Source organism: Sceloporus occidentalis, unplaced genomic scaffold (assembly GCF_023333645.1).
Source record: "Sceloporus occidentalis isolate IW3139 unplaced genomic scaffold, rSceOcc1.0.p SCAF_77, whole genome shotgun sequence".
Lineage (NCBI taxonomy): Eukaryota > Metazoa > Chordata > Lepidosauria > Squamata > Phrynosomatidae > Sceloporus > Sceloporus occidentalis.
Window position 1 is genome coordinate 4,282,869 of NW_028317057.1, and position 144,179 is coordinate 4,427,047.

The 144,179-nt window shown below is 40.4% G+C and overlaps 4 protein-coding genes across 5 annotated transcripts; 2 read left to right on the forward strand and 2 right to left on the reverse strand.

Annotated features, from left to right (window-relative positions):
- The first annotated feature begins 24,942 nt into the window (after positions 1-24,942).
- On the forward strand, positions 24,943-31,889 carry LOC149285592 (microtubule-associated tumor suppressor 1 homolog). The gene is made up of 2 exons (XM_089495187.1): positions 24,943-27,081; positions 31,812-31,889. Exons 1-2 carry the CDS (start codon positions 24,943-24,945, stop codon positions 31,887-31,889), a joined length of 2,217 nt encoding a protein of 738 aa, XP_089351313.1.
- A 22,003-nt stretch (positions 31,890-53,892) lies between these two features.
- On the forward strand, positions 53,893-86,105 carry LOC149285593 (microtubule-associated tumor suppressor 1 homolog). The gene is made up of 10 exons (XM_089495192.1): positions 53,893-54,013; positions 66,285-66,493; positions 73,436-73,502; positions 82,609-82,823; positions 83,153-83,258; positions 83,726-83,799; positions 83,894-83,992; positions 85,000-85,116; positions 85,465-85,562; positions 85,889-86,105. Exons 1-10 carry the CDS (start codon positions 53,893-53,895, stop codon positions 86,103-86,105), a joined length of 1,323 nt encoding a protein of 440 aa, XP_089351318.1.
- A 3,389-nt stretch (positions 86,106-89,494) lies between these two features.
- Positions 89,495-120,287, reverse strand: LOC149285594 (platelet-derived growth factor receptor-like protein). The gene is made up of 6 exons (XM_089495207.1): positions 120,233-120,287; positions 116,626-116,911; positions 98,663-98,814; positions 94,499-94,792; positions 93,287-93,426; positions 89,495-89,683 (listed from the first exon to the last, which is right to left on the reverse strand). Exons 1-6 carry the CDS (start codon positions 120,285-120,287, stop codon positions 89,495-89,497), a joined length of 1,116 nt encoding a protein of 371 aa, XP_089351333.1.
- Positions 120,288-125,847: 5,560 nt separating this feature from the next.
- LOC149285595 (cationic amino acid transporter 2-like) lies at positions 125,848-141,100 on the reverse strand. Of its 2 annotated transcripts, none has more exons than XM_089495138.1 (11): positions 140,725-141,100; positions 140,462-140,617; positions 138,719-138,884; positions 138,010-138,143; positions 136,811-137,033; positions 133,998-134,134; positions 131,860-131,962; positions 128,670-128,875; positions 127,837-128,003; positions 127,305-127,413; positions 125,848-126,038 (listed from the first exon to the last, which is right to left on the reverse strand). In XM_089495138.1, the coding sequence occupies exons 1-11, from the start codon at positions 141,098-141,100 to the stop codon at positions 125,848-125,850; spliced, it is 1,968 nt and encodes a 655-aa protein (XP_089351264.1). The 2 variants fall into 2 exon arrangements, with proteins under 2 accessions (XP_089351264.1, XP_089351263.1); XM_089495137.1 differs by lacking the exon at positions 133,998-134,134 and adding an exon at positions 134,692-134,831.
- Between the last annotated feature and the right edge of the window lie 3,079 nt (positions 141,101-144,179).

The window sequence follows — 144,179 nt, forward strand, 5'->3', positions numbered from 1 at the left end:
ATCCTTAATCATCAATCTGTGGAAACATTTTCATTTGATTCTAAGTGGTACAGCCCTTGCCGTATATGTCTTGTTCTTGCCACTATAAAGAGGGGAAGTATTAAGAGACACATGAGTATGAGTGTCGCCGTAGTATATGATTGCTGAAATTGCTTTGGTTAACTGTGACTGCTATGTTTTATTTTAATTATGGATGCCGTGTGCTGTGAATTGGGACTTGGTTAAAATATTAAAATATACACGTGTGAGTTGTACTTTTTTTTTCTGAAATTTTTTTTTAATTATAACTCTACAGACATAATGGGACTTTTGAGATGGTAATATTCGTCTAGCATAGTGTGTACGATTACTTACTGTAGAGTACTGTACTCCCCCGCTCCCCTATCCATTTCACGCCTGTCTATAATAGCTAAGTAGAGGTCAGGCCATGGGATAGATGTACGTCTTGTCAATTCATTCTTGAGTTGCAGACGGGTTTTGCATTTACAGCGAAAGAATGAACTGCAACATACCATAAGCTCCATAAATCACTAGCTGGCAACATGGAGATGAGCTGAAATGTTTACTCTGATAGATCTGCATCTACTGATGGTAAAGCGACCCGCACAGAATTAGGCTTTAACCATTTCATAAAGGAGCCTTGCGCGTATTTCCCCTTTTGTGTTTTTATATATGTTCTTGGCTAGGACAGGTTATACCGATATTCCCGCTGATATCCGTGAAGAATATTGTTATTTCTTGTGTCTTAGTGATGATACGCTACACTCCAAACTGCTTGCCGCAGCTGCTTTGTGTTGTGTAAACGGAGGTGTTGACATTGCGGATACGCTGTATCTATAAACATGACCTATGACGATGTTAACCTCAGCTGTTTAACCCTTTTAGTGCCGGGATGAGAGAACATTTATTCCTCCCCTGCCTTGTGGTCACCGTTCCTAAATACCCAAATCCCTATGTCCCATCTTTCATCCTTGATATCCTTGCTCTGAACTTTAAAATGAAAGTCGAACAGGGATTACAATCAGCCCTGGCACTTTAAGACCAATGGCCCATAAATGACACGCGTGCTGCCGCATGCTGGATACATGTTATTTCACGCCCCATTCATACAATTCTGCGGTGTGCGGCTGTGTATCCAGCATGTGCGTGTACAGCGAAGGTATATATATGCGTGTGCTCAATGTTTACATTGTCTAATTAAAATACTAAATTAATATTATATGTTGACAGATAATTGAATAATACCGTATAATAAAACTTTTGTGGCTGAAAGTATAGTTTGAAGATCTTTAAGCCCCCAAAGGTGAATAACTGAGCATTTGGTGATCGTGAACATTTTTGTGAAATAATAAAAATATGTAGTATTTGGAGTCTTCGCTGAACCATACCTGGCGGCAGAGGCATAGCTGGCATGTGGACTTGTTCTGCAGGGACAGGTTAGATCCCTCGGGTATTTCAGAAATACATTTCCCAGTGTCTGTGCTCGCTGTCACTCAAGCCTCCGCTGCGCTTGCCCTTGCTTGTTTGTAACATGGGGCGGACTTCTGGATAGACCAGATGATTTTTCCTTAATTCTACCAATGTGTGCAGTACTTATTGGTATAATCCAGGCGCTAGCATGTGTGCTACTACTACTACTTTAATTGCGGCTTTGTGTAAAAATATATAACATTTATTTTATTGTAGCATTTAAACTATTGTGTTAATATCATTATAAGGTGACCCTCCCCCAAATTTTGGATCTTAATGTAGGGGTCGTCTTTTTTTTCTTTCTTAATTTCTCCTATCAGCTTTCCCTCTTTCCTCCTCTTGGTCTTCTGTCTTCTTTCTTAGTTCATGTAATTCCACAGCCTCTTTTCAGCGACTCTGCTCAGTTTCTGCATCTTTCTCTGAGAATCCGTCTGCAATATTCTGGCCTCTTAGAGCACATCTGCAAAAGGTGGGCACCACGGGTAACGTCTGTATGCCATTCCTCCAATTGGAAAAGCAGACGAAGACAGAAGAACAAAAAGACGAGAAATAGAGCTGCGGAAAAAGATGGGGACACAGAAGCGGTCAGCGGAGAAGGTGGGGAGAAATAGCGAGAGCATGAGTGACAAGCCCCTAAATATAAGACATCGATTATAAGATTTTTTTATATATCATTGAGCAAATACTTTTTTACCCACAAGTTTATTTTATGACTGGGTGTGTATTTTATTAAATGTTTTTTTTCCCCAGTTTCACTGTGGGTCATGGGTCTTGGTTCTTCTATCATATTTTCCTGTTCACTAGGAATTTCACTGAATTCACTAAACGTTGAGGTGCTATGAGAGACGTTTCACGTCGGTGCATTAAAAGATCGATGAATAGAAAGGAGTGAAGCCGATATCCCTGTTAGTCAGACGGAAGGAATTGGATCCACTAATGAAACACTAGCTATAAATATAATCCTATTAAAACCAGGGCCGTAAAATAAAACAAAATCAATGTGATTTTTTTTTTTTTTTTTTTTTTTTTTTCTTCATTTACCCATCCCGGTCACATGCCTTTTTGAAGTCAATGGCTTCCTGCATTATCTTTAAGGGACAGACGGATATCCCATACAGCCCCACCACTGAATAACGCATATTAAAGAGCGTAAATAGATGCATAGGGGTGACGTTTTTGCAGAATCCCTCCACGCGTTTGCAACGGAAACAATATGATAATTTAAAGGAGACCCTCGGCTGTCATTTTTCTTTAAATTCACCCTATAATATCTGGTGACAAATAGCTTAGTGTAGAACATTATAGTTAAAATATATTTAAATATATAGGTAACTGGGACAGGGTCGTGTGCTGGCTTTCCTTACGTTGCTGCTTTGAAAGCACGGAAATGGCCGTCTGTTTACATGTTGGTTATTTGTAGACGAAAATCCAGCGCAGTTACAGCAGCCTAAAAAAAACCTGTTGTGTTTACGGGCCCTTCATTCCGTAGTACGGCCATCAGCTATATTTAGCCGAGGGTTGGTAACTCTGTACCATTCATGGTGAAAATTACAACCACGTACTTTGTAGCTTTAAAAATAAACACAAGTAGTTGTCCACTTCCAAGCGCAAACACTGGGAATGTTAATTATTAATACGTCCACTGAAAGCTTTAAACAACAAAATAAAAGTATATAAAGTTTCATTTTTTTATCGCTTTTTCGGTGCATTCCCCACTACATTTGTTAATGATCTTATTGATTGCAAGCTCATTGTGCGAGGCCTTCCTCCCCTTTGAAGTATCAATGGTGATGTGATGCACTAATTACCCATTGTATGGCACCGCAGAGGATTATGGTGCTGTGATATTGACATGCATGCAATGTGTGTGTCCTGATCAAATACACACGGAGGTTTTTGGAATGCGGTGTAACAGCTCTAGTGTGGCTTAGTTAAAGGGTGACATCTCTTATAAACCGTATTGTATACATTTTGTCGCACGATGGTCTCGTAAAAAGTTAAGTCCTTTGAAGTGCTCCAGTCGTACGATCTATGGTATACTGAGTCAGTTAATGGCTCTGATGACGTGTTCTGCATCTGTTGGCAGCCATGGGTGTTTTCGCAGACCTAAAGCATACGACGGGTTAGATGTCCTGAGCAAGAGGTTCACTGTATGGCAACTAAATACTGTACAGGTAGAAATTGTTGTTATTTGACCGTTGATCTTTCTCCGCACTGGGTCTGCACTGTTATCAATGGAGAGTTTGGCACATTTATTGGTTGTAGAGGTAACATTTTGCTGTATCAAAGGCAATTTCTGGGTCTATTGATTTTTGGGGGGAATTACGAAAGCTACAAAGCTTAGTTTTAATTGGTTTTGCTTTTTTTTGTAGTTAAAGTAGGACGGTCAACCTAATGCTCTCCTCCGTATGTTAGATTCAGAAATGTGGAATTTCTTTTATTAACCTGGATGACTTGCTTTATAGACGGTGGCAGGCAAATCGAAAGCGGATCAGATCATGTAAACTAGTTGACCAACTAAAGTACTGTGTACAATTCTGGAGGCACTATCTCCAGAAAGATAGACATTTTGGAGTTCACAATGTGATCCGCAAACAGGGCTCTATAGACCTGTACTGCAATAACTGCATTCAGCCTGCAGGGGGAGCAATGGGAGAGCCTAAAGTTCCTCCTCAAGTAAACTTCAGGTGGGTGTCAGCAGGGATCAGGCGATCAAGCGTTCCTTGAATGATGGTGCACTGCTGAGTGCCATTACACATGGTCTGTGTTAAACTGCCCGATCTCCTGTAAGAGGCAGAGAGACCAAGGGGTCATAATCTAAAAGTAGGGAGTCTGATAATCTTATTCATCTATCACACTAGTGTCCAGTAGGACTTTACGCTTGTGTTCAAGTCACCATGTGGATAGTCCTGTGCTTGTTTTAGGTCTTCCATGTTGACTTTCACTTCAAACCTGGCTTCTTAAAGGTAGACACCATGATAAGAGAATACATAGTGTTACTACTCATCTCATGAAAGATAAGCAAAAGGTTCCTCAAGGTATTAGAGAGACTTAAAGGTCTAATATGCCTGCAGTGCAGATCTACAGAAAGGCTGCCTGGGGAGCTTTCAGTAGTTAACCAACCATTATAGGATACATTTTCCATTTGAAGAATTTGGTCTCAAAGGTCAAGCCTTCCATCTCTGTTACTGTATAAGCCTTTGGTATTCTGCCAGGGGACGTTAATTATACAAAAAAATTTTGTTTGTTTAAAGTTTTCCTTAATTTATTGAAGTCTGCATACTATCTGCCATTCAACCTTCATCTTATAGTTCAATGTAGTAATGATTCTTAGCACTCTTTTAATTGTTTTTAGTTTACTTTTTTTTTATATAGCGCCATCAAATTCCGTAGCGATGTAAAATGTGTAGACGGGACAAATCAAGTAGTATGTAACATACTTCATGTAACTGTTTCAACCTATTTATGCAATGATGGTTATATTGGACTCGTATTCTCAGGCCAAGGAGAAAGTTGTAAACCGTATAATAGCAAGAAATGAAAAGTTTTGCTGTACCAAAAAACTCAAAATTGCCTAAGTTTTTTTTTTTTTTGTTTGTGTTAATGCTAGAATATGTCTTGGATGAAAATATCACCCAATATGAAAAAGCTGGAGAGAAGGCAAGTAGGATAGCAGCAGTAAGTGAGAGGTTTATAAGCCGTATAGGTCAAAGCTTAAAATGTTACCCAAGATACAGTAGACCTTCTTAATGTGCAGTCTGGAGGCGGATGTCAGTAATGGGATATGTTGGGTGGGAAAATGTTTGATCTAATGTACAAATCCCTGGATTTAAGAAAATACTGTTACTATGAAGTTAGTGGTATAAGGAAATGTTTCTGAGGGGCCACAGGAGAAGCAGAGCCATCGAACGCATGGGTCAAGACACACTGCCGTACCTGGGAACTCTGTAAACGATCTGGCAATGAGATCCTTGAAACAGCCCATCTTTCTTTAATAGCCCATCGAATCTATTTAGTGATTCACCAAATGGTTCTAATAACGGTCTTCATGGAAACTTTCACTTATTATTTAAAGATAGACTTAACTGAGTCGCCTCCATTCAAGCAGGGCTATCAACCAAAACAAAAAGGGAGCAAAAGCACGTATTGGGAGTCTTGTATTTGATCTAATCGGTGTAGAATAAGAGTCGGTTCTAGACTGTGTGCTCCTGAGAATGTGCCCCGAGATGCACACCACACACTGGTCAGTTATTGGAGCGGTTGGATGAGTTGAACCACCTTGTCCTGCTTTAGATAGTTCATACTCATACTACTTTCTGTAATTCTGAGCCGAGCACATACTTGAGCCCACGCATAGCCTTTTAGCGTTAGTGATAGGCGCCAATACACCGCCTCTGTTCTATAATATACTAGATGCACTCCTGTGTATTAAATGGGAAGGCAAGCTGTCTAATATTTAGTTTTTGTGACTCTTTATCACATGTATTTAAGCGGTGCACTGAATGCAGCAGCGTTCGGAGCCGTAGCTTAGTTAGAAATGCTAATCGCTCTTCTGCGTGTGCGGGAATGCGGTCTCCTGCTGCCTCTGCACTTAAGATTACGGTGACGGAAATAAAAGAGTAAGCCATATTGTATATCAAGGCTGCGTAGGACAAGGCAAGCTCTGTTAATGATCAACATGAGATTCGTGGCAATTCAAACCGACCAGTTACTTTTACATATTAAGCTGCCCACCTCTCCAGGGCTTACTGGACTCAATCACTGCTTCCTAAAAGGAACTTCCAGGTACTGTCAGCGTCAAACTTCTAAATAAGTCTGTTAGTCACTATTTAAGCTAGTTTTGGGAACATTTTGTTTTAACGTCTTGTATTTTTATAAACTGGATTAAACCCTCTAGATTGTAAGCTTGTGTCCAGAACCCTCTTTACCCAATGGATCGGTTTGTCTTAGTCTGTCCGTTCTAGATTTGTCATTCTTAGTTCTTCTTAAAATACATAGTCGCTATATAAATAAAATAGTTATTACATAAGGATGAATTGTATTTGTGCTGCTTATGTGTGGTTATCATCCACATACGTGTAGAATGAACATATTGCAAGTAAATCTTACATCTACATATCTAATATCTAATATATATCAGGTTTACTTTCATTAAATAGCTCTTATTTTTTCCGTTCTGTATGTACTTTTAGAATATATATAGGGTAGACTTGAAAAAAAAGTGACAATAATGTGATTTATGTATTTTGCCTTTTCTGATTTGATTTTTTTTTGTTTACAAGAAAATGTACAGAATTCATAGAAAACACTTATGTGGACTGGCTATAGAGGCTTTATTTTTTATTTTTTTTAGCCTGCTTGAACAGCATTAAGAACATTAATGCTTACCCGCATGTTACTTACTGCATGACATACTGTTGTAGTTATCCAAACAGCAGCCACGGGCGGATTGAAACGCTCCACACGGCCGCCATTCTATTTTTGTTGTGGATTAGGAACAAATAGTTGAAAAATGCTTTTGAAGATTGCGAAACCTTCGATTTTGGTTAAAATGTACCTTTAACCTGACCGAATGTTTTACAGTTGGGTGACGGGCCAAGGGTTAGTACTCTTTAGTAATCCTTTAATCCCGTGTTTGCATAATTGCAATCTCACCTGTATGAGTTTGACGGCGCTTAATGTCAGCTCAGAAATAAAAAATGAATCTGCAGGGATTCCAGTTTCTGCATCTTAACCAACTCTGCAAATGTTTACCCAGAATGTTGTAACGGAGGTCACGTGAGTCGCGCCTGGTTTTATTGTACAGTCAGGGTAATGTGCGGTAGTTGGTTGTGTGTATGGTCTGTTACTATGTTATAGATCTTTTGTTAGCTGAAAACTTTTATTGGCCTTTCCACAGGCGGGTTCAGGTAGGACTGAAAGCCTTTCCATGTTATTTCCTTTCCTCCTGTTCTGTTTTTCCCATCATCCCGGATCACGATCCCTGTCTTCTCTCTGGTTAAAGCCCCCACTCTTACTAGACGGGATCAGTTTTGTAGATAGGACGACGTCTCCATAAGTTATGAATGGTGTGGTTTCTCATTTACAGCTTATTATAGCAACATCTCCTTAAAAACGTAACTAGCTGGCGACCAAAACTGATAAAATGTACGAAGATTCAAATTCCTGTCTGACTTGATCTTCATGTGTAAGAGTTCACGGGGTTAATGCCGTGCAAGGAAAACCTCTGATATCGTATTGGAATGCATTGTGCTGTGGAGGTAGAAGTTTGTGGCTTCTGCATAGAATATAGAATGTGAAGATGTTCAAAATCAACATTGTATGTTGCACGCAGAATTTTACTCGGTTAGTATTAGCATTACATATTGTCAGCCAATCCAAATATCTCTCTCAAATCGGAATGCTTATTAATAACCAGAAGAAAAGCTAGCGAGCTGGGTATAAACTGGTGGTACCACCCCTGCCTATGGTAAGTGTGTGTGTGTGTGTTTTATATGTACTCTTTTTAAGCCTTACAGATGAACAGATGTTGCCGCCGCTCCCTGCTGTATACATCTGCACAAAATGCTTAAACGCTTCATAAAGCATTACTTAACGTATCCAGGTTTTAAATTATTTCTGAAAGGGACACTCCAGTGTTACAATTTGGCCTCCCCAATGAGAAGCCAAACACTTGGGTATGATGTCATGGCCCTAGCACAGTATTTTTCAGGAACTGCCCTACATATGTCCATAGTTGCTAACTGCCCCCATTTTCCTGGGATTTGGGAGCTTGTCCTGGTAGTAAAAATTAAAAACTGATTGACAGCATTAAAAAAAACCTTACTGTCAGACAGGTGCACCTGTAAAGTGGTGTCTTATAATGTGCTTGTTAAAGACAAACTACGTTCATCTTGCAATTTTGCGGTCACGTGATGTTGTGCAAAGTCACGTGACCCCTGCAGAGGTTTGTGAGGTGCCATTGGTAACCGCCTGCATCACCCTCACAGGTTGGGTGCTGCTTCTTGGGGGCGGGACCAGTCTTCCCACTTTCTTTACAGCCTCTGGTGGTGCTTGTGATGTCGTCATTGTGTGGAAGCTGCAGGGTTAGAGACTCAGTACTGCTATGGGGAGCACTGTGGAGCCAGCTTACATATCTGGGGGGGGGGTTGCTGCAGGGTATAGACCTCGCCCCCTGCTCTGTCCCAAAGTGTGTGACAGAACCTGCTGCAGTTTGTGGCGAGTCTCAGGCGTTTGAGCACCAGACTCAGATGGTTAGCCCTGCTGTGAGATGTAAAATTGTATGTAGTGTACCTGTGTGCAAAGCCCCTACCCCTTGCTGGGCCCTGCACCTCGTTGTGTGCTCAAACCTTTGTATCCAGCTTGATATTTCCTATATTTCCTCTGAGCGGCTACTTTGGGTAACCTGTGCTCAAGCAGAACGGCCATGTTCTATTACCAGGCCTGTGTACACATGGGATACAATTAAATTTTCTCTGACATATTACATTTTAATTTTTTATGATATTTTGAATAAAGGTTAAATTCCTTGTATTTCTTTCCCTGAATTTATTATATTGGCTACATTTTCTTTCACCTAATGGCACAAAATGCTTTAATGCCATAAATCACATAAAAAATAATTGGAAACTCGCAGCCTGGCGTTGGGAAGCGTGAGGAGGTGAATGGTACAGGGTATGATAATCTGAGCATTATGCTATTTATGTGGGTTGGTCAAAGTGGGTGTGGCTTTGGGGCAGTGGGTGTGGTAATTGTGCAAGTAAGTATTTGATGAAGCTGTCCTGCAAAGTGTAGATGTTGGCAGCTATGCCATGTCCATTCTATATGACACTGGACGCCCCAATTCGGAGAGCCGGATGGGCACAGTAGCCCTCCATAATGTAAATGAGCTGGCTGGAGTTATTCGTTGGATTGTAGGATCGTTTACATTACCACTTGTTTTTCTATGCTTGGTTATGTTAAATACCAACTTTGTCCTGTTTACCCATTGTACGGCTCTGCGGAATATGATGACGTTATATAAAATATCAGATATCCAGTTGTGCGGCTCCCAAAAGGGGGTCCTTCCTTGATTTTGCCGTGTATATCGTGCTAACTCCATTGTTGGCAATTGTACGGATCATAGATGATCGTACACCTTCACCTTGTGTTTAAGCAACCATCTGTGATATAAGATCTGGACTTTCTGGAGTTCATATTAGATAGCTGCATATTGTCCATGTGTGCATATTGGCCTCCAGGTATAACCACCAGAGGCTGTAGAGACCGGTAATGAGCTGCCCTTCTGATGGCTCTCTGTGCGGTGGAAGGCTGTCATTCTCCTGCTGCATAAAATGAGTATTAATGTGACCTGCATGTGATTGGGGCGGGGGGGGGGGGGTGTTAATAGCGGTACTTGCCAAATCGTACGCCAAAGCTGTTTTTTGTTAGGATATAGCTGTGCATCTGGACTTCATTTTTTTTTTCTTTCTATGCACCATTTTTGAAAAGACTTTAAAAATGTTTGTTATATGTTTACTTTGTATATAGCGAAAATGAATAAATAGGACCTGTCCCTGGGGAACGGCAGTAAATGGGGCACATTTGCATGTATATTAATGTGCCTGAAGGCTTAGCATGGGTCTCTGGCTAATAAAGTTTGTTTTTTTTTTTTTTTTGGCTAGCGCTTTTAAACAGTTTAACCGTATGTGTACTGACTTATCCCCCCCCCCCATTTATTTTTGCTTTATTATATCATTTGATGAAACCATTATAAATGTCTGGGATTTGCTGCTGTTGTGGAATGATACGCTGGCTGGTATGGTTATGTATTGGTTAAAATCCCCATCTACAGAGTGATGTGTTGCCTTAACCCCTTCAATCCCAGGGGTTTTTACTACCTCAAAACCCAGAGCAATTTTGCCATTTTTGCGGTATGCCAGTTCAGCGATTATTCTCCTTTCCTGTGAATAGTGTACCCATGTAAACTATTATTTTTTTTTTTTCCAAGGAGAGATAGAGCTTTCTTTTGATACCATAGTTGGACGATTAGCTGAAAATTTAGAATGAGAAATTTAGTAAAAACTAGTGCAAATTAGAAATTTTTTTTTTTTAAAGCATTTTCCCTCTGAATCCTCACAAAATTGGGTAAAGTGATGGAAAATCCCCTCCAAGTTTATCAATTCAGGTGTCCTGATTTCAGAAATACCGAATTTATATAGATTTTCCATACGTTCCCAGCACCAGGGAACATACTATAAGGTGTACATTTTTTGTAGAATTTTTATGCTTATGGCTTAACGCAGGGCTTGACAAATTTGTTGTGAATCTAGGCGCCAGCTAAAGTTAGGAGCCAGGATTTTTTTTAAACTAACAGTTGGTCAGGAGTGATCTGATCATCATCAGCCCACTTACTAGACTCACAGCATTTGACCTGGACTTTCAGGTCAGTGCTGGGTTTTTTGGGGTTTTTTTTTGTTTTTTTTTATTTTTTATTTTTTTTTACGCTTTCAATTGCTGGGACGCAATTGCTGGTCTATAGACCAGCCATTGCAGGGAGTAGTCTCTGATGACTGCTGTAGGCTTCCACGCCTACAGGAGTCATCAAAGGGCTTGTGGGGGCTCGTTTTTGCTGTTGCTGGCTTGCCACTTGCCACTGCAAATCTATATAAAACAAATTAGGCCATATATATTTCCATCATACAGTGTTTTGGTTACTGTTTGTAGGATGGATTTAGTGAGAAATGGTGCAATTCTCCACCCTGTGTCCCCCCAGGCTACTGAACTTTACTCTCCTACATACTTTGCATGACCCACTCCTTGTTTGTTTTCATGATAACCTCCTGCTTAAGTAATTGCAGAACCTGATTCACTAGTAGTCATGAAATATTGACTACTGTATATTTTTATTTAACCTTTCGATTGTCAGTTCTGTTTGCATGCAAGTCCCAAAGAAAAAAAAAACTAGCTTTGCTTCCTTCCCTCACAGCAGTATTTATTAAGAATTGGATGATCACAACTTCATCAGCATTGAGGCTGGCAGAGAGTCCCAACACGGTCATTCAATGGTCCAGCATATATTGAAGAAGATAACAATTACATTCAAGTTGTCATAATCCAGTGTGTCAGTCCCTCATGTCTTAAACCTGTCACAGGGGATTATATTTGCATAAAAGAATCTGTGGTATTTGTATGCTTTTGGTGTATTCTGATAAGGTCTAGGCTCTAGGGTGTACCCTGCATGTGTTGTATGTCAAAGTAATTAGGTGTGGGGTGCGTTTGTAGCATATGTAGTTGCAGATCTTGTAGGTAGAAACATACGCAGATCAGCCTTGAGCATATTGAGTTTTAGAAGACAATAAGATGGCAGTGATGCCTTCTCAAGCTTCTCTTGTATTTTGAGAGAGGGTTGTGTGTTGAGTAGGTTAGGTCATGGAAAGAGATTTGAGTGTGGTCTGTGTTGCGATGCTATCTGAATCCAAACTCCATAAAGACATGTATATACGGAGAAGTGATGGTGAGGGACACCTGCTGACATCGGGGGCGACAGGTGGTGTGTTGGTTTGTGTCTAGAAACCAGCGTGCCAGGTCTTGGACGCCAAGAGAATTGTAGTGCGCAATACATGGAGAAATGGGTGGTGAAAACCACACTACATTGGGTCAGATGTGAATTTATAGTGGTGAGCAGAATAAGAATTTGGAAACCTTGAGTCCAGGGAGAAGTGATATAGGACAGTGAGAAATAGCAGAGAAGTATGGTGCTCATCCTGAGAATGGAAGGTCCTACTAAATGCTTAAGACAGGGAAGTGCTAGATGATTGACTTAATAGTACTTCCTATGTCGTGAAGAGTTTTGTCATCTGGAAATAAGCCTTAGGTGACAGAATGTAATATGGTCCTATGGATTTTACAACAGCACCAAATTGTACTCCCTCTTCTTTACAAGGAACGAGAACCAAAACCTGTATAGTTCCAAAAGCAGTTAAAGGAATTAAAACCAGTCCTCGAGGGCTTTGTTTCTGATGTTTTCGCTAGACCCTCCTGTAACCTCTGAGTCAGCGGGACAGGCTTATTGCAGGTGCTGCCATCAAGAATGCAGGACAGTGGAACCCTACTTGCTGGTTTCTATGTGATCAGCAGCAATGGGCATCAAAGAGAGAACAGGGAGAAGTGTTTCTCCCTCTTAAAAAGAAAAAATAAATATCTCAAAAATGGTACAGAGGCCATTTGGGGATGGGGGTAGACTGCTGGGTAATAGAAAAAGTGTAGTAGATAGATGGAACAGGTTTGTGGTGGTGGTACAGGCAAACGGTAATCAAGACAGCTTTATATAGATCTTAAGCAATTATGCAAAGCATTATGGCAAACTAGGTGGGACCAGCCTTTTCTTTTCTGCTCTCACCATCTAATGCGTTACATTATGAATGCAAGAATTCTGTGGGGACAAGCAGACATGTTTTTGATTCCTTACCTAATGCTACACAGGCTCCCCTATTTGCGAATGCCTGTTTTTATAGATGGCTTAAAGCAGGGGTAGGCACCATCATTGCTCGTGGTGGACATTCACTGGGGGTCTTCGGATAATTTAATGATCTTTGCACCTTAACAAAACTTTGCACCTTAACAAAACTTTGCACCGTCACTGGTGTCCTTGCACGTGCACTTCGCCTATCCCTGGTTAAGCGATGCACAGGCTGGGGAGTTTACTAGTAATCCTTGTTAGACCTCACCAGCATCATATATAAACATTTCTGGCCCATGCATCTTAATGGTAGGAGAGCTGTAGGCTCTGTATGTGACGTGACGCACACCCTGCTATTCAGTGGTTATTGCCCCTTTGAGGTATATAAAGGCCTAGGTCTGGGCTGCTCCATATTAGCCCATCATGTGGTGGCACTGGGCTGTTGGAGGCAGTAATACGCGTTCCATAATGAGTGAACACATCAAATATCTGCAAGATTAACGTTACTGCAAATCTCAGGGGAAGAACATCAAGAGATGTTCTGGCTGAGCTGAATGTTTAGTAGGTGGGTGGCGTGTATTTGACGCATTGGCAGGATTACACAATTAACTCTTAATTGGCCTCTAAGGGTGGTCTATACACATGTGGAGTCTCGCAAACGATGGCTGACTTATCACTGCTTTTGTGGGGCTCACGGAATTTCCAGTTTCCAGGAGATTTTAGTTCTTCCGATCAGAATATCAGAAGTACATATTACATGTATTGACTGTAGCTTTAGCTGTTTTCATTAGGTCTAGGCGTAGTGGCATATTCTGCCTTAGGCCAGAAGGTTCAGAACAAAACCAGGGGGTAGCTCCCCGCTGTGTCGGTGCTCAATGGACCAGTTATGAGGGAGATCTCTCCAACTGGACCACTTAGACCATGGAGGACTGTGCATTATATAGTATGCAGTACCCACAGCGCCTGCGCCTTTTAAAACATTGATATTTGGGATGAGGGGGTGGCTGGAGGCGCTGCCCTGGATTAGGCCTAGGTCAGCGCCAAAGGTAAATGTCACTGTCTAGCTTTGGTAGCATATTTCTGATATACCAAATATACAATGGCCTTCTACATGATGGGAGTAGTGGTCTTCATGATTTGGATTATTTCTCCCCGTAAGGCAATTGATTTTAAGTTGGGTAATTCTAGCCCTTTGTGGATGGGCTGGGAGGGGAAGGCGTCAGGATAGTTTTCGTGCTTTGCCGCCAATCATCAATGCTTGGTTTCCCAAATGTCTCAACACCATTACGTATTTTTTTTTACCTCCGGCAAAAGCTGTGCAGGCACATATAATAATATAATGAAGCAGAAAGCTGCGTAAGGTGATGGGCAGGCAAGGGTAGGATGACAAGGGATAAGATGGCCTCATGTAACAAAACAATTATTTACCGGACTGTGTCCCACTGCACAATTAATGTGTGTATAAAAGTACTTTGTAAATACTTTCATAAGTAAGTTTATTATTATTTTATATAGCGCCATCAAATTCTGTAGCGCTGGTATATCATACGAATAGAGATGTGTCCAGCTAAACACACCTCCTGTATATCAAATAGCTGGCGGGGTAAATGCAGGCAGGCTGCAGAATCCACCATGCATTCGCTAGGGGGGCACCGCATACATTTAACCGCTGCTGCAGCATGCGTTACAATATAGCCATGATATGCATGTTATCATATAGACCTAAAGTTATACCCCAATGATCTAAATATCCCAATGATCTGTTACAGAATATAAGGCATGTGGCTGCATTGTATCCTCCCCGGCAGTCATATACGTAGTTCTTATCTGTTAAATAATCTATACTCCGTAGCAGTTTGTTTCAAATATTTACCTTTTTATAAGCTTAATGAGTATCCTTTTGAATTTTCTTGATGTACTGTAGTTGTAAGTTAAGTTTCTGTGCTTGGTAAATCCGGTGTAAATACTCTCGAAATAAGTGAGGGTTAAAACCGAGTGTAAAGCTTGTATTATCTCTACTTGAATATTAAACCCGTTATAAGATTACAGTGTATAAGACGAGGGTGTTGGGTGTTGTGGGTGTTGGGTGTTATGTGTGATCCTGTGCGGATCCGGTTTCTTGTGCTTTCTCCTCTAAATAATGTATTGCTATGCCAAGTATTGGGTAGAAGTGTGCGGGGTGGAAACTGCATGGTCTGCAGATTATAATTAGACGCAGTTGACTTGGAAGCTGAAGCTGCGGAGGCTGGAGGGAAGGCAATTTGATCACGCTCTTCTCTCTCGACTACTTTTGTTTTCTTCCGCGTTTTCATTTGCATCATTCATGCTTTCTTTGGAAATAATCAATGCTATTGCTAAGCGACAATGAATGCCGATCCGCCTGGCCCTCCTCGGGTCCTCCCCCCTGTGCTTTACGAGCATCTGCCACGCACCGCAGACCTCGGTCTGTGATGGAAAAACCTTTTGGTGTGTGAGGGTTTAAACGTACGCTTAATGATCTGGCGATGGGCATGCCTGATGCTGGCAGGGGTTTTAATGGAAATTCTTCTACAGTCTGGAAGGCAGGCTCCGAGCTCAGCCTGAAAACCCCGTCCGGTGCCTTCTCGGAATCTTTTTATTTGCGTAGCGGGCAGTGCTGCGATTTCTTGCTGCGTCGGTATCGACTGTGAGCTTTTATATATTCCTGGCACCGTTAGATCTTCCTTTGTGCTTCGTGCATTGGCGTGAAGGTGAGCTTGGTGTTAGTGTGAATGGGTACGTGTGACTGTGTATGTGCCTGCATGCAGTATATTTACAAAGCTAGGATTGTCTGGCCCTGCATGGAAACACGCTTGCCTGCAAGTGGGAGTATCAAACACATTTAACCTCTCTTGTACCAGAAGATGTGTTAACAAATCAGTCTGAAGCAAAGAGACCCCTTCAGTCTCCATATTCTTTCTAATTGTACAGGTTACTGTGTCGTGGTGCTTCTCACATGTAAAGAGTGCATGCAATAAAAAAAAATAGAAGAAAAAGCCTTTTTGCTGCATGCATACTTTCTAGAATTATATGGTACGTGTTTGGTGTCGCCGTAACGTGGGTTTGGAGTATGACAGGTGACTGTTCTCGCTTCTATTCTAATCCTTATCGGCACTTGTGACTGTCATGGCTTCTGGGTACGCGGTAGAAGCAGTACGTAAGGATATTGTTTTGTACGTTTCCCTGTGACCGGGTCGGGGTAATTACATTTTCTTTGGGACCGTGCTGTCTGATGGTAGTGAGAATTTACGGCTCAAAAGCTGCCTCCTGCTCCAAGTCCTCTGATGCCCGGGATCCATCTTTTGTATATTTAAAAGTAGATGTTGGGGGCCATGAACGTGAATAAATTGTGAAATCTGGCGGCACTTTGGATACTAGTTAGTACGGAACCAATTAAGTTTGGTGGCTTACACCTGATCCAGTACGTATTACATATGTGGCTTGGAAGCAAAAACAAAACAGCAAGGCATTAGGTTAAATGTTTGGAAAATTTACTAATTTATATGTTGCGTACATGTAAAAGTTATGCCAGACAAATATTTTTAATCAGGAAAAAGGTGACAACGTTGGAAACCTGGGCAAAAAGTCTCGTTAAATGCTTTCTCAGCTCCTTTGCAGCTTGGTGGGGGGAAAGGGTTCTGTTAAAGTAATCAGCTTGATGTACTATGTGGACCAGCGTGGAGGTTATTAGTTGTGCTCTTGTGGTTGTGTTACCGGTTCTTTGTGCCTGTGCTGCTCCTGTAGTAATGTCTGCTTGTCAGCATATTGAAAGCTTGGTAGAATCCCGAGCCCCTGTTGGTTGAAAAGTTGACCGATACTCGTTGTACCTGATCTTGTATATAATTCACAATGGAGGAAAAATGATGCGATGACCAAGATTGTCTCCATTTTCATGTGACGGCCATAACTTATCTATATTGTCATGTTTGAAATGGTGTTGAATGCACCAGATGATTCTAGGGGTCAGTTTCTAATAATCAGAAGCCCAGAGTTTGGGGACTTAACATGCTAATTGTTAAAGTAGCTTGCTCAGGATTAAAGTTTGTGATTTTTCCCTGATGGCCTTGACTGTTATAATGTGCTGTTTAATAGACAGCCCAAATATTAGACAGCATACAAGTAGCCCAAACATACCCCATTCCGTTTAACCCTTCAGTGTCCTTCACCTGTGCTATTCTTTTCTCACTGCTATATGCAGATAACCCTGTGCTGATTCTCTGATTCTGTGCTCTTCACGGTTTCATCCAGCATAACAATTGAAGATGTGTTTAAAGTCTACAGCCTTGAAATGTGTGCGTTCGTTGTGTCTGGTTCAGTTTCCGCTTTTGTTATGCAGCAATAATTTGCACTGTTCTGCAGAAATCTTTCTGTGCTTTAGTGTCTTGCTGCATAAAATGTTTTATTGAGCTGTGCCTATCGCTCATGTTGCTGGTGTAAGGAAAACGGTGCTTGAACACAGGTGAGTTAGTCTTTGATTCAGCTCTTCTGATACCTGTCTGCATTTGGATTATGCCCGTTATCTCAAATGAAGGAGCAGAAGTGATTCATTCACAATTATGGACATACGTTTTCAAATCTAATTGCTTGAATCCAACTGATTTTGAAGTGAGGGATGAGCTATGCCGGTAGAACTTTGTATTAGACTGGATTGTATACATTGTTTCATGTTTTGTATTCTCTATCAGTCTATTTCCGTGTGTGTGTATGAATGTATGTATGTATGCATGTGTATGTTCTGCCTTGATATTAACACACATCAGTAATTAGATCCTTATTTTTAGTTTTCCATCACATATTAATTTTAGTTCTAGTGTACTAGCTAACCCATCTCTTGAGACCCCTCTCCTCTTACATATCTACCGAGTTAATGGGGAAGCGACGGACTGCAGCTGAGACAAAATAAAGTAATGACTAAATATTTTATGAAATATCGGCTTTAAGTGATGGTCGTCGCCTAGAGAGGGTCTGCGTTGTATGTAGTGTTGGCTTTTAATATACAACATGGGCCACTAATGTTCTGTAGCTTTCCTTTTGGTATATAATATGATGTTTTAATTGACAGGTATGGGGGGGCTTTTGATGCAACACTGATCTCATTGGAGTTATAATGTAACATATTAAAAGAATAAACATTATTAGAAACTCACAAATGTAATGTAGTCTGGGACCTTCCTGCGCTATAACTAATGCCAAGCGTAATGTGCAATAATTTTAGTCTTTAATTGCTGTGTTGCAGGAGTAATGACACACTGTTTAATATTTAATGCCACTTGAAGTATTGATGGATAAGAAGCCCAGTGCTTTCATGTAAGGAACACTCTATCCTGTCCACGACCTTAAGCGGATAGATTGTTTCTGAAAAACACAATTGGTTTAGTGAGTTTTAATATAAAAGCTTCTCTTTGGCGCATGTAGTTCTGGATTGTGTGCTTTATTGCCTTCCGTTAAAGGGGCAAGTGACCTGTTTGACCGCAGTTCTACGCATCTGCAGCCAGCCCCTCCCAGCCTGGCTATTGCGTGTCGTCCCATCCCTTTTGTTCTGGCCACGTTTGCCACATTCTGCAGTAGTGGGGCATTGCCTCTTCTATCCAGGCCTAAATCGGTTGTCCCTGTGCAATCCAACCGGAATTCCACAAACTCAGATGGGCAATGATAATTTTAGACAGTCTGCATTTATCCAATATGAACCTCTTTTCTTTCATTCTTGCTCTGTCTTCTCAGGAGCACTTTCCCTGTTGGAGTTATGTAGCAGCAGATCGCCTCCATGCTCGTTGTAATTGGACTTGCAGTGGCTTAGAGGCAGAGTAGATTTGTGTTGTCCTTTGTGTTACTCTTGGCTCTTTCACAATAGAGGTTCCTTTCTGTTCAGATATCCAGGGTATGAATGAATGAATCATTCATGAGGGCAGAGTTTACAAAGCTTACTGGGTCCTGATCGTCTAATAAAATATTAAACCTATTAAAATGCAAGTGCTATCAGTGTGTGTGTCTGTATATAAATGTGTATATGATATATGTATAAATCATTTTTAACCTTTGCTCTGCAACTCGCCTGCAGGAAATGCCATCGAGTTTCTGACAGGCGGTGGTACTTTTCTCTGACATACCTCTCGGGTGCTCAAAGACTCAATCACTTCAAAATATGCATGTTAAAGGAAATTGACCACCACCTAAAACACTTACACAGTTGGGTAGATGCAGAGTATCTGTCCACATACAATGCAGTCAAGGCACCTGGATAGGATTCTTCCAGATATTTGACATACTAGTCTGAAAGCTTAGTCCTTGGAGAAATATTGTGATTGAATCTATATTCAGCTTATTATATAAACTGTTAAGTCTGTCGTAAAGATGTTTGATTTTTGGGATGGCAATGGTGAAGATATACGGAATCTCTGAATAAGTGCGTTCACACTCTTTGCCTATTTGCGTTATAGGTAATCTTATCTCAAGTCACAAATACATTAGTACATTTACTAGTTAGACTTTAATCTGTATCCTGGGGCACTGCATTCATCCTGTGCCAATTCACCACTCCCATAGCAAATCAATGTACCGCAGTCCATTTAGAATGCTGTTCTACAAGACTTCTAGTTTGTGGTTTTTAGTTTTTTTGGTTTTATTTTGCATTTAGCGTATACTTAGCACAATTACAGCAGGCAAAACATTTTACTGCATAGTGCATGCAATACTTCCAAAAAAAGAGGATTTTCTGGCTCCGGCTCCATAGATCTACCAGTAGTTTCTTCAGCTATTAACAAAAAAGAAAAGGCCTGATCACTAAGCTCAGGGGCAGTTTAAAGCTGCTGTTCCACAGGCATCCCCCCCCCTCAACATTCCTAGTTTCTTTATATCATGCACTGTTGAAAACATTTAATCAGGGCATTACCATTCAGCTATTTTAATCACTCTCATCACACAACACCTCACCCAATCGCACTCACTGGCCATCACTGTGTAAATGTGGGTCTGTAAAGCTTTGCTTTATCACATGAATGAGCGTGAACAAATGATTGTTGGTGTTTCTGTTTCAAGATCTGTGATTTAGCAGTGAAACACGTGAGATGTACCCGCTGTGATTTGATTTTTAAATCTGTGACCTAATAATCGTTGAAGTTTTATGCTTATACCCAGAGTCATCAGAATTTTTGTCGAGCCCTTAGTGCACTGCATTTCAAGCGGCATCTTTTCCTGTATATTGGATGTTAAAGTATATGGGTGGATTGTCCCTTTGAAGTTGTCGTGAAACAAGCCACATATAAGGGAAAGTATCAACTGTTTATACAGTTGTAACCTAAATAACTATAGCAAAAATCTGAAAATTGTACTAATCCCTGTTGGGTAGAAATGTGCCCATACACCACACTCAAAGGGTTAAATATCCGTAGATCTGCAGGCTGGTCTTGGTTTCTTTAATAATTCTGAAAAGGCGTCCAGACTTGAATGGTCTTCATTTTTTTCCATGTCATGCTTGTGTCCATCAATCTCCTCCCCATAGAGACTTGTGCACGCCATCAAAATGGGAATATCCTCTAACCCAACCCCCAAAAAGGAAAAATATAAAAAAGCTAAGTAGTGATATACTCTTAATTTTACCATATTTACTTCATCAAAGAAGCAGGCACCTGTTGGCTTTTGCTTAAACATCTGCCTGAATATATGCCTTTGTGACACCTTTAGGGTTTGCTCATTTTCGAGAATCCTAAAATATATCTGGAGAATCATAACGGCAATTAAATAAATTCTTTCCACCAGTGGAGTAAATATTCATTTGTATTCGGGTTTTCTGCTGCTGATTATTTTGTCACTGGCCGCGGTTCCTCTGTATTTATTTTAAGCTCTACTCTCCAAAATTGGATAATCATTTGACTGGGAAAAAAGCATACATTTAACAAGTCATTTTGGAATGTCTGAATACTATGGAGTTATTCATTCTGTATGGATTGTTTTATATATTTTTTTTCCTTGGAAAATATACAGCATACTTTTTAGGGTTTGTTTTAAGAGTATTACACTTTCCTTTACCCATAAATAACAGAGGACTATAAGAAAAAAAACCACACTGTTTTATCTTGTCTTTTTAATGAGGATTGTTACCATGACAACCAAGAGCCCACCACTGTGAGTGGGTGATGTGTTTAGTTTATAGTGAACTTATTTTTTGTAGTTAATCCATAGTGTAGCAGAAGTTGCCGAGTTGCGTGTTTTCAAACCCGGTCTGTGTAAATTGGTTAGAATACATAGACCCTCTAGATCAGACCTGGGCAAAGCACGGCCCGCGGGCCACATCCGGCCCGCTGAATAGCTCGGACCGGCCCGCAAAGAGTGTCCTGGTGACTCACCAATGAGTCCGGTGTCCCCCCCCGCCCCGGTCACTTACCTTAAACTCCTGTGTTGGAAGCGTTTGTCTCGGGTGCCGGCGCTTTACGCTGGGCGCCGGCATATGACGTCAGACGCCGGCGATCAGCAGTGAAGCGCCGGCACCCGAGACAAACGCCTCACGCTTCCAACACAGGAGTTTAAGGTAAGTGACCGGGGCGGGGGGGGAGATCCTGAGAAGGGGGGGTTAGGGAGTTAGAGGGGAGATACTGAGAAGGGGGGTTAGGGAGGGAGGTCTTACTGTGTGTGTGTGTGTGTCTTACTGTGTTTGTGTGTGTGTGTGTCTTACTGTGTGTGTGTGTATCTTACTGTGTCTGTGTGTGTCTCACTGTGTCTGTGTGTCTCACTGTGTCTGTGTGTCTCACTGTGTCTGTGTGTCTTACTGTGTCTGTGTGTGTCTCACTGTGTCTGTGTGTCTTACTGTGTCTGTGTGTGTCTCACTGTGTCTGTGTGTGTCTCACTGTGTCTGTGTGTGTCTCACTGTGTCTGTGTGTGTCTCACTGTGTCTGTGTGTGTCTCACTGTGTCTGTGTGTGTCTCACTGTGTCTGTGTGTGTCTCACTGTGTCTGTGTGTGTCTTACTGTGTCTGTGTGTGTCTTACTGCGTGTCTTACTGTGTTCATAGCTTATTCAGTTATTGTAATAAATATTTTAGCCCATTTTTTAGCTCAATATATTTTTTCCTTTTTTTTCTCCTCTAAAATCTAGGTGCGTCTTATCAGCAGGTGCGTCTTATAGAGCGAAAAATACGGTATGCACTCCGAAGCCTTGTTCATTTTGTTCACTTCTGTGCTGTGCTAATAGTTATTCAGGCCTTACTTATTCAAGCACCTCTACCAATGACGTAGGCTTGAATAACTTTATTAAACAGCACATAAGTTAACAAAATGGACAAGGCTTCGGAGTTTGTAGTTTGTAGAGGTCTGGCCCTCTAAAACCATTCCAATTTCTCATGTGGCCCCATGGGAAAATTAATTGCCCACCCCTGCTCTAGATTGTAAGCTTGCGAGCAGGGCTCTCTCCACCAAATGTATCGGTTTGTCTTAGTCTGTCAATTCTTGTCTTGTCATATCCCTTTAATTTATGTATTGTATTAAGCGCTGCGTAAACTGTTGGCGCTATATAAATAAAGGATAATAATAATAATAATAATAGACTGCGGTGGAAAACTGGGAGAGAATTGTCTTCCTCCCAATCAATAAGTTTTGTTCTAAAGCGCTGCGTAAATTGTTGGCGCTATATAAAAAAAGATAATAAATAATAACGCATCATCGTGCACGCCTTTATTTTCACAATACCTGTTGGTCTGCATGGTTATTACTTTGGAATCGGCAACCATATAAAACCCAGGTTAGACAGAGCAGGGGGTACATGCGTTTCATAAACATGTTAGTGTTTTTTTTCTGGTTCTGAAGCATGCGACGTGAGCTTATATATGCATGTATGTATGTATGTATGTGTGTACTTTCATATCTAGAAAATCACAATTTCTGAGAACTGCAGTGGAATAGAGGCTCGGATGACTTTGGTTCAGATTTACTCACCGTCATTAAAAATGTTTTTGCGAGTTGGGCATCTGCCAAATCCATCTCGTGTTTTGTTGCTATAGAAATATGTAATTATAATAGGATTAGACTGAAATTCCTTTGAGTTTTTTTGTTAATTTTGGCTTAAAAAGTAACTGTCAGTTTTGGAAACCCATTGATGTCTTTTATAGGGAAAAATCAGGACTCTGAAAATATAACTTGGTTTAAAATGTATTTTCTCCATAGTGGGGGTTATATTCACTATTATGTGAGAATATATACAAGCAGGTGAACAGTTGCAAAACAAGTCTCACCATAAATACTTAGACTCTTCCGAAGTGTGGATTTGGAAGATTCTTATTTGAATTTAAGCTTTTGATGACTGCTCCGCCATGCCTGGGTTCTGCGTCGCACTGTGACACAAGCATCCGACATATTGGTCCAAAGTCTTTCCGATGTTCGGCAACCAAGAGAAGCCTGTGGTGCTTTTTGCACATTAGTCTCTTGCCAGTTTAAATGCTGAGTAAGCCCAAATATTCTCGTGGGAATTTTCAGAGGTCACTTCTAGTTCAGATACATCCCCTTATATTTAGCGCTGTTAATTGTTCATTATTTTTAGCTCGATGTTGGTTTAGCAAGCACTTGGAAGACTCTGATGAAAGCTGAGCACTTGCCTGGTGTCCAGAGAAGTAGAACCTGATGAGGAGCTCGTGGTTTGCATTGTTTCACATTGCTTGATGCCAGAAAGGTAGAATGGGGTAGCCCCAGTCGTATTGTTCTTGGAAACGTGTTTATATTTTGGTTAACTTTATAACATTTTTGAGCTGCTTGCAGATGGAAGGCTGCATTGCCAAGTGTGGACCTAACTTGGGGCTCGTGCAGATTAATTTAGTTTGTGTAATATATGTATATGCTGCTATGTTTCACCTGTATGTGGTCAGGTTCAGGCATGTCAAAGGGAGCAAAAATGGCCTTTGTGTCACAACCACTGGGTGTGTTTCATTCTTCCAAAATAATCTGACCCTTGGCGAGGCCCCTTTAATCTGACCCTTGGCGAGGCCCCTTTAATCTGACCCTTGGCGAGGCCCCTTTAATCTGACCCTTGGCGAGGCCCAGAACAAGTATCTGTTTATGTATTGTAGGTGCAGAATAAAACATGATCACAAATGATTGAAGCGTTTGCTGTACAGTATAAACACACAAACTCCTGTAGGTGGCACCAAGCTTGCATGCATCCTGCTTATTAACCTTGTTTTAATCTTTTGATTACAATTTAGGCACTTTAAAAAGACATTATTAAAGTAGCATTGGTGGCTAATTGAATAGCTGTAGGGCTGAGTCCTGATGAAGGGGTGATGGTGATTCACTTCAGCAGCTCGCTAGCCCACGCATGACTTCGGTGGGATGCAGACAAGAATTTGTTCTCTGCACAAAACACGATACACCCGGTGACCGGTTCAGTTACGTCTTGCAGCGAGCCCAAATACAGACAAACAATTGTCACTGCTGTTATGTACGCAACTACCTGAAGGTCCTAATCCTGGGATTTAAAAGAAAAGTATAGCAAAAAGAAAGGGATTCATGATGTGCAACTTGAAATGGTAGCTGGATCAGAGCACAGTGTTTCTGTAGCCATGTCTGTTCGTTAGAACTTTGCCTTATTTTTAATCCCCCGTTAAGCCTTTAATAAAACATTCAGTAATTAAGGCAAAACTTTGCTTTTGAGAATTCCAAAAAAAACTCCCATGAGACTCCAGATCAGTAAGCCGTGGGTCAGCGCAGCACTATGTGGGAGCTGTCCTTGTGGTGACATGGGGCAGAGCTCTTGAAATAGTGTTACATTACATGGGCTTCAAGATGTTTTGAGGGTAATCTTAAACACATTAATTATGCCCCTGCACATTAAGCTAGTTTTTTTCCCCCAGATTTATTTATTTGAGTGAATAGTGCAAATACATTTTTAATTCTTTCTTGTCTCTTGCAGGTTGACCCCACTAGACATTGAGGCTGGCATGCTGGATCGTGAAAGGATGATGTAATGAAATACAGACTTGTATATAATTTTATGTTGAAATGCCCTGAATTTGTTGTGTGAAACTGGAACACCACAATGAATGTACTGAACACAGAGAAAGCGGGGAACGGTTGTCTGCTCCCCCTGTATGTGGATGACGACAATGGAAACGATATTTCGGAAGCGGAAAATATTCCCAAGCTCCCAAAGCACAACTGGAATGTCCATGTTGGTATCCCGGGTACCGTGGACTTTGAATGTACCAGCTTAGGTGGCAAGAGTCTAAAAGACGATGGCAACCCTTATGCAGTACAGGTGCCCTGTTCCTTTGAATTGGATGAGACGGTGGACTATATAAGCAAGGGCATAGAAGATGGAATGAAATTGAAGAATGAGTTGTCTCAAGTTCAGGATACTGGTAAATTAAAGCAGCTCTGTGAACAAGATGAAACTTTGGATTACATTAACCAGGATTCCGCACGGCTAAAGGACTCGTTTTCATCACACACTACAGCTCATGCTTGTTCACAGTCTGACATGAAGGGCAATGAGGAGCAGTCTGTGCTTTACTTACAGAAGTCCACAGATGAATATTTTAACAAGTCAGGGCTGTCAAGGACTACACAGTTATTTTTGAAAGAAACTGGTGAGGTTTGCAGAAGTTTTTCTGCTGAGCGGGACCTTTTGCTTACGGTCACTGATAAAGGTGCAAGCACTGACGGTGTAAATCATAAAAATAAATCAAATGTAAGCATGGTTTCTTTGTCATGGGACCTTAGCGATGAGATGGTTGTGAGGAAAAATAGTTTTGTTTCAAGCAGCTCTGAAAAACCCCTGAGTACCTCTGTATTAGAAAGTTCAGTGTTACCAAATTCCTCCATTGATGTGTTTTCGGGGTCTGTAAAATGGGCAAATGGCGTGCCTGACAGCTGTCCGGGCAGTGAGCAGCTCGCAAAAGACTTGAGTTATTTTGAAGTGCCTCAACACAGAGATTCCAAAGAAGGGGGGCAGATCGAGACATCTGCTACACCAGAGCCTAGCGTCTTCACCAATGACGCAACCGCAAAAGATTCAAAGGCGATTACCTGCAGCACGGAGGACAGGATAGATGAAAACCACATTTTGCGACCTGCTGATGCAGTCATGGACCGGAATGGGAAAGATGAGCGTAATGGAAAAGGTGGTGCAGTTCTTCCAGTATTTCTGATGGAAGACAGACTCCAGACCAAAAACATGAATGGTACATATTCTGAAGACTTGCACGCATCAAAGTCCTCTAATAGGTGTTTGTCTTCCAGTACAGAGTCAAAAGACTTTCTGAATAACCTGTCCGGGCCAGGTTGCGAGGACACTTTTTTAATATCTAGCCCTAATTCCCAATCGATTAGGCAGGCATATACATCTACGCCGTTACCGGAATCTAAAAATATTACTTTTGCTGTTCCGGTATTGGAAGACATTCCAGGAAATGATCCAAACAATAAACTAAGTGTGGATTCTGAGAAGGACCCCCAAAAAAGTAGCCTCGACGCTTTCAGAGTTGGCTCTGTAAATGGCATGATGAAACCCAATAATAAAAAGCTTAGTGTTGGGGCAGCAACTAGCAAAGCAAAGAAAACTGATGTTATAAGCTTTCCTAAACCCAATTTTAAGAATGTAAAACCAAAGGTGTTGACCCGACCAGCTTTAAACGCTAAAGACGGTGCGTCTTCATCCTCTAAACCTTCTCCCAGATCCCCTACACACTCATCTAAAGCACCTTCACCTGTTGCTTCTCCAAGAACTCAGTCGTCTGCCACCAGCACTTTAAGAAAAAAAACTCTTCTAGAGCACAACGTGAGAGCTGAAACAGGTATTGCTAAATCGCAGAAACAACCAATTAGTAAGCAGCTCTTCTCCAGCCAAGGTGCACATGTCCCAACCCATTCGAAAGCTCCTCCAGGTAAAGTTCCCAGAACTGCTGTGTTAAAGCAGACTACGGATGAGCTCGAAAGAGCCAGTTCTTCCAATTCAACGCGATCCTCTCGCTCGGCTGCAGCTGTAACCTGTACGGCCGGATCCAGACTGACAGAAAACAAAAGTGAAAAGGCGAAGGCTTTCCCGAAGCCTGCTGCCGTGAATGCGGCACCCATGGGGCCAGACAAGATCGAGCAGAACGGCAACGATGATGCTTACGACAGAGAAGACTCCCAGAATGGCAACTGCATTTCAGGGGATATATTTGCCAACATAGTGGTGAGTCTGTGTGTCTTATATGCCGATAAGTGTTGCTGCCAGCAATCGTTTTAATAGACGAGCAGTTAAAGATAAATTATCCTAACATCATATAGTATTTTAACTTGGTGTCCACTGTATATCTAGATTAACGTCTGCTTCTGTAGGAGATGAGTGGCTGCTTTTTTTATAGAATTACCGATAAACAATTACTCTGCATTATTATAAACAAAAACAAGGTAATTACGGATCATTCCACAAATGTTATGATCCTTTCAGAGTACTGAATGTGACACCCGTTCAAGTGACCCTAAAGATGTATATTGCATATATTGTGTATGTTTGCGGTTGTATCTGGGTATAGTAACAATCGAATATTTGCGGTATAGGAGGAACTCGTGTTCACGTCAACATGTTCTGTTGAACGGCTCGTGTTTCAAATGATTACTCCTCGTAAACCACAGATTTACAATAGCAACCAGTGTTTCCAAAAAGAATTTCTGCACTAAACTTTGGCACTATCTGTAGTGTGGGATGCAACAAAACGACCCAGCGGGCTTCCAGTTTTGTATAAATTTTAGCTTGTTTTTTTTTTAATCGCTGCTTGGCAAACCCCAACGGCAAGGGAGCTGTGTTAGTGTCTAACCTTCTAAGTCAACATTTTTATCCTTCTGGAGCTTTATTACAGAATTGTGTGCCGTAAAGAAATGTGCACTTTAAATATCCAATCAGTTATTGCAGAAAAAAAACCCCGCCACGTTGGGGCAATTTATATTGAATCTGTGTATTTTCTAATAAAAGAATGTCACCCGCCGCGTTCCCTGCAAGCTAAGCTTAAGTCGCATTATGAAATGACTATTCTCAAAATATATATTATAGACTTAAGGTGCCATCCATGTTTTCTTCAAAATGTCTTTTTTTTTAAATGAAATCTACCCCAAGAAAGAGTAACTGATCAGATTACATGGTTTGCCTGTTCTGCGGGATTCAACATAGAGATCCCCCGCTGTAGAAGTCTGTCTTTACATATTCGGTGCTTTGTGGCACGTTGGGTGGTGGGAATGACTCTTACACTGGTTATATTCACTGGGGACCTCCATAAACATGAGTGATTTTTAAAGATTCTTACCATCTTCATCTTAAGGTCCGTAACTTGCTCATTGTCACTTTTTTCTTAATATTTTGTACTTTTAATATACACTTGGTTAGCCGCATGTATATGTTGGCACATACACAGTATTGTAGTATAGTTTGTAGTTCATAATAAAGGGGGGATACGGTGGTCTACAGGCAATAAGTATAATATAACCTCTTGGGAAGGGAGGCCTCTGCCCACCAGAGCTTACAGTCTAAATTAGTTTCAAGTTCTAATTAGTGAATTGTTATGGCCGCACTTGGCAACTTTTAGAAACAAAGTAAGAAAGCCTTGGCCTGCTGCGTTGGCTGGAAGGCCAGAGTAAAAGACGATCCCTTCAGTAGGAAGCTGATGCCTGCTCCTTGCTGTGCCCGATGAACATCAATTAGTAAATCCAAATAAAAAAAAAAGAAACGGATCTGGCATTCACGCTTTCCTTTATTCCATCGGTTGGTGATCTCAGGGCTATCTTAGCTACACAAAAAGTTATGATTAAGTATCTGGTGCGCAAAATGCATAAAGCATTTGTGTAGCTGAGATACAGTTACAGCTCTGTTAAAGTTTTTAATGGATTATTTGATGGAATCAAGGAAACCACGAGCGCCAAACCAATTTCTTTCATTACTTTAACTTTTTAAATGAACTTAACCCTTTATTCGCCCATCACAAGGATTCTCATTGTAGTGGCCATATTGCTATAGCAGGGCTTATTAGATGTTGAGGTAGTCTGTGTGATATACCAGCGATTGAAGCACCAGTTATCATTAAACTGGAATAATATATGCAGCCGTCCGCTCCGGGCTGAACAAGCTGTAGTCTGGGTGGAACACACGTAATTATCTGTATTGCACCTGTATTGCAGTTTGTTCAGCAGTAACGTGTTGATTGGATTAGTCTCAGGTAATGTATTGAGGTCAGACTTGTTTTGGATTTGGGTTTGCTTTGAGCAGTCTGACCTGCTGCTCGTTTGCTTTGCCCCCTCCTGTGGGCAGGCAGGTCAGCGGAGAATACTCTGCAGGAACCGCTCTGCTTTTCTTCATTCAAACGGAGATTCCCGAGTTGTGGAAAGTTTCTAACGTTTGATATTTTTGTCTGTAGTTTCAGGGGCAGCTTTAGAGGTATCCCCCCTGTCTGGTTAAATAAGATATGTGCGTACTCATTATATATAACACTCTGTATGTGTATATATGACCTGCATGTCTCTGTATTTAATATAAAATCTAAATGTTTTACCTCCTTTAATGTATTTTTTCTATTTGGACTTATGAACAGCAATGTGGCATCTGCTGGTGCTATATAATAGACATTGTGTCTATTACACATTAAATGCTTTGTGTGTTTATGTACAATGCTTGTGCGTAACGCGCATATTTGTTTACCAGCCGCACTTGCACGTTGCATTCCTTTATGCTTGCGCAACTCATTCTTACACATTTTCCATGTCGCAGAGTAGATTAAAAACACAGCTAAACTGTTGTGCTAGCTCCCTGCTGCCATCTACTGGCTGCCGTGTGAATTACCTGCAGGAAGATAATTGTGCCCAGGCCTTGAGCTGCAGAAAGGTCACTGGGTTTTCAGTGCAGCTTTAGCTGGGTTCGCTTTCTGCTTTTGAGTTTTACTTCCAAATAAGCAGTCATATACATTCAGAACTCACAGTAAGGGTACCGGGCACAGACATGCAAATAAGGACCCACAACATGCCACTTTCCCCTTACCTTCTTTTAGGTCATCTTGTAGACATGGCTATGAGCGAAGTGCAGGGGAAAACTGCGCAGGCTACTGAATTCCACTCACCAAGCCAAATAAAATCTACCTTTATCAGTATGAGCTATGCATGGCTATACATTGGTTTGAGAGTAGCAAATGGTGGCACTGCACAAGCTGGACAGTTCCCTTAAATAATAAAATGACTTAAGTGAAAACCTATTTTTGCCCTGCATGAAGGATAGTTACATGTCTAAAGAAACTTTACTGTTGCATTAGGTGTATATATGTATGTGTATGTATGTGTATATATATAATATATATATATATATATATATATATATAAATACACATAAATTAGTAGAAGTATTATTAAACACTCATCTACAGACACCAGACAAGCCAAAAGGCTTGGTTTTTTCCCTCAGAAATCTCATGGTGCTGCCACAGCCACAAGGGATTCTGGGTAACCTTATTTGCATGCACCTAACCAGAATCCATTGTGGCTGTGGCAGCACCATGAGATTTCTGAGGGGAAAAAACAAGCCTTTTGGCTTGTCTGGTGTCTGTAGATGAGTGTTTAGTAACACTTCTACTAACCCTTAAAATTAAATGGAAGGGTTTCCATCACCTTTTACCCACCCTAACTTATGTAATGGTGTGTGTGTTTATGTATGTGTGTGTATGTATTTGTGTGTGTATGTATAGCGCCAACAACTTCCGCAGCGCTTCTTACGTTAAATACATTCATATGGTGTGACAAAACTCGAGCTGGCAGACTAAGGCTAACAGGGCCCTGCATGCAAGCTTACAATTTAGAGGATTCTCCGTGGCAGACTCTTCTTCGTGAATAGCAGGAAAAAATGTCGTCCTCATGCGCATCCTGGCATGTTCGTAATTGAGCTAAAGGACCAAAAAAAGCCCAAGATATTTTGTATCTTCCCACTCGCAAGCAGTGATTTCTACATTAAACCAATTACAGGTGTGGTTATAATGTCTCCGGTAGCACAGTGCAGCAGTTATAGCCGTTCTGTCTTGAGGTTCTTGTTTTAACCAAAACTTGTAATCATAGAGGCTTCCATGCTTAGGTGGCTCATGTGGCAGATTAGCAGTATATTTTTTTGACACGTATATATAATAAATACAACAAATCTCACTGGTGTGCTTAATTGTTCCCGTCCGTATTTGGTTACTCATCCAAGCTCTGTCTGCTTGTCTGTTTCTCTGTAGTACGCAGGCCTGTAGATGTTTGTAGTTGTAGTCATTTTTCTTTTAATGTAATTATAAAGTATCTATGCATCTCAGGAGGGCACACACCTAGAACAGTCTTCTGAATGTATATTTCGTAGGATTTAGTACTCCGAGAACATTATATAATCACCTGACTTTGCTTATAGTCCTCGGTACCTTCTGAAAGCCTAAGGCTGGAACATCGTAGTCCCTGTTGGAACCGTCTGAGTTTTAGTCGCTCCGCAGAAAATGGGATTGTCTCAGAGAGAGCGCCAGAAGGATTTGCATCTAATTACTTAATTGTTTTGCTCTGCGGTTGGCATAACTTGGTGTGCGCGTACCTGGGTTTAACGCGCCTCTAACACGTTCCTCCATGGTAAAGAAATCAGTGCGTCTGATCTGTCCGAAGATAACATTTGTTGTGGAAAGTTATGTATAAGCAGTGGAGCCAAATGAGGACCCCGTTTTATTCTGTGTTTGGGCCACGCTCACTGATTTAATGCATTGTTGCTACTTTTTAGTATTAAACTTCGCTTTGTGGACTGAATAATTTTGAGTTCTGAATTTTAGCATTTACCATGTAACTAAATCACACACACACACACACACACACACACACACCTACCTTAATTTAGGTTATAAATGATACAATTTGTTCTGTTCTGCTTTTGTCTTTTTGCAGATTCTGAGAGGCCTTTTCCAGCTTGCCTACCCACTTAGTTATGAAGCAGGGATTACCATCAAAAGCATCACTAATTGATTGCAGGATTTTTTTTACCCTGATGAACCCATACATATTGTACTACACTACAGAATATGATGCTAAAAAAAATAACCACAAGATGTTGAGCTCTTAAACAATGCTATTGCTTGCACTATTCAAGTAAATGAATGAAATGCAAATGTACTTATTTATTTCAGCCTTTGTCTGTGAAATTGGCGACTCCAACAAGGAATCTGAACAAGAACCTACTCTCTTGCCTGAGGAACACAACTGGCCAACCTGTGTCTACCGTCAAATGCCGAGTCCTGCCAAGTGATCAGAGGCGGGGTAGCACCGGCAGGAATGTCGTAACTGTCAAGGTGCCTTCCTCTCCCAAGACAAGCACACAAAAGCTTACTGGTAAGATTTTCAATCTTGATTAAATAGTATAGGGCAGCGTGTATCATCTATGATCTCCTGCAATTTGTGATGGATGGGGGAATGTGTATAGTAGAGTCCTGTCATGGGCTTGTCTACTCGAAAACAAGAAAAGGGTCCATTAGTTTTCCTTTTGAGCCAGGGCTATAGTGCAATTACATACGGTAGTGCAATTACATACGGTAAAGATAGAGCGTTTTTATGTTGGTCACCGAAAGAGCCAATCTGCTAAAGATGATGCTGATATTGGCTAACTGAAATATACCGTATTTGCTCGATTATAAGACGACCCCCCAAAATCTGAATATTAATTAAGGAAAAAAAGCCTCAATATAAGACGATCCTATAGGAAAAAGGTTTTACCAGTAAATGTTAATTCATGTAAACTATTACATTTTTTTTAATAAAAGCTATAATTGAGAAAAATATTTTTTTGTTTTTATTTCCTTGTATTTTCCAACCTGCCCCCCAGTTACGCACATCTGCCCCCAGGCTTGCCACTCCAATATGGCACTGTGGCCCATGATATGCCTTTTAACCCTCTATATGCCACTGTGCCCCATGGTATGCCTTTTATAACCCCCTTTGTGCCACTCTGCCTCCAGAAATGCCTTATACCCCTATATTATGGGGCAGAGTGGCATATAGGGAGGTATAAGGCATTTCAGGAAATTCCCTATGCCCCCATTTAACACCCCCCCACACACACACACACACTTACCGGGGCTTCCAATTTCCTGCTGTATACCGGGGCAGCGGGTTGACGTCCACGCGATCCGCGTACACAACTTACGCTGCAGCCGGAAGGAGGTGTGGCTAGCAGCGGGAGTTGTCTGCGTCAATCGCGCAGACCTTCCCCGGTTGTCAGAGATCAGAGTTGCCCGCACCGGCACCGGTGCGGGGAACTCTGATCTCTGACAGTCGGGGAAGGGGGGGACACAAAAGGATCCAGGTCCCCTGCAGCGGTGCGGGGGATCTGGATCTTAGTCTCATAGTCAGACCTCTATTTGAGGTCTGATTATAAGACGACCCCAATTAGAAGCATTTGCTCTGGAAAAAAACAGTCTTATAATCAAGCAAATACGGTAATATACCTGATGAAGAGACCTAGATAATCTCAAAAGCTTGCAGTCTTTAATTTGTTAGCCAGTAGTTATCATTTTTATCAAATCTGCTCGTTATCTGGGGACTTTATACTGTATACGGCAGATCTTCAGCCTCCAGTAATCTTTCTGGATCAGAATTTGGTAACTGACTTGTTTAAGAGGAGAGGAGATCTTTGGCGGGATGGAGGTTGCCATGTGCTTTACCCAACAAGCCACCCACTGATAGAGTATAAGCTGTGCTACCCGGGGTCCACCAACCCCTACGCCAGTGGACTTTCACACCACAGCCTTTTTGTTTTGTATTTTCTTTAATAAAGAGGACCTTTTTCCTGTGATTTTTATCACCTGTACGCTTTAGGTTGCCTTTCTGATTTTATAGTTACAAGGTATCATTATCGGGTTTCAGTAGTGACTGCGGCATTTTCCCGTTTGTGACGAATGATACAAATTGGTAAAATGCGTGCCGAGACATGTGGCAGAGGTTATAACTTGGGGCTTTATGTAATCGTTGCTGACGTGACTGTTGCCAAAATACTTTCTGGTCTGCATGTATCAGAGTTTCGAAATCTTACAGGTGCTCAATAATAGGTGGTTATATAACCTGTTTAATATCACTCCAGGCTCGGGCATCTAGAGCTACTTTAGTAACCCTTTGTCTTGCTGCTCCCCGCTCCAATGGGGACCTTTTTGGACCATGATCAGTGCTGCTTTTGAGTTCTGTGGAGCCGGGGGCAAGAAGAATCTGCAGAGCCCTTTGGGAAGGAGCAGACAGGGTTCCTTGGCTAAATGTTGCTGTGTGCACCGAGTTACTTATGTTGGAGCTATTTTCTGATGTAGTATTCTCCGGTAAATCATGCAGGTCTCAACATGCTTTTTGTGTTTGGTTTCAGCATAATCTGCAAATGTCTTCAGCGTTTAACAAAGCCCTGAATTGGCCCAAATGGGCTTAACAAATGACAGAGATTTAGGTGATAACTTATTGTTACCACTTTCATAAGTAGACTGAGTCAGCAACATTTTGCAGTCTTTCCCATAGGACTGAAGTTTGGCTTTAATATCTGCCTTTAATAAAGTAGCAAAATAAAGGACAGTCCGGTGTCTCCTGAACAGCTAATGCGTATGTAAATACTTGGCACATGCATTCGTTTAACCTCAGGAAAAAAAGAACTTGGGGAGAAGCTGCAGTTGTGAGCACCCCATCTATGGGCTGAGATTTTGCGTCACTTATTGGGAGCGCTTCCCATGTTTGCACACAGGGGTCTTACAAGTGTGCACCAAGAGTTTTCATGTGATTAAACCTTCAGAGGAGAGAATTAAAGTATTGCTTTAACGTGCTAGAGATTGGACTTGGCGCCCCCCCCTCCACTTTAAAATGTAAAAACACTTGCGCTCGCTCTTACACTTTCTCAATGTCTCTCTACCTTCTCCACCGTCCGCTTCCATGTCCACGTCTCCTTTCCCGCAGCTCTGCTTCTTTTCTTGCATGGAAGCGGTCGGTGGAGAAGATTGGGAAGCTTTGAGAGAGCGGCGATTTCCGGGAGACTTAAGAACCAATGTGTGGCTCCTCCTCCCCGAGTACGCCACCGATTCCTCCTAACGCTCAGGTTGGGCAGAGCTGAGCATGCAGTTTGTACACAGTGTGCCGAATCGTTGTGATTAGTACTGTATGATCAGGATTTTAGATTCCAGGTAGCATTCAAGAATGACTAATTACAAGCCCCAACATATGACTCATTATCATTTGTATAAGCAGTCTTAACATTTCATCGTCCATTTGTGCCCGGAGTATTTCCTTACTGACTTGTCATCGGCATGCTGTTCCCAATTCAGCTAATGTAATTTTCACGCAGGCTTTTCTCTGATGATTAAACCCAATGTGATCCACAGGCAAAGCACGTACGTCAATAACATCAATAAGTCTATCCGACCTGACGGTCATGTGGATTCTGTGAAAACACGGTGTCACCGGTGGCTACGACTGTGTCACCCGTGGACAGTCTAATCAGCTAGAGTAGACAGCTCCGTTAAAGTTTGACAAGAAAACTTTGGCATCTTTGATGTGTTGAAGCATCCACTCTCGGTGAAACACTATGGGGTTTATTCAATAAATAGAGTTATAAGTTGGGTTGGCTGGAGACTTGTTTCAGTTCCTTAACTTCCTTGGACGTAAGGGCCCGACTCGGTGAGCTTCTGCTGCAGTAAGAGCTTGGGAACCCTGTACAGTGTATAGTTAATAAAGCGAATCTATCATTGATGGCCCTTCATAATGTATAGTGATGTACCGAAACAGAAATACAACCATCCTGTTGGTGAATAAACCCTTATGCTAAATGGCGTCTAGTTTTTATATTGCCATACTGGAATTCTTTAAGTGACCTTTCCGCATACTGATGTGTATCTTGACTGTGCATGCGCAGTGCCACTTTGTACTATGGTTGTCTCAGTTGCTTGGCATCATACACTTCTTCTGTGTGTTGTCTGTGTCGTTAGGAGCCCTAAATACCTTCTAGTATGTTGACATATGCTGTAGACTGACTGAAATATGTTTATTCAGTAAATATTTTACATTGTATATTTTACTCAATATATTAGTCTTTAGTTGCAGATCATACATCAGTCTCCTTTACACGGAATCTCTTGATATGCTGTTTCTGCCACCTTTTGTCAGTCATTACACTGTAAGGTTAGTTGGCTAAAAAGGTGTGAAAGCATCAAATCCTAATTCCGGGCTACAGGTCGTCCCTCTGTGTGGCTTTCAGTTGAACTGCCACTGTGTTTAACCAGCGCGCGTCGCCGGATTCATAGTGTACAGCGGAGAGCGGACAGCAGAGGGAGATATAAGATAAAGGAACGCTAGGAAGTTTGCAGTCCTTAAGTTGCTGTTATTTTAAAAGCAAAGAACAGTTGCTGAAATTCCTCGCACAAAAAAAAAAAACTAGCAGCTTGTGGCAATGTGTAAGTTTTGTACATGCATGATACATCCTTTCCAAAGTGAACTTGTTCATAAAGTGCTCTACACAGCGGGTTTTGATCATACGTAGGATAGGCATAACCATGGGAGAAGCACCTCTTCTCCGGGTCTGAGTCACCGCGGAGAGTCTCCAAGTCGTGGGAGCGGCACTGAGACACGCCCACTCCCCGCCCACTCCCCTCCTACTTTCAGTTTTAAGGTGATTGGGGCTAGCCCAACACACCAGCGGCAGGACCTCCGCATCCTGAAAAGGGAGGCCTCTGGAGAACTGCACCCTGTTAAGGGTTTGTTCTTTAGGGAATGTGTCTAGAGCGGTTCATTTTATGTCTTTATAGAGTATGTCAATCTCTTTGATTGCCTTATTTTTCTTGATCAACTAAACAATAGCGATTCGCACATCCAGTAAAGTAGTGCCGTTTATAGTTAGTTTGCTTTGTTGTCTTGGAGAGTTTTCTGGATATGTGCCTATTTTGTGTTTACTGCTACACCGCTTACAATTAGGCCACTGATAGGGCCCAATTTTGCAACCCTATTATAAATATATACCGTATTTTTCGCTCTATAAGACGCACCTGCTGATAAGACGCACCTAGATTTTAGAGGAGAAAAAAAAGGAAAAAATATTTTGAGCTAAAAAATGGGCTATAAAAAAAGGACATCATCCTCCCGTCATGCCTGCACAGAAAAAAGCTGGTCAGACATGATGGGAAGTGTAGTTGGACTACAAGCGCCGTACTGCGCATGCGCCGGCGCCATACGTGACACGGCGCTTGCGTCAAATCCCCCCGTCCTCTCCATCCAGTCCGCCCTTAGCCGTCGCAACGGACCAGAGAAGAGGAGAGGCGGCGGTCTCCAGATGAAGACCTCCCCTGGACGGCGAAGCGAGACAGAGACTGTCCGGGACACTTTTGGTGAGTACCGTATTGGCTCGGATATAGGCCGCCCCCGTATATAGGCCGCACCCTAAAAGTTTGGTGCTTTTTTAAAGAAAAAGTTTTTTTCTTTAAAAAAGCACCAAAAAACATACTGCCACTCTGCCCCCCCCCGCCCCCCGAGATATGCTACCACTGTCCTCCCTCCCCGAGATACGCTGCCACTGTCCTCCCTCCCCGAGATACGCTGCCACTGTCCTCCCTCCCCGAGATACGCTGCCACTGTCCTCCCTCCCCGAGATACGCTGCCACTGTCCTCCCTCCCCGAGATACGCTGCCACTGTCCTCCCTCCCCGAGATATGCTACCACTGTCCTCCCTCCCCGAGATACGCTGCCACTGTCCCCCTCTGCCCCCCCTTCCCCAACTTACCGGAGCAGACTCCCGGGTGTCTTGCGGGGCCGGCGGGGGACATCTACGCAATACAACTTCCGGTGCGGCACATCCGGCACCGGAAGTTGTATTGCGTAGACGTCCCCCGCCGACCCCGCAAGACACCCGGGAGTCTGCTCCGGTAAGTCCGCGGGGGGTGCAGAGGTAAAACGCATCCGCACGATGCGCTTAGACAACCTCCCGTGCCGGCACCCCCCCCCGTGGGAAGTGCTGGCAGGGGAGGCTGTCTGAGCGTATCGGGGAGTAGGATGCAGGTCCCCTGCACCGCTGCGGGGGATCTGTATCCTAACCCCGCTGCCTGCATGTCCCGGGCGCTAGACCCCGAATATAGGCCGCACCCCCACTTTAAAGTCTTAAAGTGGGGGGAAAGTGCGGCCTATATTCGAGCCAATACGGTATATCGTTGCCCCCCCCCTCCCTGCATCTTCGCTCCATAAGACGCGGCTGATTTTTCATCCTACTTTGGGAGGAAAAAAACTGCGTCTTATGGAGCGAAAAATACGGTAATATGATTTATGTAGTATGTATACGTAAGTGTATTGCGTTAATGCTGTAAACGTGCCCTAACAAAATCAGAATGCATGTAAGTAAACCTTGTTGTGCGTACAAACAATGGTATGCGTTAATTGCCGTTTCACCACTAGCCCTTATGGCATAAGGCAAAAATATAGCGTTATATACCATGATATATTCTTGAGCCAGTGTTTAAAACAGAGACAAGCTCCAATGCTGCTGTATTTTTGGGAATGTGGTAATCATTAAAAACTCTGGAAATCGCCCCTTTAGTACGAGTTCAATCATAATATTTCATAGAATTTGACATCACTCCCTTTTATCCCAACCACCCGTGCGCGGGATATCCCTGGGGTGTGCGATTGTTGGCATGGCAAAGAGGAATCAGACAAAGAAGAAACACACAGGGGTGTGCAGTGCAGCAAAGTCACTGCAGGAAGGCACGACGACTCCACATATGATACGAGGTGCAAAGGCCCAAAGCCGATCTTCTGAATTCCAAGTTGACTTTAAATGGGGAAAAAACATTTGAACTAAAGCGACAGGTCAACATCTGATGGGCTTGCTGTAGACCCACAGGATCTAGAAGTGAAACGCCGGACAAATGGAAGAATTCCGGAAAGTGGATTGGTAATTAATACTTCCGTTTAATAGTCACCCCTGCACACGTTACAGGGCCTTCAGGCATGGCTCTTTCTCCTCAAGTTCCTGGACAGCGGACATGGATGCTCCCCGATGGTCACAGAACAGCAGTGTTGGCCTACAAGAACCCAGGATGCAACAAACACTCTGTGCTATGGCCAACTCGCTTTAGGCTTCATCTCCGGTCGTCTGCCAGATACAGTGGCTTTGATGGTAAATTGAGACCTTTGGCCTTCCTCCTGTTATCGGTATACCTTTTTCAGAGAAGGCCTTAGTGTTCTATTAAGTTTTAAGTTCTGTAGGTCAATCAGTGGCAGAAAGTCATGCCATTGAAATCACTTGCTACACATGCGTGTAGCCCCCTTGCCTGCCGTGTTCCCCAAGCCAATGCTGGAGCTGACTGGTGGTAAGTATATCACGTGCAAGGAGATGTGTTTTAAGGCAAATGCATATGGGATATTCTGCAGGATCCTCCTATGCATTTGCAAAACCTGCACCACAGAAATGTAAAGTGCTAAGGTACAACCTTCCACATTTCTGCACAACACCTTCCAGTTTGAAGTCTATGGAAAGAAGAGCTTCCTTAAGAGCATCGCGATTTTTCACTTCCTTTAAACTTTTGATGAAAAATGGTGCATCATTTTAGCATTTACCAGGAAAGAAAAGAGATTTAAAAAAAAGTCTGATTAAAAGTGTGTGGACTAACATAGTTATCCTTAATGAGATTGGTATCGCTAATTAATATGCAGTCTGAGATGCTTGTTGGTGTTTCTATTATTAGTGAAACGGATATAATATTACCGGTATGCAAGTGCAGCCTGTACGCCTACGATGACCGGGTCGGTTGAATCGAAAGTTATTAGCGAAAGGGCGTTGTGCAGGACAAAAACGATATTGGTCTAGTTATCCAGCGTCCTTATATGCTGATTCTTTGGTTTTCTGTGCCATGCTTTAAGGTGCTTTAAGATACTTTGCATTAAATCTGGTGACTTTTACCTGGGCTGTTTTTGTTAAAGCTGGATTGCCAGTTACATTAAAAGCCGATATATTTGCAATGTTTAGTTTCTTTAAAGACTTCTTGCTGGATCCATTAAAATCAATGTTGATCATGTGAGGGTCCAGACTGCTGGGTCCTGGATAGATGGTGTCGAGGTCACTCTAGTGAAGAACTGTTTTTATGTGTCTGGTTTGTCTTATCACCTGTGCAGAAGTTTTTTCCCGTCTTTAGTGTTTCATCCAAACTTCTTATCTCCGCCAGGGATAGTACTAGACTCTCCCAAACGGAAGTCAATTTCTGTGAAAGCTTCCGCAGCAGTCTTGACAAGATCGCAACCAAGACAGAGAGTACCATCTAAAGTACCCACCCTTCAGAGGACTTCAAGTGTGTCATCAGTGTGCAGCACTCAGAGCGAGAAGAGCACGCTGAGTAGCAGGTGTAAGTTCCGTGTGTGCTTCACGTCTGTCACTGCTAGTCACTGGGCACTTCACGCATCATGTCTGAGCACTGCATGTCACGGGACAGCTGATTGTATAAACTTGTATGTGTCCTGGAGGATTCTGGCATGGGGAAAGTCACAACGGTGCACTAAGTTATCAACGGGGAGAGAAGGACTGATGTCCGGTAATGGGTCAAAAGCTATGTGTAAGCCTTAAATGAATAGTTGATGATGTGAAATCTGCTTATTTTCTAAATCTAGTTTCTGCTGCGTTTTCTCCGCCTTCTGATCTTCTCTGTAGTGCGTTAGGAAAATGATTGACATTAAAATTTTGACAATCTGACTTTTGTGACGCATCAGAAACTGCAACCAATTGTGTGGATTTTGCATGTGAAAGGCAGCCTTTAACCCCTTGATGACAATTGCCGGTCCGGGCACGTCACGGAAATTCATGTCGATAACGACAAATGACGTGCCAGGACCGGCACGTCATTAAACGGGTGCAGAAAGCGATCTATTTTCGCTTTCTGCACCGAAACGGCGTTGCTGTAATGCCTCGACCTCGAGGCATTCAGCAACGCCATTATCGGCACAAAGGGGCCATCTCTGGCCCCTCCCCGGGGCGTCAACATCCGCCATACTTTGTATGGCGGCGGACGCCTGTTTTAAAAGCGTTTAGGAGGCGATCAACGATCGCCTCCTAAACTTAAATGGTGTCGCTGGAATGCCTCGATCAGGAGGCATCCAGCGACACCAAACACTTACCTTTGGATGGGCTGTGACCGCTCCGGAGAGCGGTCACAGCCGCAGCTGCTGGTGATCTTCGCCATCTGCAAGATGGCGGCGGTCCGGGAAAATTCAATAAAGACACAATAAAGTCTAAAAAGTTCGCTAGACGGTCTCCAGACCCTCTAGAGAACTCTGGCTCCACTTGCAGGTTGAATATAGGTACTGCATTCAACCATGCAAGTCAATGGAGCTCAGCTTTCTAATCACAGTGTGATTAGAAAAAATAAATTAAAAATAAAATTTAATAATTAGAAAAAAAATTGTAAAAAAACAGTAAAATGTAAAAATAATTTCCCACTGATTTCACTATCAGGGGAACCTTCAAGTTGAAAAAAAATGTTAAAAAAATTTAAAAAAAGGCAAAAAAAAAAAAAAAATATATATATATATATATATATATATATATATATATATATATATATATATATATATATATATATATATATAAAATATATTTTTGTGAGCAAGTCCTAAAATTAGCATATTAGCTTAAAACAATTCTCGCATGGAAAGAGTTAAAATACTGGCATATTAAATGCCCATGGGGTGTCTACTTTTAAAAAATGTATGATTTAATGGGGTAAATTGAATTGGCCGGGTTCAACAAGGTCCCAATTAACACGGGGGGAAGGATGGCCACACATCTAATTTCCAATTAGAAAAATGCACACGTACCAAATGTGGCCTTTTAGTTCCCCCCAAAAATGACAAACCCATGCATGTGGGGTATCACTGTACTCAGGAGATATTGCTGAACACATATTGGGGTGTCGTGTGACAGCGGCATATACCAGGAGCTGTAAATTCATACATAAAGTAGGTGTGTGTGGGAAAAATACACACACAAAAATACTACTGCAAACTTTGAAAAAATGCTGGTGGTAAAATGTGTGCATGCAAAGAGTTAAAATACCAGCATTTAAAATACCCTGGGGTGTCTAGTTTTCAAAAATATATGGTTTTGTTGGGCACACTGAAATGGCCCGGCTCAAAGATGTACCAAATAGGGCACGGGCAGTGGATCCCCAAATGCCAAAGTTCAACATTGAAAAATGTGCATGCCCCAAATGTGGCTCTTTTGCCCCCGAACAGCCAGGCAAAATCATTCATGTGGGGTATCGCTGTACTCAGGAGATGTTGCTAAACACATATTGGGGTGTTTTTTGATAGTGACATATACCAGAACCTGTTTATTTATACCTAAAGTAAAATGTGTGTGTAAAAACAAATGCAAAAAAATTACTACCATAAAGTTTGACAAAGGCTGATGGTAGAATAAGTGCTTGGAAAGGGTTAAAATACCAGCATTTGGAATACCCTGGGCTGTCTAGTTTTCAAAAATATGACTTGATGGGGTAAATTGCATTGGCCGGCTTCAAAGATACCCGAAATGGCACATGGGGGGAAGAATTACCAGATTTGGAAAAAATGGCTTTGAAATAGCAAAACGGTACCTGTACTTATTGCTCCATAACGTGCAGAAAAAAGCAAAAAAACATAAAAACATTGGGTATTTCTAAACTCAGGACAAATAGTAGAATCTATTTAGCAGGTTTTTTTATTACCTTTTATAGATGAGTAAAAGATTTTTCAACTAAGAGTTAGAAACAGTCATTTTTTTCTAAATTTTTCACTATATTTTATACTTTTTTTAATAGTAAATAATATGATACAATCAAAACAATGTCATCTAAAGAAAGCCCTTCTTGGCCTGAAAAAAACAATATCTAATGTGTGTGGGTTCAGTAAACGGGAAAGAAGAAAATTACAGCTAAACACGAGCAGCGCAGAAATGTTAAAACGGCCATTGTCACGAAGGGTACAAAAAGTAAAATCAGCCTTTGTCACGAAGGGGTTAACACGTTCTAAATGTGCTTATTGTCTAACGCTTTCCATTGCAATCACGGACAAACGGCCACTATATTGCACATAGAATGTTATTTGAAACAAAAGCTTGTCTTGACCATGTGGCCAAGATTATGACGCCTTCCCCTGTGTCGCCTTTCCTTGTTAGATTTTCATTCTGGATTAATGTGTCCTGCCCTTTGCTTCAAAGCCCCTGATTACTTTCCACTCTAATTCATCGAGAGCGGCTAGGAGGAGCTCAGAGGTGAACATGGCTGATGGCTTTTTATCTTTCACCTTGTGCTGATCCCGTGTCTTAAATGACAGTGTCAGGCGGACATCGCAGTTGCACGGAGAATGCGTTCCCCTCGCCTGTGTCCGTCAATTCCTCGCTGATCTTACTTTATGATTCAGGAAAACGCAGTGACGAAACCTTACTGACCTTGGTCGTAGCCGGATCGTTCGCCCTTTGCATAATTCCTTTGTTGGCTTTATCTGGGAAAAGAAGTAGGTCACTCTGGGATTTTGTTTCCTAATGTAAATTAAAGCAAGTTTCTGTTTTTCCTTCAAGTTTTTTTTTCCTCTCCGTTACAAGAGGTATATAAGAGAAACAAATGAAAGCTCTTGCCGTACTTTGCATTTGTGATGAAACACAAATCAATGCGTCGGATATGAAGTAAATCCCCGCAGGACGCGTCTGCACGCTTCTACGACACAACGGTTTTCATTTTTCAGTGGTTATGCCTTTACGTATGCGTGGATACACGTGTGTACAGCTTGGCAGGCTGCTAGGATTTTAATGCATATTGGAAAGTAGTTGATAAACTCCATTAGTGCATTACATGGTTTAGTACCTTAACACTTTGGGTTCTGTAAATGTAATTTTTATTTACACCCAAGTGCATACTGTTACTGCTTTACTACTGTGTCCTGGTGATAGGTTACAGTATATTGATATTTAACAGGACGTACCGTTCATCATGCACCTTAATGCACATGATAGCGGAGTGTCCTTTTTGCAAATGCATGTTGGGGAGACAGAATCCCCTCAATGTATCCCCCCCCCTCGATTCTAGGTTTAAGTAGATGTTTTTGGTTGAACACATCTCCTGATCGCCAAGGTACATACACGCTATACCCACCGCTGCCAGCTCCAACACAAGCCAGCAGAAAGGGTGCATGCGTGTGTGTTTGTGCGTGCGTGCGTGCGTGTGTATGCGTGTGTGTGTGTGTGCGCATACATAGGAATCTCTTCCATTGGGGTGTGAGAATGACTGAGCGTGCGCTGCAGCTTCTCTTTAAATGCTTTTCTTTCTACAGACTGGGTAAAGAACGGCTTTAAGTATATTAAAGTACTAATGTCATTTAATATGAATTCTTTGTTGGTGACACTGTATGAGACCCAAGGCACTCCCTTTAATGATAGAGTGGGCTCTCATCCTGCACTAAGAGCAGATCTTTAACATACAATTTGCTAACTTGTTCCTGTAGCTAATATAATGGTCTATTATGGGAATCCTAGTAAATGCAGCGAGAATCGTGGTTTTATTTGCCGTCGCTCATTATGCAACCAGGCTGAGGTTCTATTCCGAAACATCCCTTCGACTTTAAGGTGTGGTTTTGTGTAAGTCTTTCCTTGAAGCGATATAGAACAACGTATATTATGTTGGGGAAACTCTTCCTACTGACCAAGTGTCAAACGTAAGGCGTCAAAGAATTTAGTTAGGTCCCCTCTGGTCCCAGTTGTTCCTGGTTTTGGAGAGGAAGCCTCCCCTGAGTTATCACAAGCTAGGCTGGAGAACATACTGGCTTACCCTGCTTTAAAGACATTCACGTTAAGGACTTGTTAGTAAGGACTTGGTTCAAGCACAGCCATTCCCCTGTTTACATACAATCGCATTGTGAGAACGGACACACAACTGCATGATAGTGCTTCACTTTCATTTTCGTTTTACATACATGCTCTGGACCCCATTGTGTATGTTAATGTGGGGTATGCCTGCACTTTAATTCCAGCAGTATGTATCAAGTCTAGAAGTAGGCTGTGACATTCACATCTGGAACGAGGGATCTGTCCAAGTATGATTGTGATCAGGATCTGTACAGCATACCTTTTTGAATTTTGTTTTGAAAGACAATTGTTTGTTAGAGCTGTAGTGTTCACGGTTGCATGGTCTTTAGTTATTTATTTATTTATTTTTTATTGGGCCACCATAGATATAGATGCCACATAAGCTTATGGGACCTCAGATGTCTCCCCTTTTTCTATGTTGGCCCAATAAAAGGGATCAACGTTAACTAAAGACACTATTTTCTCTTGGCTTGATCATTCTATATTAGTTTTTCCTATCTCGACGTGTGGTACGTTAGTAAGCGTTTATAGAATACGCATGCAATCAGAGCCTGGAAGTCAACGGTTTTTTCATTGTTGAAAAACAATGCAACTTAGATTGATATCTTTTGGGAAATACGTACACTAACATGTCTGGAAAGTGTTCATACGACTCCTGTTTAGGGCTTTGGACCATTGCCTGTCCTCCTCACCGGTAAAACTTTATGGGGGTCACCGTTCGCAATACATAGTGAGATAAAATGGCTTAATATACCCCATGTTGGCATTGCATTAAACCTCCTGAGAGATTACTATCAGAGTGTTGGCATTGGCTATGCTCTTGCTGTCGCTAAGGAACATGTACATTGTAGCCGTTTACGCTCTTTGTATCTACCCGTCTCAATTACCAGTGGTTTTGTGACAAAGGGACATCTGTTTCCTTTCACTTAGAAATGTAATCAATGCTTGATCACTTTTGTGAGATAACCCTCCAATGACCCACCTGTGCTGTAGACATGCTGGTTTCCTCAACTGGCATCCAGTTGACTTCAGAGTAACATGACTGGTGCCTGGCGGTCCTGCAGTGTGGTTCACATAAGTACGGGTGAGATTATGACTATCTGCTGATATAGCTTCTTCACGTTCAGCCAAGTAGACCTCTTTATCTCGATTTAACTGCAACTCGTTTAATGAGTTATTTGAGCGCCCTTCTACACTTTAACTCTGGATTGTATGACTTCATTCTTTCCATTGTCATTTTGGTCATGGGAATGCTACAAAATATAGTACTAGAATAAGAACCTTTTGTTGATATATTTCCACTGATATTATTTTGAAACAATATAATAGGCAATTATGCCTGACATGAAGCCCATCCTACAGTTCTGCGTGTTGTGACATTAATTCTAGTCTCAATCTGAACTAAAAATTTGTCTTGACATTGCCTGACAATCGCATCCCTTCTATCTCCTCGCATTTATATTTTACAGACAAACGGTCCTGGCATTCTATCACCGCAATGATTTTTATGCTTGTTTGCGATTTGGCAGTCATTAGTGGAATAATAACTTACTTGCCCTTTTAAATTGTGAAGAATTATTTCTGTTCATAGTTCTATTAAAACTGCAAGTTAAGGGCAGAACTGGCCCTGAATAATGCATAGTTCAATCGGTGACTCACTGACTTAACTATACATTATGAAGGCCAAACTCCTGCAGACTTTCAACTCTCCCTTTAGTGAATAGACCCCAGACATTTTACAGTAAAGGTATTTCTCCATGTATCTCTCCTGAAGTTGAAGCTTAGGCTTGATCGCTTTATTGAAAAGCCTGTTTTGTTTTACAGCTTGTAGAGTAATTGTGCTGCAATCATCCGGATTATATGCCCCTGTATCATGTGTATAAGTAATTTATTCGTTTATTCACTGGTTCTTGACATGCCGTTTTGCCGGTGCACTCACAGCACAGATTTATTCTTCATCAAGCTAGACGGGTTCTTGGGCTTTGTCGGCTGTTACCGGATTAATACCTGAAATGTGGTGTTTTGGAATAGTAATTGAAAATTGACAATGTAAAAATCAAAAATGTAAACTTACGACCTTCTATTTTCACAGCCACTACAAGCAGCCTCAAAACCGAAGAAGTTCCAGCAAAATGTATGCGGCAGAACGATGGTCCATGTGCGCAACCTCCCAAAACGGCACTTATAAGGGGAAGGTCTCAGTCTCTCAAAGTTACCCAGACAGGTACTATATACGTATTGTCTCTACAGAACTTCCGTCAAAAAACACAATTATAAGTATCCAGAAAGATGTCCAAAAGAGAAGATGGTTTCTGATATGGACACTTTAGTAAAATATACATTTTACGCAAAAAAGTTCAATCTAGTGCAAATCATGTAAGCCCTATGCCCCATTTCAGTGGTACTGTAGCTGCAGTTTAGGATCTTCCAGATCAGGCATCTCTAGTAAGGCAGAATAGAAAGAGAAAAACGGCTGAAAACTGCAATAAAATGCATATCGGTGGATGTGAATATGGGTGTTGGCAGTGTTTCAACAATACTCCACAAACATGTTTCAGAACAATGGAGCAAATGGGTAATTGCTAGTTTCTACCTGTAAAAACCAAAGACCTCCATCAAGCTGTCACAGCTGATGCATATTGATTCAAAAAGGAACATCCTTGAGATTATAGGATGCGCTGGTTTTACAAGAAATCTCTAGACCGCAATTTCCATACCACGATATGGTTGTAAATAAAAAATAAATAAATAAATAAAAAACCCAGACACAGCAGTATTTAAATGTGAAGAACCGTAGTTTTTGCGATTTTTTAACATATTGGATGTTACTCCCGGCTCCTTAAAGTCTGTCTTCAATTTCATGTCAACTATGGTTCTTTTCAGCTTCTAAGGTGAATGATTTATTTTGCAGTAGGTACGAAGAAAAGTCCTGTGACTGCTGGTGTTACAAAGTCCACGGTTTCTTCTGTGCCTTTAAGTAGAAGGTTTGATTCCAAAATCACAAATGCTGGTAAGAAGCAATTATGTGTTTTTTATTTTTGCAACATATTGTAGTATTGTGTGGCTCAAACATTATGTTGAGGCAAAACTCACCAGTTCTTGTGGGAAGAACTGCATGTTAAATATGATCTCTCCGATAAATAAATGCATTTAGAAGGGGTAGCTCACAGCAGAACGACGAATCTTTAAAATCATGGAGTCAGACTGTTTCATTCAGTGCCTGCTGCCCGCTTTGCTTGCCTCCCGACATGTGGCAGCAATGCTGAGTCTCAATGCAGAGGCGTTGCTCATGCTCTCCCGAAGCCTTCTCCTCCTCTAGTGGTTGGGTTAAGATTAAACCCTGTGGCACACTTGCCTGCTGAACATGTCTTAACTGCCACTGAATGGAAAAAGATAAATATGTCAACTCTTAGAAGCACATGGACAGGCTTTCTAACGCTAGGGCAGCGGTTCCTTGGGCACCTGTAACAGCGTCCATTGTCCAGTGCCATCACAGACCTCTCCTCATGCTCGCCCTTGCTGATAAGGAGCAATAGCAAGATGTTATATGCCAGCAACAGGCGGCACGCACACCAGAGGAAGCGCAGGGTTCTGTATTAGTAGCCACACAAACATCCACCTCTACTCAAGTACCGTTATGGAGCTTGACCTGGTCCCCTGTGAGTCTAAAGGCAGCCCTGGCTGATGAACTTCTGTTTAAATATATTAATATCAAGCCTTTAACTTTTTGCGTGTAAACCACATTAGTTAGGTAAATTCACCCAAGGTAGTGACACCTTTGCAAGAGGGAGAAGTCATGCTGGTAGCCAGCACTGGCCAGCTTCCACATGCCTAAACACGCCTTAACAGATGGCATGACATGTGCCCTGATCACTTCTGCCATGCTCTGCCATTGAGTATCTTTAAAAAAGGAAAATCAACACTTAGTTGTGTTTCATGTTCATTACCGTAAGTAAAGTGTGTATTTAGTGTAACTTTCAGTGGAGATGGCGCTCCCACACGCAGTGGAATTTGTATGGGATCAGAGAGGAGCAGTAACTTTTCCAGGCCAGCGTAATTGTTTTTTTAGCTGTGATTTGTTGGAAATTCCCCGAGTGGGTCTTGATTTATCTAAATATTTGCGTTTCTCACGGTAAGACATTTGAAATTACCTGAAGTTTTAATAACTAATCTTCTTATCCCTGTGTCAAGTACAACACTCCATTTTAGATTTGTGTCCTGAAACAGGCAAGTTGTGTTCATTTTTTGTTTGAATAATTGCACGAAACAGAGGCTTCACCATTGCAAATAAAATAAACAGTTTGTCAATATGAGATTTCAGTAACTATCCTAGAGGGGCAAAGGAAGCTTGGTGGACATCTCCATTCAGACGCAATTAAGAGATGCGTCCTCTTCTGTAGGCTAGCTGTTCTAGGAAGGAAGTCGTATATGTGAAGGTGCTGATGGGACATAATCCTAATAAGAGGGGATGATTATTTCATTGTAAATCCATCTGGTTTTAATAAGTTTAGCTAATTGCACATGTTCTGTTTCAGACAGTTAAGGTCATGTTTCTAGGAATTCCAGAATTTAATTGTAAGAGTAAGAACAAAGATGCTGAATTCACTACCTACAGACGTTCTCAAATTCAATTGAAGCCATTAAATATGGCCAGATGAGTCTGAGTGGGCTGGACCCTCTTATAAAAGGTGGCCATCCATATATTCCATTTGACCATTTTCTATTTTTCTCTACAAACCACTTGATTAGATCAGTTTAGTTCGATTGGCAAATCGAGAACAGCCGAGCACTCAAATTCTTTACTATGATTGCAAACCTTTGGAGACTATTTGATTTGGATATACCTAAATCTCATGTTTTAGAACTTGGTTTCCAGTGAATCTCACATCAATGCTGACGCCTTACAAGAATAACCAAATGTAACAGCGTAATATTTTTATAAGGATTTTTTTTACTCTTTTTGTGTCGGGTTAAGTGCATTGTTTGTAATAGTTTGAAAATGAATGTGCTAAAGATTTTTTTTCCATATTTTAAGCACAGCTAGTTTTATCTCTTGGCTTTGGTTTTCTGCGTCCGTCATTGTGTTCGTCTCTGACGTGTACTTTTATACAATTCGCGTGAGACTGTTTTTTTTACTTTACCTGAAGCATGACCCTCTTGCTGTCTCTTTTCTCTTGGAATCGAAGCATGTCACTTATCATACGCAGGCCCTTTTAACTATGCTTTCTTGAGGCTTTGAAAGCGCTGCAACAGCTGAATACTAAACACTGAGAGAGACTAAAGCAAAACTCGGGGCTGTAAAGCGTGTTTATGGTTCTCTGGCAGATCTGTAAGGAGAAGACAAATATAATTTACCGCTTGTCCGTCAGGATATTTACACACAAGATATCAATTATTTGTTTGTATGCTGCTGGAGCATAACGTGTCTCTACAAACTTGAGGTTACATACAGCCAGGTGTTTCGGATACAGTGAAGGCAAAAATTATTTGATCCCCTGCTGATTTTGTACGTTTGCCCACTGACAGACATGATCAGTCTATAATTTTAATGGTAGGAATATTTGATCAGTGAGAGACAGAACGCATTTGCATTTTACGCTGAAAGTATTTGACCCCTTTGCAAAACATGACTAAGTACTTGGTGGCAAAACCCTCGTTGACAATTAGAAGTCAGACGTTTCTTGTAGCTGGTCACCAGGTTTGCCCATATCTCAGGAGAGGTTTTGTCCCACTCCTCTTTGCAGATCCTCTCCAAGTCATTAAGGTTTCGAGGCTGATGTTTGGCAACTTGAAACTTCAGCTCCCTCCATAGATTTTCTGTGGGATTAAGGTCTGCGGACTGGCTAGGCCACTCCAGGACCTTAATGTGCTACTTCTTGAGCCACTCTTTTGTTGCCTTAGCCGTGTGTTTTGGGTCATTGTCATTCTGGAATACCCATCCACGACCCAGTTTCAATGCCCTGGCTGAGGAAAGGAGGTGCTCACACAAGATTGATGGTAAATGGCTCCATCCGTCATCCATTTGATGCGTTGAAGTTGTCCTGTCCCCTTAGCAGAAAACCCCCCAAAGCACAATGTTTCCACCTCTGTGTTTGAGTTTGGGGATGGTGTTCTTAGGGTAATAGGCAGCATTCCTCCTCCAAACACAGCGAGTTGAGTTGATGCCAAATAGCTCGGTCTTGGCTTCATCTGACCACAACACTTTAATCCAGTTCCCCTCTGAATCATTGAGATGTTCATTGGCAAACATCAGATGGGCCTGTACATGTGCTTTCTTGAGCAAGGGGACTTTGCGGGTGCTGCAGGATTTCATTGCTTCACGGCGTAGTGTTACCAATTGTTTTCTTGGTGACCATGATCCCAGCTGCCTTGACAAGATCCTCCTGATCATTGAAACTCCACGAGGTGAGATCTTGCATGGAGGCCCAGACCGAGGGAGATTGACAGTTATTTTGTGTTTCTTCCATTTGCAAATAATTACACCAACTGTTGTTACCTTCTCACCAAGATGCTTGGTGATGGTCTTGTAGCCCATTCCAGCCTTGTGTAGGTCTACAATCTTGTCCCAGACATCTTTGGACAGCTATTTGGTCTTGGCGATGGTGGAAAGTTTGGAATCTTTCTGTGGACCGGTGTCTTTTATAAAGGTAACAAGCTGAGATTAGGAGCACTCCCTTTAAGAGAGTGCGCCTAATCTCAGCTCGTTACCTGTATAAAAGACACCTGGGAGCCAGGCCTCTTTCAAATCCTTATTTCACTGAGTAACATGCAAATCAATTTATAACTTATTTGAAATGTCATTGTTCTGTCTCTCACTGGTCAGAAAAAAGAACCTACTACTAAATTAGACTGGTCATGTCTGTCGGTGGGCAAACGTACAAAATCAGCAGGGGATCAAATGTTTTCCTTCACTGCAGCTAGACCTTGGTTTAGGAGCCACTTGCTGATGCCGAGCATGTTGTGTCTTGGTTATGATTTGTTTCAGATAAGATGACTCTTAATGAAGTTAATCAGATCGCAGGGTGTTTTTTAGATCTGAATTTGATCTTTTTATAGCACTGGACGCTTTGTTGTGCAACAATAAAATTCACAATGCTTGTTTATTAGCGCTACTTTACATATTGTGTACTTTTTGTACACTTGATCAAGGTTGGACTACCCCTCTCCCTCTATTCTATAATAGCCCCTGTATTTTGTTCTTGAACATTCATGGGAATTGGCATAGGGCTATCCTGAACGTAATTTCAGTAATCCAGAGGCCTAAAGTTACAGGTCGTGAGTCGTAAACACTGCAGCCGTATACACTAAATACTCAATATTCACTGGTAGTAGTCATTTTAGAGTCATCTGAGCATTCAACACCTATACTTATCTTTGGTTTGTAATGTGAGAGAGATATGATGGAATTCCCAATATTTATGCTTCAAAGTACCCCAAGTTTGGCTGGTCTTAATTTTTCATCGCTTTATTACTTACCAAGGAGCAGGTGGGGTGTAAAATCATATAGGAGACTCCAAAACTGGCCATATAATGTGTAAATGTATGATTTAGATAGGTGCTTTATATAGTATTTGCTGGCGTCGCACGCATTCCTTGTTTTATTAACATGCTGAGTGCCCTGGAATCTGAATGATAAAATGTGTCAATTTTGCACACATTATATGTATGTTATGTATAAATTCCGGCTGGCCGGGAGCGGTGTGTTTATGTATGGAGCTCGCTGTAAGCTGTGCATTTATTTGTCTGTGTATTGTTGCCTGGATCGGGATGTCACTCCCGCATCAGACTTGTTTTGTTCCTGCAATAGGTAGCTATTAGAGTAGGGTTAGGACATAGGGAGTGTTTGCCGTAACTAGTAAATCAGGGCTGCCAATAAAAAAACCCCACAAATTGTAGTTTAAGCGTTGCCAACCATGCCTGGATTCAAAGGGTGTGACGTTTGCTTTCAGAGTAACGAGTCTTACTAAAGCCCTGTCATTTTCCACCTCGGCTTTAATGGGAGTCGCAGCAGATATGTAGTAAATGGGGGGGCGGTTGGTTATGTGAATGCAGCGTAATTAATAGTTTTGTGCTAAGTATCGGTCTGTACAAATTACACCACTGGATCATTTTGTTCCTTCTAGTACTGGACTGATGGCTCTACTATGTCATTGGGTATTACCAGGTGTGTGCTTGAGTGGAAAGTGGCTTTCCATGGCAGTGGTGGTTTAAGTGGCTTTGGTGTTCTCCTTGTCCCCAATTAGTCTCACCCCCTGTGCCTTTGTTGTAAGGGGACCGGTGAAAGCCGTGCATGACCATTTTGCTGCGGTTCCGACCCTTTCCTTGTGATCATACACATAGGAGGGATAAATACTGAACCGGCTCCCACCATTTTGTCACAGCTCCCCTTGCATTCTGTCTTGGAGGAGAACATTAAGGCAGTGGGCAGGATCATTAAATTCATTGTCTTGGCGACTGTCTGAATGAGCGATGGATGGGAGGTGATCGGTGGCAGCGCTTTCCCTGCCACCCGCGTTTTTTTTTTTTCTTCTTTTAATCGCATCGCTGAACACCTCAGGGCTGTGACAGCCGACGCTCCGCAAATCCAGCATTTCCAGCTCTGCAGTGTTTGGCGTTGTAGCCCACTCGGATTGTAAGCTCTTAACAATTGTCTGCCTTTCCCCTGTGTGCTATTATCCCTCGTTGTGTTGTCTTAGTGCTGCAGGGTGGGAGGTGTAAGATGAATGCACCGAGCGGCTGGCTTTAATGCTTTCAGTACATCCATGACGGCTGCCGCTGGTGAAAGGGGTTAAACGGCTTTCTCTCAGCCGTTTCTGCATAATAGATTGTTCTGCATGGACGTGGTGTGATGTAATTCGGAGTCGGGGAGGAGGATTCATTCTAAGGGCACGCTTTGTTTCCGTAACATCTGGTTTGGGCAGTGCTGCTGGACGCATTTCCATAGTGGACTACTGCTTTCTGGGATGTGTATGCCTCGCTGTCACGGTGATGGAATGAACTACCTTTCTCTGAATTGCCGTTACATCTCTGCCCTACCGTACATCTCCTGGCCGGGATCCTCAGAGCTGAGCTAAAAATATAGCATGTTGTAGTACATGGAGGCAGTTTCTTGCTTGCTATCCTATTTCCACTCTTTCTGAAGACATGTTATGGTCGCCTAAATTATCCTTATCCAATATGCGTGTGCGACTGACCGCAAGCGGACTCCTTCGGAACCTGCGCCTACCTTCAGGATACAGGAAAAGCACCGTTGTGTTTCACACAGGTAACAGCTCTATGCGTAGGGCATATTGTGTGTGTGTGTGTGTGTGTGTGTGTGTGTGTCTTCTACCCACAGCAGGGGACATCTTGTTTACTCCAGCTGCAGGCACATAAACCACACACTTGTTTACGTGTGCATGTATGTGTGTGTGGATTTTCATATATGTAGCCATATATAAATATATATCACACACACGTTATGTGTGTATATATATTATATATAGGTGTGTGTGTATATATATATATATATATATATATATATATATATATATATATATATATATATATATATATATATATATATATATAATATTTACACACAGTTGCATAATGAGACGTTTATAAACACTATATAATTATGCAATGACTCTTGGTTGTGTTCGGTGAAAATGTGCGCATGGTATTGATGTGTCTGCACACGAGTGACATTTCTGCGTTTCAGTATGAAGATACCGTACCCGAGTTGTGCTGACATTTTGTTGCTGGTGGACTGGGTTTTTTTTATAATGTGGGAGACGGATACGATGTAGAATTAGTCACAAAATGTAGCCGTTTGCCATGAAATTGTGATTTCCAGTTGCCAGACCCCTGGGATTATGCGTTGTGATGGATTCTGTACAAACGTTGGCGTTCAGTTAAGCGAGAAACCTGATCTGTTGGTGAGGACTGCGTTTCCATAGCGCTGCTCCGTAGGTGCGATGGTGAGGGATTGTGTGATGGTGTTGCATAACCGGTCACATTCACAATGACAGATTCAACCTTTTTTCATATTACCATAAAATGTATTTCTAGGGTGCTTTTTTTCCGGTAATTTCTTATTCATAAACACTCATGAGTTGTTGGGTGGCTATGTATGTTCAGCCCGTGGCTGTTTTAGGTAAGCTATTTCTGCCTCTAGAGCTTTGGCAAGCTTCAGAAAGGGGTAGCGCTTACACGGTATTTTCACGCTTTTGTGAAGGCTCCTGAAACACGGGTGTCAGTCACAGCACTGCCTCTCCATGAGTATGACCAGCCACCTCCAGCAGTAGTATTACAACTTATGAGGACACGCTAGACATAGCTGCGGAACAAACACTCCATGTTCCACCTAAAACTCATGGGTTTTCCTTTACTTTTGTGGTTTATTTTAATAATTAAGACGTGGAATAAGAATCTTGCATAAATCTCTAAGGTAGCTGGTGGCATAATATATAAAGCCCAATTCTGGTGAAATTACTTGGAAACCGATGGAACATTCATGCTTCACCACCTTCCACCAGAATTCCTCTCTTTGTACCCAGTGACCTTGGAGTTGAAATGATTTGGTAATTGTGGGGTTGCATAGCGGTCTGAGCATTGGTTAGTATCTTTGTGGTGCTGCTGATTTTTGCAGGTCCAGGAGACCCAGCCAGCGGGTATGGTAGTCAAATAACCAAGTCATACAATACAACTGAGCTTGGGCTCCCAGACTACCTGTCCAACACCATGTCTCTGAAAGGCTCCTTGCGGACATCTAGGAGGTGCATCCAAAGGACCTAGTCAAGGAGCACATGCTGTCAAGAGGTGGCATTGTATTCTCTAAGTACATGTTTCAAAAATTAGGTTTCAGTTGTTTTCCTTGTTAATTGAACATAATGACTTAATAGCTGTTTCTGCTTGGGTGTAGTGCAAAAATATCCAGATATCACATTCGCAGCTCTTCTGCCATTGCCATTGGTTGGTTAGGTTCTAAATGTTGCGAAATAAAAATATTGCTGTGGCTTCAGCTTCCAAAATATTTTTCCACGGGCCGTAGTCTAAATGTTTAAACATCTTTCACATTCCAAAATGTCTCCTAGTGTTTACGCAACGATCGCTTGAAATGAAACGGAACGTGTTTGCTATAAATGGACAACAAAAACAAACGGGGATTTCAATTGAAACCAAGAATAGCTGGTGGGCTTGTCGCACCTTACTCCAGATCTGGCGATGGTTTGTGGGTGGGGAACAATATATCGATGCATTACAATAACAGAACAAGGAGGTCCCTTCCGCCCAACCTACCACTGCCTATGTTAAGAGTTCATTCTGGCCAACGTGTGACAGGTCGGGAAGCTCTGTTCCAACAGGCAGGAAGCGTGTATTTATAACGCAGGAGAAGAATATAAATAGATGGAGTAAAACAATAGGTTCGCAGAACTCAGGGGCATGTTTCCAATCCTTAGCCGCAGCCTCTTGGTCTGGGTATCTTCACACTTGTTCGAGAATCATCCGTACGCCAATGTCTGTTTAGACTATATGTCATGCGCGATTAAATTAATTTGGTGAGGTTTTAGGGGACACGGGATGTTAGCGGAGTATCGAGAAGGAAGTGTGGTTGCATGACATACATCAGGCTGATCCGTTTAAAGAGCCATGCATTGTCAGCGTTCGGTCTCCATTATCCTTGCGTTAGCTGACCGTTCTTCCTGCACTCAGGAGGTACTCTGGGTGTATAGATGGTGCTTCTCCTAGGTGTTTGCGCATGCAGTTGATTGCAGGCTTACGCCATATTTTGTTATGCCCACAGCCAACTGCTAGCTTTCCTTCATTAACGTATGGATATCTGCAGTATGTTTAAAGAAAAGACCCTAATGGCTTCCTAGTAAATCATGGAACTGAACTGTGTGTATCTTTACACATCCATGTATCTCATGCAGTAATGGATGAAGAGTACTGACATGAGAACGTAGTACTCAGGAGGAGCAATGTTGGAACAAGAGGTCGTACTCTACAACTAGAGGGTCGGAGGCATAGATGTAACAGAAGTTCTGCTTTGCTGAGAGGCTAGTAGATAAATGGAAGGGTCTTCCAGCAGAAGTGGTGGAGGCTAAAACAGTAAGGGAATTTTAAACTGTCATGGCATAGACTTAAAGCTATCCTTGCTATAGGACCTGCCCAAGGACACTGTTTACATCAGGAAAAATGGGCACTAGATGTGCCGAATGGTTATCTGCCATCATATTCTGTTTATAATTGTTTTGTAGCTCAGTATGCACTTATGTGTTTGTTACTATGGCTGAAATATTCTTTACATTGGTTAAACCATTGCCTTTTAACCCCTTTGTGTAAAGCTTCTGCTTTGAAGAGTTAAATGTTACGTGATTCAGAGAGATGTGGGGTGTTAACGTGCTGCACTCTGATTTTTATTTTTTTTTCCTTGGGCTTTGCGTGCGATATAAATGAAATGTGGGTCATGTCTGCCTATGGCCTCCAGCTGCTAAGCACTGATCTCTTCTCCAATAAGTTGGAGTGTTTAAGTAATAGAGAGCCAAACTAGAAATACAAGGCGATCAAACATCCGTATAAAAATCAGATGCCCTCATGTAGTCTCGGTAGCAATGACCCCTTTATTTGAAGTGCTGTCTTTCCGGTTCTTCTACAACAGCCAATTGTCTTCGGTCAGTCCCGTTGTACAGGGCTGTGGAATGTGATGGTGCTATGTAAATTATTATACAGTATTCCACTATATAGTAAACTCCATTATCAATGCCCTTAAAAACACTTTCACTTTTTCCTTATCAGATCGTCCAGTTCTCGTCCAGTTCTCGTCCAGTTCTGGAATGTTTGTGTAATTCTAGAATATCCAACCCAAGCAACTGGGTTGTGAGAAAAGTAGCTCCAAATGCTGCTGTCTTAAACCCTTTAACTTCCCATTTTCATTCAGTATTTCTGTGGTTTTATAAACTCTCACGCTTGCATTAAGGAGACTATTAAATGAAAATAAACTTTTCAACGAGATCTCAGGGATAACTATTTACTTCATTGCTGGCCGTTCACTAAAGGAACAGTTTCTGCAGCCTTGGCATGGTAGGAAAATGGCTAACGGGACAAAAATTTACAATCCAGCAGAAATAAAAAAAATCTCAATGCGATGGAGTGTTTCGATCCAGCCTGGGTATGACAAACCTGTATGTAACATCCCGGACTTGAGATGTCATTTCCTATTTGTCATTGCCTGGAATCTCAAACACATTTGAAAAGAATTCTCTTCAGTTTGGTCGCAATGGACATCTTGAATCCACATTGATTTTATTTTTTTATTTGTATTAACCGTTCAGACAGTTTCTTTTTCAAAATGTTTGTTTTGGTCTAGAGTGATGAGGAAGTATTTATCCCTTCCAGATTTCTTCTATTTGTTAAAATTTATGTGAGATCATCCAACTAATTTTAATATACAACGTGAGTAAACCCAAAATGCAGCTTTTAAATTATCACTTATTGAAGGTAAAGTTAATCAAAACCTATATTGCCCATGTGGGAAAGTAATTGCCCCCTAAACCCTTCCAGACAGAAGTCCGTGAGTTTTCTTTACGTCGTGGCATCATGTAATGTTGAAATTTTAACTTATTTAATGTCGGTGATCATGCCAGGGTGTATCTAGAGATATCGAACCCAATTATCAATTACTTTTAGTGAATCCTTTCTTTTAGTAACTAAGGAGGCAATTACTTACCTAGGGCAGGGGTGTCCAACCTGCGGCCCTCCAGCTGCTGCAGTACTACATCTCCCATACTCCTCATCCAGCCCCTTAGCTGAAAGAGCATTGTGGGAGATGTAGTCCTGCAGCAACTGGAGGACCGCAGGTTGGACACCCCTGACCTAGGGCCAAGTAGCATTGCATTATGTGTTTAGCTGGGTTATCTTTGTCTAGCATTAAGATTCATTAGATGCTCTGAAACGTTTGTGTGTGAAAAATATGAAAAAACAATGTTTGCTAATAAGGATATTTCAGCCAAAAAGTTCAATGCTTTTAAAGTGTAATTCTTGATTAAGGCAATAGCGCGTTTCAATACTTCATCTTACTGCTAGTTTCCTTTCAAAGAATTATGGAGTCAGTATTTGGGGCGCTACCAGGGCCCTTCTGTGCTCCTTTTTACAGGTTGCCCCAATGTGATTCCTGGGGTAGATTATCAAGCCCCGGAGACACCGATTTATCGGTTACCTTGGCTGCCTCGACATATCTTACATACATATCATGCTAATAACATGCATTGCCTTTTAGAAGCGTTCAGACAGGAATCCAAAATTAGCGTAGAAATCGGACACTCCTGGAAGGTGCCGCAGCCGCCGACATTTTTATTTAAGAGAACGTTCTAATTATGTACTTCGCTGTGTATCGGATTGCAGCTACGGTACCGTCTGCTTTATAGAAGCGTTTGGAAGCTGCAAATCGGGGATCTGTTTTTAAGCGGTTAACACATGATTTAATTTCACTTGTGCCCACGTTATTTTGATTTAATGCTTTATTACTGTGTTCTGGTGTGCTTAACAAGACACAGCTGCTCTTTCAAACAGTTCCATGAACTAGTAAAACTGTTAAAGGCCCCGTCTTTCCCTTAACTGGCCTGTGATTACATTAAGTGGCACATATGTTTAAGTTGTTTTTTTTACATTTGTGGCAAATAACTATTGGCACCCGTATGTGTGTGTCCCGCAGGGCCCCTCATCAGGACAGTGGAAGTTGGGACGTGTTACCTGTGTCTCCATCCACAATATACACAACAGTGCATTTGATTGGTAATCTGGCAGAGGTATTAAGGGCTTACTGTCTTTAGACAACAGAGACCAGTTACTTGTAAATCTTCACCTTCGGTATATACTGAAAATCTTTTCTCAATGAAACAGGATTTCAGTAAAAAAGGAAAAAAACCTAAAAAACTGGAGTTTAACACTTCTAACATTTTGAGCTGACTACTCTGGGCTGACCGCTTCTCCAGCAAGAGATCGTAGCCAGCATGTGTCATGACACTGAAGACCTGCGAGGCCACAGTTTTTGCAAAGTGTATCCCATCATCAGCCATACACTAAAAGGTGGCATCGGCAGTGTTACGACACAGGCGTAACAATCATGGTCGCAGGGGTCACAACAAAAACCGGCCCCAGGCGACCCCTGCGACCACTTTAAAAGCTGTTAGCTGCAAATGGATAATTTTTCACACTTTCTCCTTGTATGCTGGATCAGTCTGCACAGAGTGACAGACACAGGCGAGCAAATTGGGCGCCAAGATGGCTCAAGAAAGCTGTTTGGGAGCAAATGCCACAGACAGGCTGTTTGGGGGCTAAAATGGCACAGTTGTTTGATGGGCAAAGTTGACACTGTGGGATGTGATGCTGTGGTTTTAGTTATGCTTCAGGCAACAATGTGGAAGGCTACATTGTGACTGGCCCATGGGCATTTGCCTCTATATACATTGTATAATAAATTGCTTTATAAGATCTACTTGAAAAATATAAAGAATGAAATCTCATTTTTAAGTTAAATCAATGGTAATAGTACTATAGTACCGTAATACTAGGATATTAAAAGTAAGATTTGCATATTTGGTTATCTTCATTAAAAACAAACACTTCTGCTGCTTTTTGTCTTGTCCCCACATACTGTGATGGTTGCGGATAGTACAGACGCCAACGATCAGACCGTGCGCATGGACACTGCTGGGCCCTTTACTGTTGGCGACCAGCTTTGCCCACCAGAGTAGAGAAAAGACAAGGATGCTCTCGCTCTGCTTAACCCAATTACAGTCAGTTATTTGGCAGATAATAGTTAAACCCCTATTTACTGGTTGAGCCCGATGGGTACAACGCTTCCAGCACAGCTTGATGGCTGCCAGTTGGCAGTAGATGGTCTCCAAATTAAACACTTAGTAGCCCTGTAACATTTTCTATTATGCTCCTTTGTTTCTTTAAGACTTGTTGTGCGGAGACTGAGCTTTAGGCAGTGCAGCCATCTTTGTGTGTTCTCTATTAGTGGAACTAAACGCCTCCATTGCCACCCTGTGGATTTAAATGAAACTTGGTAGGGAGCAGGTGTTACTTATGATGTTATGGTTGCTTTCAATTCACGCTGTTAATTTACAGCCTGTGGTTTTTTGTTTTTTTTCCCTCCGAAAAAATATATATATTTTTTTGTTTTTAGAATTTACTTTTCCTGTTGAATGAAAGCGTTACTTTTAGTAGTATTAAAATAAATAAATAAAAAATACTGTAAATGTTAATGCACAGAAGACCATTACAGACTAATCATCAGCACCATGGGATTTCTCGCTAAGAGGGACGCATTAGCTTTTTACTGTGGTTGGAGGGGATCCCAGGGGAGAGCTGTGCATGCTGGGAAAATGCAAACATTCCATTCACAGAGCTGAACTCCAATAATTTATTTTTTTTAATTATTCCCAGAATGATTAATTCCAGAAATATCCGCTTTAAAGTTTCAGATACGGAGAGAAATGTAATTTTTTTTTTTTTTTTTTTTTTTTTTACAGTTTAATTTTGTCCAACCAGCGCTGTTTTACCAAGGACCTAATCTGTTACAGCCAGTGCTGCTGTATGGCATCGTGGGCCCTATTGTCCCACTCTGGTATTTTTAAACAAAGGGCTTTTGTTTAGTTAATATGGAGAATATTTTAGAGATTAACATGATGGTAGTAGTGAAGTCTACCTCCTAAACAGTGATCTCTTTAATTGGTGCTACCATAGCACTCACCAAGTGCACTGCCCCTGTGCAAAGTGCCAGGGTATGTCTTGGCATAGTCTGTCTATGGACAGACCTCTGTAGTGTAAGTAGACTGGTTACAATACGATTGGGTGGTGGTCCTTGTTTTCCGACAGCTTGGAATGTTTCTGACTTTTAGGGCTGTAGATCACCATCATACCCTGATGACCCCAATATGTAAAGAAACAGCAGAAAATGTGTTGGAGTATAAAAGCTTTAAACACGTTTAAAACATCCTTGCTCCTGGCCACGCCTCTAACCACACCCCTAAAACATAAGTGCCGCGTTGGCATGTACGCTGATATAGCTAACTTTTTTGGCCAGGTACAATTGACCATCGGTTGACTTGTGAGATCCACTGAGAGTAAGAAAATGTGAGACTTTGTGGGATTTCGTACCTTCCTTGAAGTTACGGGAAAGTCATTTTTATGTAAACTTTGGTATTTTGTAAATTAGGGCTGCAACTAACGATTATTTTAATAATCGATTAGTTGGCCGATTATTTTTTTGATTAATCGGATAAAAAAATTATTTCTTTTTCTCAATTTAAAATAATGTAATAAAAAACATACAATTTACACTTTCATCTCTTTATCACAATGGCCTCTCTCTATTCACCTTCTTATTTTACTGACATAATAATAAAAGCTACAAGAACCCAAACAGTGTTTCTCAAACTAGGTTTTAATACAGAGTTATTAGTAAATATTAATTCATGTTAACTATTTTTCATATTTAATAAAAACTATGAGAAAAAAGCCTTGTTTAAATTTTTTTTATTTACCAAACTGCCCCCGGTTATGCACATCTGACCCCCAGCTTGCCACTCTGCCCCCATATATATGCCTTATACCTCTTATATGCCAGTGATATGCAACTGAGCCCCCTGATATACCTTTTACCCCAGATATGTTTTATGCCCCCCCTGATATGCCTAATATCGATATACCTTATACCCCCTATATGCCACTGAGCCCCCTGATATACCTTATACCCCCAGATATGTTTTATGCCCCCCTGATATGCCTAATATCGATATGCCTTATACCCCCTATATGCCCTGAAAGTCATTATACCCCCCATACACCACTATAACTCACCCATACACCACTCTGGCTCCTCCCCCTCCCATACACCACTCTGGCTCCTCCCCCTCCCATACACCACTCTGGCTCCTCCCCCTCCCATACACCACTCTGGCTCCTCCCCCTCCCATACATCACTTTGGCTCCTCCCCCTCCCATACATCACTCTGGCTCCTCCCCCCTCCCATACACCACTCTGGCTCCTCCCCCCTCCCATACATCACTTTGCCTCCTCCCCCTCCCATATACCACTTTGCCCCCTCCCATACACCACTCTGCCTCCTCCCCCCTCCCATACTCCACTCTGCCTCCTGTCAGCCACGGAGGTTCACAAGACACCAAGGAGCCGGGTAGAGAGGCAGAGTGCCGTATGGGAGGGGGAGGAGCCAGAGTGGTGTATGGGAGTGGCTCCCATACACCCCTCTGACTTCTCCCCCTCCCATACACCACTCTGCCTCTCTACCCGGCTCCGTTACTGACAGGCACTTTCACTGCAGCTTCATAGAAGCCTCAGCGTAAGTGAAGGTGAGTAACGGAGGCTGTCTGTTCTATGCAGACCCCCACCGGCTGACAGAGGATCATCTAAACGATGTGCACAGAGAGCCTCCGTTACTGCCCTTCACTTACACTGAGGCTTCTATGAAGTCAGTAATGGAGCCGGGTAGAGAGAGCAGAGTGATGTATGGGAGGGGGGAGGAGTCAGTGATGTATGGGAGGGGGGAGAGAGATGGAAGTGAGAGACCGGCCAACAGTGAGGGGAATACAGGTCCCCTGCAGCGTTGCGGGGGATCTGGATTCTAGTGTTATAATCCTATCTCTGTTGTCGGATTATAATTTTTATAATCGATTCGATTAATCGATAATGAAAATCGTTGACAACGATTTTCATTATCGATTATCGATTTTATCGATTAGTTGTTTCAGCCCTATTGTAAATAGTCAGGAATCTGTGGAAATTCGCGACTCAATGAGCCGTTCCAGTTTCTTGGTGAAATTCTATAAGCTTGGATAGTTGGTGAAAGTGGATGGAAACTTCCCTGCTAGTCTGAGATCTCTCAAACATATCTGTTTTCCAATGAGTACAAAGTACACACAGACCTGTCTTTTCCCACAAGGTGCAGCTCCCCGAGAACCATAGTTAAATGGCTAATTTTGAGCGGGTCCTGCATGACTTAATAAGTAGAACTAAAACATTAAAGCTCCAATGGTACCAAGTTAACTTTTGGCTGGAGAGTTCTGAGATTTGTAGTTTGCGGCTGGAGAGCTGTTGGGTCTCTGCTGGTTTTATTAATATGGGAGACATCTATCTTTTGTTCAGCAGTGTTCAGGAGCTATCATTCCTGTAGGATTTTTTTCAGTGTTGCATTGGCAGCACCGTCCCGGTATCTACCTGTGCATTAAAGGAGAGTGGGGGATTTTAATGTATGCTTTCTATTGGCATTCAGACTACTTTTTTTAGGACCTCCATATTGTGGAAACAGATGCCTTAAAGGGTTTATTTCTGCCAGTTTAGTATCTTTATAGCAATGTGGTTAAAAAAAAACTGCTTTAGCAAGGAGAATCTCCGTAAGTATCTAATGTGCATTTGTGGCTTATATTTGGATTCCAGTCTCAAGAGGGCAGCAAACCATCAGCACACAAACCTCACCTGCAGGTCATAGTTAGATGTGAACCTGGTGTAAATGACTGTACATGTGGTTATGTTACAGAGGTATTCTACCCGATGAGCAGGGATAGGCAAAGTGTCTGTGCAAGAATTGCGAAGGTCCATAGAACATCATTAAACTGTATGCCCCAGACCCCAGTAAATGTCCACCATGAGCAATGTTGGTGCCTCCCTGTGTCAATGAGCGTGGGGCAGGGTGAGATGTGACATATTGTACACACGCTGCTGAACTGAATTCGCAGTAAGGTGGCCTGATCATCTTGGGTGTATAGTACTTTGCCTCTTTTCTAGACTTATACGCGCATGCATGGAAGACACATGGCTGCTGACTTAATTGATATGTCCTTATTAGAGGGTATATGGGAGTTTGAGGCAGATCATCATAATGCAAACAGCTGACCAGGTACGTTTCACACCTTGTGTATAATTAAATGGATTTCTTCTATTAGACATGTGTCTTAAAAGTATTTTTGCACAGATCTGCATAGGCGCGTATGATATATTGCAAAAAGTGACTTGGTGCAGGTTCTGTGATGGCTTTTTGGGTACCAGCTGGTCAGCGTGGCGTTTCACAGCCTAACATGCTTTGATCTGGCTATAAGGGTGCTGAGTAACTGGTTATCCGCATATTGCTTGTGCTGGAGAAGGAAGACATCTAGTGGAAGATGTACAATCACCCCTGAGGGGTACAAGCACAAGGGTATGACGCAGAATAAACAAATATGGTGTATGTTAAATTAGGGCTGCAGGTTAATATTGTAAATAACACACCCGAAGAGGCAGCTTTAAACTTGAAGGATTATATAGCCGGGTATTATCTTTGGTAGGAGTTTATAGTACAGTATAAGGTTAACAGGTCCTGAAATCTGTGATGTGTGAGATGTATTGCACTGTGCAAAATCAAATGTAAATTGTATGTTAAGCATGTGCTATTATGCATGAGTGCGAAATGTTACATTGACTCAATGTTGGCAAGTTGGGCACTGAATTCATAGACCTCGTCTCCTTGTTTGCTGCTACACTCCTTTAAGTGCCAATAACAGAGTACTGATTTCTGGACACGGCCCTTTCCGCCATGCATAGCCACTTTGTTTTTACTTGGCCACGTAAGCGTTTAGAGTCCGTTACCAATCACGGTGAAGAAAGTGTTAAATTATTAAGCACTGTTGGCTTACAGAAGATTGCAGGCAAACGGAGACATGGGAAATGGTTTGGAATGTGAATTGTTGTATTTACTTTCTGGGTGGCTCTTCTGGCTGTTCTTACTTGAACCGGTGCTACGTAAATTTAGATAAACCCAAGCTGATATTGCTCATTACTCAAGGGGAGGTGGGTAGTCGTATAATACAAACTTTCTCCATGGAGATATATTTCGAGAAGTGCAACAAATAGTTTACAACCAAGAGGTTGGTTTTACTTTACTGAGAGGGTGTTGGGTAAATGGAACATATTCTCTTCATAAGTGGTAGATGTTAATACAGTGAGGGAATGTAAACATACATGGGATAGGCGTAAACCAATCTTAAGCTAAGACCTGGTCCAGAACTGACTAAGGTGTGAGTCTTTACATCAGGAAAATATAGGCAGAGGGGGTTGGCCAGATCGTTCTTATCTGCCGTCAAATCCTATGTTTCGGTGATGAAATCGAGGGTCTTGTCTCATTTGTCTGGCATAAATTTATCACCATTAATGTCTCATGGCGATCAACTAACTACTGGTCTGTAGAAGACATCTAATAAAATTATTATTTATACACCACGGTCTTAAGTAGTTTAATTCAATCCATGTTGCGACGAAAGGAAAAGTTTACACCTCGGACAACCACAGTGGGGTTTTTCTGCAAGGAGAGCCAACAAGTGATCCGTTTCTCCACCATCATGATACCATGATTTCTAACACACCATAACATGTGTATCTCTCCACTTCGCAGTTTTTTTTTGTTATTGTTAGTAGATCGGCAATTCTAACTTTAGCACAATTTTGCGTGTTGATCTCCTAACTATTTTGTTGTATTTTATATATTTTTTTTTAGTTGAAAAGGGTAAGCAGAAGACCAGCCCACGGCCACCTGTCGCGCAGGCACAGACCCAACCAGTTACTTCAAAGGCAGATGAACTAGCACAGTGCAAAATCGTGTGTGAACAGCAAAGAGGAGTCATCAAACAGTTGAAGAACCTCCTGACCAGCACTAACCAAAGGTTTGAAGCCCTGACGGTGGTCATCCAAAATCTGATAAATCAGGTACGGTTTAAATTCTTTCATATAACATGCACAGCATGTTTTCTTTATACATAGTGCTGTGACAGGTGCCAGCTGTGTTGTACGTGGATATATCGGGGTAAAGCAGGTCGGTGGTTTGAAGTAATCGCCTTCTCTATGCATTATGGAAGACCAGCCCTGCAAGTTTCTCCTGCAAGGACAGTTGGGCTGGTTCTGCACAGCTCAGTGAGCTGACCTTTAGGTTATCATCCAGAACCTGCTCTGCCAGTCTTAGAGAAATTTGCCAGAGATGGCCCCTTACAATGCGTAGTGAATTCAGGGCATTAAAACTACAATTCTCCTGTCAGCACCTGCTTTAGTGAATAAAACCCATTTACTCTCACCACGGTCTAAACCAATATTGTTCGCTGTTGATTGATGCATATAAGGCACTTTCATAATCCTGCCTACGCCTTCATTAGCTATGGCTTCACCTATTTAGATATCAAATTGGATTTTCGGGTTTTGATTTTTATCATAATGGCTGTTAGTTTTTTGGATGCACGTTTAAGCTCCGCAGCCGTTTCGTGCGGCCCCTGGTTTTGCAGCCGTTTGACGCGTTACACTCCTTTGTGTACGGTAGAGGTTTAAGCTTTCATGGCGCCACAAATAGAATATTAACTGATGTTCCAAGCAGAGGCTTGTGCCGGGTTTAAGCAGATCTAATTTTAGATGGGGCTGCATGGAACTTGTCATGGTGTTCCAGTTGAAGAATTACTGGCTTAGGGTCCTCATTGTCTGTGCAGAATCTATATGGAGTATGTCAACGGCTTTCATGATGCTACATCGGTGCATCTAAAATATCCTTTATGCCGGGAATTACAGGGTTTAATTCTGTGAGTTTTGCATTTAATATATGTCAATCACTGTATGTGTATGTATATATGTATGTATATATACCGTTATTATGAAGCTTTTAATATCTGAGCTGAAATGTTTAGTAGGTTTTCATTGATCTGAAGAACTGCTCAGAAAATTAAGACGACGTTCATCAGTGCTTTCTGGGGTCCTTCAGACTATTTTATTCCTACCAGAAAGAAGGAAAAAAATCTATGGCCAAGCCTATAGGAGACGCCACTGATGAGCCATATGGCTTTTAATGTCCGGTTTAGGGCATCTCATTTTTATAAAATTTCTCCAGTTATGGGCTAGTGTTATTCTTTTTGCTGTTAGGGCCACAGAAATTATATCAATGTGGCTGAAATGTAAATAACCTGCTGACTAAAAAACAATACAATATTGTGGAAGCTGGAAGACTAAAAATTCTCTCACACCTAATGGATCCTTTCAGAGAGAGGAGTGTAACGTCTGGTAACTTGCGTGTGTTCTTGGCTCTGTTGTGAAGCGCCCTCTGCTGGTTAATGTGTTATTTGTAACTTGCACACGGTATTTGGCCAAAGGGAGTGTTTTCTGGAGCAGGAACTGTATGAAATGCATATTTACATAGAAAACGAACAGCAGAACTAGTGATCCACAAAGTGTGAGGACCACGTCAGTACAGTATAGTCTAGTTGCTGAATATACTTATCAGTATTCTTATTAGTTTTCTAATAACATAAGTTTTCCAAGCCAGAAACGTCACGTCGCACTACATGTACCGTATGCTTAACATGCATTATATGTAAGGCTGACTGTGTATTTGTAAGGCCTGCCGTGGAGACCCTAGCTGTGGCCTGTAGGTTTTTGTCTATTGGCATTTCTGTTACCCACTGCGTTTAGCCCCTAAGCCCAGCTGCCGTGGCCAGAGCACTAGGAGCACATAGCCCGGTGGCCGTTTTTCATGAAGATACATAGTCGTTGAATGAGTGACACCAGAAAAGGGCTGAACGTATTCATCTCTGGAATGATTCTCCTAAACCTTGGCAGGAATGGTAATCTATTTGCTTCATTACGCTAATGGTATAAAAACTCTTCCTACTTCACGGTGCGTGGTTGGCTCTTATCATCACGTGTGGGGTCTGTTTTACCTCGCATGCCACGGTTCCTTTGTTTTAGCCGTGTCGCCACTACTTGACGTAACACAGCTATGTCGTGACAGCGAAGGGAGGATCTGTTCCTGTGGTCTTATTGTGCTGTCTCCTGTAGCTCGGATTATGTTTGGCCTCCAGTCCACGTAGCCCTCTGTTTGCAAAGATATCATCGATACGCAACCCTGAGGCAGCTCTTTCAGGAATGCGTTGTCTACTCTAGATCCTTGACTATCGCATTGCCGTGTACCGGGGCAGCCTTATACAGATACTTGAGAATATGTATTTTTAGAATCCAAGTGTCCTGTTTTTAGTGCTTCTTGTTTCTTTACCATTTAGCCCCCAAACATACTCCGCAGCCACTTTCCTTATCCTGCACATTGCTTCAAGTTTGTTTAGTGCTCACGGGCACCACTTCTAGCCCTTGCTAACTGATTGTGTCCAGTGTTTCAGGAACACTTGTTTCAGCTTTGATTCGTGGTCTGCGGAAAGAAAATAGATTGCTGATGATGGATACTTTATTTGGGGGGGGGTACTGTTTTGATCTGTCTGCTGTCCGTTTTTAGGATGTCATACGTTTCGCCCAGTTTAAACACGTGGTTTAAACATAAGCTCGTGATCTGGAAGCCTGGCGTTGAGATGCTATAATTGATTCTGTAAATGGCATCCTTATGCAAGTAGCGTGTTGCAGAACCGGCCCAATGCACCTGTATTTGCGACTATACGCGGGCTTCATGTGCAACGATTCTCGCATCAACCCCTTTTAGTGTTTGAGGTCCTGCTGGTAAAGGTGACGTGCAAATGTACAGAACAATGGATTAACTGCACGTAAATCACAGCGGGAACTACGTGACACCCTGGCCAGGTACCCAACAGGCAATACAAATAATCCACATGCAGGGAGGAAAGCTTGTGGGTTCCTCTTTGAGAAAAGCAACGAGTAGGATTAAAACATCGTATTAAAACCAGAATTTATTTCTAAACATTGGGTTGCCCCCCCCCTCCAGAGTGATTTTTTTTTTTTCTTTTTATAGAGGGCTTCCCTCGGGCAACCGCATTGATATCTGTCTAGAAAGTAATTTGACCCGAGACTTCAAAGCTGTAGAAGCTCAGTTCACTTTGTATGCTCATCGGGACATGTTTGAAGAGCTCATCCGTTGAGGTTGGTTTTCCAGCCAAGTCACTGCTTGCATAAAATCTTAATGACGTGGACAGAAGTTCTCCGAGCTCCCAGAAAATGTCGCGTTCCACCTTTACAACCAGCCCTTACATGTCATTCAAGAGTGAACCCCAGTTTCTAACCAGCATCCTGCCATATGGCCATCGTCTGCTTACAGCCCGATCTCATGCTTGGTCTTATTCTTATTTGTTTTAAATAGCGCCATCATATTCCGCAGCGCTGTACAATGGGTATCTATGAATTGTAACATGCTGAAACCCCCCCCATTTGTTCACTTTAAGATGCAAATAGTTTTTAACAAATTCAATTAGAAATGATTTCGATATGGGGAAGAGCTCCATTTTTGTATGAAGATGCTGTAAAAATATCCCATTTTACCAACTACAATCGCTATCTGTGCGTATATTTTTGACTTGAATTACAGGGGATCTTGTGAGGTCTGTGTTTTAAAATGTATTTTAATTCTCTCAATACATGAAACTGGATGAAATTACAGGAGTCCTATATTTCTTACTAATGTTACGTTTTGTCCGTGCTCTATTTTTATCTTGGACAAACACCCAGACTTTAGCATACTGCCTTGTGGTATACAAAAGAATTGCTTAGTATGGATCACCCAGTCTGACTCTCTGACTAATGAAAACCAAATACGGAGCAAAGGACTTTGAGCGCACAGGACCTCATTAACATTGTGAAAATATCACATGACTGCCAACCATGGCCATCCGGCTCTGCAGATAAACAAAGTTAATTGGAAGGGAATGAAATGAACCAAATGTTCTGTGAGTACAAACATACATTACTGTATACAGCGCTGGGTTCATGCGCATGTATTTTTTCCTTGGTACTTCCCCTTTAAAGATAAGGATGATCAACAAAACCAGCTTAACATAAACAAGTAAATAAGTCAAAGGGCTGTTAATTTCATTATGTTCTTGATGGCCCCTGCTGTTGGTTATCAGCCCTTTTTTGTTTTATTTCAAATAAACAAAGGCCGTCTTTCTCCTGCACACTCCCGCAGCAATCAGATTACCCGTTTACTCGGTCGCTAGTCCATATGCATCTTTAAACAATTTTTATTTTTTTATTCAGGGAATCTTTTTTTCTGCATACTTTGAAAACCATTGCTTTTTTTCCTGGTATGTGTAAAATGGCTTACAAGGGAAACCTGTTTTAGAATAATAGAAAAAAAAATAAAAAAAAGATATTCAGCCCATCTTGTCTGCCCATTTTTCCTGATATGAAGACTCGGACCTTAATCATTCAGTGATCTTCTTAGATTCGGGAAAGCCGTATGCCTGAACCATGCATGTTTAAATTCCCACACTGTAGGAGCTTCTACCACTTCTGCTGGGTTGCTGTTCCATTCAACTACTACTCCCCTCCAGTAAAGCTAGTCTAGTTTTGTAGATATTCTGGTGCAAGTCACTCCAACGTTATTCCTTTATGCTAGTTAATATCAAGACCAACTGTGGTCACGTAAAGTGTGTCTTTAATCTGTCGCTAATTATTCTAACATACATCAGAACAAGCCACTGACATCAACAGGAATTAAGATTTATGAATAAGTAATGCAAGCAGAATTGTACATCGGTGTTGGAAACAGCATGTCTTGGGGATGACATTAATATATATAACCCTTTCCTACTTGGTCCTTTCTGTGGCATGGAATGGGTTAAATAGACTTCTAACATCATCGAAAGCCCATTTACAAATTACTCACAAGATGCTAAAAGAATCAAATCTGCAGCGAACAGTCTGATTTTCGCATTATAAAAATAGTTACGTTTAGTAAAAGGACATTTTTTTTTCTGCCAATGGTTTTAAGTTGAAGTTAAAGGCGCTGTTCCACGCCGGCTGAATTGAAGCTCCCCTCGGCACCGAGGTCACCCTCCTCCCTGCCGTCCCAGCTGATATTTGAGTAAGTGGCAATCGATCAGGCTAATGTCTGCCTCTCGTTTTTCATATTGGAAAGGGGGTTGTGGCTTGAAGTGATCGCTGGCTGCTGGTGCCAGGAGCCGGGACTGCAGTGTGAGCTGATCGCTGGGAGGGATCGGTGCACGGAGTACAGTAAACCTGCAAGGCATGAAGTGTCAGGCAGACACACAGGGCGCCGGGGACCTCCTGTCAGCTGCTCTGTAAATGTGGCCAGACCAGTTCTTGGCTGCGGACCGTCCACCTGGAGTTTATACGCCTGGGAATACAGAAGCTGCGAAATGGGCTGCTCCAACAGCAAAGCTTGCCTCTATGCTCCTTGCGCAGCAACCCGGGTAATTACAGCCACTTGTGCTTTTCTTTTTTGTTATTTTTTTGTTGCTGCAGCAATGCCGACATAGAACGTTTGGAATGAGAAGATCGCTGCAGGCGTCGGTGACTTGGTCTGCCTTTACCGTACTGTTTACTTCTAGGAGTGTCTTCAGCAGGATATTAAATTGAAGCGGTGAGACTGTTCATTATTTTTCTGGCAATCTGTGCCTTTTCAGCACAGTACGGCTGTGTGGTGTGCCTTTGTGTGCATGCACACCCCTTTTTGTTTTATCGTATTGTCGGGGTACTCGTGTATATTTGGTCGCCGTCATTATGCGGACTCTCCTCTTATGCTCAGGCATTTCCCTTCCAGTGCCTGAAAAATGACCCTTTTGTTTTGTATCAGGCTCCCGGACTCTCCAGTCCCTCCAGATGTAATGGAATTATCCTCCCAGGGGCATTGCCTTTTGCTCATTCAATTAGACTAATGTAAATTGGTCGTAAGATACAGGCTGTGAGGTTCAGGGGCATCTCTAACCTTAGGGCTTGCGATTTATTTCTGTGAGTACGTCTGCTTATACCAGATATAGGTGAGAGAAAGGAAATGTCGCTTGGCACGGTACTACGCTGCAGTTTTTACTGGCACCGAGGCCGGCGTGTATTTTAACATATGCTCTGCTTTCCTTTATTGCTTTATTCTGAGCGTTTGGTTTAAAAGTTAAAGAATATCTCCAGATCTGATTTATTTTCCATCTGTTGCTAAAGGAAACTTTGTCTTTCTTTTTTTTTTTTTTTTTGTTTGTTGTAGACCGTTCCTTAACCCTTTGAGTACTGGTTTGGGTGATCAGCAAGGTGCTTTTTAAAGGGTTAAATATTACACTGTTTTGCAAAGCTTCGGGGGAAAATAAATCTTAATTCCAAAGGATTTAGGCAAGCGTCTTATGAGGTGAAGCAGAAAGCATTGTAGGGTTTGTGCATCCTTTCCTATATTTGCGTTGGGGTAAAATTCCTCGTTATTTAGTGTTTTTATCCTGCGCCGCACTGTTTTCCTGCATTGTTGGCTCGTACCAGTTGTATGAATTCCCATAAACTCCCAAAGTTCAGGACTGTGTTTTTTCTAAGGTTGGGTCAGCTATTCATTCCACACATAATAGTCAACTCTGTCAGAATAAACTCCCATCACTCTACCCAACTCGATCTCGATAAACCAGCCTTTGGTGTTATGGCTGCTGGTGACTGCTAAACTCTTCTCAATCCCCGTAGGTTGCTGTTAAAGCTAAACTTTAAGTGCTATGGGTTGGAAAGCTGTTAAAACTCCTATCACGTGCAGCCGGTAACTTGGTTTAAGCCCTGCAGGTAAGATACCTGGTTTGCCCTGAGCTGTACCAGATTCCGAGACAGAACGTCACAGCACAGTGGGCCTGGACCTTTAAATCCAGCGTTGTGCTGTGAGTGATGTGAGTGCATTTGTCCCCATGCTGGATGTCTTTCTAACGTGATTTCTCATCTGCCTTTTTTCTTTCACGACAGCGCGAGGAGGCTCTGAAGAAACGCAAGGAGCTATCTCAGGAACTTCTTAACTTACGTGGAGATTTGGGTAAGAATGCTCTGCTTCTGTTTAATGTGCTTTGTTTCATGTCCACATCCTGACTGCGAAGGAGTAAAGTTTTTTGAAGTGTATTTTTGCTGGAAATGTTTTTCCCCTTAGGGCTCGTTCCCATGGAAACTCCTGAGTTGTGAATTTCTCTGGAGCCTGTTAGTTGACCCTGGGTTCATCAGATTCCTGGCAGTTATCTTACTGTGGCTGAGGGCTCTGCCTCAGGGAAGGGCCTGCACAGCGTCCAAAAGTGCTGCTTTTCCTCATGGAGGTCCCTTGCTTTATACCTTGGGGGAAGCTCATACCCGGCTTCCGGTTGGGGGGGGGGGGCGCGCCGGTAGCCTCGTCTTTTTGTCTTGTCAGGGTAGCGGCGGTGTCCATAAATTCCATGTACCCAACACTACCCCGAGCTTTCAGTGATCTGCACGTGTCGGGTTTGGGCTCCAATGCGGTGGATGATTCCTTGGGGAAGTTACATGAGATAAGCGTTTATAGCCGAAGAAGGCTTGGACAACCTGTGCCAGTCAGCCTTCTTGTTCTTGAACAGAATTTCCCATCACCCTCTTCTAGTTATTCTTGGACTAAAACTCTCGCCACGCTCAGCCAAGACATATTGGGTAGTTGAATAGAATTGTTGACCGGAAGAAGGAATTGTATCGGTCTCCAAATTGAAATAGTCCTAAGGAACCTACTCTGGCTGTAAATGTATTTAAAGGGCCTTTTGTCAGCTGAAGTAAGCTAGATGAAATTTTCTTTAGGGAAGGTAACATTTCTTTCTGTGTTGGCCTGATAAAAGCTGATTTATCAGCACCTTTTAACAGGCCAACACAGGGAGAAATGTTGAGTTGAATAGGCTTTTGGGGCCCCTTAGGTTTCTCCAGATTTCTTTCTGAAGATGAGACTTCTGAGGCCATGAAAACTTTGACTCTTTCTGTGCCAGCCATCAATAGGAAACTTTATAGGAATTTTTAACTAAAGTCTCAATGAGCTGAAATAGAAGTACATTAATTATGCAATCAGATTAAAGTCTTTGAAGTATTACAAACATTTGAAGAGCTGGTGGTCTGGATGTCGCAGGTGATAGAACCATCTACAGCAGTCAATACATTGGAATCACGTCACACTTAAATGCTATATAGTAATGCGGTGCGCTGGCCTGGGTGAGTGAGGGTTAACAGAATGTGAAATGGAAAGTTCTTTTCTCTAGAACAAGAGTCACATCTGTATTAAGCCCTCATCTGAAGGCTGAGGGCAGCTCAACACTTATCACAATAGTGGTATTTATGTCTAGAGCCACTCGCCTTGTAATGACCTTGTACCTTTGAAATCGTTCTTAGAAGCAGAGCGCTAATAGTTCTGTGTTTATCTTCAAATGCAAACTATTCTGAAAGACTTCTAATCACACGTGTAAATATAGCTTGGCCTGGGTTGAAGGCTGTAGATCATACATGCGTTCAGACATATTGTTCATTGGTGCAGGTAGCTGTGTTGCTCTAGATAACTAATACAAGACAGCTTTCTTATAACTCTTGGAGCCGTAGTGTTTTGGCCGCAGGTTCCCTGCATGTTTTCCTGGAGGTGAGTGGTTGGGCCTATGGACCTGGCTCCTGTAGAAGAGACTGTCCATGCTGAGGGACCTCCAGATGGGTAGAGTGTGAAAGCGGTTGCAGGGCTGGATGACCATAACCTTCATCTGCTTCCTGTATCATGGTTTTCCTTAAGGGAGGTGGGCTGTGAAGGTGGTGTGACCTGCTGAAAGTGCCTCGCTTGTGTGGGAAGTTGGGGATGTTTTTATTTTATTAGAAGCTTTTCTCATCTGTAGAAGCGATGTTTATAGGAATCGAGCTCCACGCTTGTACAGTGTTTACAAACAGCTTAATTAAAGAGACTGACAATCAAGGCTTTCTTCTGAAATCATAAATACATTCTTTACAATCACACATGGGTTGGCAAGTGTATCATGTGCATGGCCCATCACTTTTCCTACTTGGAAAATAGTTTGGGCTGGAGAAAGGCTCAAATGCATATGGGGGGGGGCTTATGCAGGACCTCCAAAATTTAAAGGGACCACATAGCCATTAAATGCCTTTTGTGGCTGGAGTATCTCTAATTTACCCCTTACTAGATTTCCTAACCTGTTTCTTGGTTCTTATGATGTACAATGTATATCCTAGTGTAGATGGGGGTGGAGCGGTGCTAAATGATGGACATGGGAGGCTTTGTCCTGAGGGTCTTTGCAGAAACAGAACACATTAGCATTAATTACATTTGTGTGTTTGTGGTGTCTGCTTTTAAGGGCTGTTTATTTAAATATCAACCCCTCTAACACCAAAGGGTGATTTAGATCGTGTTTGTTAACTTTCCTTTTGTTTAGGTTGCATAATAAGTAACCCAGCCTGGATTCCGCCTGCTGTCTGCTCTGCGGAGGATAAAGTGATATCTGCTGCTTTTGTTCTCTATTTCTATAGACTAAAGGCAAACGTTTTGCAGTAATAACTCTTGATTCCGTAGCATAGGCACATTTTGGCCAAGTGGGGACACTGGTTTGAGACCCATTAAGCCAAAAAGGCAGTAGACATTAATCAGATCTGCCATTTGTAATATCTCTTGGCACGTTCTCTTTTTGCACATCAGTAATTCAACGAGTGAAGCCCGGTTTTAGACGACATAAAATGTCATTACTGAACTGGAACCGTTCCAGACAAGCAATAATGCTATTAAATGTGGGTGAACAACTTATGAGAAATATATTTGCATGAAGTTATTGTAGGACATATTGGAGGCCCTCAGGAAGATCTATGAAGGGAATTCTTCGTTTTCTACATGGGGGGGCAGCTTTTAGGGAAAGTCAAATTTAATTCATGTTTTGATGTCTGAGGTTATTGACTATAGAATGAAAATGTTATTTATTTTGTGAATGCTTTCCACACATAGGGGTCTGAAAAGACCCCCACCAGCAGCTTTCCCCGAGCCTATGCTGAGATCTCAGGAGGTAAGGATATCACGTGCGAGGAGATATGTTCGGCAAAATGGAATTTGCCCTGGTGTTATGGGAAGGGGTAATTTCCATATGGGGCATTCTGCAGAATCCTCAAATGCGTTTACAAAACGGACAACATGAGATTTTAAAGGAACCCCACAGCGGTCATATGCATTAAAGTGCACTTGTTGGTCATAGTATCCCTTTAAGCCAGACCACAATGTGTTCGATGTTCTCTGTTGCTAGTTAGAATGATAGTGCAAAATATTTGTTCATGGCTAATTTAGTAAGTTCAGTCTTCTGATTTATTTATTCATAAATAATTTATTATTCATTTTCTGGTTATTTAACACGTTTTGGGCAGTTTGCTTAATGCCAGTGGCTTAGTGGCACAATATCTGCCCACATGGTCACATATCTTTTCTTCAGAGAATTATTTAAGACCATTTGTGAATCTTGAATGTTGAAACTCAATATAGTGAAGTGACTTCTCTGTTTGTATACCCCCGGCTTCATTTTTCCTGACACAGTTCCAAAGCGTCGAACGTTTAATATGAAGCGTTAGACTGGCGGCCCGGGCCAAATAACTGCCACACAGCGATATTTCCAGGGCTTCTTTCCGCCAGTCGGTAGGGGATACTGGGTGTTATACTGAATGCCAAGTTCACTAACTAATCCATTCTCTCATATTACCAGAGCACAGGCTAAATTTAGGAGATTGGGAATTACTCTCAGTGGATGAGAGATCGTTTTCTTTTGCCAGGATATATAGAAAATTCCCTATGGGGCTTATGCATTAGTTCGATTAAATATAGCTATTTACGGTAATTCACTTATACGCAATTTGGAAGTTCATGGAATGTCAATCCCGCTGCGACGCGTGTATTCTTGAACTGCAGTTTTTCCGTTTTGTGACATGCCGAAAACCATTTAAGGAAAATAGTTTGTCCTGCCAAGTACCCAGTTTAATTTTGTAAGATTTGCAAGAAAAATGGAATTGTAACATTCCCACAGACGGGACAAAAACATGCATTATGCAGGCAGCAGTGTCCTTATGTACCCCTGGTTATTAGGGAAATACTGGCATGGCGTACGTCATCATATTTACTGATATTGTGCCATTTTGTGTTAACTATCGCAGACAGAAGAAAATGGTGATGTGAGATCATTATTGGCTTGTAGAAATAGGTTTCATCCTACAATAGTTCCTGTTTAGGAAGGAGCAGCTCTATGTACCTGAGGACTATACTGAGGGTGTTCAGAGAGCTGTGATAGAGACGCTCGGACCGCGAATATAAATATATGATTTCCTAAAGTTATAGCCATAAGCATGAGTGAAAATTTATATTTACCGGCACATGTTAAGACATAGAGCCTCATAACCGCGCATGAGTAAGTAGAATAACTTACTGCCGTTTCCCATTCAAACTCCGGTCACCACTTAGATTTTTGGAAAATACTTGTTAATTATTCATGCATTTTCTCTGTGCTGAAGAGTCATGCTGCCGATTACTATATGTATAGCCCTTTGGTCCGGATTTCCTCTAGTTTTCCTCAAATGCATTTTTGTCCTGTATGTGAATTGCTGCTGGTCTCGTGGACCTCTGTGTGAAATCTCTATGAAGGCCAAGCCATAAGCTGCACATAGAGAAGTAGCCGACATGTTGCATATTTGGGTAGAAGCCAATATAATGGTTTACCAGAGTAATCTGCTCTGGAACACACCCTCATTCACAAACCTTTGCATTCTTTTTTATTTCTATAGTGGTATATAAAAAAGAATACAGCAGGAACACATAATTATAAAATTTTGCATTTGTATCTCAGATTATTCACGCTTTATCCCTGTTCTCCACCCAAAGCAGCCAGCCTGATTCATGGCACATCACATTTTTAACGTGGTGTTCTCCAGCCTTGTTGATGGTGCGCCCCAGCCCTTATATGCTCTTTAATGCTTAGAATTAGCTTAAATATTACCTTGTGTTAAACGTTCTCCCCAAACCCACGTTTGATGCACATCTATGGCCCCTTCCGAGCCCCCCTAATAAAATTCTTCTGTCCGCAGATGCAGTTTTAAGCGCATTCCTTGACCATTAGAGCATCTGCTGATAAATATTTCTTGTATGATGTAATAAACTTTTGTTTTGTGAGAAGAATATATTAGAAATTCTAGATTCTCGTTCTACCCTGTGGAATGGTGGTTTGGTAAACATTTACTTCTGTGCTGCAAAGTTATGTGTCTGATGTGGTCGGGGAAGCACCTTTTATTTACACAGGGAGATAATGTGGGCTTATATCATATCTATACGTTAATTTATTTGACTTGTGCTGCAGAATGTGTTCCCAGCAAACCCACAGCCGAAGTATCTCCTAGATGGCGTCCGTAATCTCTGGGAATCTGCTGTCATTTAAACCAATTGCGTTAAATATAATCCTATTTAACAAGAACCCTTAAAATGTGGCCATGGATTGAGAAATACAGAATACAAGTACACTTAGTCATGGTTTATTTTCTCTCCTTTTTTTTGATGTATATATGAAAACGGTTTACAGTTTGACACCATAAAGTAATATTTCACACTTGGCTACCAAGCCGCTATTTAAGAAAGCCGTTCTCTGTTAGTGATTTATGATGCTTCAAGCTACTTAAGTGAAGGAGTTAAGTGACTCTATGTTCTCGTCCCCTTCGTGTGAATCACGCTCACGCCTAATGGATGCGTTTTGTAACGCGAATGAACCTGCTAATAGTGCAATTATAGCGGCTTCTCGCTAAAGCCTGCTTTTCTGGGCTTTTCATGGTGATCTGCACTGGCTAAGTCACATAATCATATGAAAAAATGGAATCCCCTGGTAGATACGCATTAGTACAATATATCCATATGAAAATGGGGTCACATTATGCTTTCTATGAATATTTTTAATTTTTATGGCTTTTTTGTTTTTTTATTTGTTTGTTGTTTTAAGGCTTTGTCGAATCTCCACACTAAAAGAAGTTTAGGATAATCACGCACCGCTATAGAATCTGTATGAATTAACAGGATTCTGACAAAATGCATACCTGCAACATCTTAGTTCCTAGAATGTGATTTTGTTGCCAATTAACAGAAAGGGTAACTTTGTTTTAAAAGTTGTAACTTCATGTAACCTTTATGTTCCTCGTCTTTCATACCAGCCTGATTAATGTAAAAAAGAAAAACCCTGAAGGCTGGAATCCATTTTTAGTGTTTTACAGCAATTCCTATTCAAAGCACATCTGTAAATGCGGCAATTGCACCCGGTACGTTAACAAATCTCCGGTTTATGCCGGCCTCCTTTAAACAAAGATGTGTTCCTAGATAACCCGCGCCAATCGTGTCTGTACTCCCCATCTGAAATATTTAGCTCATCTCGTCGATAAGTAGTTATTAAGCATTGTTCTGTTAGCTGATGGCTTTACATGGTTACAGTAATGTACAATGACCTCATCCGCTGTCGGCATTAAAGACATTCTTCTCCAGCTCTGAGAGGTTAGGTAATGGAGAACTATTCTCACATTTAATGGCCCTTGGATGTGTTGTTGTTAATTTTCCCATACAAAACAGTAACGATCCCTGACACTCATTACCTGTCCAAAAGCAGGTATCTGTTTTTGTGATTTTATATATATATATATATATATATATATATATATATATATATTAATTTATTTTCTTTCTTTTTCTTTTTGCCCAGCCAAGCATTTGTTTGTCTTTGAGCTCGAGGTCTTGTTCTAGATCAGTCCTTTCTATACAAAGTAATACAGGGTGATTTATCTGACTGTAGAATGAATGTGTAATTTGGAGAAGCCTTTATACAAATGATCCGCATGCAGTGCACCTCGCTAAAGGTCTACCAAACCCTTCCTGAAATCTGCTCAATCCAATAGACCGTAGAGAGATGGGATGGGCTCCCGGTCTATTTGCAGACATGTTTCATAGGATCTTGGCTGTATATGAAAGTCTCTAGAGCGGTCTCTACAGCTATCCTGTGAAGGGCACTTTCATTAAATGAAACCTGATCCTTGAAGCATTGATAGGTGTGAATAATCTGTGCCCATCACCTGTCCTCCTAAGAGTGCGGCATCCAAATTATTCTACACCCGGATTAAATAGCACCCTAAAATATAGGATAAAGTGCCTTCATTGGGGTGGTGTCTTTCTTTTCTTAAATTATGCGAGTATTTGGCGTAACAGGTTTTAAAGATGAGGACTAAAATCACTTAATCCAAAATGCTCTAATCCGTAATCCTGCTATGAGTCGCTAGGTTGCACGGAATGTGTGTGTTTAATAAAATAATATATATTATATACACACACATAATGTATATACATGCGTGCAGGAGGGACATCTCAATGGCCTCTACTTACTATGGTGCAGATGCTCCTTCCTACTCCAGGAAGGCAATGATGCTTGACAGACCCTATAGGTCTATATACTGTATATCCCCCCCCTCCCGGAATTCACAATTAATTAAAGCATCGTCTAATAAATTTCATATCCCTTCTCTTCCCCCAACCATTTAAAAAAAAAATCAACATTTTAAAGGGGGGGTTATAATAATGCAGATCTAGAGAAGTTAGTTGTTGTAATCTGGAAAGCATGTTGCGTTGGTTTATTTGCTGTGTAGTGTTTGGAGAGATGCCAACCTGCTTCAATAGTGAGCCAATTTGCTGTACTTCTCTGATGGGACGTGTGATCCAGTCCCGTGTGATCCAGTCCCGTGTGAGCAGCATATGGATGATTGGTGCCCTTCGGCCATTTTGTAACTTTGCATTACAGATTGTTTGATCGTTGGTTGGGAAATATCCCACCAGATTGTAAGGTAATTTCCTTTGACCAATACATTTTCATGTCTGTCACACAATCCATATGTTCATTTCACATTGGGGAAATCTGTGGGGGGTTTTTTGGGGGGGGGGTTGTGCTTGGTCTGTTCCTCTGTAGGCATCTGTACATTACAGGCTTCTACCCAGGAGACGAGAGGGATTTTTATTTCTCTTCCCCTTGGATTTTGGGGGGGGGGCACACACTTCGGTGAGGGGCATTGTTCAGCGTTTGACCTTATGGTGAAACATGGGCTAAATGTACCTCTCGTTACCTGTAATCGGATTAACGCTAGGTTTATAACCAAATCTGTTTCAGAAAATAATGGCGGTTACTGAAGAAACCAGCGCTTCTTTTTGGGAGAATTTTGGGAAAACATACTATCTGCATTATTTAGTGTTAGTGGGCTACAGAAAGCATTTATTTTCCAGTGATTCCTTTTTACTCTGACGTTCATAGCCATTAAACAGCAAATTCAAATACATTTCCAATTACACACGCTCTCCGTAAGGTGACGCAGCATTCGCAGGGATGATCGATGTGTGTTTTGTAGGAAAATTGTCTCTTCTCTGATTGTCCCTTTCTGAGATTATTTCATCCTTCGCCGTCTGCCACGGTCTACAAGGTATTTGATACTTTTCCAGGTGTCAGGATGGGGCAACATAATGCTATTTTTGGTAACACACATCTCGTTATTGATATTTCTGCGATTAAAAGTTTTCGATGTATCTCATGGAATAGTTCTAAAACTTGTCCTACCGCTCACCCTTTCCTGGCAGGAAGAAGGTATGAAGGGGCAGTCATGCCCGTAATCCTTTTCAGGCATCAGTTCAGTAAACATTTTTGTGTTTTTCCTTATCTGCAAGTCAAGCAGCAAATTCCGCTTACAAACATTGTTCGACTCGCCCCGTGGTGGCATCCTGCTGTTGGTCACGCATGTGCCCTGATGTGTGCTTACACATGTATACACGTGTACAGACAGTAGGAGCGCACACTCTGTAGTTTGAGGTTGAGTTGATATATTTGCCATTTCATGTATGAATTTTGCCATGGTATTTTTGATTTGTACCAATAAATAAAACCTTTTTAACCATCTGGAAGAGAGTTGAGTGGAAAGGCAGCAATCTCTGATTCATGTATAAATCAGAACGTTGTAGTAGCCATGTGGCCGTCGTTTGTCAACCTCAAATGTTTTCATGGTTTTAGAATTGCAGAAAGCATTAAAACCAGACGCCGTACTAAAGATTGGTATACTTTGCAAATAAAAGTATTCTTTTTGTTCAGTGTCTGCATCCAGCACCTGTGAGAGACTAGAGAAGGAGAAGAATGACTTGCTGGTTGCTTATGAAGGCATCATACAGAAGGTCAAGGATGAACATCAAGCAGAGCTGGCGGACCTGGAGGAGAGATTGAAGCAGTTCTACACCGGCGAGTGTGAGAAGCTGCAGAGCATTTTCATCGAGGAGGCTGAGAAGTATAAGAACGAACTCCAGGAAAAGGTTGGTGGACCTTTAAATATTTTTAGCTTTCACTGTACAATAGTATCATAAATTGTAGCTTCAGGCATCAATTTACAAAAAGGGTATGTGGATCCCAATTAGAAGGGGCTTCTGAATTCTTGAAAGGTATCCCAAACTGAGTTATCACACTAGATGGTTAGTTATAAACAGACATTCTGAAGTTTCACATCCTAGCCTTGCAGAAAATAAATTGTGGTTTGAAGGGGAATGATATAACCCTAAATTAGTATGTGTATTTAATCTGGTTTGAGGTTGCGCTTGTATATTCTTGAGAATAGGCAGTAAATGTTCTTGAATGCTTTTTGCAGGTGAATGACTTAAATGCTACTCACGAAGCCTACAGGGCGGACATAGAAGACAGCCACGATGATACCGTAGAGAGACTGAAACGAGACTTTGAGACATCATTAGCAGGTACCATGTGCTGGCACCATTATCAAACCAATGAAAATGTTCAAGGTTACATATGGCTCATCGAATGTGAAATATAGGAAAGTGACACTGACTGAATAGTCATTTCAAGTACAGGAGACTTTACTGTGATGGACTCTAATCCCAGGGGATTTCAAACACTAAAGATTCGGGGGGGGGGTGATTTTATTTTAGACATATTTTAAAATGTATTTTAACATATTTTTGTTTTCTACATTCAGCTATATTGATAAGGATGCAAAGTTATTTTTCCATGTCGGCACATTCAAAAACTAAGTTTAGAGCGATTCACTGTATCTTCCAGAAACGGCAAATTTTATGGCGTGTTGTGTGTTCTGTAATTGCTAGTAATCGGGGTCCTCCTAACCCCAGTTTGCTCACCCTGTACTATATGTCTGTGCCCCTATCACATATATATTATATATTATAATTTTTTTTTTTTTCTCTAGAGATAAAAATCATACAGGAAAATGAAAACAAATCCCTAGAAGAATCCTTTAAGGAGAAACAGTCTGAATTGGAGGTATTATTGCAGTTTAATTAATTTGTTTACATTCACTTATATGAAATATAAAGATATATTGTGCTACCTGAATTTACATTATTTTCTCCTAAAGAAATCAATTGAAGAACTGAAACAAGAGAATGAGTCCTTAAAGGAGAAGTTGAAATCCAAGGAAGAGCTAAGGAAATTGGCCAAAGAGAAGTCTCCCCAGGTGAGCGCACTAATAGAATTAATATCTTCCAGGGCTAGAAAGAGTAGAGATAATCACACAGAGGGCAGTAATGTGAAAATGTGCTGGTAAACCAGTGTCTTCACATGTTAGACTAAGTGCTTCTTTCATTCTTAGAGCCGTAATACACATTGCAGATTCTGTAGCGCTGTCACAATGGGGAAAGTCAAAATGAACAATAATTTTTATAACTAATATATAAAATTGTCAATTGGTTTCTAACATGCAAAGGCATAGTGGTACAGAACAAGCAAATGCCCTTGTAAATTTACACTCACATAGGAGATTGAAGTTAAGAGATTAAGCCTATCCACACTCATTGTAGGATTTCACTCCTTCCACAAGAGACGGTTTAAAATGCTGGTAAACTTTAAAGAAGCCAAAGTTATTTTAAAACTTGCTGGCACTTTATCAAGCAGAAGACGATTCTGAATCTCTACTTTCACATGTTTAGATGTGATGATCTATAGGTGCTTGGTCCTAACTAGACCCAAAAAGAGGCAAGAGTGCTAGCCACGGCCAAGCCGCCTCAGACACCCACTCCCGTGCGTTTGTAAGATCTTGTGCCAAAAATTCTTCCATTCAGCGGATAAGTCTAGCTTGGCTTGTGCCTAGTTTAGGAGCTTAAAGAAAGTCCCATAGAACGAAGCATACATGCATAAGGCTTTGAATTGTACTTCGTCACCCATGTTTTTCACAGCATTATACATATGAAAGGCAGCTAATGTTTTACAACCAGTAATAAGAAGAAATGCAAAAGCTACTGCTGTCAAAGAATACTTCAGCTTGTCAAGTAATGGCGGTCTTTGGTTCCTTCCTCTTACTACACAATTCCTTCATCATTATACTGCTGGCGCTTTGCCCTGACCTGTAGGCTCTACATTCAGTGACATTCACAAACAAAATCTGGTGTACTATGGTCTCTAACATTTAAAGAGTTATTTAAATAAGAGAAACACAATTTAACAGACTTAATTTTTGGGGGGTAGAAAAATCCCCAGGTCGTGTATCTGGAGCAGGAGCTGGAGAGTCTGAAAGCTGTACTGGAGATAAAGAATGAGAAAATTCACCATCAAGACAAGAAACTTATGCAAGTAGAGAAGCTGGTAAAGTCACTTTCAGTTACTTGGTAACATACACCGTAGCTGGCATGTAAAGTATGTTTTATCGATTTATGTAAGCCAAGGTTAGAGTATATGAGGGGGTCCATGGCTTCTTTCATTACTGAATGACCATTGAATTTCTGAAATGGCATACAACCAACTTAACATTAAAAATAAGTCAATTGTAACATTTTATTCTTTGCCTCCCTGTACCCCAGGGCCCATGTAAAATATGTAAAAATGTAGAAGTGGATCATGTAGCCAGAACCCACCCTGTTATAATCCATCACCCCTCCCCAAGCTGGTTTGATGAACCTTTAAATCTTTTTTTCCCCCTCCTTTGCATTTAAGGTTGAAACAAACACAATCCTAGTGGATAAACTGAACAAATGCCAGTATGAGAATGAAGATCTGAAGGCTCGGATGGCATCCCATATAGCTATCTCAAGGTAAGAGCATGCTTGGGTTTATTTTACGGAAAGACTGGTTGATCACCTAGTCTGTGCAGCTAAATCAAATTTCTTAGGATCTTCCAATAAAATCCTTCCATCAGACTGGCTGCTGTTGTAGCAACCTGTTTTTTGTAAAACCATTAGAGAACCAGAAGACTAATGCTATATGTATGCTGTAAATGAACCAAAGTTGATAAAAAGAGAATATTTGTGTGCGCCCTTCTGTGAACCTCTGCACCCTTGCCCTAGGAGGACCTTAACATTCCTTTTATCCCATATAAAAGAATAACTTTTTGGTTGACGCTATCTGTTTGCCCCAACAGGCAGCTTTCCACTGAGCAGGAGGTTCTTCAGCGATCTTTGGAAAAGGAATCCAAGGCAAACAAGCGGCTCTCCATGGAGAACGAAGAGCTTCTTTGGAAATTGCACAACGGTGACCTGTGCAGCCCTAAGAAATTATCTCCCTCGTCTCCCGGAACCCCCTTCCATTCGTCACGGAACTCGGCCTCTTTTACAAGCCCAACAGTGTCTCCCAGATGACACCCCTACGGTGGATAAAGACATTCCGCAAAGATTGTTTTGGATGTTTGAGGCAGAACGAAATAAAACTTTGGTTATATACCTATCAGAAATATGACTGGAATTCATGGTGTGGGTGAACAGTTCTGTAATATACTGGAAAACAGAAGCAATGCTGTTAAAGACAAACTTTTTTATAATATATGTAAATGAACATTATTGCACAAAGCACTTACCTGGCAAGATACAGCAATTCTTGCATTTTTGTTTGCCTTTTTTTTTTTCACCTACCGTAAGTTTATAGGGAAAAAAACAGCTCAGGGCTTGTAGATAAAACAAAAAAGAAAATCACAAAACTTTATATATCACCTGCAAATTTTTTTTTTTGGTTTTCCCATTTTTGATAAGGTGGGTGTGATGTGAATGAGACGGATGAAACACATTTAGTATGCCTACTTCATGCTGCCTTCTGTGCTCTCTACGTAACGAAGCAGAAAAACGTGTGTCATATATGGAAAATAATTAATTCCCTTCTTAAGCCAGACAGAAAGTAGATCTGCCGTTTCCCTTTGGAATATCTGTTATGTTGCTTTAAAATCTGTACTTTTTGAATATAATTTTTTTCTTTTTGCCTTTTGTTTTCTCCATTTAACCAACTACCGTAGTTGTCGAGTTTGGCATGTTTAACATCCTCATTAAGTGTTCTGTTCTGTTCAGTGCCGTGACTTCAGCAATTTTGTAAACTGCTTTTGTGTTACTCTATGCAAAGTGACCCTGTTTGTATGCAATTTCATCTTTCAGGTGCTAGAACTCTCAGATGTAAATACCTGTGTAATACTTAAAATGTTTGCGAAATAAAGGCCTACGTTAATTGATACATTTTTATGAATCTCTTGAAGGCATGTAACAAGCCTCAAACAAGTTAGTCAACTTTTTACCGCTTCCTATGGCCTAATAAAGAGGTCTTCATCAAGGTCATCCCTCACGTCCTTACATGAGCATTGGAGGACATGTCTGGTAGATACTTTTTGATCCACCTTTGCTAAGAGAATCTAACGTTGAAATGATATAGCCTAAAGTACTGTTGAGAACCAGGTTTAGGGAAAGACTGAATTTTTAGCCTCGTCAAAGGAGTTTTTTTTTTTAGTTTTTTTTTTTATGTATGTTAATCTCCATAAACTATAACATTTGAGAACCATAGTCAGTTCGCTATAGAGTACTTTGAGAAAAAAAACGTCCAAAGATTTTCTGTTTTGTAATGTGGTTTGAGGTTGTATTTAGTTTTTGTTTGGAAACTCACTAGTGTCTTTTAAATAGTTTGCGTGCTGTGGATGGAGTAAGCAATAGACTGTGTTCTGCGCAATTAGCAGGGACCCAAAGTGTTAAAATTGACTAGATCCGGTTGTACTCTTATCCTCCCGCATGCTTCTTCCGAAAGGATTTCTTTATGGGCACTATAACATGGGCATTTATGAGCACGCTTAAAGATAGCATTTTGTATATTACCTTATTTCTGTTTTGCTTTTTTTTTTTTTTTTTATTCCCTTTCATTTTCATCTGCTTAATGCAAATGTTTGTAGTTTATAGGAAATATGGATGAACAGATATAAAGCTGTAGTTGCTTGGTTTGTAATGATGGAAAATATATTCTGAGATATGAAAATAAATTTATTGGTGCAATAAGTTCATAAAGACAAGAGTTGCTTTCATTTAGTATTTTTTTGGTGATCTTAGTTGAACCTGAACATATGAATTAACATGTTGGAAGTCTGTGTAATGTTATGTGAATCAGGTTGCTGTGTGTTTAAAGGGTCACCCCAATCATCAGCCCTTTGATGCATATGAAAGATGTTTCATTTGGGGGGATTCTGAAGAATCCCCCATGTATTTGCAAAATGAGTTTGCCCCTTTCTCTACCCCACAGCTAAATGCCCTGCTCCAGCACTGCTTACGGAGAACGCTACGTTCAGGACCCCGGTACGCATGTGTGAAGTCCCATGGGTTTAATTCAGATGATTGATGGCTTGAAGCAGCCAATCAGTGGCAAGAACTGTTGGATCATGGAGAAGGAATGCAGCTTTTGTGTTGTGTTAAATTCTGTCTGTAAATTAGTTTAATAGATTTCAAATCAGATTTTTCATTTTCCTGTAACTTAACTATTCCTATAAAAAGCTGTATTTTGTTATGTTGGTGGGTACTGATCTATTTTTATTTTTTTTTTTAAAGCGTCTTGGGGGCTTAGATTAACCCCTTAAGGATAATGGGCGGTCCCTAAACCCATTTAAAACAATGCATTTTGAGCCCGTACATGTATGGGCTTTGTCATTAAGGGGTTAATATAAATGTGTTTACCTTACTGAGAGGGTGGGTAACGTACACACTACAACACATTTACATACACTCATGCTTGCACTCCCTCAAACACTCATTCATGTTATCCCTGTAACATGGGCACTCACGCACTCATGCTAACAAACATATACGTACACACTCATAATAATTCATATTAGCGCAGAAGTGGTACAGGCAAATACAGTAAGCAAATTTAAAAATGCATGGTATAGGCATAAAGAGATCCCGATTCAAAGACAAGACCAAGGAGTAATTAAAGTCAAAAATATAATCCATCTAGTCCGCCTTTTTTACCTGCCATCCAATTCTGTGTTTCTGTATTCTGGGATGGTTTCATGCTCAATGTAGACAAAACAGGCAATGGAAACTAAAATTCCACAAATGTTTCACTTAATTCACTCAATTTCACATTTGTGATCAAAAAGCTGGTATCATTCATACTAGTTCAGTTATTTTGTGCTGTCCAAAGTGACAGGTCACTGTTAAAAATCAGAGAAAATTATTGTTGTGGATGAAAAATGGAAAAGAAAACACTAATGGCATGACCTCACTTTTTTCTTGCAGGTTTTGAGATATTCATAATGTCACAACTACTTACCGACAAGCTGCATTTAATTATGTTCAGCAAATAAGAATGTTCAATGAGTCAGACTTCTAGAAAACCATTAATACAATACACAAGTTAACTTTCAAAGCAAATTTTTATAGATATTCACTTAATGTATTCTGGTTTATATTAGCTAATGAAACACTGATACATGAAATACATCGTTATGAAGTATTTGAGTACAGACGTGTTTAGTCCAAGTTTTAAGCATTTCATAATGAGTAATTATTGCCAAAAAATAGATGTAAGAATTCCCAACAAGTCACTTATCAAGTTATTCCTTGACCTAACATTCTCTGTATCTGGAGAGTTTATATAATGATCTTCTGTGCATGGGGGTAGCATGTATAGAAGGCTCATTTTTACCAGCTGGTAATTTGCCATCTGTAAGCCTTATTGGCTATTATTGAATGGTGCCATTAAGATCTTTTGCTGTCAGAAAGCCGGAGTTTTAAAGTCTATCCACTCTTGTTGCTAATGTCGTCTGTCCTCGCAGGTTTTGTGCTTTGCAAATATAATATCCAGCATCAATGGTTTCAAAATCTTCAACAGAAATAACGCTCTTTGAGATTCTGGTGGTGTACCCAATGCCTCGATTCACCAGCCTCCAGGAGTCTTGAATAGCAACAGGTCTTTCATACTGTATTAAAATAAAATAAAAAGTAGAGCAAATTAATACACAAACCATAGAGGATTCATATTAATACATTGGTATAGTTTGATTCCTATGGTTTGAAAGCTCCAAACTGCTCTTCTGTTTTAACCATAGTATAGTTTTTGGCTGGCTGGGTGCTGCAGTGTAGAATTTGACAGCACATAAGGCCAAATGCCAAGGTTTTGCTGCTTTATGGAATCGGCAACAGATCAGTGGAAGTCAGCACGCTAACGTTCTAGGTACAGAAGCATTTGCCACTCTTACTTAGTGCAACAACCAGCTCATTGTAACCATATATAATGTGCCCGAAGAAGAGCCCTAAGGACTCGGTTCATATTTCTTAAAATAAATAAAATATCAAAAGCCATTGGATGACCAGACCTTTTATTTCAGTATTAAATTTTAACAAATCTTGATTGTTTTGAAGCTAACTTAATTCACATGTGCTTTACCTGACAAGAATTATATGGTGTCTATATCCATGGACAGTGTGTTCTTCATGACTTACAATGGGGTTGCATTCTAATGAACCCATCGTAAGTTGAATATATCAAATTCACGTACCGCTACATGTACTGTACACGTATCATTCTTGGGTAATCAAGTAAATGTAGTGAGTGTAGATACAGTGAACAGAAATGCCCAATCTTATAGGGGAAAACCGAGATGTGACCCCCCCCCCCACACACACACACAGATAAACCATGTCTTCTACCGAACCCTAAAGTAATGGAAATTACATAATACATAATGACATCACTTCTTGTTCATGTTTAATGCTATGTGCATCATTACCAAATACTAGTAAAGGCAAAAAGGTATAACAATCAAAAGGTTTTATGTGTTACGGGATGTAATAATCTTGCAAGGTAGGATGTAGAGGACTGCATTGGGAGGCGGTGTTGCTGGTGCTGTGGGCGGGAGCGGGCGGTTAGGCACTGTACCTGCGGGTCCCGGTAATCCCGCGCAGTCCCTTCTCGCTGCAGTTCAGGTAAGGAGGTGGGCGTAATTGGCCACAAATGTGGCGGGAGCGGGCAAAAAATCAGCAGGAGTGGGATTACAAAAGCCGTCCCGTGCAGGGCTCTAGTAGGATGTTTATAATTCTACAGCTCTGGCAGAGTCTAGAAAAATCACATCTGGAGCAGCTGTTGTGTTATATCTACTTAATTCCCAAGTGACAGGTGACTCATTTCCCTCTCACAAGAGTAAACGATTAATCCTTCCTGTCAGAGAAAATGTTTCCTTAACATTCCCTGTGTAATCATGCTGTGACTGAACGCATGGTGTCGGGACAAAAGGCAGCTCTGTCCTTCAGTCTGCTCTGGTACTAGGCATGTATAGGGCTTATCACTTAACCTCAAACACACAGCAGCTTCTGGTATGTTTCAGATAACCAGCATTCCTTCTAATTCCGCCTATCAATAAGAGTGCCAACTTCTAATCGGGCCATAGGAACATTTACATACATTTACATACAGTGATAACACAGAGCATTGAAATAACATTCCTTACTAAATTACACTATGCGTTAACTAGATATAAAATCAAAATATACTATTTCCAAGGTAGAAATCATGTCATGTTTTTTTGGATATATTCTTTTTTCCTTCCATATTGTAAATTTGATCAGTTAAACAGGAGATCTCTAATCTCATCAACTGTCCCATTGAACGGTGGCACACCAGGTAGCCAACAGGATAACCGGTTCTTGATTTTGTGGCAGAGGAGTTACCACCCTCTCTAACTTCCCACCCTAGAGCTAGTCAGCCAAGGCCAGAATCCACCAATGCTTTTTGGGTAGGTTCTACAGCCCTAAAAGTCACGATAATAAGTACATATATACAGCATTAAAAGTATAGTGTACCAGGAAAACAGATGTGTGCCGGCACACACCATGGAGGCATTCTGCAAAATGTCCGCAATATGAATTGGCTTTTTCCCCTGCCTCCCTCTCCTCTATTTTGCTTGCAGGAGCGCTGGCTCAGCTAGGGTACTGGAGTGGTTTGATGAGACCAATGGGAGTGCTTTCCTCCAATTGACTGGCTTCTTCAGACCATGGAGAAGGTACTGTACTGCAGCTTCTCCTGGAGGTAAGTCATTTATTTATTTGGTAGATATAATGTTTGCATAATAATGTACTAACAAAGTACCCTCACTAACCAAATCATTTGCATCTCCTTTTTTCCTATATAATATAAACTGCCAGCATTCTTACAGTAAGCTATACAGTCACATAAGCTTTCAAGACTTCATTGGTCTTGGGCCAGAGTCATCAAACCTTGTACATGTCATTTAAGGTTTATGGTTGTGTTTCAACTACCCTTTGTTAGATGTATTTGAATCCATCATGTGTGTGACACAATGTCTTAATAGGTAAAATGTAGCAAGAATCAATTGAACTAACCACTTGTATTATACACCTTCATAACAATTGGTGAAAACTCTAGTTATTAAATGTTTTTAGAAAAATAATTATATGCCTCACCTTAATATGCATTATGAAGAGCCAACTCTCAGTGAGCTTCTTATACATGGGTACAGAGCTTTCACCATATATATGCATAGTTTATTTGGGAAGACTTCTTGAAAGTCACCTCATACAATATATGGTCAGTTCTACTTGAAACGTTGCAATATCACACCATTAAATTGACAGGTTTTTGCACCAAAAATCCAGACTAAATGAAATACTAAATAGTGATATAGCATTGTTATTACGTTTACAACAACGTTATAAGTAACATTCTATAATTATTCCAAATAACAGAGTGCATTTCTCTTGATACCAGAAGCAAGACACCATTTCAAACAAATGTTTCAATTGAGAACAAAGTCTCATCTAGGCAGAATAAGCAACATGAAAACAAGTCAGATAGGAAGATATGTCACCAAAGGTCAGAATACAATATGAGGAAAGGAGAGTTCTGGGTGTGCCCAGCTTTAACACAGATACACACTCTTACACATATTCCAGGTTTCTATGGCAGACAGGACCGCATGTAAAGCAAATATTTTTATGTGCAAATATTTGAGATTATAAAGAATGAATGCATTGCTTTCTATATTTACTTTGGCGCTGAAATTACGTGAAATTAATGACATGTTCTGACCATGCCAATGTAAAGCTGTTATTTCATTACAATATATTATGTTTGTTATTATCTCAAGAAGGTATTGTGGCCATACACAGATACAACATGGCTCTGATGTCATATGGTATTGGATGTAGTGATGTTTTCAGCAGGGTGACACCAATTTGGAAGAACCAATGAGGAAGGAGAAATTAGCAAATAGTCAGATCCTAAGAACAGGTTCAAAAATATCTCAAGAACATGAATAGTTTTACTAAATAAGTCAATAAGCCATGCTAAATGTTGTGGTAGTTCTTCTTTAAGATAAAACAAACAGGGCGGCTTCTCAGGGTGCATTCAAACCACCGGACCACAATGGCTGCCCCTTGGGCACCATTAACAGCCATTGTGTGAAAAGGAATGGGACTGGACCTTACTAACATTAAAAAGCATCCAGATTCAAGGTCTTTTTTTTACTGCTCATCATATTAATTTTGTTTTAAGACTATTGCCTTACCTCTTGACCTGGGTATCTCCATGTAAATTCGACTTCCACATCAGGTTCCCCAAGAACAGTGCAGAAGATGCTAAAGTCACTGCCACTTCTGACCTTGTTGGCAGAAGCTGTAATTGTTGCAGAGGGTGGGCCACTAGGAACTGCACACATGGAAGAAAGATGACATGTTAATAAAATGTTGATGTGCTTCATCCTCACAGACATATGCACTGGCCATTCTATAAATATGATTTTTTGATAGAAATGCAAAGTGAGTAGACAAAAGAGAAATCTAAATCAAATCAGTAGTTGTTGTGACCATCCTTTGCCTTCAAAACAGCATTAATTTGTTTGGGTACATTTACATAAAGTAGAGGATTTTATAGGCATATAGTTCGGTGTATGATTAAACAATTATACTAAATAGGTGCTAATTATCATCAATTTAATATGTACGTTGAAACACAATCATTAACTGAAACAGAAATAGCTGTGTAGGAGGAATAAAACTAGGTAAGAAACAGCCAAACTCACTAACAAGGTGAGGTTGCTAATTACAGTTTAACATCATACACCATGGCGGCCAAAAAGCCAAGGTAGTTTGTTCACCGAAGGGCTGGCGAGAAGTACAAGAATGAATGCAACACTGAAGGATCGTGGAGGCGCCTTGCAAGTCTGGGACTACAAATGATCTTTGGGATTTGGTCAGAATTAATGGTCTTGTCAATGCTGAGAAGAACAGGAAGATACTTATCCCTCATGCAATACAATGAGGGTGGCATCTGGTTGGCCCCAAAATTATTCTGCAGCATGAAAACGACCTCAAATATATAGCCAAAGTCAGTGTAAAGAAGAACTGGTCCTGGAAGTGATAATATGGCCCCACAGAGCCCTGATCTCAATAATTGTGTCTGTCTGGGATTACCTGAAGAGAGAGAAGCAATTCCAAGATGTTTGGAATAACCTATCTGCCAAGTTCTTTAAGAAACTGTGTACAAGTATACCTACAAGAATGTATGAAGGCAAAGGGTGGTCACTCCAAATATTGATTTGATTCAGACTTTTCTTCTGGTCGTTCACTTTAGATGTTGTTAAATTTTACAAATTTTTTTCACACCTGCCTAAACTTTTGCACAGTATTATATATTGTAATCTATTAATTATGGGACCTGTAATCCAACAGTCGCTAGAATTAGAAACTCTTGATTTGTTCATTGTGAGCTCCTATTTTACCTTCCACGTAGAGTAACTGGTATTTAATGGAGATTTGTGGAGCCCCCTTGGCTTCTGCCCGGCAGTATACCACTCCACTTTGGTTACATTTCGGTTGTTGGTAAATAAAGCCTTTCTTTACATCATATATAACTTCTGTCCCATCTGCCTTTATTTCCTCTGCAGGAAACTCTCTATGAAGCGTGACTTTTGCTGATGGGATGGTCACTCTGCACGGAATGATAGACGGCTTATCTGGATGCAAGTAGACAATCTCAAAATAACTAGACGAGGGAACAAACAGTTCTCCTTTATCTGGAAAAGGAAGCAGGAAATATACAACAAATTATAATCCAATAATTAAGTAACACAAGGTATTCTGATCTAACAATGTCCAGCTAAATATTATGTATTATGTATGAGAAGATCAGCTCAACACAAAATGTATGAAAAAAAAAATATAATGGGACTTAATGATAAATAGACCATTAGATATCATTCCAATGGAAGGGAAAGCTGTCTTCATTCGTTGTATAACTTTATATGTAACATATACATTTAAAAATGTATTTATAGCAGATAGTTTAGAATATTAAGTGTTATGATGTATATAGATGGCTTACCACTGATATACCTAGTTTTGGGTTACTGGGAAGCCTTTCTCACCTTTGTAGATTCTTACCATTTCAAGCACTATATAGATAGTTACTTTCGGTATATTTGGTAGATGATCTTATTATCATTTGGCAAGGTTGTGAACAAGAGGCCAATGACTTTTCAGCATACAACAATAATAATGATTGTAATTCACGGTTTGCTTATGAATGAGTTCCTAAACAGATGTATTATATAGATGTCACACTTACAGCTGATAACTGTAATGGTGTAATTTCCACGCAGGTACACCACAAACCGACTTCAGGCAATGCATTGCGCCATGCCGCAACTTGTCATCCATTGCATTTTAATTTTGGATTTTTAAGGGAAAATGTACTTACTTCATGTGTGATTTCTCCATTGGTGATTTCTATAATGCAACATGCAATACAACTGATGGAGTGTTTGTGACCATGGAGCTATCTCTTGCCCATGATACTTAAGGCTAAGAAAACATTTGATAGACTTGATAGACAAATCCTTCTTAGTTCTAATGAAAAGTAAAAGGTCATGGCGCTAAGTTACTTTCACTGCAATACATAGTTGGGAATATGATAGCATTTGCAATATATATTTAGGAGACGGTCAGACAGCACCTTAATTGTACGAGCAGGGTTTCACCCAACACCCTCAAATGTAGTAAAGAGTCACGAGGTACTCAGCAATGTGAATAAATCAGCGCGGTTTTATTTCCACACGCGTGGCAACGTTTCAAACCAATAGGGGTTTTCTCTGCACTGATTTATTCAGATTGCTGAGCACCTCGTGACTGTTTTGTGATATAGTGTCCTAGTAAAGTCCAGTCTACCAAGTTTATTTACCCATCCTTTTTTTGTTTAGATCAAACTCAGCAGCAGAACACAGTTGTGGCACTGGGCTTCCCAGTTACTGACTTTTTGGATTACCACCATCGGAGCGTATACTGCGCCACTTGAAGAAAATCTGGCATTATAGCTACATTTATGTATTCTGTTTAGATTAGTATATTATTAGCTAACTATCCATAAATCCTGTTTAACAAAACTATCAAAGATTTTCAAATATTTAAGTGTGATTTTGACCGGCAAATGTCATTTGGTTATTTGCACTACAGATCCCTTACACTAATAGTATCTTCTGGGTTCAGCAATGAGTCATATCTATGAGTAAACCCAGTTAAGAGAAAGTGCACTTATCTTGTCATTCCTTCCCGTTACATTGTTTATATTTATTGCTCCTTGTGTGGCACGGATAATAAGCTATTTCTTGATGCTCTTGGGAGTATAAAACAAAATTGGTCCTACGGGAATCTGAAATAATATCGGTTTTAACATATTTCCTGTAACTAGCGCATTTAGCTTAATAACATATTACTTAACAATAATAATATTTATTCATCTTGTAGATCTACACACTGCATACAAACATTAATTTGTACATCTCCCTCTATCAAGTGCATGATTTACACCATGCCTTAAATCCCGCTTGCAGAATAATGATCTACCAGATTCCTTTTTGTTAGCAACTATAGTCATGGTGATAAACAATGCGGCAAATTCCATTTTATGCCCTGAAAGTATGGACTTTTAATTATTGTTTTGTGGGTTTTGGTGAATGATTGCGACTTTGGTTTTGAAAGATGCAGTCGAGAATCTCATGCTTCAAGGAAGAGATATCAATGATGATTCATGAGAAAATGTGCTTAGACACCTCCAAGAGGTATGTAAAGAATGGAATTTGACACTAACTTGTTTGAGAATTTAAGTCTATCCCAACAAACTAAGGGCTGGGAGAGAGACTGACATGAGAGGACATGTGTTCCATGTAAAGTTTTGGGGGTAGTAGAAGCATTATTAAACACTCATCTACAGACACCAGACAAGCCAGAAGGCAAATAAGGTCAACAATGATCACCTTTTGCCTCTCTATCCACTTTATACATGGATGCGTTGAAAGTAATTGCCCACTGTACAGGACAGCCTTTAGACAAAACTCGGGTAAGAGGTGCAGTAGCCAGATCACCGCTCATGGACAGCTGTTTTGTCCTTAATGGGACTGGTCAGCATGAGGTTGTGATACTGGCTTAATACTTCAGGCTTGGGGAAGCACGAGAAATACCAATTACATAAGTTATGTGGGTAAAGGTGATGGAATTAAGGGGGTAGAAGAAGCATTATTAAACACTCATCTCTGAAACAGTTGTCCATGAGCGGTGATCTGGCTACTGCACCTCTTACCTGAGTTTTGTCTAAAGGCTGTCTTTTACAGCGGCCAATTACTTTCCATGTATAAAGTGGGTATAGAGGCAAAGGTGATAATTGTTGACCTTATTTGCATGTGTCTACCCAGAATCCCTTGTGGTGTGGCAGCACCATCAGATTTCTGAGGTAAAAACAAGCCTTCTGGCTTGTCTGGTGTCTGTAGATGAGTGTTTAATAATACTTCTACTACCCCCTTTTTTAAGTGGAAGGGTTTTCCACCACCTTTACCCATCATAGCTTTTGTTATATGTAAAGTTTTGGGCTCCCTTCATCCCTTCATCCTTTATTTTCCACCTCTGTAGATATAAGGTGCAAATACTTTACTTACACTCTTACTATATATCTGTATGCAGGAAGGCAGCAAAGTGAAAAAGAAAAAAAAAAGTTGTACTAGCTCTAGTCTATTTAGACATCTTTATGAATAGAGAGCGACCTCAGAGACAAAATAGAGGGGCAGATTTATTTTCGGGAGTGTGGTTAGGGATGGGGGATTGTAACATATTAGTAGCTGCGTATGTAACTGAGTAAGGCATTTGGAAGAGGGATGCTACGTTATCGTTTTCTATAGGGCTGTAGAGCACTGCGATACACTCTTTTTTCCGCAAACAGTCCGAGCTCCCAGAAAAGAGGAACATCAGGAGAGGAAAGAAGGAAACCGGGATTTGGATCACACAGACTGTACAAACACGAAAGAACATTCTGCCAACGACTTGTTGATCTTCTCATCCAGCGATGAATTGCGTAACAGAGCAGGAACACAGAATAATAGGCAGTAAATGCAGCATACTCCTTTTCCTGAACAAATGCATCTGGCAGGCACTAATCTGATTTCACTAATCATTATTTTCCTAAGGCAGATTTTTATGTCTGACTTTTACATGACACAATGGGGCAGCTTTTAACACACAACTTCAGATCTACCTTATCTTTGGCAAACCAGATATTAAATTTATCGGCCAAATTTTTACAAAAATCATTCTTTAGTGTTAAGAAAGTGAATGTATAAGAATCACAATAAACCAAACTGGACAGATAATAAAGAAGCAATAAAATCAAATAAATGCTTACTTTACAAGCATATTGGGCATCAACAGTAGGTGTTGACAACTAGGATGGAGAAGTCATGGAGAAGGACCCCACAATGCCACCATGTATGTGATATGTACTTGGTACTGTAGCCTTTCATTAACCCATGATTAACATGTGTCTAAAATGTAAGGATTAAGGAAGTAAGATGATCTTGTACTTATTTCCTAATATCAGGACTGATTGCCCTAATGGATATTACCTGTGAAAAAGATGTACGTAGAGCCAGACTTTGATTCATCTTTTCTGCAGCCGTGACTGTTGCACACCTGAGCCCAACAGCTGAACTCTCCGGTATCTGCTGCCGACGAGTTTACCAGAATTAGCTGCCCGTATCTGTCGTGCTGTTTCAGACTGCAAATACAAATGAGCGTCATTACAGTATTCAATTATCCGATTCATTATTATGTATTATTTGCATTCTTATTATGCCTATCATGTTAATATATATTTTATTCCAAAGCACCAGAGCATTATGTGGTGTTATTCATGATAGATAAAATACATGTGTTTTTGGGAAGTAGCAATGTGACTATAATTGATATATATATATTATATATATATATATGCTACTTTTTAGTATTATTAAATGATAACCTATTATTTCTATTATTAATCTGATGTCCTGGGTGGTGGTGAGGTTATGCAGGCCATGGACAGATAAATTCTAAACAAGTAAATTGATTCTAAACAAGTAAATTGTCATACAATTTTTTTTCTTTCAGTAGCAGCGTATCACAAAGCGTAAGGTACCATATAATTAGAATAAATATGGCAGCAACTGAACTTCTAGTCCTGAAGCGAGAAGGCCATCCCCTGTCCATGGTGCTGACTAGTGATGCAACATCCCAGGCTAAACTCTACATCCCGTACCCATGACCAATAAATGTCCACTGCAGTCAAAGACATGGCAGTCTAAGCGCACACTATACAGAGCGTTCTTATCTAAACAAATATAAGTAAGTATGATACTCAGATAGTGACAAACAGAGAATATAATGCGAAATGTCATGTATTTTGATATTAATCAGGACCAGATACACCAGTGACAGAGATGCTATTGCTCATTACCTGGAAAAAGAACAGAAGGGTCTTCAATTGCATTTAGATGAAATTACACACAAACACAAATGGCTTTCCCATTTCAGAAAGGTGTCTGGGAGTGCTTTGAGTCAGTGGCATTTAAGAGGCAATTCAAAACAGATCTGGAAATTAAACACAACTAATCCCATTTACAGTGTCATGAAAAGGCTGAAAAAAGACATACGTTCATAAAGTTCAACCTTTTCATATGACATGTAATACTTTCCTTTTTTGTCAGTTTCCACGGTACTGAATGACCTAAGATAGTAAACTTCTGTCTAAGACAAATCTATGTATTCCAAATATAATAAATATCATGTTGAAGACAAAGATCAGCCATGTTTTCCATACTGTGGGCACGAGATGGGATACAGATGATTATTTTGTACTTATTCAAATACATAAATAGCTATCAATCAGTAATACAGTAATATAAATAGTATTGGTAATGCCCTGCACCCTACACAAGTCTCTAACTGCACCCCCACTTTGTACATATTAAATGGTGGAAGGTATCACCTAACTGGTAACAGGTTGGCAGGGGATAGGAAAATAGTTCTTACCTAGTTATGACCATATAGAAGCAATACAGTTGTGTGGAAAAGAAAGTACATCTTCTTTGAATTCTATGGTTTTACATATCAGGGCATAATAACTGTTTTACATATCAGGGCATAAATCACCTGTTCTTTAGCAGTTCTAAAATATAGGTAAATGCAACCTCAGATGAAGAATAACATATGACATATTATACCACGTCATGATTTATTCAACAAAAATAAAGCAAAAATTGAGAAGCCATGTGAGAAAACGTACACCCTTACGGCTTCCATAAGAATAAAGACACTAAGTAGCAGAGAGGTGTTGCTAATCAAATGCCCTTGATTAACTGATCATCAGCAAGTGTGACCATCTCTATAAATTTTTGTAGTTTGCTGGTCTGGAGCATTTAGGTGTGTCCCAGAGGGGCAATTGTTGCTGCCCATCTATTGTTTCCAAACAATTTATAGTACATTATTCTATAGTGAAAAAGATTATTCGAAAGTGGAAAACATTCAAGAGAGTTGCCAATCTTCCCAGGAGTGGACGTTGCTCCAAATTCACACCAAAGTCAGACTGTGCAGTGCTCAGAGAAATCTCCAAGCCTCAGTCAGTGTGTTAAATGTTAAGTTCATGACAGTACAATTAAAAAACAGACTGAACAAGTGTGATTTGTTTGGAAAGGTTGTCAGGAGAAAGCCTCTTCTCTCAAAAAAGAACATGGCAGCACGACTTTGATCAGATTCAGAAAATTGCATCTGAACAAACCACAAAACTTCTGGAACAATGTCCTTTGGATAGATGAGTCTAACTGTCAAGCACGTTGATGGAGGGGTGATGATTTGGACTTCTTTTGTAGCCACAGGATCTGAGAACCTTGCAGCCATTGAGTCGAACATGAACTTCTCTGTATACTAAAGTATTCTAGAGTCAAATGTGAGGCCATCTGTCTGACAGATAAAGCTTTGCTGAAATTCGGTCATATAACAGGACAATTATCCCAAGCACACAAGCAAATCACAACATAATGGCTGAAAAAGAAAGTAATCAAGGTGTTGCAATGCCCCAGTCAAAATCCAGACCTCAACCCGATTAAAATGCTGTGGCGGGACCTTAAGAGAGCTGTTTATAAACAAATGCCCGCAAAACTCAATGAACTAAGCCAACCTTGTAAAGAATAGTGGGCCAAAATTCATCAACAATGACGTGAGAGACAAATTCATTCAGAAAATGATTACTTAAAGTTATGCTGCTAAAGGTGGTTCTATATGTCATGTGTTTTTATTCATCTGAGGTATTTACCTAATTTTTAGACCTGCTAAGGAGCAGATTATTATTATTATTATTTATTTTTTTTATTTATATAGCGCCAACAGTTTACGCAGCGCTTAATACAATACATAAATTCAAGGGGTATGACAAGACGAGAATTGACAGGCTAAGACAAACCGATACATTAGGTGGAGAGAGCCCTGATTGTTATTATGTCCTGGTATGTAAAACCATAGAATTCAAAGAAAGTGTACTTACTTTTTCACACTATGCAGCCTCACCAGGGGCGTACCTAGAGTATTTGGCACCTGGGGCGGATCCTGTATGTGGCACCCCCCCACACACACACTTTAAAACTGCATAGCTTCTACCGTTATATACCGGCGCAGATACTGAAGGTGGTACAGCATAACACTTACGGTTATCATTATATACTGAGGCAGACATTGACGATGGTACAGAATAACACTTATCACTATATACTGAGGCAGAAATTGACGGTGATACAGCATAACACCTATCACTATATACTGAGGCAGACATTGACAGTTGTACAGCATAACACCTACCACTATATACTGAGGCAGACATTGACGGTTGTACAGCATAACACCTACCACTATATACTGAGGCAGACAATGACGGTGGTACAACATAACACCTATCACTATATACTGAGGCACACATTGACGGTGGTACAGCGTAATCCCTATCACTATACTTTGAGCCAGACATTGACAATAGTGCAGCATAACTCCTATCACTATATACTAAGCCAAACATTGATGTGGTGTAGTAGTAGGGATGCACCGAAACGAATTCTGGACTGAAAACGAAAATGCAGCATTTACCTGGCCGAAACCGAATATGACCCCCCCCACACCATAAAAAAAAATCTAACACTTTTATTTCAAGTAACACACCAAAATAGGACAAAGCAATTAAATAACAATATTAATATATATATATATATATATATATATATATATATATATATGATTGTTAACAGCAATCACATTTCTATCATGCCCAGGCATACCCAGATTCCAGGATGTACTCGCAGACTTGGCATGATAGGAGTATGATTGCCCTATCTACCCCTTCTCACTCCCTTTTGTCCTACCTACCCCTTCTCACTCCCTTCTCCCTATTTACCCCCTATCCCCCCGTCTCACTCCCTTCTCCCTATCTACCCCCTCCTAACTATCTACCCTCTCCCACTTTGAAGTTCACTTACCTTTCAGGAGTCCTGCGGTGGGGGTGCAAGGCCTCTGTCTCCCAGCTCTGCCACTGTATGGAACAGTATAGAGTGATGGGAGTTATGATGTACTAGAGCATAATTATATAATGAAAAATACATTGGAAATGGTACAGCATAACACCCATCACTCTCACACATATACCAATCCACACACATACCAATCCACACACACACCAATCCACACACACACCAATCCACACACACACCAATCCACACACACACCAATCCACACATATACCAATCCACATATATACCAATCCACATATATACCAATCCACATATATCCCAATCCACACACATACCAATCCACACATATACAAATCCACACACATACAAATCCACACATACACCAATCAAGACATACACCAATCAAGACATATACCAATCCAGACATATACTAATCCACACATACCAATCCACACATATACCAATCCACACACATACCAATCCACACATATACCAATCCACTCTCACTCACTGAATGCTTTCCTACCTTTCCTCTTTTCTCCTTACAGCTTCTTTTCCTCCTCTTCGCTCCTCTTCTTCAGTTCTTCTGTCTTCTTCCGGGTCAGAGGGCACGGACGGCAGTGGGCGCGGCTTCAGTGTTGTGCGCCGGGATCTGACAACAAATCCCGGCGCACAGCAGCAGTTGCCGCGCGGATCGCAAGGGAGCGATATCGGAGGTCTTTAGCAGACCTCCGGCTCCCTTGAGTGGTTTTAAGCCGGGTTCAAGGGTTGAACCCGGTTTAAAATCACTCAAGGGAGCCGGAGGTCTGCTAAAGACCTCCGATACCGCTCCCTTGCGAGCCTGCTCCTCCAGCGGCGGACATTACTGTCTGTCTCTGGAGGGGTGCCTGGTGCCGGGTGCCGGCAAGTTGGCACCCCCCTGATGAGCGGTACCCGGTGCGGACCGCCCCCCCCGTCCCCCGCTAGGTACGCTACTGAGCCTCACCAACAAAGAATGCATATTAAACCATTCAGTATTGAGTTTAGAGAGTGGATTGGGACCACTTTGGGAACAGGTTAAAGTTTAGGATCTCTGTTGTATCTTATGGATGCCAGTGATATCATCACTAAGTTCCCCATACTGTTTATTTTATCTTTTTATATTTCGTTAAAAACCTTTTTTGTACTCTTTTCATTTGTTGGAATAGGGAGAAACTTTGCCTTGACTCCAACCTCCCTTGCATTGACCAGTAACCCTTGTATTGCTGATCACAATGTGTGAGATCAGCCAGCAGGGGAGTGATCCCAGCAATAGACAGCCTGATCTCCTGAGCAGCAGTAGAGTGATGTCCCTGCTGCGTAAAATGCATGATGTACTGGTATGTCCTAAGGGGCATCTTTCCTCACCTTTTATGGACATATCTATGCAATTATAGGGTAGAGAACAGGTCAAAGTACTTTGTAAGCACTTCAATATACATTGATAAAAGTTGTAGGGGGAAAAAAGGGATATAGGTCACACTTACCTTTTAGGGGATGCTACAGCTGTAGAACTGCAGTGGATTTGGAAATGGGACCACACAAAAAAGTTAATGGGACCACTCAGCTATCATGTGCATTAAAGTGTATAAGATGACTGGGGTGTCCATTTAAAGTAGTTTCCTTGTAAGCAAGACATTTTAATCCCCCATACTACAATGCAGAGTAACATCAACACTAATAATGTAGGAAAGATGTGTAATTTCTAACATAGACACACATAAGCAGTATGTATTTTACAACTTTTCATCAATTTTAAAATATAATTGCTTTATTCTTCAATGAAACCAAAATCTCTGAGGAATGTTACCAGCACCTTGTAGAAAGTATGCCACGAAGAGTGAAGGCAATTCTAAAGGCAAAAGGGGGTCCCACCTGTACTAGCAAGGTGTACCTAATAAAGTGGCCAGTGAGTGTGTATATATATGTGGAAGAAAGAGAGATATTATCAATTGAGTACATGCAACTATATCTATGTATGGGAACCCAGAGGCACTTTCCACAAGGTTCTGTCTAGCAGTGGAGAGTATTTAGAGCTGCATGGCCATTAAAATCATATGATGTAAATTGCTGCCACCTAGTGTTCATAAAATGAAAGTAAAAATGTAAAAAAGTTGATAAAGAGGGTCAAAATAACAAAGCAAATAGGATTTCTATTATCAGCAAATGCAACAGAGGAAAGATTGTGCATGGGAGCCTCAAGCAATTGAGCTTGACATATCTGGACTAAATAAAGGTTGTAAAAGTAAAAATGTTTTTTTCCAAAACACTGACTGTTCTCCAAATTGGTGCCTGTAACTAGAATGAAAACCCTGTCTCTACAGTGTAGGACTCACATAAAACTGTCTGTATTTGACCCGGACAGTCTAAATTTGGCCATTTTATTTGGAGAGCTTTTTCAGACACCAATTGGTTGCTTTAAGTGGCCAATCAGTGAATTGAAAATAGGACCACAGAGGATGTAGTTTGTTGCAGCTCTGGAGCTGCAGTTTCTCTTAAAGGGAAGTGATTTATTTTTAACAAGTTAAACTTACAAAATACGTTATCATGCATAAGTTGTTGGTGAAGCAGCATGCATATACATATATTCTTTACATAGAATTTACAGTAAATATATTCAGTTTTTATAAGTGTGTAAAAAGCATGGATGTGGATGTGTACACCTTTGGCAAATATGTCACTGACAGGTTGTTTGCCCCAAACAGCCTGTCTGTGTCATATTTGCCCCCATACAGCCTGTCTGTGCCATCTTTAACCCCAAACAGCCTGTCTGTTCCACCTTTGCTGCCAAATATGGCACAGATAGGCTGCTTGAGGCAAAGATGGCACAGGCAGACTGTTTGGGGACAAAGATGGCAAGTCATATGTTTCCAATCTGGGTACTGGGTAAGTCCTGTGGATGCAATAGAAATGCTGGGGCAAGTCCTGTGTGTGCAATCTGGGTTTCAGGGCAAGTCCTCTATGTGCAATCTGGGTGCCAAGGCTGGCCTTTGGGGTTTGTGACTTGTGATCTGTGTCTGCAAGTTAGGGTTTCAGTGCATTATTTATTTGAATTATACCTTTAATGCTGAGTTTACATGTAATTTTCAGTTGATCTATACCAATAAGGCTGGGATTGTGTCTTATTCAGTTGCTTTATTCATGTAATGCTATGTTTTCATGTCATTTATTAATACCTGCAGGATTTTTATGTAGTATTTGCTTGATTATCTGCAATGCTGTGTTTCCATGTGTTGTTAATTTGATCTATACCTGAACTACATGAAGGAGGAAAGAGAGGTGTGACAGTGAAGGAGGGGACAAATTAACTCTGCGGGTGATAATGAGGAGAGGGCACCATGGGGGTTGCCCACACAAGGTACTTGTACAACTAAAGTCGGTCCTGATCATGACTTGCGCATCTGTTTCGGGTTACTCGCTGGACCTGCACCATTCATTTGCTATGTGATTGGCATTGTATTGTGTCCTGCCAATGTGGCATGAGGACATGTATTGCAGAGTCACGCAAGGGTCAGAAGAGCGTAATGACTGCCTCCTCCTAATCTCCATTGACATGTTTGCAAACTACTTTTGTGGGGGGGTTTGGTATTAGGGTGAAGATGGGATTGCATGCTAGGGAAAGTGTGTGTGTGTGGGGGGGGGGGGGTCAAGCAAATGCTTGCCCAGGGTCTAATCATTATTAAAGGTGGCCATGAAGAATTCCCACAGATGAAAACCAGATACTACTGCAGTGCCCTGGGTTAAGAATACTCCCTCAAGCATAGAAATGCTTAGAATGTTTGCAGTTTGGTTCAATATCTTAGTGTGATTCAGCCAATGGCACAATTGTCCAGTTGTCATATATTAACAGCATTCACAAAATGAATGCTGTTAATATATGACAGCATTCACAAAATGAATATATCTTTTCATTTTTCTTACCCAGGGCTGTCTTTACAAAGGGTACAATTAATACAGTTGTGTGGACCCAGCCTCTGGAGTTACACTGGCCTACTCTGCATGCCCTTAAATACAGAGTCATGATTTTCCGGGTAGATTCTTGTGGGGAATTGTATTTCTTTAACAGTGGGGCAAGAAAATGGCTGTTCTTTAAATGAAGAGAGCCTGGAGGAAGACAGATGAGTTTTTACATTATGACCATGGAGTAAATCTCGGTAAAATTTATTTTCTCATGTTTCTCTGGGTCCTTGGTATACCCAAAATATCAGTGAGGTTTTTTTCCTAAATGTCTCCTAACCAAAATATATAATAGTAGACAATAAAACAAAATAAATATACTGGTAATTAAAATCAGATTAATAAATAGACAGACAAATGATAAGTGGATACATTGATATAGCTATTTTGCCATAGGTTATACAGGTCGATTGTACGTCTTGCTGCATACGCATCTGGCATCCTAATAGTTAATAACTTGGGTAGCACCCTCCTGTTTTATGGTGTATTATTATTTTATAACCTCTAGCAAATGTCCTAACAAGCCATGAATCAATTATGAACAAGTTTGGAGCTGCAGTAAGGTGTTTGTACATTATACTATGGAACATATATTACTTAATTGACAGATATGCTAATGTAATATAGAGAAACTTTCATTTGGTTACTTTTTGTGGTTCTTATATTTCACAGAATTGGATAATTTCCTATATTTACCAATTCCACTTTATAAATCCTACATACATTCTTATTTCACTTATGTACTACAATTTTACTGCAGAAATACAGGTTGGTTTTCATGGAATGATTAATATAACATTTGGAGTTGTAACTCATTCTGTATTTTCCATATGCATGTTCTTTCTGCATATCCATGACAATTCCTTCTGGATATTTGGTAAAGTTTTTCAGGCTGAGAATATGCTGGGAAATTGCCAAATTCAACAATTTTAAGGTAAAAATAGTCTGACAGTTGGGAAGGAATTTTCTTACCCAGCCCATGAAAAGATTGTTAAGACTTTAACTAAATCCCAGCTTAAACCACTAAAATATATGTGTTTGCATTTTATTAGACCTGTAATATGTGTGCCACCTGTTTGTTGAACACAGTGGAGGAAAAAGGGAAAATAAAAGCTGCTTTATCTAATCAACTGTGAATAAAAGAATATGTGATAGACAAGTAGTGGAGACGAAGGTCTCCTAGGGGCCCAAGGAAGTCTAACTAAAGATAAGTGCATAAAGTAGTCATTTTATTCTCATTTTAAAAAGTTGCTATCTTTTATTAGGCCAAGACAGATGTAAAAACACACAAGCTTTTGAAACCATCTTCTTCAGCTGTGATGGCAGACTAAGGATGGCTACATTGAATTCTCAAAAGCTTAACATCTTTTTTGGGGTCAATAACATTTATTAAATTCCACTAAAGACCATCTTCTCTTTGACCAATATGGCTAAATTCTTTTTTTAAAATTGTTGTGATATGAACAAACATTAATGGGTTTTACTCATCAAAAAAGAACAGAAAAATATAGTAGTAGTAGTTTTCAGTTTTTTTGAGACATAGGTGCACTAAAATAAATGGTAATAACTACTGTGTGATCACATTCTTAAAGATGCCATTGTTTAGATTAGTTTAGGTTTTTATTTCGGAGGTATCTGTGTTTTGTATTTCTCAAGTCCACACTACCTCCCTTGGTTCTCTATGTTTACAGTACTGTGTAAGTCTATCCGTAGCTACGTTTGTAAAAAAACTAAACCCCAAAAACACCGTGTGGCCTGCCACTTCCATCGGTAAACCCCATGATGTGTTGATTCTGTGACATACTTCAGAGACATAAAGATTTCAGCACACAGGGCAAGCCCCTGCTGATGTGAAGGCCTTTGGGACTTGTACATCATCCATGGATGTGTTTGTGTTTTTATTTATTTTTTTGTAAAGAAGTGCTCAGCTGTGTGTGTGGGATACAGGGGGACCTGATCGACCAAGAGAGCTAGGGTTGAACTAGGCCAGGGTATGTTACTCGGTAGGGAAGGAGTGATTGTCCGTTGAGTAGAGATTGGTGAGTTGGGTTGTAGGCTTTTATTAAAAGAGATCAGATTATAAATCAAACTCCTTCGGGGTACATAAACTAAATTTTGGCATCTGTAGACTTTTTGTCCTCCCTTTAAGGTGGTCTTTTGAAAATTTGCATATTGGACGTGAATTTCAGAGCAAAAGAGGTGTGAATACTTTTAAGGCCAAATTGGTCTTGGTGCTGTATGGGGTCGTCCTCCACTTGGATTTCCTTTGCCAGCAATACAATACAATAACCCTTTTACTGTCATATAAAATAATAACATATTGCTTTTCACACACCTCAAGCTGTCTAAACGGACATGGTGTCAATGATTATAGACGGTCTTGCGGAAACTGTTAAAAACACAATTGCTACGGGGAACAATTCAAAAACTTTCTGAAAAGGCATTCTGTAACCAATACACCAAAAAAACAAAAAAATATGTGCTTTAATATGTCTAGATTAGCGTAAGAAGTTTAAGATTTTTTATATATTTTTTGCCAACACCTTGTTTGCTACAGGCAATAGAACAATTGTACAGTATCACATGCAAGAGCGACCCAACCATTCCACTGAAATGCAATTCTTAACTCCGTCTGTATTGTATCGAAAATGGGGAACACATTTATGAGTAATTACCGTATTTGCTCGATTATAAGACAAGGTTTTTTTCAGAGCAAATGCTCTGAAAAATACCCCTCGTCTTATAATCGGGTTCGTCTTATAATCAGACCTCAAATAGGTCTGACTATGAGACGACTAAGATCCAGATCCCCCGCAGAGCTGCAGGGGACCTGGATCCTCCTGTCTACCCCACTCCCCGCCCCACTTACCGGTGCTTCTGAGTCCCCCGCTGTGTAGCCGGGGTAGCGTGTAGATGTCTACGCGATTCGCGTAGAGCTCTACACGCTGCCCGGACTAAGCACCGGGCAGCGTGTAGAGCTCTACGCGATTCGCATAGACAACTTCCGCTGCGTCCATCGCGCAGACCTTCCCGGCTACACTCTACACATAGGGGGTCAAAAGGCATATCATGGGGCACAGTGGCATATAGGGTTAAAAGGCATATAATGAGGCACAGTGGCATTTAGAGGGTTAAAAGGCATATCATGGGGCACAGTGGCATATAGGGGGTACAAGGCATTTCTGGGGCAGATGTGCATAACTGGGGGGGGGGCAGGTTGGAAAATGGAAGGAAATAAAACCAAAATATTTTTCTCAATCATAGCTTTTATTAAAAAAAATAGTTTATATGAATTAACATTTACTGGTAAAACTTTTTTCCTATAGGGTCGTCTTATATTCAGGCTTTTTCTTTATTCCTAAATTAATATTCAGATTTGGGTCGTCTTATAATCGAGCAAATACGGTAATATTTAATAATGGTTAAAAATTTTACTTGAGTATAGTACAAACAGGGCTGGTGCCACCTTAGGCACCTTTGTGCCCCATCCTTGGAGAAGAGTAATGTGAGCACATCATAAACATGACCCGTCTCCCCACCATGTTGACAGCGCCTAATTTTGCAATTCTCTTCTCTGTTCCCTTCTCTGTTAAAAAATGGAGGAGCTAGAGTAAGGATGACTTTACATAAAAAGCCACTCAACAATATAGCCTAGCACTCATTCGGCGGCAGGAGCTTGCTCATTCAGAGCGGTGCCTCCTCCTCCGTGTCAGGACACAGCAGCTGCCTGCAGGGCCAGTCTTATGTGTTCAAGAGCCCTGTGCGGGACACCCCCATGGCACCCATCCTGTAATCACCCCACAGTCCCTTTGTCCAGGTTCAGTGTGCTACACCTGTTCTTTTCTCCAACGTATAGTTCAGGTATGAAAACACAGAATTGGAGGTACAGGTCATCTTATTTAGACATACAAACCCTGTATTTGCAGGTATTAATAAATAACACGTGAAACATAGCATTGCAGGTATTGAGCAATTCAATAACACACAAACCCAACCTTGCAGGTATCGATCAACTGAAAAATCACATGTAAGCTCAGCATTAAAAGAGTAGGTCAAATAAGTAATGCATGGAAAGTTTCAATTTGCCCCAGCACCCAGATTGCACACATAAGGACTTGCTCTAGCACCCAGATTGCACACATAAGTACTGCCCCAGCACCCAGAGTTGCACATATAAGGACTTGCCCCAGCACCAAGATTGCACACATAGGGACTTGCCCCAGCAACCAGACTGCACACGTAGGGACTTGTCCCAGCTACAGGTTACACACAGACACGGGACTTGCCCAGATTGCATCCACAGGATTTACTTACCTAGCGCCAGTGGCCTTCTCTCAGTCTCAGGGCTCCTCTCAGTCTGACTTAGCTGCACCCTTTATTCATTCTATACGCTTTAGGCCCCAAAAAGTTACAGTAATGTATAGACAGTCAGAATACACACATAGAACCTACGATACAAATGCCCATACACAAATACATACAAATGCAAGTGAGAGTTTGTTTGTCAATCAGTGATTGAACTCTGGATTGTACAGGGTAATAGCTTCCATTCTTCTTGTACAAACCTTCCAGTGTCATCCCCTCATAATAAAAAGCATGAGGGAGCTGAAACCACAACTCTGTCAACACTTTCTTTAGTAAATTTTCTGTTGGCTGAATGGTGACACCTTGTCACCCTTCACCTACAATGAGGATGACCGAAGGCTATTCTGGCCTTATATTATGATTAATAAATTAACTCTCCCTCACACACGCTCACGCTTTCTCACACTCTTTCTCAATATCTTCCTACTGTTTCCGCAGCTCCAATTCTTCTCTTGTCTTTTCTTGTTCTTCTTTCTTCATCCGCTTCTCTACGTGTCTTCTTTCTTTGTCCGCTTCTCTGTGCACCGGGTCTTCCAGTGCTCTTCCACAAAAGGGCGGAGCTTCTTGGCACACCCTCTTGCTGATTGGAGAAATGGGGGAAGATGTTGTCTCTGTGGCTCTGCCCTTTTGCAGAGAAAAAGAGGTGCAGAAAGCTTTTTTTTCTCCATGAATCAGTCATGAAAGAACATGCCTTGGGGCAGAAAATTGCAGCCCCTGTCCAAGTGCCGCCTGGGTCCAATGACCCACTGGGATCCGTGCAAGGGCCAGCTCTGGAGGTGAACACATGTGTTGTAGTTTCTCTGCAGCTGTTTGCCTGCAATAAGAAATAATCCCTGCACTAAGAAAAAATAGTGTTTGGTTAACCCACTAGTTGAAAGGAACTACACCCCAAATGATTGAAAAATGCTCATACCACTGAAAATCAAAATGTTAACCACTGGAATTAAATGAAAGCAAACTACTGGCAACAGAAGAATACATTCCTACAAAAGCCCATCTTTATTCTAAGTGCCATTTTAATAAATATATTTAATAAGCATCAGCTTTTTGGAAGCATTGACGAATGTGTTTGAAGGCCAGATGAATAGAGCAGTATGTTTCAGCTTACTTAACCAAGTCTTTGATATCACGGGTAGATTAAGTCACTTGGAACTTTGATCATTTATAGCAAACTGTAGAACTGGCATGGTTACCATCTCCCTAAGATGATTTTGGTCATTTTGAATATAATATAAAGAAAACTTAGAAGGATAGAAATCCAAAGCCACCACATATGGTCACAACTGAATTCATAAGGGTTGTTCATTGTGACTTCTGTGCACAAATATAAACAAGAACCCGATGACAGATAACAATTCAGACCATCTAGTCTGTCCATTGTTTCTACTATGAAGACTCAAACCTTAATCAGTCATCAGTGTCATCTTAGGTGGTCTCATTTTAGATTCAGGATAGCCATATGCCTATCCCATGCTTTGAGATACACTTGGCAACAAAGAGATACAATGTTAAACCACAGAATAACGGATGATGCTATGCCACAAAAAAAACTCATCTCATTTTATATGCACAAGATGCTCATTGAACTACCCTGGTTCTCCCTCTTAAGCAGTAAGCATGTGTAATTTTGTAAGCATGTTAGCAACACGCACACATTATATATATATATATATATATATATATATATATATATATATATATATATATATATATATATATATCTCCATAAATGAAGTGAAAGCTAGCTATGCTGAGGAATCTCAAAATCTTTGTCCCCAGAGAAAAAGTGAATTGAGTCCATGAAATAACACAGGACTCTACACTGGGGATGAGTCTTTCCAACTTAGTACACAGGGTCCAAAAGCTGGTTGTCACAAAGTACAGATTTTCACGATATATGATTATAAACACAAGAAACTTGTTTATTGGACCAGGTGGCTCACTCCCAATGTACACTCATTTGCATGCAGCAATGGCTATGGGGCTGATGTCAAAGTAATTTGTTACTTGGAAGCAGATATGTATTTCCCCTGTGTACACGGAGTGTGTTGGAACATTCGTTTAACCTAGCACACAATTTATTTTTAGCAGTATTTGTGAAAATTACTTGCAGAGCTGTATTATCATCTCTGTGGGGTTTATTCATTAAATTTAGTTGCAGGTCATCTGGGGACAGATAAAACATTCCAAGCCTTCTCGGCCTTTTGGCTAAGATCAAGTGTAGTTCCTCTTTGGGAAGGGGGGGACTATGCTGATCCTCTGGCCTTAGGGTTCGGGATAGCAAATGGAGCCTGAGGTGAAATTGCCCTAGCAGAAATGCTGGAGTCACCGTGTGTGGTATTGCACGCCACTGCACACGGTGAGCGCACGTTCCACTGGCGGCCTATCAGCACTACCTTTTCCCCAGGTACCTTCTGGTCCTGGGGTTAAGTTTATTTTTGAATCCGGCAGGCCAGCAATGGTCTGTCCTTAAATTATTTTTCTTTAATTTATTTAATTCACTTCGTTTCACGAGTGCCTATTAATTTGTCCCCCTTGATTTCACGGCTTAAATTTCACGGCTTGGCCCTCACTATTCTTGGCACACGATTTTGATCCCACGTTTTTGGACACTGTTTTCTTTTTAAGAGGCAGTGAAGCCTGGACTTTGCTGGAGGAGGATTGGGAGCCTTCTGGTCCCTTCCTCTCTCTACAAACCCAGCAAGGAGTCTCACTCTTCGGGGTGAGACTCAAGATCCGACCCTCCCATGGGGGGGGTTGGAATTTGTCCGAGTTCTCCGTGAGGGAACTCGGAATCGTAGTCTGGCTTCTGTTGCCTTGTGCACAGAATGCGGCACCAAATGGAGCACGCACCTCGGGCTTCCAAATGCAATATGCAGAATCAATTTGGGCATGGTCAGCCAAGAATGAGAATCTCACCATGGTTAGTCGTTTGCTTGCGTACTTAAGTTGGAGAGACAGAGGTTTATTTACTAAAGTGGCGTGGGCATGCATGCATGAATAGCATGCATGGCAAGGTCACCTCACTGGTTCAACTATACATTATATATGCCAATTACTAGAAGACAGGTGATAGACGCTACTAATAATTAGTCTTATAAATAATCAATGGTGCTTTCTCAATATGTGAAAATACCCCTATTCACAATTGAGAAGCGCAAGAAGTATCTGACAATCAATTGTTATAAAGTGTTAATGAAATCATTATTGTGATTAAGATAAAAAAACAATTGACTTTTGTGTTTTCTTTAAAATAACATTAATTATACTTATCAACATTGCTTAAAGCTTTAGTAGAAGGGACTAAAAAAATAAAAAAGAACAAATAGTGCTCTAAAAAAAATATACAAAAATATAGAAATAAAGAATATACAAATAGATGGTATATTATTCTTTTCGGCAATTCTTATCAGAGAGCACTATTTGTTGTAGTATTGATCTATAGTTTATTGTGGTTGTATTATAAGTATAATTTCTGTTATTTAAAGAAAACACAGAAGTCACTAATTTTTTTTCTTTTTTTAAATAATTATTAATTACAATAATCATTTCATTAACACTTTATACAGTTAATTTGTCAAATTCTTTTGGCACTCCTCTTATGATTTCTATACAATAAACATGGCCTTCTCAGTCATTCTTTTGGAGAATTTGCCGGTGTTGGCCTTTTATTACTTCCTGTGAAGTCAAGGAGATGAAACCACATCTCTCCTCCATACTCTCCAAACAACTCTCACATCAGAAAGTAAACATCAAAATGTTTCAACTCATCTACAACTGCGTAGACATTAATCCATAATAGATTAAATATATACCAAACCTACATTTTTTGTGAATTTATTTACATACACGTTATCACTTCTGCTTTGTCCATAATTAATGTAATTATGCAAATTCTATGACAAGCAGCAAGATAGCTATTCTTATTGACATGCATTCATGGATATATTGAACTCTACCAAATACAAATTATTTTATCAGAAAAAAATCTTACTGAGTGTATTGACATGTAAAATGTCACATTTTGGTAAACACAGAATTGGTTTCATGTAAAGTCTGAAATAAGTTTAGATTTTAAAAATGCCTTAAAAAAATAGCCCGAGATTTAGTTTATTTTTGACACAAGGATCGTTTGACTGCCGGAAAAGAGTCAAAATTTGGAATCTCAGAAATGTTTAAGCTCTTAAAATTTCATTGGCCAGCAATGTCTAGTCAGCATATGGAAATGCTTGTAATGAGTTAAACATATAGTTTTACTATGTCAATATTTGATTTAATTTTTATTTTCCAACCCCTTGGGGTCCAACATTTTTTGGAAACTATTTTGTCATTTTCTCATTTTGCATTAAGAAGATATGCGGAATGGTTTAATTATTCTCACAGTGCATTATCACAAACAACCTGTTTGCAGTTCAGCAGCACCTGTAATGTTATCTAGAAATGCTGAACATGGCAATCAAGACTAAAGTCACAACTAATGGCTTATAGTGGTCTAGGCCGAGTTAGCCTAGGATGACAGGTCCATAGGTAGAGGCATCCAACCCCCTCTGCCTTATTGGGGGCCGCGGCATGTAGCTGCTGAGTGGACCAATAACCCATTGATCTCCCTTGTAACTGGTCCATTTACACCTTGAGGTCAAACGTGAACCACGCATTGGATAATTTCTTAAATCACAGCACAGCCTCAGCAAGATATATGGTTCAAGAAAGAGGAGATACTGTCAGGAAGGTCCTGAGGGGGGATGTGGCTCGGATGTTAAATAGTACACTAATAGTTACAACACCCAAACCCAGACAGACACACATGCTGACATACCCAAACGCACTCATGCAACTCACCTACATTGTCTTCAGCTTGCTGCCACTCTACTCCAGCGGGGTCACGTAATGCAATGTTACGTGGCCCTGCCTCCATCTTGAAACAATGGTAAGTCTGGAACCTATTTATCCCTAATTGACCACAACCCAGGATCTGGACATGCTGTCAAAGTGCCGCCTGGGTCCCATGTAAGGGGTAACCAAACAGGTAAAATTTTAAAATGATATTTTCTGGACTTATTTGTTTTGGAGCAAAAGCAAGGTAGAAATGCATTGGGTCTTGAATTCCTTCTTTCTCCTATTTTTAATTTAATTGAAATGCTATATCATGTGTTTATGCCAGACAGTTTGGCATAAACCATGTGTTGTCCTGCATGTTCAGTTCAAATATTCACTAAATGTACCCAGGATACACAAACTTCACTTGGGAGAATGCTATATCTTACTAAGATCAATAGTTAACAATCACAATAACAATTGCTTAGCTGGGAGCCCACAGGACGTTTTGCTGGAAGTGTAATTAGGAGGCTTTTGTATATACATTATACACATTATATTATTATATTTTATTTCAAATTTCTTGGACTGGACTGGCCAATGGGCACACTAGGCAAATGCTCAATGGATCAATGAAAACGCATTCAACATACTGACATCCGATCGGGTATCCAATCCCATTTTTAAGCGTACAGTTGCTTTCTATGTACATATACCATGTTTGTAGGTGATCTAAAAGTGCAGTGTCGCAGGCAGCCACACATCTATCAGCCACCAGCCTTAAAGGGCACAAGCCACTTGCCTGCCAGGACCAAGAAAAGCACCAAGGAGCCTGCAAACGAATAAGTAGTATAGTAATCTTAGTTAAAGGGGTTTCTTTGGTTTACCTGAGTCTGGAGTCCTTGAATTTATCCAGATTGACAGGGTAGCTCCATGTGACCTTGTCCCCCTTACATCTAAGCTCAATGCTTTGTCCTGCAGTCATACTTAGTATGGCAGCTGGTTTCTGGAACCGTCCTTTGTCCATTACTTGGGTCATAATGGACGGAGTCTTTGTTAGGGTTTCTGTGGTTTCTTTCATTTTTGTAATTTTTGGCTTGAGTTTTTTGATAGCAGGTTTGATTTTATTCTCACCAGGTTCTTTTGGGCGCTTAGCTTTGGCTTGACCATGAACTAAAACAGACAAAGAAAAAAAGGACATTTTAAAAATTATTATAAACCTCATCACCTATAACTGTCACGAACCGGGGGAGCAGGTCTGATAGGAGCCCAGGTGCAGGGGATACATGATGCATGATGGCTTGGGGTTGGTACAGAAAGGCACAGGAAATAAATCAAAGACAGAAGATGCTGATTAAGAGTTGTAATATATATACAAGGAAAGTCGCTTGGCAGGAAGCCCTCTGGTTGGGGCACACACGGCAGGAAGCCCTCTGGTTGGGGCAGACACGGCAGGAAGCCCTCTGGTTGGGGCACACACGGCAGGAAGCCCTCTAGTTGGGGCACACACGGCAGGAAACCCTCTAAGTTGGGGCACACACGGCAGGAAGCCCACTTGCAGGGCACACGGCAGGTTGCCCACTTGCCGGGCACTCAACTTCGGAGTCCACTAGTGGGGCGCTGGCCGCAACTCAGGAACAAATCAGGAACCAAAGCAGGAACAGATCAGGAACCAAAGCAGGAACAGATCAGGAACCAAAGCAGGAACAGATCAGGAAACAGATCAGGAAACAGATCAGGAAACAGATCAGGAAACAGATCAGGAAACAGATCAGGAAACAGATCAGGAAACAGATCAGGAAACAGATCAGGAAACAGATCAGGAAACAGATCAGGAAACAGATCAGGAAACAGATCAGGAAACAGATCAGGAAACAGATCAGGAAACAGATCAGGAAACAGATCAGGAAGTCCTATAACGTCAATGTCAAGGCCCAGACTGAAGGGCTGGGCAGGTTTATATAGGCTGTGATAATCAGGTAGCAAGGTGCACCTGGACATGATAATCAGTCTCATTGGTTCTGAGTGGCAAGGGCGGCCACTAGTGGCTGGAAACGTGAAATCAGTAGCACCAAGTTTAAACAAGTCCATGCAGCGAAGGCTGAACGTTACAATAACTCAAGTGACTAAACTTAAAACCACTCATCAGCACTCAATCAAGCGAATGAAGAGGTGTTAAATAAAATTAGTTGTCGAGTTGATCATCATCATCATCATTAGCTTTTTAGGTCTACAGGCCATTCATGTGATTCTACCAGTTGAGTCTGATGTGGACTTGTGGGTTGAGTTGGGTGATCCATTTAGGGTTTAAAGGATTTCTGGGTCAACTCCCCTATGCCTTAAATCTATTGCATTTCAGCAAAATTAGTAGGATTGATCAGAACTGATCCACTTGGTACAACTCGACTTTGGACAGTACAGCAAATTTCAGTGTTATTTTGATTCACAATTTATTGGTCGTAACACTCAGATTTTACAAATAATTTTCTAATAATAAAATACGGTTGTAAACATTAACTTTTTAAAATCCAAGTAACTTAATCTCTTATTTTTACTGCTATTAATCTGTACATTAAAACATCCCCCATAAAAACATTAATGGTGGGGAGTGGTCATTGCTCTAACACCGAGGAGTTTTATCACTATACTGAGCAGTCTTTGGACGAAGAGTAAATAAGAGCACATTCCATTCACAAACTATCTGTAATTAAGCTTATGTTCCACCATTTAACTAATAATGAGCTAATCTCTATTAAAATCGTTATCCAATTAAAAAGTGTTTATTGCATTATTTGCCATGCAAATCCAGCAAAAGCATTTTTCATTAACCCTTTTTCTGTGTCACAAACGAACAATAGTGTTCTGTATTTGACTATAAGCTTTTGACCTAGAGAAGATTTCTTTAGTGTGAAATGCCAGATGTACTGAAGAACTAATTTGTTTCCTACGGGGGTGTGTAGCAAGAATTCACACAGCGACCTGGTTCTTTAAAGGCTGACAAATCATTTATAAATCTTTAGCAACATTAATGAAAACGTGCATTTCATTTTTCTGCAAGTATGCATATGGAAGTAATTTCAGCATGACATTTATATATAAATATGTAATATAATCAGCAGTACATGTTATGGCATTAGTGTTTCTCAGAAAACCTAAATTAATTTCACGAGTAAAAAAATAAATAATTTCACATCTTTCAAGTCTTAAATTTCAGGTTTTAAAGTGGGAGTAAATATGTCCTCGTTTCTGTGAAATACTTAGAAATGCTGCCTATTTAGTTTCCTAGCAGCTGATTCTTGTTTCTTGACTTGGGCCTACTGCGTATGTGAGAACATAGGCATCGGTGCACACTCCCAACGCAGGATTTAAGATTGTTCTCTGCCACAATATGTCTATACCACTGGCCTCAGGGCCATAACTTTAGGGGCAAGAGGGGCACTTATCCTGGGAGCAGCAAGGTAAGAGGTGCACTTGAGCCACCCAACAGCAATACTCCTTGGTCCCCTTCTGCTTCCAAAAGCCGATATAACCCAGGTGCAGTGCAGGACCACAAATCCCCAGTTACAGATCTGCTGGCCCACCACCTACCATCATAGAAGAAGGAGAGAATGTTTGCCTTGAGGAACTATCATGTCACAATATAATTTTTGACATAACACTCTCATAAAAATGTATTATATCATTCTATGATTCTTTCGTTTGTATTTAAGTCACCTAACGTAATTAATCCCTAAGGATATTTTCATGATTATAACCTAAATATGTTTTATAGACAATCAACAATTAAAGAGCTAGCATTGCATGAATATTCCATCCATCAGTATTATATTATTCATTTAAATACATGGATTTGTTTCAAGGACAATCCAATGCCAATTCCAGTCTTCAGCTATGAATGTATGTGAATTCCACTATTCTGTATTCCGTCTGTTGTCAACACAGTATATAATGCTCTATAATATACTATGCTATCTTATTACAAATTGCTTTATACAGCATATTGTAAGAATGCTTGAATGTTTCCATCAATAAAACAACATCAGTTCAGTATTACATGCATACATATATTTGCATATAATTACATGTGATAATTGACACAGGTGTGTATCATTTTTCATTGTTGTTCATTAAATCAGAGTGGTGGCGGACAGCCAAAATCACAGAAATACCATTACCTGGCCGAGGATAACGGGCGCTGTAGTTTAAGTACAATTGGTGGGCTATCAGTTCCCCTCTCATGCATCAAGAACACTGGAAGTTAAGATCGATTTTGCTTAAACTAGTAATCCAAATATATCAGAAACTGAATAATTTCACTTATGGTATTTTTAGGTGTAAGTGTGCGTTACCAAGAAAGCATTCCCTGTAAGTGATGTAATTTACTTACATTTTAGGTCTTGGGTACAATTAACCTTAGTTTAACATTCTGTACGCTGCTCTGTTTAGCTACAAGGTGCTCCCAGCTTTGACATGAGAGTCTGTAAAATAACTCACCATTTTGTAGAATTTCTTGAACGAGAATCAGGCTGAAAATGACCCAGAACTTCATTTTTTTAAAGTAGGTTGGGGTCCCAGAAAGGAGACTTACCCCAAGAATAGCTTGAATAAAAGAAACCTTCTGCTGGCTGTCAGTAAATGGGCAATGCAAAAAAAGAAGACTGTAAGGAATGTGCACTGCTGATTTGTATTTTCCAAAGCATGAAGAGAAGCTTCTAAAGGATCAAGTTTCAAGAAATGCTGGAAGAGAAAAAAAAAACTGTAAAAATTGTGAAACTGGTCTGCTCTCTGCTGGCTACAGGAACAAAAATGCACTGAATTGACAGTGTTCCACATAATAGGATAATTTATAATTCTTACCTTTGCAAGACTCCCACCCAACAGCAGTTAGTTTCCGGCCAACTACAGGCTGCAGCCTGACTGAGGATGATGTGTCGGCTGAGAGTTCTGAGGGTTGCAGTCTACCCATTGCTAGAAATACACATTTGTTCTTCCAAGTTTTATTTGGACATCTGTCCATACCATAAGCCTTAGGAGCAAGGCAAACAGATGAGGTGATTTCACAATCTGGGAATGGATTCTTTTCATCAAAAGAATGATGAGGTACGTTTGTGATAAAATCCTTCATGTTACCCAGTTATTCTACATTAAGACTTGTCAGGTTTATATTTTCTTACTGGACCAAAATACCAAAAAAATGGTGTTCTCTCACTTCCCACATGCAAATAATTAATCACAACTCAATGAAAGCTTTATCAACCTCCAGTGCAAAAAAATAAATAATAAAAGGCTAAATTATGGAATATTTGCCAGATGGAGGAAGTTATCTAATGATAATTACCTGAAATAACAAACCTGGTTCTCTTGACTGGAGCTCCCATCTCCCTAAGCTTCTGTAAATAACTCAAACTTACCTGCTTAAATATACACACATGGAACCATTATCCCCACCACCTGATCCATATCCCCACCCCAAACCTGTATATTTCCTCCTGTTTATTTTGTCTGGTAATCTCCCTTTGTTCACCTTCTCTGTGCTTCCTATGCAGGGCTAAGCTAAACCACTAGTTTCTTATAATATAGGTGTAAAAAAAGTGTATTGCACACTGTATATGTACATGTATTATATATACACTAGATATACACATGCACATGCTACATGACCAAAAGGATGGCCACCTGGAACAGGAAAGGGCCTTCCCCAAACTGGTGCCATACTGGAAGAATACAGTTAACTGCAATGTCTTTGCATGCTGTTTCATTGATGTTACTCTTCAATGGAATTAAGGGTCCTAGCCCACACCCTGACAGACCTTTATCTTTCCTCCACCAAACTTTACAGTAGTCACTATGCATTCAGGTATGTAGCATTCTCCTGGCATCTGCCAAAACCCCAAATTTGTCCTTCAGACATCCATTGTGCCTTACACCACTCCACCCAATGTTTAGCATTGCGAATAGTGATCTTCCACTTGTGTGCAGCTGTGCATCCATGGAAATCCATTTCATGAAGTGCCAGACAGACAGTGCTTGTGTTGATGTTGCTTCTAGAGGCAGGTTGAACGTCTGTAGTGAGTGATGCTACAGACGACAGGCTTTTTTGGGCACTCTTAGCCGCTCTACTTTATGAGTCTACCAATTCGTGGCTAAGCTGTTACTCCTAGACGCTTCCACACCCCCAAAAATAGCACATGAACTTGACTTGTGGCAAAGATGGCATCTTATGTTTAAGTCACTGAGCTCTTCACTACGACTCATCACACTGCCAATGTTTGTCTATGGACAGGGCATGGCTATGTACTTGATTTTATACACCTGATGTTGTGAAAAACCTGAACTCAATAACTGAGAGGTGGTCATTTGTGAAAAAAATGGGGTCTGAAGAGCTCAGTGAATTCAGGCGTGGTACTGTGCTAGGATGCCACCATTGCAACAAGTCAGTTTGTGAAAGTTCATCCCTGCTAAATATTTCACAGTCAACTGTAAGTGGTATTATTGGAAAGTGGAAGTTTAGGAAGGTGGAAGTTTAGCGACAGCAGCAACTTGGCCACTAAGCCGAAGACCATTACTGAGTCGCATTGGTTCGTAAAAGTCGCCAGTGCTCTGCTAATTCCATAGCTGAAGAGTTCCAAACTTCCACTGGCATTAATATCAACACAAAAACTGTGCGGGGGGGAGCTTCATGGAACGCGTTTTCATGGCCGAGAAGCTGTATGCAAGCCTCATATCATCAACTTCAATGCCAAGGGTCAGATCAAGTGGTGGAAACCACACTGCCAATGGAAACATATTCAAAAAAGCTCTAAATATTATCAAAACATTTTTAAAAAGCTCTGAATATTATGTCAGTATGTTTATTTAACCCCTCCCTGACCTTACAACATACTATTATGTCATAAACATTCCCATAATGGCTTAGTAGCAGTCCTACATATTTTGCTGATACAAGAGATCATGCTATCTAATGGCAGCACTGGATTGTGAGGGTGCTTTTTGCCATCTAAAACATATGGCTTTGGGGTGGTTCTGTGCCTTGCGCTCATAAATTATGTTTTTCAGCAGTAGCACCTAACCTGTGGAGAAAGGTGAAATTGCAAAAAAAAAAATTCTATATTTTAGTGCTAATAAAGATTATGTATCAATATGGTTTCAAACAAAAGCCATAATTATTCTAGTTTGTGAGCATTTAATAAAAAGAAAAAGGGAAGAATGATTTGGATAACAACAAAAAGAGGTCTTGTCAAGAAAGTGTTTAATCTGATTGATTTTGCCCCAAATGTATAACGCAAAAAACACAATAAAAAATAGAAAAAGAGGCAAGACTTCAGAAATATAGACATTTGAATCTTTATTTATAAACATTTTTTGTGTTGTTCCATATGTTAAAAAGCAATTGCAACAGCCCTATACATGAAGCAATGCAGATGAGAAAATTTAAAAATGTAAAATACGCTATACATATATACACAACAAATGTAAGCCTCTGTCTTATTATCATGAAAAAAACTCAACTTTTAGCATGATTTTCTGTAAATCTGTTAAGAAATACCTGAAGTATAATACTCTGTGCTTTAGATTAGCATTGTAACAGTGTTAGACTATGTATTGATACATATGTTACTTAATATTAGCTTGTAAGCTTTTTGGGCCAGCAGCTCAGTGTACAAGACAATATGTCTTGAGCTATAAATGAGTACATGATTTATTTAAAAAAAAAAAACACAACTTTTTTGTTACATTTCAAATTAATCAGAAAGAAAAATAACTATTTACAATGAATAGTAATAATACTAAAAGCATGACATGCCTTTGGTGTAAGAGACAAAAAAGTCAAATACACGCTCAAGAACAGATATGTTTGCTTTATACAAGGGTATCCCGAGCATTTTAAAGGATAAACCCTTATTGCCAGATTATAAATTTATACAAAGTAGTTATAACCAGGATTAAAACCAAAAATCCACATTATTAATCATTAGCGGTTCAAACTCTGCGTCCTATCAACATTTTCTCAAATAGTACAGCACATTGTATATTATCTTTTTAAGAAGCAGTGAACCCCCAAAATGTATATACAGTAAAATAAAGCAAATGTTATCCTTTGGTATGCATTATATAAAGTTGTCTATATATTTAACGAATTTGGCTACATCTCGGTTTATAAAACATATCTGCACTTATTACAGGTTTCTTAATTTTAGAATAATATATTTACTGTCACAATACTTTCTACCTGATTAGAATTGGTGCAGAAGTTCCCACATTCTCATTGCATAATTAATGGCAGGTAAAAGCACATTATTAAAATATGTTTGGTGAGGAACCATTTAATAACAAAGATTATCACTAATTATATACAGTTTGTTATGTCCTTATTACTAAAAGGCACTATTGTTTGCTCACAGGTCCCCTTTCACTGGGTATGAAAATGCATTGAATAAAAGTAACTGCTTTTCCAAAATTCCTGGAATATTAAATGATAGCCCCAAATCTATGATGTTGACCAAGCTGAAAAAAGATTACATTATACAGTTGATGGTGCAGCGGGTGGATTAAATGTATTTAAAAAAATCACCCGTCGTGGTCCAGCATTTTGGCAACAGAAAGGCCCCGTCCAGCTCCAAAACAACATAATATTCCAACCACACACAGATGTCATGGTTCAAAGATTTTAGGGGATAAAGTGGTCACACTATTCAAATCATTAAGAAAATGGTGGATTTTCAATCATGGGGGGAATATTTAAGTGTCTGTGACCTTTGAATACAATACAAGTTCATTCACAATCTAATTCAGCTTTCTTTTGAAATGTTCGAAACATTTATCTAGGAAATTCAAGGCAGCCATGAAAAAAGTGTCACAAGGAGCACAATGTATCTCACCTTTCAAATATTGGACTTAAGTGTATATAACAAATGAAAACATAGTTAATTGGCTTCTAAGATCTATGTAAACTCTTCACAAGCCCAGCATTTTATAGGTGACGGAAGTAAATGTTATTACACGCAGCGTATTAAAGGTAGAATCAATACAGAATACATACAGAACTATGCAAGAGCTGGCAGTTTCTGAACAGTGTAACATACTGTGTGACAACATATCTCTGTGTGTAAAGCACTACTTATTATTGCCTCTAATCCAGTTACTTGACAAGACACAAAATAGCTACGGTGGGCAATGCATCAAAGGATACCAAGTTTTGGCAGGTTGGTCTTACTGGACAAAGACTTCTGACATCATTCATCGCATACCTTTCCGCAGGATACCATGTGACATTTGGCATCATAACAGAGCAACAAAGCTTGCATCAAACTACATATCCTACACACCCAATAGAACATCCCAAGTTAAATAGAGAGTATCTATTTTATATTAGTTTATGATTTATATCTGTGGCTAGTTAGTGATACTACCCACCACTTTCCCTGAATAAATATTAGCATTTAGGGATGCTAAAGAGAGATTAAAAGAGAATCTCTCTAAGTAAGATGACAATAAAAATATTTGTAATACCATTTGCTATTGTTAAGCCTCACCATAATATTGGCCATCTTCCTCTAGCGTGCAGACCACAGCCATACAGACTATACTCCATGTTAAAAAGATAAAGAAAGTTTGATTGAGACTAGGCGACGCGTCTCCCTGAACATTTTTTTTCCCCTATATCACGTTACCTGTACTTCAAAAAGTATGGCTTCACATCAAAAATGTCACATAATGTTACTTATGTTTAGGCTTCATTGAAGAAGGTTGTTGAAACAAATGAGGGACATTTAGGAATGTGGCACACTGGTAAACTACCAATTTTTGCTTTAAGTAAAACATTGCAGAGTAAAAGATATAGACACAAAGACAACGTAAATATAACCTGGTTAGCAGCAAGACCTTAAAAACACCCCTCGCTTTCTTTAAGATGTAATGTAGATTGTTATAGGTATTGACTTATTGGAGAGGCTGCAGAGGAAAAGCAGAGAGATAAAGCTCAGTTTTGCCGGCCCCTGCAGTTCTTCCAGCGTTTTGCTGACAGTCTTTTCAACCAGCAACATGTTAACATTTTAAGCATACGCAGTTTTAAAGAGAAGTCTCAAAGATTTTCATGTTCTTTGCTTCAACTAGCACTCGCTTGTCCTTTCGTGGGTGATAAAAAGGTCACTTTCTTTTGCATTTTCTGCCTCGTCCTCCTTTCCTGGAGATTTTTCCTCTGGAGCACTGTTTTCAGAGTCTCCGTCATCTTCTTCTCCCTTTTTCTTGGGTTTACCCTCCACACTGTTCCTAATCCCATAAGCAAAGTAAATGAGGAAACCTAAAAAGTGTCAAAGACATAATTAGCATTCAAATATCCAGAAATTATAATTTTTGATATATAAGCAGATCTGAAAATTTTTATTTTTTACAACAAAGAAAACTATGGCTACACTAGTTATCTTCCACACTTAATATAGATTTGTTTCTGCTAGTTTGTAAGAATTAAAAGACACAAACTAAACATTTACAATGAGCTGAAATATACAGTCCAAACAAACTAAATTCTGCGCTCAAAAGTACACTGTGACCCTAATCAACAATTAGCATACAGTATCACTAACCAGAGGATTATGTATTATAAGTAGACAATTAATTATATTAAAGAAAATGGCATACGTTATTGTATAATTTAAAAAAATGCAATCAATAAGCACAAGGAACCAAAAGTAACCCAGCAACACAAAATAAAACAGATAGATTTTATGCAATCAGGGTAGGTAACCAAAGATAATACACTGTAATCTTTTTTGGTCTGAGGTTAAGGGTGGAAGGTCTGGGGGTGTTGTGGCCCCTCTACCACCAAACTGGGTTCAGGTCACCCAACTGAGCGGTCACATTTGCTGAACAATTAGGCTGCCCAGTATCCTCAAAGGGACATCTCTCATTTCCCCAACTGTTTTGGAGGACTGTGCTGAACCAGGTGCCATGTGTCCTGAATAAGTAGAGCGCCCGGATCAATTCCTGGAGCTCAGATTAAGGGCCGTGGCTGGAGGCACTGGCCTAGGGATGCGCAAAAGATAAGAAAATACGTTGCTGATACTAACCTGATGTTTTGGCTTTTAATTGCCTTTATTAAGGCTGTATTTATGTTGTACTTTTTTTATATTGTACAACATGAATATTATAACGCAAGTCCAAAAATAAAGTAATTCTGTAATTATGTAACAAATTAAAATGTGTCGTTATAATCAAAATGTATTGTCTTTTTTCAGATTTTTATGTCATAATGAGGTTCTGCCTATACATCTAAATAGTTAGTGTGAAGTAGCTATTGGTTTGTGAACTGCTTCCAAGTTGGAATCTCATTGAATTTCACTGAGACAGGAATTTACAAGCCCCTAGGTGCCGTGAAGCGGCTCTCGATTCGTGAGATGAGTGCCTGCTGAACGTAAGTAATTGCGCAATACTAGCAGGGGGCAGGTTAAACGTGTCCAAAAGCTGAAGAACATAAGAACTATAGGACAATGCATTGGGTTCTTACTGCTGTGTCATTTTTGACTAATTTCAATAAAAAACAAAGAGAAAACAGGACTATCGATCTTACCGAGCAACATCCAGCCACTGAATCGTATCCAAGTGTCTCCACTTAACTGTACCATTAAGTAAATATTCACAAGGACACTAAACACAGGCAGAAATGGTAATAGTGGAACCTGCAAATGAACAAGAAATATGATCACACACATTCATGGAAGGCTAATGATGGAAATGTAGAAAACCAATAACAGAACTACTTGTATTTAAAAAATCCCAAAGTGGAAGCTTTCCACAGCTACTGTGATGTCTTCAATCTGCTCCTCATTGACAGGACTCATTTAAATTGTCTAATCGAGGATACAGCAGGAGTATTAATTTCTTTCATTTCCCCACAATAGGGAAATCAGAAATTAGTGTTTTATAAAAGCTGAGCATTCGGGATAATAATATGTGTGTATGTATAATTAAGGAGAAAGCCTAGGCCCAACCAAATCAAGTTAGTAAACTATCTTTCATGAACGCAAAAGGTGGGCATGCCAACAGAGGGATGAAATAATTCTAATCATAAACGTAAAGCATTTTAAAACCAACTTTCTTACCATGAAAGCTACTTTGTGCTGGTTCTGAGGTTGCCTCCAGATTATAAGAACAATCAAGCAGATAAGCAGAAAAAACAAAGCTAGTAGTGCTATGCTCCATACTTCCATATTCGCAATTGCCTGGACACCATATGTTGTGTGAACACTTAATCCACAAATAATTAAAGCTATGGAGGAAAGAAAATGTGAGAACATGAGATTTTATTTTGAGGTAATATTAAAGCACACTAGTGATGTCTAGTAAATCCTATTAAGCCCTCTTTTACGGTCTGAGGTGAAAATGACCCCAGAGATGGTCATATGGCAATACTAAATATATTTGGCCCTTGGGATGAACCTTTTTTGCAAGGTGTTGCCTTTGATTAAAGCCTTAATGCATACACAATTCTAATCAGCTTCCTTGGATTGTCTCTCTTCTGCTAAAACCATTTCATCTCCATACCAACCAAGCGAACATGTCATGCTGAGCCTGCCCTGGAAGATGCATGGCCGAATTGTTGACTGAGAGATCCCCCTATTAACTATACATTATGTGGGCAACATAAGATTCTCCTGCCGCAGAAACACAGCATAATGCATGGTGAAGTTGGTGCAGGGCCCCCGTAACACATTACTTCTTCACACAGAAAAGGGACGTGTTCAAGGGCCCTAGAAGAAGAGACTCAACCCTGAAAGCCTTAAAATCAAACTGTGGCATTGTGTTGTCTATTGTGTTGTCAGACTATGTGGCAAGCAACAGTGATGGTGACATGGTTTTGGTGAGCGAGGGAGAGTAAGGCATTTCATTAAACCATCGACATAATCTGCTATATGGTTAATTAGCTTGTACATACCAAGCAGTCCAACCAAAAAGCTCACAATAGATGCTGACTGTTCGGTGGGCAAGCTGGGTGCATGCCACAAGGAGTAGAAACTGAAGCCAGGTTCCTGCAGGATAATAATTTGAGACTCGTTCATCATGGATTCTCTTTCAGATGTTGAAAGCATTTCTTTCTCAGTGGAACACTTGGGCTTTTCATAACCCAGACCAGGTTGGTACCTATGTATAAATAAATATGAAGAAAAATTGAGTTTCTTCATGCAATGAAATCATTTGAAACATCTGCAAGACACTTGAATATATACAATGCTGCATTAATATGTGCAATTGCATATGTCATACTGGGACGCCATTAGTAGATGAGCAGAAGCAATTACACTTTAAGAAGTCATGAGCTAAGTATAAAACTAGTGTTAATAAATGATAACAGTAATAATTAAAATAATAATAGTTAAGTTAATCCAATTAATTATGAAGATGTTCTTACAGTTTCTACAAATCAGAGCAAAGATAAACAGCCCCAGTTTTATAGTTTACTTCAATTTAATAGAATAGACATTAAGCTGTTTCCAAGAGCTCTGGAAGACAACGGTGTAGAGTTCAATGTTGAGCAGGCTGTGAGAAATGCTGCACGTGGTCATTCATGAGAAGTATCCCTAACTTTACACTAATTAGTATGCCATGGAAGTCTTGGGGATTGTAAAAATTACAAAAAGGTTACACATCATTGGCCATGCTCTATAAACTAGCTTGGAGAAAAGACTTGAGAGGGTATTTAGTACAAAAATGATTTAAACAAAGTTCAGGAGGGACATCCATGAATGAACCATAAAAAAGGGAAAACAGTCTAAAATTACAGTGTCTGAGACTTAGATGTATTTTTCACTGATGGGTGGGTTGATAGGTAACTGGATTAGCCTTTTGGCAGTTGCTGGATCTTCAGCCTGCATGAGATTGAGAAGATCATGGACATGAAAAATTTAAGATGGTTTTCACTGGGTAGTCTGGGTGTCTGCCATGAAATTCTATGTTTCTGTGTTAATTAGGTGACTACATGCTCAGTTGTCATTATTGTTAACATGCAAGTGCCAACATTAGCTATGAAGAGGATACAGTTCTGCTTTTATATACACGGATTCCTATATTTAAGAAAAGGAATAACATTTTCCAAACATAATTATTAATATGACTCACTAACAGAGCTATGTAACAGGAATTCACGTCCAGAGCACTTAATACAAACCAGGGATGTTACAAGATTGCCAGGCAACTAGCAAACACTTAGACGGGAAGCGGCAGATACAAAGTTACATAATAATCACAAGATACATGTCTCCCTGTGATCTGAACCCATATTAAAGAGCGACTTCTGAAATCTCCCGCAGATCTTTGTATTACAATATGAGAATTAGGCCACTGAAAGGATATCACAAGGTTCCTTAGACTAAGTCTCCTAGCAAAGGAATGCATTTAATGGGGGGTGTCTGGCATCCTAGAAACAATGATTATTTATTTATAAATTTGTATAAAAAGTACTCTATTAGATTTTGTAATTTGGATTTTACACTAAGGGAATTGAAACGTGCATGGGGTAGACATTTGAGGTAGACATTTGGGGTAGACATCCCAAATCTAAGGCAGGACCAAGGACTCTTTACGTCAGAAAAAATAGGCAGACTAGATGGGCCAAAAGGTTCTTGTTGACTTCTATAGCTCTACACTGGTAAAAAGATATGCGAGGGCAACCAATGATTCTGCAAAGGGAAGAGAGATGTCAATTCCAGAGGCTGACATGTGACCCTACAGGATTATAAAAAGGACTTAGAGAGGTTACCTTCAGACCACCCAGTGATTGTTAGCTGCCCGTACACTTTGCATACCACTTGGGATAATTACAGTAGGGGGAAAAAGTCAGTAATCACCCATCATTGATAATAAAGGCAGCCTACGCTGAAGGAAACGTAATCCCCTTCATCCTGTGTTAAGTATTGTCATGGGGTTGCCTTTTCCTAGGGATCAGTAATTCATGTAGTTTTCAGGAGGGTCCAATAGTTTTTTTTAGCTCTACTTTTATTAGTGCAAAAAAAAGTGGGGGATCCAGAAAATGAAAAGCTTTCAATGGCCATTAATTTAATGTAAACTAAAGCAGTAAAGCTGCAGCGAAACCAGTGAATGAGGTCAGGTGATGTATTAGCAAACAGAGGACACCAGATATAGAACCACCTATTTTTAGAGCCTTTTGTAATGTAATAGCATGTGCAGTAAATGTGTTTACTGCTTAGACATGGGTTACCTTACTGGCAGATAAAAAAAGACCACCAGCATTAGCATGCATACTTGGCTGATTCCAGGGCAAGAATATACTCTATACATTATAATCTATAATACGTTCTGTACACTAAATAAAACATCTAATGGTGTTTACACACTTAAATAAGCAAAATATACACATTAAAACCCACCTACTGTGTATTTCATGGGTAAACACTCTTCTTCTGCTCTGAATCTGCATGATTATTCATTCCCATTGTATTATATCTCAATAACTATTAAGTTGCTGATCATTGTTGATTTTGTCCAGGCTGTCTTTTTAAGAGAAGGGAGAACTAGGTAGGCCCTACCACATGTAAAGGCATAGAACAGCAGGTCTTGACAGGTCTAAATGGCAGGAGACCTTCTGCTGCAAAACCGGAGCAGATCATGCCCACTGGTGAGCCAAAGCTCAATGGACCAGTTGCGAGGCAGATCTGTGATCTCCCCAACCAGCTCATTTACCTCATGGATGTCTGTGCCTCCACAGCAAGCTTTACCTGGCCCTGTGCACCTTTCTGAGCAGAGCGCTGGGATGGGACTTCATGCCCCACATTCAATAAAAAGGATGGCACCCATGGAAGTGGTTACTGGGGGAGCTTCCCTGGGACAGTCCTAGTGCGGCAGCACAGCTGGAAATGCACCATTCGATGACTATGCTTATACATCATATGTGAACATTTACCCCAGTTTAAGTTTAATTATATAGAATTTGATGGCAGATAAGAACCATTTGGCTCATCTATTCCTTTAATTTGTCCTGCTGTAAAGACTAACTTTAATGGCCATATGCCTTTCTCATTCTCCCTTATTGTATTAACCTCTACAACCTCTGCTGTGAGGCTGTTATACTTATTAACCACCCTTGGACATGTAAGCTGCATGTACTGTACCTGAGGATGAGAACGCAGGCAGCCACAAGTGAGTAAGCCAGGAGAGTTCCAATGGACATCATGTCAACCAGCGCTTTCAGATCAAAAAGAAATGCCATAATTGCTGGCAAAAGGAAAAGAGAAACAAAATTAGCAATTCAGATACCTACTAGATAATTAAAACCATGACAGAGGGAGGCTCTCCAGTCAGTGAAAATGTTTTTTGATTAATCAAACAAGAGGACCCGATATCCCCCTGTAGTATTATTATTATATCTAAAGCCACTTATAAAGAGGTATACCATATTTTTGAATGAATATGCATTTGCACTGACTAGGAAAGTTAACTTTGCATTTTTTTACTGTGTATAACAACGAAATAAAAAAAAAGACTGTTAAAGTGAACCTTTCAGCAAACGCCAATTGTAGGTCATTACCCAGAAATTAACCCTGTGTTGATGCCTCAGTGGGCTTCTACCTTTAAAACTTCTTTGCGTCTGACAAAAGTATATATGTTTCTTTTTGAATGCATTACATGCTTTATCTTAAATTGGACTTTGGTGACAGGCTCACCTTAACCATCCGAAATAATAATGCTTTATTTCCAGCGTTTTCACACTACCCATAGCAAAAACTGTATATACATAAATGTAACCATATAACATATAAAAAATACAATGGACTCTCTCGATAGTAGCTCAACATTAGGCATATCTTCTATGTTTGCGCACATACGTTCTTTTGTTCTACATGGGTGCAGTAATGCCTCACGATAATGTCCACTAGATAAGGACAGTTACCTATGTAAGCAAAAATAGAAAGAGCCCAGTATATAGATTGATATTGCAATTACAGTTTCATATATTATACATTGGCTGAGTGACAAAATTTAGAGGTACGCTGGTAGGATTTGTAGTGAAGATATCTCAGGTCAAGTAACATCTCGTCATGGATGTATGTCTAGAAATTAGGCTTTAAAAAGGTTCTTGAAGTTCTCAAGATGTTTTTTAAACTTGAAGCCATTATAAATACAACTCCTTCCCAGACTCAAGTAGCAAGGATTATACATAGTGTTGATGAAAAAGTCCTAAAGCCTGGTTGTAAAGTTCTCCCGGCTTATCTGTAAGCAGCTATGTAGAGTCCTATGATTACCGGCTACAGGGGAATTACCATGATAGATTCTAGAGAGCTTGTTTGGCCAATCCTATGGTTAAAGATAATGTACCAAATAGCTTCACTTTCATACTAAAACAATGAATACTCACTATTTATGACCATATTGCTGGGCTACAAGTTGTCTTTTTTGACAAACACTTTCCGTAAATATGTCCACCAAATTGAATATGTCTCCATTGTCATTACAAATTGCTCACTGAAACTGTTATTGCAATATGCAGGAAATGACACATGCCAATAATAATAAGAAAGTTAACTCAAATTTATCAAAATGAGATATTTTCAGTCAATTCACAGAGTTATATGCGAAATTGGTACTGGAGATAAAAATGTTAAAATTGCTAATTATGTTCATCAAGTTCCATTGATGTAAAGGCTTTGCTTTTCACAATGCGAATGAACACTTAAGCAACATGAGGTGTTGCTGTTGAAAGTGGTTGGGGGTCTTAGACGTATTTCAAGAGTTGGAGATCCTCTGGCTGCTTATCACAGACAGAATTGAATCCATTATTATTGTCCCAACAGAAGATGCTCCTGGAGAGACTGCCATGAAAAGTATTTTAGCCTCTCTTCTTCTAGTTATAACTTATATACGTGACTGCGGGGAAGGGAGCTTAGTTTATGAATATAGCAATAAACATAATGTATAATGACATAAGGTGGATGTGATGTTCCTAGTAAAGGAGGCATTTCAAATTACTTTGGTTCATAGCTTAGCTTCAAAACTAATTTAACTTTAAACTCGTGAACATGCTTCTGAAATATATCTCATTTTTATAGCCCAGGAAACGAGAACACTTTTCATCAATCACCACCAAAGATAGCACATTATACAGGTCATTTGAGATTTTGTTGGAACGCCATTAAGATTTTCTTTAGACTTACATGCAGAAGAAGCCACCAGGCAAGCCAGCCCATTAACCAACTTGCATGCAAGCGTCCATGTGGCATTTCCTTATGCTAATTTTCTTTTCACGTCTTACCAGAAATCACACCAGCAGTCAATGTGGCAGCAACAGGTGACTGCCGCTCACTCACGTTGGAAAGAAATTTAAACAGTAAACCGTCTCGTGCCATGGCAAACAGAATTCGAGGAAGAGGAAACATAGAGCCCAGCAGGCTAGAACAGAAAAATGATGGATGTTCAAGTGAAAAGTCATCTTTAGTGCTAGCGTACTACAAGGATGTATAGTTAGCAAGTTAAAAGTAAGAATGTTGAGGAACAGCTGAATTATTAACTCCTTTGCACTCTGTCTTTTATTCATGCAGATAAAACGTGTCATAATATTGATAACATTCCATACATTTAAGCCATGGTTGATCACAATCCCCAGCTGCATATTCCATGGGCTGGTTGGGAGTTCTAGAACTTCTAGTTCAACAACAGCTGGGCATTCTTTGGTCAGCCTTGGCTTTAACCAATACTACAACAAAAATTGGTGTTTCAGAGGTACAAAAGGTCAATAATACCACTATAATAACATAAAAAGACACAACTTAGAGAAGGTTTGAGAAATGAAATGGTTCTGAGACTGTGGAAGAGGCTGACGAAGATTGTTTAGGATTAAAAAGTTTCATACGTGGGAGAAAACATTATTAAACCATTAATTTTTACCATATGTTTGAAAACTCCATTTTTCCTTCTCTCTTTGAAGGCTTCCACCTTTCCAATCTCACCTGCTACTGCACCAGACGATAAGGTAGCAACTACTGGTGTCTTCGTCCTTGGACTGATCTGAGCTAGACATTTGAAAAGCAACCCATCTTCCGCCATAGCATAGATTACACGTGGCATTGGGAAAATGGATCCGAGAAGACTGAATAAAAATCAAACACATGCAACAAGGCAAACACCGGTCATGCAAGATTGTGCCATGGAAAAGACAGAAATTACTTGACAATTACAGTAAAAGCACACCACCACAGTAAGTGAAGCCTGGAATTACAAAGACATTAAAAATAAGCCAAAACAGACCACAGTTTAGTAGACTAGAAAGAAAGAACCAATTGAGCCCATTTTTATATTTTAAAGTATTTGTTACATTTATTTTTTTTTAAATAAAGAAATATTAACACTATATTAAAGTGTTTACATTTTGAACAAAAATACTTATCTGTGATGTAAAAAAACCCAGCTGTTTAAGATAAGCAGAACAGATTGCTTATAGTTTTAACTAAGCTTTTCTCTAATCTATTCTGGATTGTTAAACCAATTTAGAGCTATTAGTTGCTTTTTGAGAGGTAGTTCAAAAATGAAAACACTTTAAAACTGGTGTTTAACCATTAATATTCCTTTAAAAAGCTTATTGCGCCAAAGGAGCTGACAGTGGATTGCATTGTATATCTGTCAGTGGAGTGTGTCATCCAGGGGATCGTTATCTGCACAACACACTGGGTTATTAGTCTTACAGGCATTAGAATGTTTCTGTACTGTTGAAGAAAATCAGGCAAAGCATCACACGGGGACCTTGGAGAGGACGTACATTGATTTTCTCTCTCCATTTGCGGCTATCGTCACAGCTGGAGCGTGCATATAATTGCATGTGCTATGCAAATCTGCAAGCTCTATGTGGTATTGTATATTGGAACGTTTGAATAAATGATCCATACATTGAGACACACAATGAATGCCGCCATATTTTTCATGCTACTAATTTAGTTTCTGGTCGTTTTTTCTACCTCAACAATGTATCTGTATGTGTGAAGGAGATACAGGGATCTTGTTATCTAGTCAACCCAGCCATCTACCATCTTTAGCCTTTTGATAAGTTTTACAGCTGTGAATTTAGTTTTAATATGCTTCTAATCATCGTAAACCACCTGATGTGAGTCAGTGCTACTTATGTGTGAGGAACCTCAAGATTAGAACCAGCGACCCTGAGCTTTAGAGACAATTCTCTTACCAATGTCACCACCAGGGGGCTCCGTGGCTGCTAGGATTCCTGTCTATTCCTGCCTCCCTGATATGTTCAGGTTCCTGACACACCTGTGGCCAATCATGTAACCAGTGGCCTTTATATATCAGTGTTCCTCACAGCATCTCTTGCTGGAGAGTCAATCCTGCCCATTTTCATGGTATTCGACCTCTGCCTGCACTTGGAGTATCCCTTCCCTTTTCTTTTTGTACCATACTCTGGTCCCCGTGTCATGTTTAACTTGAGATGTCAGCCTTCATCAGACAAGCGCAGGCTGCTGAGCAAGCATCTGTCCCTGCACAGAGACCCTAACCTGACCTGGTACCCACAATCATGACATTATGTTTAAAAATTATAGGCTTTTAATCGGATATGCTTTATGAAGCATACAACTACATTCACTGGCAAATTGTAGACTTCATCTTTCGGTTGTATTGTATACACCCTCGGAATTCTTTCTGAATCAAGGGCTTTATTTAATTAATCTATGTTTAAAGTAGAAATAATTATACCACATTATCAATCAGACATAAACAGGTAAGAGAATGAAATCCCCAAAAAATTTGGGAACTGAAGCAACCATTACCAGAATAATAAACTGTGAGATTACCAATATGTAAAATTATGATTATAATTTACAGGAGAAAAAAAATTAGTTCTTGGTGCCAGGGGCTGCTAAGGGCAATATAATACTACGTATCTTAAATTGGTGGGCATTCATCCCTAACAGGTTAAGCATGCTGATTGTTTAGAACACGGAGTACGTAGAATACGTAAAATCGGGGATACATATGTATAAAAACATCAATATGATGATCTGGTATAGTCATGGTATAGACTAATGATTTGTTATGTAGCTTTTACTTTTATGGGATTGTTACCTGGTTGAAAGAGCGCACAGTGATCCGACAGCTACTACATATTTTGCAGGACCCCAACCAACATACTCGAAGGCCACGGGAAGAGGACTCTTCTCATCCAGCAAGTAGTAGGGCATCATCAGAGTGAGGGCGGCCGACACTCCAAAATAGGCCATAAAGCAAACTAGCAAAGAGGTGACAATGCCAATAGGGATTGCTCTTTGTGGATTTCGCACCTCTTCCCCTATAGGGATTAATAAAAACAGCATTAAAAAGGCTACAAATTACACACTGTTGTCAGTGCCAAAAAGTACTCAATATCAAGCGAGTCTAAATACCTTTTAGTTTCCCAACCAGATCAGCCACTAGAAGAAAGCTACCAATTTTGTTATAAATAATGCAGACAGAACCAAATGAAACTCAACAATTAGCAACAATTTCTCAAAACCTACAGAGAATTGTTAATTACAACTTGAATTTTAAAATGAATTTGCCTCTTTACCAAAATCCTACATTTAATACCAGCAGCATCACACTGCATCTCTCAAGAGCGGGGTCTCCGTATATCCCTGCATGAAGTCAGGGATTTGTTCTTTTGGATGAAGCCAATTGTGCACAGGCAGAGACATCAAAAATTCCTGGCACTTCTTGGGGCCTAGAGTTGAAAATCTTTTTTTTTGCATTGTTGTGTACTTTTTTACTTTATGTAGGTTATATATATATCATTATATTGACTAATAGAATGCTTGAACCATTATTTTGGTTGCTATAGGGAGAAGACCACTTTGAAGCTACAAAGTCACTTATGAGGTGTAACCTTCAGCAAGTCTACACAATGGTCCATAATGGTAGTTAATTTAGGACAGCAGAGTAAATAGTTGGCAGCCATTGCCAATGAATCTTCAACGCTAAAAAGTAAAATTATTTTTTCACAAAAACATTTTTAAATCAATACCAAAACAACTGCACTAATTAAAAAAGTACAAGCTCTCACCAAACACGTTTAATGCTGGAAGAAGCCCTGTACGAGACGGGTCCACCATAACCTGAAACCTCATATCATGCCTTGTCAAGATCTTTATTTAAATCATGTAGGAGATTTTGCTGGTTATTTTAAGGTTGATTTGCTGCTCCATGCTGGTATTTCACTTTGCTGCATCCAATGGGCCTATCATGTCCTCTTCCATCTATTTAAAGGTAGGATGAAAACGAGTTCTTACCGGTTGTAGCTATGCAGTCAAATCCTACGAAGGCATAAAAACAAGTCGCAGCCCCCGCCAACATCCCTGTCATCCCGTACGGCATGAAGCCTCCTGCACCATACAGACTGGTCACGTTGTCATAGAAGGGCATCCTGTGACGCGAGAAAAAACACAAGTTCCATTAAAAATTAGATACGAAGCATAATACAAATGGAGAAATGGACAGATTTCTGCTCTGGTCATTTGTGGACGTGATAACCAGTTATGTGGAGTAACATGCGGACATGATACAGTTCTGTATAATATATATAAATATCTAATCCATATACGTATTGGACCTATCTCATGGCTAGCAAATAATGGAGAACCCACCCTCTAGCCTCATTGCACCCCTGAAAAAATAAATACCGACCTGTGCTCCATTGATCAAATCATCTCTCTCTTATCTTTCGGGTTCTTATATTGGTAATGGCAGGGGAGTATGACATCATACAGATAAGAAAACCAACCATATCTGGCCAGCTTGACCCATTTTTGATACTAATACGCTGTGTTATTTGCAATCTTTAGGTTTTGTGTATTGCTTTCATACCTGTACTTTGAGACACGGCGATGTAAGTGTGCTCTGCTACCGAAGAGGTCACAGTGCATGAACCCGCTCCATTAAAACGCATTAATTTAATACAATATAAAATGAAATCTCTAAAGTAATGTATTGTTAAATTACCCTTCTGGAACGGATATGTTTTGGAGAAATGTTTCAGATATCTTCCAGTTTTGCAGGTTTCCTTTCACAAATCCGGCAATCATCACAAACAATAGGACCAACACATTGATAGCTGTGAATACCTTGTTCACCCAAGCAGATTCTTTAACTCCAAATGATAGTAGACCTATCAAACATACAGGGAAAAAAATTGGGATATTCATTGTTGGAAATAAAGTAATCAAATACAACCTGCAATACCAATACACATCTGTTCCCAACAATGGCGAGAGATGCCACATGACTATCTTTAAGAAACGCGCCAACCCTGGGACTCTTGAAATAGTAATCCCTAGGGTGTTCGTAACAATTCTTACGCAGTAGCGACTAGCGACAGAGGTGTCACTAAATAGAGGACCATATTTAGGAAGGCAATACCCTATACACTATAGCAGAGAATGTTATTATATTACTTAGTCATATGCATTGGGTATGATTCCAGGCATTAAAAAAATGTACAAAGTTAATGCAATAGCTCCACATTATAACAATACAAATAAATATCAGTAAAGGGCCTTTCGCTCTCCCAAATCCTACATATTATAGTTCAGTACATTTAATAAAAAGAAAAGATAACCCTTTTGCCCAGGCACAGAGTGTTGCCTGCCTGGCAAGGTGCCAAATGACTATTACAAGCCACTTAGTAGCAGCCCTTGAGCCAAGTGTAATAAACACTTTCATTTATGAAACTTGACTGTAAGACCTTTTCAAAACAACATAAACATTTTACATTTTAACACAAAATGCTTGTATTCCCTGCAAGCAGTGTTTAGGAGCCCTTTGATCTAAATAGCTGTGCTGCAACTATGTAATAGGCATTCATCGATCAAGCAAACAAATGCACAAGAACAAAGAATTTGACGGCAGATGACAACCATCGGGCCCATCTAGTTGGCCTGTTTCCCCTGCTGTAAAGGCTCGACCACTGACCAGTCATTGGTCTGGTCTTGGATTCAGGATAGACACATGCAGGTTTGAATTCCCTAATATGCAGTACATAATATCCCAATGTACCCTGGATACCTACATATTAAAATCCTTTACATGGAACGAATGACCACAAAAATAATTACCAGCTATTTGTTTATGAGGGAAATTATAAGACACAACCAATGTTTAGGACACTTTTTTTCTAGGGAGCATTTTAGACCATGGAGTATATGCTTGTGAAGGTCATACGTTTCTGTTATGTAACAGAATTAGGTTGTACTTGAAATTTTTCGACTATGCCTTAACAGTCTTTGAACAAAATGGTAGATGTTCCCATAATCCTTATGAACTCAATATTTCCAGCATAATCATACTCCTCATTAATAAGAGATTAAAGAAGACTATTTTACTGCCATGTGAATTCACTTTACAAGATCATGTGCTTTCTAAGGTCCCAGAGACTTCAATACACTACAGCATTTTTTTTTTGTTAAATTGGCCTGTCACGGTCCAAATTCCTACATTTTAAAGTTTAGTATATTTGGCAGACCTATGTCAAGTTGATAAAATATTAAAAAAAATTGGATTAAAATGCATTTCCTATACTGGATATAGAACACAACAATGTTTCTCATAAGGAATGCCACGTGTCTTAAACGTGTTTTGCGTCAGACAAATTAGTTTACAAGAAATTAATATATTCTGCTTATCAAGTATCACTTATTATACACAATATGGAATCCTTATCCTTGCATTAATTGAATATGTCCTTACCAGACAGAAGCAAAATGAGACATACTGCAAAAAAGTCAGGATATTCAGCCAAGCCGGGCGAATTCATCCTGAAGTAAGTACTGAAAAAGTGACCAATCTGCTTTCCAAGAAGTTCATCGAAGGTTCCACTCCAAGCTCGTGCTACGCTAGATGTGCCTGGTTAATAAAAAAGATACAGAAGTAAAAAAACATACCTACATATTTTAGTAGCCTCGTAAGTAAAACGTGGAATACTATAAATCAGACATTGTTCAACAACCTACCAATTACATATGACAATATGAGATTCCAGCCAGTGATAAAGGCCCATAGCTCGCCAACTGTGACATACGTGTACAAGTATGCAGATCCCGTCTTTGGTACACGGGCCCCAAATTCAGCATAGCATAGACCAGCCATTACAGACGCTAAAGCCGCAATAAGAAAGGAGAGCACTATGCTGGGTCCAGAGTTTCCCTTCGCTACTTCTCCAGCGAGGACATAAACTCCAGCACCAAGAGTACTTCCGACCCCCAGCGCAATGAGGTCAACCGTGGAAAGGCAGCGGCATAGCTTGGAGTCTTCCAAACTGTCCAAGGTCACGATTTTCCTTCTAAGCAAGCTTCGGGCAAAAGATAAAGCAGGTCCACAGGGAACCATTGTGGCACCTTTTTATATTCTGTTTGGAAATAAAACAAATATATATAAATATATCAATAACTGAACCAATATATCAATTTCTAAACCAATTTATATCCACAAAGAAAAATTCTGGAGCAAACATTGAAAAGTGTCTTGCTACCACTTACCGTGGTCTTTGCTGACTGCTTCATGTCATTGGTTGCTATGGTGATAAAACTATTTTTTTTTTTAAATTTCACATAAAACCACCTGGAATTGTATTTTCTTTCACATGAAGATTACTTACACTGCATTAACCAAAATGTACATTAGTCACATTGGCTCTTTAATGAACAGCAAAAATCTGCTTAAACACTTATTTTCACATAAAAAAAGAATCCTTCTGAATGCTTCAACTCATCGGTGAATATATATATATATATATATATATATATAACCCAAGTGCCTCGACAATACATTTAATTTCACACCAAATGATGAAAACCGAGTAAGAGCAACTCTCATTGTTGTTATTATTATTATTTCTACTCGCAAAGAATCATTATTATGGAGAGCAGAAGGATGCTTAATCATCAATTAGATGCTTTTGATCTTAAATTACTGCCATATGTATAGTTTTTGCTACATATTAGATTATAAAGAGATATTTCCCACCAGAAAGATAAAAGGCATCTTTTAAGATTTTATCAGTAATAGAAAAGCTTCTGACACGCGCGTAAAACAGTCTACTGCTGTAGCGATGTCCCTCTATTCCAATTCCTACAGACTGTACGCATCACCGTGTTTCCCAACAATTCAAACCGCATCATTGTTATGCACAGGCTATACTAATTCGACGTATATCGAAACTGCAATTCCGACAAAAACACCAACTGATAATGTCCGATCATGATTATTATGATCATTTATCCCTGAATTTCATGAGACCGCCGCCTACAACGCGGTAACCATCCATGCCGGACGTTTTTGAAACTGATACTCAGAATATCACAAGAAATGGATGAGATATATCATTTTTTTTACAGATAAACCAAATAAATGGAAACATGGTGACCAGGCTCCCTGTAGCACCACTGCTCCATAGGCTGGTTAAAAATGGAGATCACTGATCTCCCCAACCTGCCTATTAATGCTTGACAGGCGCCCTTAGAAGACGGAGCACTGGGGTATGATGTCATATCTCGGCACTCAGCCGTAAGGATGGTGGCGCTGCCCTGGCGTGGATCAGTAACTACTTAAGGTAGTGTCAACAGCCTTAAGCCACAATAGGGACAGTTCCACATTCACATAGCTTCCCAAGTGGTATACATAGAAAATTTGAGTTTTGGCCCCTCAATTGCTTGCTTTCACCTGTAAACACTATGACATGGGGTTATTTTGTATACAGAACTATAAAGCAAGAGGATTTTGGATACTTTACAGATAATTTTAATTATACAACCAGAAATCATATCTATTACTAATATATGAACGATGTCATTTGTAAAAGTCACTTGTTTGCACGAGTAAAGCGATATGTGCAGAATTCTGTTTACTATCAATACCTGTGATAAGAGGAATCACACAAACGCACTTTATCGGCTTTCACAACATGTTTGCTGTTACGTAGGTTTTGGTCTCTTGGGTCATTGCAAGGAAAAATATTTTCTGGTTTCTGATGTTTTTAACGCGGTACAGACAAAGGTTTCTTGAGCAAAATTCTACATGGAATCCAGGTACAAGTGACGCAGTGTGTGCAGATAGGACTGTCCTCTGAAACAGCTTTTGTTATAGACGCGGATGTGTTTGCTCGCGAAGTTCAGGGGGAGGAGGTAGTCGTACACAGGCGATTGGTACACTATTTGCTGTAAATAGGTCTTCGCTCTCGCTGTACCTATAAATCACGCCTGTGTGTATGCAGGGAATTCATAGAGCACGCCGATCATTATGGTCAATGCAAACAAGCTACTGATGTGTGCAAAAGGATCCTTCCTCCGTTGATGCCTAACCTGCTATACAAACAACATTCTCACCCTATTAGCACAATACACAAACGTATACACAAACGTAAGAGCACATGTGAGATACATGGTTAATGGTTTACTGGATACAAACAGTCAACAAAGACAAAGGGATTTCCATGTGTATAGCCAGGAGGAGAGAAGAGACAGAAGATGTGATGGAAACACCTCACTATGTCAAAGCACAAGAGAGGAATTTATTATGAAGAAAGAGAGATGATGTAATGTGAGGACGTTTTACTTTACAGAGAAGGTGGTTTATAAGTGGAACAGCCACCCAGCAGAAGTGTTAGAGGCTAATACAGTGAGGGAATTAAAATATGGGCAGGGTAGGCATATAGCTATCGTGAATCTAAGACACGGCCAAGGACAAATTCATATTTGAGTCCCTACATCAGGAAAAACAGGCAGACTGGATGGGCCCAATGGTTCTTATCGGCTGCCAAGTTCTATGTTTCTGTGTTTCTATGTGTACAAGCGTGTGAAAAGTCTCAACCGCCCGTAAAAATAGAAAAGTTTAAATAAACCTTAGTTGCATAATTTAGCATGGTTAGGAATTACCCTACTCCAGAAATGCCCCTTTTGCTTTCATTACGCTGGACATTTTATCCCCAATTTTTTTCTTTTATAAGTGGAAATTGCACTTAAACTATAGAATTACACAATTCGTTATAAAAGCTCAACCCGTTCTCCTTCTCCTGCAAGGAAGGCTGAACCGACCCTGCATGTTGTATAGTTAAATCATAGCTCATTAAGCAATCTGGGTTGACCCTTTACAAAGCATGTCAAGTTGAAAGATTCCTCTCACCTGACATCAAGTTAGTGAATACATCCCAGATTCCAGTTCCTTCTTTAGATGAGATAAATGTATTGACACCCTATAGATACCGAGGGCACCAATCTCCGAAATAGTTTTGTTGGCACTTGACTTGACTTTGTGGTCTCGTTAATGGCTGACAGAGAATTATAGGAATGTAGCTGGAGGGTGCTGTATGAATCACTATAAGATGTTATACTTATTACAGCCTTCACGATAATACGGGAAAACACTTCACTGTATCATTTCTCTATATTTCTCTCCATTTTCTAGGGGGTAA

Bases quoted from the DNA above. Each gene is read 5' to 3' on its own strand.
- LOC149285592 (XM_089495187.1), top strand. From the start codon at position 24,943: ATGAATGTACTGAACACAGAGAAAGCGGGGAACGGTTGTCTGCTCCCC. The intron at 27,082-31,811 runs GTGAGTCTGTGT...GTCTTTTTGCAG, and splicing joins ATATATTTGCCAACATAGTG to ATTCTGAGAGGCCTTTTCCA.
- LOC149285593 (XM_089495192.1), top strand. From the start codon at position 53,893: ATGTTATGGTCGCCTAAATTATCCTTATCCAATATGCGTGTGCGACTG. The intron at 66,494-73,435 runs GTACGGTTTAAA...CTTTCACGACAG, and splicing joins TCCAAAATCTGATAAATCAG to CGCGAGGAGGCTCTGAAGAA. The intron at 85,563-85,888 runs GTAAGAGCATGC...TTGCCCCAACAG, and splicing joins TCCCATATAGCTATCTCAAG to GCAGCTTTCCACTGAGCAGG.
- LOC149285594 (XM_089495207.1), bottom strand. From the start codon at position 120,287: ATGAAGTTCTGGGTCATTTTCAGCCTGATTCTCGTTCAAGAAATTCTA. The intron at 116,912-120,232 runs GTGAGTTATTTT...TGTCTGTTTTAG, and splicing joins TCAAGAAATTCTACAAAATG to TTCATGGTCAAGCCAAAGCT. The intron at 98,815-116,625 runs GTAAACCAAAGA...TTGTATTTGCAG, and splicing joins TTCAAGGACTCCAGACTCAG to TCTGAAACAGCACGACAGAT.
- LOC149285595 (XM_089495137.1), bottom strand. From the start codon at position 141,100: ATGGTTCCCTGTGGACCTGCTTTATCTTTTGCCCGAAGCTTGCTTAGA. The intron at 138,885-140,461 runs GTAAGGACATAT...TATGTTTGATAG, and splicing joins TCTCATTTTGCTTCTGTCTG to GTCTACTATCATTTGGAGTT. The intron at 134,832-136,810 runs GTAACAATCCCA...ATTTTTATTCAG, and splicing joins CTGTGCGCTCTTTCAACCAG to TCTTCTCGGATCCATTTTCC.